This window comes from Neodiprion pinetum, chromosome 7 (genome assembly GCF_021155775.2).
Source record: "Neodiprion pinetum isolate iyNeoPine1 chromosome 7, iyNeoPine1.2, whole genome shotgun sequence".
NCBI lineage: Eukaryota > Metazoa > Arthropoda > Insecta > Hymenoptera > Diprionidae > Neodiprion > Neodiprion pinetum.
Genome location: NC_060238.1, coordinates 343,445 through 465,340, shown reverse-complemented (window position 1 = coordinate 465,340; position 121,896 = coordinate 343,445). Strand labels below are relative to the sequence as shown.

Sequence of the window (121,896 nt, the reverse complement as noted above, 5' to 3'; positions counted from 1 at the left end):
CAAAAAGAGTCCTACAAATCGAGTCTGTGATGAAAAAATTTTATATCTGAAAATCTCAAAAATAAGAATGATTAAAAATCAATTGCGCATAATTTTGCAATAGTGTCGCTTTGTTGACAGGAAATTTATAAAAATTTAACTCGATACAGGTTTCTGATTTAGTTTCAGAATATATCATTAAAAAAAAAAATAATTCCGTCTTGTACTCTCGAACAATCCAAATAAACAAGATGCTGACGATTTTTGACCATTCACAGAGGTACGGTGCAAGCCCAGTAGGGCACAAATTATTTGACAATTATAACTTTATTGCATTCAATGTCATGCGTAGATGCAACGGCTTTATATAACAACGCAAAGCACACAGAAGACGAGTTACATGGTGTCTATCACTATACCTTACATGGGGATCAATTTATCCTCTTACACGAATAAGAATTATTGCCACTATAACTCTTCAAATGAAACGTCTTATTTTTAATGATAACTAGAAGTAATGAATAAATATTTTTTTCACCTACATATAAATATAAGATATTCATCATACCTATGTACGTATATATATTCTTTACATATTTGTGTCGCATATTCAAACTTGAGTTTAGTTCCGCAACTTAACAGTAAAGCAAAAATAATTTTATTCACATTCTTTGCAAAGAATTCCTACTAAGAATCTATTTGTGTGTATGTATAACACGTGCCTGAAAGTCACGATAACAGGACACATGTGAACAGCACTCAACGCAAGGTGATGTTAATGTGTGGCATATATGTGCAACACTATGTAAACCTATAGAGGTGTATATGCATCATCATACAGAGACTATCTAAAAACACGGTTTGTCACTGTGACAGCGTAAGTTAGCGGCATGATCCACTATCTCTTGTCAGTATTCAGGACGCGCATCACAACAAATCCAGCAACTGTAGCGACAGCAAGTCCTAGCCCAGCTTTCCACCAAACGACTGACTCTCCTTGTATCAATCCAAATTGCTTCATGTGCCTGCAATCATATTCCATAATTAACGCAATTCAGTACATCAAAAACATCTCTTTGCATTAACTTTACAGTATCAAGAAATGATTGTGTAACAATGCAAGTCTCTACCGATAATCAACAAAATGGCAAATCTACTTTATTAATATGTTAAGTGAACAAGGTCAAACCGTTACAATTGCAGGATTGCATAATCGGACAAAAGTATTACACCTAATATTAGTTGCATTGTTCAGTAGTAATAAGTTTGCAGCTTCGGTACAAGGACAGGCATAAAGTGCGAATCAGGCAGGATATAATAGAATTGATATGATATACTTGTTTTGAAGGATTCAAAACGCAGAATACGTACAGAATTCTCCCTTAATTATAACAAGTCGTGAAACACGGTTTTATAGTGAACATGGTAATTAGAGACAAACAAGCAACAACTAACTAGGTATACCGTCGTGCGAGCTAGAAATAAATCGCCAGGAATCAATCAAACCAAGACGTTGAACTTGATAAATGAAACTTTCAGTTATATTTCTCTGCAACGATCTAATTAGTCACTGAATACACCAATAAAGCTCTTAAATAAACGGCGCAATTCTATTGAATGTACCAAGAGATGTCAATAGGATAGTCCTGTACTGAAGAAACTTGACGTAATTCATGTACACGTAATCTCATCAATAAGGATTTCGTCTTGAATTATTGTAAAACGGGTATGTGACAGAAAGACAAATACACGCATGCACACTATGGCAAACAAATAAAAAGAGTAATAATAAGGTGAACCTTCTAATCGAACTCCACCACTCAATGGGTGAGGGTTTCACAAGTAACATGTGGACCATACGCCTCAGTGGACTGAAAATAGGAATACGATGACATAATAATGTTCGAAGCACGCCCGAAAATCAGTAAAGTCAAATGATGTGATTGTAACATGCGTGCGATTTCATGCCGTAAAGGTTGAATAACGCATGTTTCTAGGTGAGTGCACTGGTTACAGGTGCAGGTGCAAATGTGTCGAGTTGAAGCTGTTCAATAACTTGGATCGTTTTAATTCCACCAACCTGTGCTTGTAAAATAATACCCACGCTGCTTGAAAGCGGCTAAATGTCAAATTTTTTTGTATTAATGTTTTGCGACAGCCAATTTTTTCACACCAACGTACCTATTTCTTGATTTAGTATTTCATTGTTTGAAAAAGAAGCAAGTTAATATTGCGAATCTGACTCGTTCCATTATATCTATATATTTGTAAACGATAACCAATCATCAAAATCTTGATCATCAAGCTAGATACGCTGGATAATAATAATCGTTGTGAACCAGGATTTTTTACTAAAAATAATGCGGACTTACGGGAATGCTGCCATAGTAGCTAACTTGACAAATATTTCACGACGCACAGTACGTGTTACACTGTAAGGCTGAGGTGGCATTAATTTGTATTTGCTGCAGAAACTGTTGGGCTGCAACAGATAGTCCTGCTTAGCTTCCATTAGGTCACTCTTGTTTGCGACTATCAGTACCGGTATTTTACTGTCGGCAAAGTATTTCTACAAAACCAATAAATTCCAATTAATATGCAGCACACATACTCCCAGTTATACGTTGAATTGAGCACTATCAAACAATATGCCATGCTCTAGTCACAATTGGAGTATCTCAAGATAGTATAGTGTATAGTTTGATATTAGAGTAGATTTTAAAGTTCAATATGCTTGATAATTTAATACTATTGAGTATTAACGATAACTCGTAATTAATTCGGACATAGTGCTGGATGAACGTGCTTACAATGAAAATCCGAGCAATGTACTCAAACGATTTTGGATTGCTAGCGTCGTAAACAAGGGCTGCAGCGTCGCACTGAATTTGTGCAGGGGTCAAGGCGTCTTGAACGTTCAGAATATTTATGTCCCTAAGTACAATCGTTTTCTCCTGTCCATATACGTGCACCGTATTAACGGTGATGTGTGAGGTAGATGGGACGATATCTGGTTTCAATTTCTAAAGGATAAAGAAATAAGTACAATAATGTGATAAAGAAAAATTGATCATCTATCCTTAAAGCTACACGATCATTGGTAATCATTGCCAATTCAGGTTTGTGAACCCCACCGTAAGATTTTCTAAAATTAAAGCATGTAAAAATTGAATCACATTAGACCTTAAAAAACGCGTAAATTGTCAACATTCGTCAAGTACCTGATCAAAGTGACGCATAGGTAGTTTAGAAATTGAAATTTTCGAAAATAGAAACTGCTGACAGAACTTTTAAATCGGAAATTTTAATCACCTCAAGCTTTGGATCTACGAAAGTTCTGCATAAGGTTGTTTTGCCGCTGCTCTTTGGTCCAATAACGTGACAGCTATACACATTTCTGCTAGACTGTTTTTTGGCCAAATCCAATTTTTTCTCACGAGTCACGTTAATAGCATTTGTTTGACACTCGTTATTATACATATTGTAGCCGAGGTATGCCATGTATTCCAAAGTTTTTCGTACATTGGTCAACGTCATCAACGCCCACTGGCACATGAATCCTTGAAATGTGATCCAACCCTGTGAAATAACAATCAATTGTATGGACGTTGTTACTGTCAATTATCTACAACTGATGTTTTGCAAATGAATCTGAACCAAGGTCTAATGCGTCCATTGTTTTGAATCAATGGAGTGCAAAATATCAATAGTCAACAACTTGGTACTTAAACAAGGGTGGCTAATCTTCAAGTGATCAACACATGATTTCTGGAATATGATTTGGCTGTGTGAGGTGAATACATAACTGACGCTAAAATAAAGAAAACCGGATGGGTGCAAACCTTTTCATTGGTGGGTACGACGAACCGATATTCTTCACCCCAGGGTGGACTTGGACAGCGAGAGAAAAGCATCTCCATTTCTAATGGAGATAGAGCGCCGTCATGATCGCAATCGTGTTGCATAAAAAGTACAGCTAGGAACTCCTGGCCTTTGTGCGATAGTTCAGTAGTACAGCCCAATGGCACCTTCAAACTATAAGAACCATTAATCCAAAAAATTGAAATAGGTATAAAGTACATCTCATTTGATTATCAAGTATACGATACTCACGGAGGGTGGATATATTCTTTGGACATTAAGAGGTCGCTGTCGTAACCAAACTTTCTGAGAACGGCCCATGTTGTTTCGTTGCGACCTCGCTGTATAAATAGACACTGCAGATACATGAACCCTGGAAACATTGGTATATTTGCTTTTTATTTTCTCTACAAGCACGTATCTTCGCAGTTCATTTAAATATCTTTAAGAGAAAAGCAAAAGTAACTACAATTCTGTAGAGTAAGAATTTGTGTGACTAAGAGAGTAGGGATAGTATTGTCAATGTAAGAAAGTAATCGATCACCGTTGCCTACCTTTCATTGTGACGCAGCCCTCGCTAATCCCGTCAGTAATATTTTTAGAAAGAACTGCTTTCACATCAACTAAAACTTGAGGTTGTAGAGGAGTATTGAAGCACCACTGTTGAAATGTGTTCAATTCCACATCGTTCAACAGACCGTCATTGTCAAGGTCACATATCTGAAAAAAAAATAAATATTGCAATTTGTAAGGATTAGAAAGTCAAATTGGTTTCTTTCCATCAGCTTAATTCTACGTACCTTAAATATTCTTCTCAGTGCAGTTTTGCATTCGTCCGTCAACTGCAACTCAAACAAATATCACATCAAAAACATAAAGATATTATTTTTACCCATGAATTGGAAATTGCTGATTACTCGATATCTCTATTTCGTTATTTTAATTCAATGGACATCCGATACACGAGTGTACCGATAATCCAAAAAACTTACCTCTTGTGTGTCGTAGTTGTATAGGGGTGTAGTAGGATGCAGGACAGCTTTTTGCGCATAATAAAACATTTCTGAAATATTTTGCAACGTTTTGGCAGAACACTGTAATTAAGAAAACAAACGTAACGGTATAACAAGTGGATGTAAGTAGGAAGATGAAATAGCAATTGCTTACCTCGATGCAGCTCTCTATTTCTGAAAATTCTTTCATAATTGGATAAACGGCCTGAAACAAGAATAGCAGGTAGTACATTTTGGGAAGTAACAAGTTTTTCCAAGGCAATGGCGTTCTATTCAATTTGTATCGTAAGTGTCTCATATTCCAACCTCAATAGTTGAATAGTCGACGAGATCGATTTTATTGCCAACAAGGACGATTGGGCATCGGTTGTCCGCCGACGACTGTCTGATTAAGGGTAACCAGTAGCTGGCCACCCGGTCCAATGTGTCTTCATCCTCCACCGAATATACCACACAAATTACATGAGCCTTTTGAATTTCCTCTCCTAGCTGGTCGTCGGTCTGTTCTGCAGCTAAGAATTCCAGTTTGAACTCAATGCGAGATAAATGTGTTGACATCGACATCGAGGAACATGGATGTTGATATAACGGCGACCCGAGGTACAAGATATATTCTGGTACCAACAGGGATAAAAAGAGCGGGACACTAACCTGAGTAATCAACTATGTGAGTGGGGACCTGTTCCGGAGTGACATCAGCTGGTATCGTGATCTCCTCAGCCTTACTGGGGACATCCTCGGCGTACTCCTCGCTAACCAAGGAGAGTATCAGGGAGGTTTTTCCAACTCCCCGCTCCCCCAACAAGAGAATTCTAACATTTCGCCGCGTCCCACCTTGACGCATAACCGTATTCCCGGCCGCAACCATTTGTCAACAATCTTTTTAGAATTACGGGCATACGATCAAGGAAATTGTCATCCTTAGCTTCGTCATGATCATTCCGGGTATTACAGGCGAGGACGACGCATTACGCGGAATGGTTTCATCGCTCCAAAGGTACACATACAAATAACGTAACCTTCAAAGCCAACAATTATTTCAAATCAGTACCTGGCGTCTTGTTCGACGAATAAATTCGTCACTCGCAGCACAAGCGACTGTACATTTATGGCAATTTGTGGACGCAGAAGCCTCAGCTCGACGACATTCGTCTGACGAGCTAATATTTGTCACAAATGTGGGCGAAAAACGATATTCAACAAACTCACCCCTCACACGACTATCATCATCACAATGTCGGTTCCCGACGGCGCCCGAGTGGCCCGAGATGACGCGAACATCGACGGCAGGAGGTGCGGAGCTTTGTTACCCGCAGGAGGCAACTCAAATAAAATCAACGCCAGATGCCAGCAGATGTATTTAGAGTATTAGGTTCCCTCCATTTGTTTAATCGAATATCATTGAAAATTTGCAAAATGAACTCTGATAATCATTGGAAACTTTTTAAGAGTAGTAGCAATAATTTATTGATCGGATAAATACATTGACTATCGACTGTTTTCAAATTTTGTTGAACTATTTTCGAGAAAAAAAAATTCACAGTTCTCTTACAGATCGTGTCATATTTAACGGTTTGATGTCCAATTTTCAAAAGTGATAAAATTCAAAATTACAGCCTAAAATACCAAGAGTTAGAAAGTTGCTTAGTTGGTCGAAAGTGGCGACGATCTTTGTACGTGTGATAAATTGAATAGGCAGATAACAGTAAATATTAGAGATGTAATTATTTTGGCCGTATCACCCGCTGACAGAAAAAAATTTCATTGTTTGTAATGTACGAAATGATAAAAGTGATCAAATAAAGTGCTCCCACCTACCTGCTACGTTTCTTCCAAGCACCCAACATTTAAACAGATTTCTCATTTCAGCCGAAGAAAGCCAATTTTCAAATAGCATTAGCATCAACTTTCCGAGTAACTATCTTCTACTTCTACTTCCGAGAAATCTGCCCGGTATATGTATAGGTAGGTAGAAGCGCCACCTTGTGAATTGTCTGTAACAAAGCCTACAGAGCTAAATGAGAATTTAAACTGAGTCAGTCGCGCGCGCGCCTTGATCGCCGCAAGCGGAAAAAGTTTAAAAATCATACCTGTCCTGTCCCGTGCGTAGTAACACGGCCAGGAAAATATCGTCCGTCATTACAGACAGAACGGAACTGTGTTGATTAGCGCCTTTTGTCAATGATCGAATCTAATCTAGCTTTGACGTAAATATGTAAGAAACCTTCGGTACAGATAGTTTAATTTCTTGCGTGAAAAATAGTTTTTCGACAAATGTTCCCCAGACATTTCCTACCGCTGGGCCGGAGTTCAACCTTAACGATACACCCCGCAATAATATTATTGTAGCTGTTAATACGTTTTACGCTTTAACGCGTATATTATGCGCTGATTCGAATTCGTGCGTATACATATAAAAGGTAAGTCAACGAACGTTATGATTCTGAGAAAAATCAATTGATCAAGTACACCTATACCTCTCTATACGGCATTTCGCTATGATGGCCTTGTTTAATTACGTCGCTTTTTTGATTGCAAAAAAATTATATTTATGTAACCATTTTAATAGAAAATAAAGAGAATAAAATGCTTTACGAACTAAAAAGTATATTGTTTTATGAAAAATTGGAATAGACCCAATTGAATTGTTATGGGTTTCTGAAAAAATAATTGATTCGTTCGTCGCCAATTTTTCCGCAACATATCTAGGCCGTAAAGCGAGGTATGGGTATATCAGCATCGCTATCATATTTTTACTTCATGCTTTAATTTCACAATTAATCTGTTTTTGTGAATGTAGGTATTATATGCTTATCTACGTAATTGTAATGCAGAAATGAATGTATAAAGCATCAGGCGAATGTTGAGATGAAATTAAAGATTATCATTTCGGCGTAATGACATTAAATGTCATGAAATGAAAGTGTAAAGCATCAGGCGTATATTGAGATGAAATTGAAAATTATCATTTTGGCATAATGACATTAAATTCGTAATGTCATTAAATTGGTAATGACATTAAGTGTCATTATGCCGAAATGATAATCCAACACAATCTATAGTGCTACCAATTTAATTTGCGTCCGAAAAATTTCAAACGCGAAATAGCCGGTTTTTGAACTTTACTCGAAATAGCCGGTTATTCTACGCAACCGTAGTAATGATCACTGTACGTACAATTATACCTTTTACCTTCCTTTAATACTGCAACAGCAATTCAGGTAATATACAAGTAATTTCTGCTTGCACCATCATTTCTTATCACAGTAGGAAGGAAACAAAAAAAAAAAAGGTTGAGAAGTTCTTTAAATTATAGGGTGCAAACAAAAATTGGTACTAGCCAAATGTCGTTGCAGTTTGCAGCAGCATATGCATACGGAGTCGTTATTTTATGGCCGTATCAGGCCCTAAAAACGATTTTTTCTTTGCTGGAAACTTGATTTTTAAGCCTTGACGAGAACCTACGGGCATCTGCCATACGTACAAATTCACATACACGCGCGGACACATGCGGTGCGTACCTCTTCGTTTTAACAAGCACACACTCCGCATCAGGATCAACAGACGCAATATAGGAATGATAGAGCGAACAGTTTGTACAGGTTGGAGCTTTCTCCGCGTTGCGCCAACTTTCACTATATTCCGTAATTTGGTACAGACGCACTTAGTACACAGCAGTCGCGGTTTTTACCATGTATCATACACACATATATGTATAAGTATCGTTAAAACGGTTTGACAAATTTTAAGGAAGAGACTGCTTCTTCATTTCAACGGCAGCCTCACTAAAAATCACGACGCGACGATTGTCTTCGAACTTTACCCAGCTGCGGTGTAAATACTAGATCAAGCGCATTTCTCTGAATTATTTATTCATATAAGCAGTGATTTGTTGAAAGAATACGCAGGTGCAATTGGTGTGTCGATATCGAGCTACATGTGTGTATAAGCAATCATTTACGTCTACCTACAAGTCACAATTCGGCTTTGCGGTGTAGTGTGGTCGCGACGTAGTAATTAGTTAAACAAAGTGGAGAACCGTGGCGGTAAAATTTCACCGCTAAACTTACACGGGGCCGACAAATTTGAATATTTCGCATTAACGTACGTCGGCCAAAGAGCAACTCGGATTGTTTGCATTCCCTGTAAGTAATAATGTGCATGTCATTATGTAGAACCGGTTTTTAACGGGAGCGCGACGAGACAATGACAAGCATTTCTGTGATGATTTATTTATAATTCATGGAATTTTGCTGAAACGCAAAATGAAATCCTTCGCCGTAAATCCACCTTCCAACACTGCACTGCGGAAGAAGAGTTGGCGAAAAATCTGTATGCCAGTAGCACGAAAAAATTTGTCTCCATTTCGAAGAATATCATTGACTGTTTACAGAATTCGAGTATTATAAAAACTGCATCAACGAAATTAGGAATATCAACGAGACCAGATTCAAATGGTAGTTCTGGATATTATTAAGAAAATGTAACTTTCTATTTTTTAGAAAAATGCCAGCCTTGAAATTATTTGGACGCAAGTGGTTAGCGGCTACTGACGATCTTGTATATCCCGGGCTATTCGAAATTTTCATTCGAATTATTTGGTAAGGCTTAAACGTCAATAGACATTTTCCAAATATTCCATAGAACCTGATTTACCTTGTGAATACTTAAAAATCCTCTAGACACGTGTCACAGCTTTGCCCATTCCCTCAGGTTAATCCTAATGACAATTGCGTGCATAAAATACTACGACGAGACTTGGAAATGCCGTACCGGTGGAGAATTAGTGCGTGTATTCCTAGCTGGGGAACTAACGCTCCTGAGCATAATCGCCACGCTGTTATTCGTCGTAGTAACCCACAGTTCGAAAGGGGCTATCACAGACACATACTCCCGTCGACTGGTCGAACCGCTCCTGACCGTCAAGTAAGCCACATAGGTCGCAGTTCTCAATCCCTCTTGCAGATCACCCGTCTTCCTTCAAGTATTTCCTCCCACCTATGGTCAACATGTTGTAGAATGAGTGTGGCTGAAAAACAGTAATACATACGTTGATGTTTCAGGGTACTCTTACTATTCCCCGAAGTAGTGTGGAACGTTCTAGGAACATTTTGGATATTCACTCGACACGTTGAATGTTCCGATGACAACTATACGATACCCGTCGTAGAAGGGCTGGTTCTGTTCCACTGGGTACTACTTGGCTTAACGATGCTAGGAATGGCTCTTGTGTTCGATCCTCTAGGATCTTTAGGCCTCAGAGATAAGACTTTACAAGATTTCGAGGAACATCGCAAAGTATCCAGCACGTGGATACGGAGGTTCAAATTTTTATGGTGGATGCAGCGAGACGAAAGTGCCGACGAAACGTTTCAACATGTTGCTGGTGAGACATAGGTACATATGGGTGAGGTTGTAATGTGATCGTTGTATGCGACGAAGCTTGCACCGATTTTGCGGAGCACCGATTATTAGAGATAGAGACTGCGTTATGTCATTTTAATGACATAAAAATCGAAGCTTATACTTCTCAAATTTCGCATAACATTGACATGCTTAGAAATGATTCGCGTCTGGTCCGTTTCTGAGTAAAATAAGTCGGTTAGATATGTCAAATTACAGCGGCTTCATTTTTTCAACTTGAAAAAACGTAATTTCGTTTTCATCGTATGTATTAGGATTACTGAGCGCACTGTTTCGAGGCACAGATCTAGTTCCATCCGACGTTATGGCGGGCTGTATTCTGATGAGAGTAAGACAAAAGCGGGAGACTCTTGAATTGAGGCGGTTTCACATGTTAAATCGCCCAGTATATACTTCCGGTGAGATCAAGGCTTAAATAATATAATTTCTCTCATTCGATAGTATTCCTAATTGCTTCTATTCGATTAATTCTCTCCTAATTTGACGCAGATGCACGGGAAATTTTTCGTCTTGCACCGAGCTGGATGTCGCTAGAATGGGCTCAGCATTACATGCAGTTATCCGTAGCTTCTTACGCTTGGATATTTGTCATGTATCAGCATATGTGTACGGGCTGCTTCCGACTTGCCAAATACATGACTTGTTGCGCGTGTTTCAGGTATATTGAACTAAACTGTAAAACTACTGATTTCAGAAAGATGAAATTAAAAGTTTACTTATACAAGTTGCAGGGTGAACCTGACCTAACAAACTATCGCTAATCTTCGTTGTGACACCTTGGCTTGTTCTAGGCGGAAGCACAACGCGGTGATAGATGACAATTGCTGTTTGTGCAATCTTGCAGGTGTAAAATACTTGTCTCGACTATCAGAGGACGATATCTTACACGCATCGTTTCGGAACCATCTTTGCGAGGTGAATAGAAATGAAATCAACCAACAAACTGGAAAAAACATTTCTACGAAACTAACAGAATTTTTCTTCATCTTAACGACAGATACCTTTCTGCGTGGTTGCCGACCATAAAACTGCAAGTATCGTTATCGTGATTCGGGGATCGCTGTCTTTGCGTGATCTCTTTACAGATATTGCAGCAGCTTCCGATGTATTTGAAGCAGATGGCCTACCACCGGGTAGTATGGTACGTAAATTATGGCAAGTGAATCTTTTTCTTTGAAATTGGCACAATTTCAGCAAAAGTAACAATCAACGATTTATTACAGGCTCACAGAGGGATGATTATTGGTGCCAAGGTGCTATTGAAACAGCTCGATCAATCCAAGATTCTCACAAAAGCCTTTACCATGTACCCGCACTACAACCTCACGCTCACAGGTAATTGCGTACAACTTTCAAAAATGTATATCACACGGGTCTAAAATTTTCAAATATTTTCAAGGTCACAGTCTGGGTGCTGGATTATCCGTCCTCCTGGCCCTGCTGATTCGACCGCATTATCCGAATCTGCGAGTCTACGCGTTCTCAACACCAGGTGAGCGGATACCGTGGCAATTTCTTAAAACTTACACAAAGCGGATAGAGATGCTGTTAATTTGTTCCTGCACTACGAATGCGAATAATTTACCCCTAGTCATTTTCACACCAGAATACCGTCTAAAAAATTTTTATATACCTTTGACAAGTGCTTAATCGCAATTACCTCGTGTGTATGACAGCTGGATTACTTAGTCGAGAAGCTGCCAGGATCACCGAAGAATTTGTTTTCACAATAGGTCTTGGCGATGACCTCGTTATGAGACTCGGTGTAGACAGCATTGAAAATTTCAGGACTTCTTTACTTATTACCCTTCAGGCTTGCCGTTTACCCAAGGTAATCCGTATGCAATGTGATACTTCCATACGACATATGCCCCTACATCAATATCATTTGCGGCATGTCAGATTTATCGATGTATTGTGAAAAAGAAATACAAATGTTTCGCGCAGTAGTCATAAAAAAAATAGATTAAAGACTCACAATGATTTCAGTACAGAGTGGTCCTCAATGGTCTCGGTTATACTTTGTTCGGTATACCTGAGAGGGACCTCGAAAAGTTGTGGCAAAACGGTAACACAATTGGATCTATGCAAGGGCAACTTCCGCTCCTTTCCGATCCACCCACAAGACAGATGGTGAGTATAATTTAATAGCTCCTCTAGATCGTCGTTAGATAGCAGCAGAAGTCTGAATTAGAATATAAAAACAATACATCAAGTGGTTATCAAATTCCTGTTTGACGCGTCTAATTTTTAAATGTAGCATTTTGGCAAATAATTATATTCTGGTGGTATTCCATTAACGAATCATATATCCGTTACCTTGAGTCATTCTCTAGTGCAATGCTCTTTCTTTTTTAAGGATGCAACGTTATTGGAACGCAATGTGGCTATGCGAAGGTACTCGAGCGTTCGATTATACACAGCTGGGCGTATACTTCATATTTCAAGGTTCAAATCAGCACTCAAGCAAAAAGACAGGTAATTCGCGAATTGAATATTTCACCTTTTAACGTCGTAACTATGTATGCTTTTTGATTGATAATAATCTTTCATTGATGCTAACTCAGAAAATTCACCTCTTTTGAGATTAATATTTCATTTGAGCTAAGATCCGATAACCAGCCTCGAGTGTATTACAGTGATGATAACGGAAGTGACAAATGTCGGTACGAAATGCGTTGGGCCCAAGCTGAAGACTTCATGGAGTTATCAGTGATGCCAAGGATGTTATTGGACCACCTGCCTGAAAACTTGGAGCATGCTCTGACTGTGTTACTTGGTCAGCAGGACGAGGCACCCGAGGACATTAGTATAGTGTAGTTCAATGGCGTTCAACCGCCAAAGTTCAGTATCACGATAAAGACTAACTGAAAATTGACCAAGAAAATCAGTATTTGTATATTTATACACATTACACGCAGAATTAAAAGATGTTCGAATCAATTTATACTGCTATCCAAATTATTGATCATTTGTAAAATTCCTCTTTATGTACAAGATTACACATCAAGTTTACCACGCAATCAATTGAACTAAATCATCCCAATTCATTGCACAACGTACTGTACAGCTTGGTGTGCGACGCTTGATTAGAAATATTGCTAGGCGTTTAATGACTTTCTTAGAAAAATCTGTAGCATTTGGGATAAAATATTGAATGCGCACCAGTGATGTGTCCATATTTTAGTAGTTCCAATTATCAACAAATAAATAAAATACTTTTGTAATATAAAAAGATGGATAGGTACCATTTGTAGATATTTTATGACAAGACCTGAGACATTGCGAGTCCCTACACAGAATTGAATGTTCAAAGTTGTAAGAAACCAGGTGACGTTCCATAAGAGAAGACATCCATATGATTGCACGAGCTCGATAAAGGAATTGAGGTTTCATCCATAAAATCGTCATCGTCATTATCATCTCTGCAAGTGGTCAATGTTGATTCCTCATCGGAGACGCTGCCTTGATATACCATGTAAATCGAGGTAAATCTTGAGCCACTTCTCAGGAGAATGTAGGGGTCAAAAGGAAAGAAAGTATCCAGCCAGAGAGTGACACGATTGGTACTTTGAACGACGGGTAGATTACTCCGAGCATTGTGCTCGATTATTGTGTAACAGTAGGCCAGCTGGTAGGTGCGCGTTACAGCCGCAAAATTCCGCACTACTGCCGATTGGCAAACTTTTAATGGATTCAGTCGACAAGCTATAATCTTCGTCAGATTCAGGCTTTGAAGGAACAACAAGTCTGAAAAAATATAAAAGTTTGCAAGTGATGGCCATTGATGAAATTGAAATCTTTGAACTGAAATCATGTCTACTTACTTTTTCTAGTCTCGACGAGATGTTTGTGCCTGAAAGCAATGACGTAGAACATTGCCTGGCATACGGTATAAAATACCCCGTGCACCCTTACATCGCTATTGGCGCACTCGAGGCTATCTTGCGACGATATGTAACTGTGTATCCACATAGACATTTTCAATAACGTTGTTTTGATCATTCTGTAAAATTGAAATTTTTATTATTTAGGGTGCCTTGATAAGTAAATTTTAGAAATATCGCACTAGACATGTCAAGACTAGACCTGTGCAATTTTGAGGGATAAGTTTCGTAAAATAAATATAGAATTCACATTTATTAAAGATTGACATACTCAAGTTGAATAAATGTAGCTCTGGCGAGTAGACTGGCGATATAGGATACGGAAGATTGCCGTATAACAGGGGCAACGTTTGGGTCTGAGACTTTCTGCCACAGCCAATTTACAAAAGCTTCGGATACTGTCGGTTTAAAACTACAAATATAGAACATGATAAACTGTACGTGCTGACTGGCGTGCGTGGGCAATATTATTTGTTCAAACATCTTTAGGACATCGTGATAGAGACTTTTCAACGATTCCCAGTTGAGAATTCCCTGATTGTGGCAGCAGTTATATATATATGCAAGCACCTGCTCCATGCATACGTCCAACGTGTGCGCCACAGGATGTTTCATTTTTCGTATTTCCTTCTGTTTCTCATTTTTTATTGCATCACCCTGCACTTCATCTAATGCGAATATGATCTGTGCCGCATCGTCACTTTCCTCCATATCTTCGTCATCTTCGCACTCGTCTATTTCCGATCGTGGCGCATAAACGTCCAAAACAATTAACCTGAAAACAAAACAGTACACACATAGGTAATTAGATAATATATTCTCGTCATGGGGACAGCTTCTCTAAAACCACCTTCGCAATCTTCCTAAACTCGACTTGATCATACTTTATTGTCTTTGCTCCTTCAGAGCAAGAGAAGAATAGAAACTATTCTAAACGTAACAGCATTCTCTTACATTTGTTTGCCAAAAAAAGTTTCTTACGATTGAATGAAATTGCCTGTCATATCTTTAATTTGTCCAGACTGAATATAAGTTTGAATTTAAGTCAAGGTTATCGATACACTCAAGGTCTATCGATACAATACAAGTAAAAAAATAACAATATTATGAATAAAAATACGTCCTGTAATAAAAGGTCATTTTCTAATCAAGTTTGATTTATATTTGGTTGATTAAGAAGAACAATCCCAAAAATATTTATAAAATAGGGATCGACCGATATTCACGATTAATTTATCTCCAGAACAATAGGTAATTCATATCGCGTCACGTTGCATCAAGGTCCGATTTCAAATACCTGTTGATTATCAGTGAAAGAATGTCAGATCTGAGATGTGGGGCATACTCCAGTATTTGAAGAAGGGCATATATGTAAATTTCATGTCTTTGCGTGTTGAGCCTCCAGTAAGGATAATTTGCTACAAGTGATTGTAACAAAACGTCGGTAGCCCTACAAATGAAACACAAGAGTTAGGAGGCATTATAAATAACTCGTCTGTCCGGTAGTGCATAAGAATTCATATTCTTACATGGGAATAATTTTCATAAGCATTCGCAGGACGTCATGCACATGCCTTAACGTTTGAAGATCCTGATTTTTTGATTTGGAAAATTCCCATTCCGTAGTATTGTCATCCTCTTCTGAAAATGAATAATGAGTTAGATGAAGAGGGTCGTTCAAGGTTGCAAATCAGTTATGGGTCAAGTCAGATACGTGACAGCTTGACTTACCAGATTTAAATCGATCTACTAGCTTGTCTATTATAAGCTTGGCATGATAGTTATGAGCAGATACTAGATCTTCGAGAAATCCTTTGTAGATTGTCGTTACTTGCAACGATCTGGTTGTCCAATTAAGCGTCAGCAGTGCCTCGATAAATAATCTATGTGACGGGCCAAGTAACGAGATACAAGCGTGTGTTTCCGTCAACAAATCTATCAACTCACTTTCCTGGAAACAATTGAGAGTTGTAAGACATGGCAAACAGATAGAAATTACGACTATGTTTAAAAGTATCTTTACTAAAAATTTAGTATAATGATACATACCCTAATTTCCGAGTCACGAATGGTACACACAAGATTTTCATATTGCTTATGACTTGTGCCACTTTCGAAGCTAAGCAATATATCCTTGAGATTTTTTGGAAGTTTGAATTGTACTCTGTTTGCCTGGTTTATAATTTTTGCTCTGATGCCTGGGCCTTTCAATATCGACGATACACTGCTGAGCCTTGACGAGGTCACAGACATCTGAAAATTTCCAGAATTGCCAATACTTGCAACAACCTGCGTTTATCATGCTCAGATACTTAGAAATTAACAACAATCGCCACCTTTACGAATAACTGAACGATCTCTAGTGTCAATTATATTAATGAAAAGATATTCCGAGGATACGAATTTTCTGATTCTCACAGCTTGGGCTGTCCTAGTGTCATGAAATACGCGAGCAAACATATGTAGGTATTATCATGAGATGAAGCAAGATGTTAACGACATAAGGTCCAAGTTATCGAATATTCGAAACCTGGAATTTGACGCTTGCAGACCAGACGGGTGAGCGACATTCGCGATCGCCATGTGATGGCTTGTGAGGTTAACGCCAATTTAATAACCGGTTCAAATTGTCGTTACGGTACTCACCTTTGGGCAGTTGTGAATGAAATTCTTTTTATCCAACAGGCTTGCTTGCACGTCGTATCGTTTCTTTTAAAAATTAAACGATTGCTCGATGAAACTGTATCACTATCTGTCCAAATCCGTACGAATTTGTGCACGAGGAGCATGCATCGCTACGAGCATCAAACACACACTGTTGGGAAGTGCAGACCCGCACATGACGGGCGGCGGAAACCGGAAACTGAGACAAATCAATTGAGGGTCTGGCAAACAGACTCCAGCTCAGAGTAGTTTTGGGTTTGATGCAATATGAAATATAGTTTTTCGCGGTTTTTGAAAACATGTTTTAAACTACAATTATATAAACATATATAAGTATATAAAAATATAACTATGAAGTTATCGGCGATATTCCTTTAGTGGTATGAAAATATGTACCAAACTCTAACTTCAGGGGGTGCCCTGGTCGATCGCGACGTGACGTATACTTATATACAAATATCAAAGTCCATATATCTCAAAAGCGAAACCGGGCTTAGCGGCCCCATTTTATGCACAACTCTGAAGAAACCCACTCCGCGCATTTTCATTTGACACAGAAATGTAAAAATGGCATAGATTCCACGAAACCGCAGTGGTAAATTCGCAGAATTCATACCATGAGGGTTCGCTATGCAATGGTATCACTTACCGGACTCTAAATCCCGTTTTATACAATTGAATACATACGAATAGTATAGATAATAAGAATTGTTCTTCAATGAGGGAATAAGCAGCTGTATAAAAATCCAACAGTCTGTCTTTCTCCTTGTGAACTCCCGACAATCACAACTGACAAGTCTCCTGCAGTCGCAGGTGGTGTACAAAAATGCAGGGAATTGGAAATATGCGAGTACACAGGATTCTATTTTGATGAAGTCATGTATTATACATTTATTTTGGTATAACAAAGTCAGCTGAACCAGAAGTAATGGCACATGTTCGGTGTCATCTGCCTTGTATCCGGCACCTTTTTTGCTTCTCTCACCGTGGATGGCATTTATTCACTCGAGGGATTCCAACTTGAGTTCATCTCAATGGAGGTAATAGTCCGCTCATCCTGATGGATATCTGTTAAGAAAATTATATTAATACAGACTCTCTAGCGCAAAGTAAAGAATTATGAATTTTGTTAGAGAACGAGTGTACCTAATGCACTTCATTGACTAATTTTCGGCACGTGAACCGTCAAATATCAAGCATATATGTTTCTCGCGGCCTCGTTCTAATAATTTCATATCGAGAGCTGAACGACAACAAAAATCAGTCAATTTTGGAAAAGCATAGAATTAGAGATGAAAAAATGAAGAAAAAAAGTAAAAAATTGCCACCATTTCAATTAAATTTTACACGGAAATATCTGCACCCTAAACGAACCTGTGGCTTGTGGTTGGTGTGGTAGTACCATCCTGTTTATTCGCATTATTAACCACGCAATTTCCAGTAGCGCAATGTCGGAAGTGTAAGAAAACGACGGCATGACTCTAGCGCCAGAGTTCGTCAATTTGTAGCATTTCACAGTTTTCAGCCAATTTGAACTCTAAACGAACGCCAAAAGCCGTAGATAGCACGCAAGTAACGTAGTACAATACACTGTGTACTATTTATTGATTTCATGTAAATATGCGAATTATTATATAGAAAATTGATAATCAGCCGCTGAAGCAAATACTTGATAGGGGGCAAGTTCGATTAAATTGAAAATGCATGAATTACACACGGAGGTGTATATGTATGTATACAGTAGAAGGATACAGATGTGTACGTATGATGGCATAGAATTGCATGTATTCTAAAAACGGTATTAATGAAAAAATAAAGTGAAGGGCGCACGCGTCTCAACATACCTTTTCCCACTTCAAAGCCATCAGCTTTGGAACGGAAACGCAATCGCTTCACGCTATCCGGTTATTGGAGGATGATAAATCGCCAGAGTCTCTATCCGCATCTATCGGGCGCTTATAGGCAAGAGGAGACCGTTGTTTTTGCTCTCCATTTATAAGAAGATGTCGAGCGTCGCCCGTTGATATCCGGCTAATCCAGTTAAGCGCTCGCATCTATAGCCGGGCAACGCCAACGCTTCGTTTGCACTCTCGTTATTGCAGTATAAGTGGCCAGTTGATATCGAGCTAATCCAGCCGTGCGTTCGCATAAACAAGCCACGCGTACAGACAAAGGTGACTGCAAATCGTGTTCTCTGGCAACCCAGGTCATTTTCCAATGGATTCGGACTAAACCGACAATTTTAGCAGTGTTTTTCAACAGCCACTTCATCGCTCGCATCCCAGGGCAACGCGTGGCCAGGGGCTAAGATCGATAACTTTGTATACCCAAAACTGGGATTCAATGGATTGCCTTTCTTGATTTCTATACTCCTTACATAATACACCCTAGGCACGATGTCACGATTCATGATTTAGATCGGGACGAGTCACATATTTTTTTCTACTCGTTTGAAATCTACCATGTAAAGAGCTGTGGGTGGGATACGTCGGATTTAATCATTTAAACAAATCAACGCCAATGTTGTCTCAAAAATCATTGGTTTTTTATCAATAATTTGGGCATTGTCTTTTCATCCAATCGCTCAGGGTATTAAAGAAGAACAATTTACAATTATTCGGCATGTGAAAATTCGATACAGCATTAAAGAATAAAAAATATACATGTATCGTAAAAACGGAAAACTGATTAAGACGAAATAAATACAACCGTGCACTACAGCATATCTGCGAATGACGAGTGAAATTATTATTAAAGGGAAGAGACACCCGTTCCATACATTTTGTATTTCACCTCTATCTCCGCAATGTATGAATTTCCGATTAGAAATTTGTAAACATACATTAAAAATCATCTCAATGACGTTTTCGGTTTATTGATGAACAGTCAGACATAATTGTTACATGTATAAAAAAAAAAAAAAAAAATAAAATAAAAATAAATGATACACAGCATGTCCCTCATAGCTCATGTTTACCCTTTCCACTGCGATCCTACGCTAACTAGGGAAATGAAAAATCTTATATTCAGTAAGGTTTCAAACTGTTGGCCTTTGGTCTATGCCTGAATGGAATATTATTTCAGTTAAAAAACCAACACTGTCGTCAGCAAAATACGTTCTCTACAATACGTGAGATAAACCTGGCAACAAAACTAATTCTCAACGAAACTCGATTCGGGGTATAAAATTTTATATCGAACGGTTAGCGATAGTCACGCGAAACCCATTCACTTTTGCTACACAATAATTGTCGTGGGAATCTAATACTAACATAGTGTCGCTATGAACCTAAATCTAAGCTATGCGTTAATAATTTTTTTCGGTCTAACTGCATCTTATGATAGGTATCTTAAAATGGTTATTTTAAGTTTAATATAAATTATACATTAAGGTTGCATTAATTCATAATTGAGTGGACTGCGTTTTTTTTCTTTCATACACAGGGTAGATCGAAACAGTTGTGGCGCAGGTTTATAACCGCACGCTAATCGCCGCAAGGTATTTATTTGTCTCCGACGAACGCTACCGATCGGTATAGTACTTTAGTACCTCGGCGGCATCGAGTCTGCCGGACCTGGGAAGCTAAAAGGTCAAAAATTGAAAATCGCAGATTAATTGTTTCGCTTCGTACCGCGGCTTGTTAGAGTTACAGGGCAGAAGAATCAAGACTGCCGTCAGTCAAACTGAAATATTGTTGTCCCTTCGTTGACGCTTGAGAAACAAATTACTTTTTCATGAAAACTGACGCGAAAAAAACGTGATTCTGCAGCCAGGTAACGGCACGAGGGAAGTCTAGGTAAAGCGAAGAAGGGTCTAGGACCAAGAAAACTGTCGTAATCAACTGTGATTCGGGACAATAACGGTTTTCATTTGAATGCGTTCGCTGCCTAAAATATCAACCTCGCAGACAGAGATTCATAATATACGATCCGTACGAACGCCAAACGGCAAAAAATCAGTGATAATATCAACTCACCGCCCGGCACTCCTTGGACCATAGGGATCCGTTCTGTCATATCCGTCGCTGTAACTGAAGTACACCGAAAAACCAATTAATCATACGAATTAAACGGACATTGGATTGTTTAGCATAATTTTTGAGGGGATTGTATCCTTGCCATGAATCAGTTTAATACAAAGGTTTTAACTGGGATTAAACGAGGACTTTACGTTGCCTTGAAAGATTAGAAGTTGTCTTAATTTAAGGAAGACACTTCTTGCCCAAATTTCGAGGCTTTTGTCTTGAGTTCAGTTGCTGAAGCGAAGCATAAGCTAAGCTAAGCTAAGCTTCACTAGCCATCCGGACGGCCATAAGAATTTCAAATACGTGTTTGTTTCAAATGAATTTTATCAGTCGCATATTATGGAAAATTATTTAAATTACTCACCCTCCACCGACTGGAGGGTACCCTCCGCTAGGAGCGGCACTTCCCGGTCTTCTGCTAAACATGTCCGCTTGTGGCCCGGGACCTGTGCTATAATTGGGTACTGCACCAATAGGCCTGTCAAATAGAGGAAAATTAGTAAGGGGAGTCCCTTCGTTCCTGTTGAATTGCATTGGTCCATCCTGAGTAAATCCCCCAGTTTCCCCTTGACTTTTAGTTATAACTCCTGACCCTGCTGGAAAACCCCTGTTACGCAGCGTTATAATATTATTAGTAAATTATCTTTCATCCACATCGAATGATCAGAGAAATTTTTTAGTACCTAACGTTGCCTAGTATATGTGAAATCTACGTGTCGTGCTTAGTTGGCATTGAGTTATTGCGTGAACGCAATTATTCTTTGGGATAAATTCGCCAGGAAGAACTTCGAAGAGAAATGAGAAAAAAGAAATCTACTTGTTTGGAAAGCTAAAAACATGATGAATTGGGAAAGCATACCCAGCTTCTGTGAAACCTCCGCCATAAGCTGCTGTGGCACCTCCATTCCTCATCGGTCCTGATACCCCGCGATCGTAATCGTTTCTTGGTGGATAATCGGCAGTACGAGCGCCACCAAATGTGTCACTTCGACCATAATCAGCTGGGCCACCACGACTGAAGTCACCTCCCATACTCGCTGCTTCAAGAAATAAAAATTTGCAAGCAGATCAGTATAAGCGTCATACATATGACTATGATCTAATACAACCATTTCATAGAGCAAAAACATGGATGCTATGCAGTTATAAGGTTCACTTAACTGGAAGCATTACTTACAAGATCGGCCCCCAAAATCTGCTCTTGCTCCAAAGTCTGCAGCTCGACCAAAGTCTGCACCTCTTCCATACTCCGGTGTCGCGGTAGGTCCGTATCCTCCAGAAACCCCTGAAGCAGGGCCGTATGCTCCTCCCATTCCTGGTGAGCTTGTCGAGTACCCTCCTAGACCACTTCCGCTATTTTGTCCGTAACCACCACGATCGTTGTATCCGCCTCCGAAATCAGCGCCACGACCAGTGTAATCGCCACCTCCCCGATTACCGTAGTCATTGTAACCACCCCCGGCACCGGGACCATTTCTGCTGCTGCCGAAATCACCTCTTCTACCAAAGTCACCCCGTCCACCTCGATCATTGCCACCAAAACCGCCATCCCGGCTACCACCTCAAAAAAACAAACTCACGTTGCTTCTCATTTGTCCTTTTATAGAATAATCTATTTTATTATCGGCATTATAGTTTAATTTGGACGATTTGTATCCTTGCCATGAATCAGTCAAATATGATAAGATTTAACTGGGATTATACAAGGATTATTTGATTTAGCCTCGGAAGATTAGGAACTGTCTGAATTACAGAAAGTCCTTGCCCAGGTTCTAAGGCATTTTCATAAAAAAATTTACATGCATCAACAAACTATATCACAATATCGATCATTTTGACATCTTGTATAAAAATTCTTTATCATACTGTTGTTGGTATTCTTACCTCGACGATCATTATATGGTCCCGGTCGTCCATCACGACCTCCGTCCCGACCTCCGCGTCCCCCTCTCATAGGACCACCCCGACGATCACCGTCTCTCCGAGCACCACCCCCGCCGCCACCCCCTCGAGATTTTCCTGTCGATTGTTCGACGTTGATGGTTGCTCCTTTGAAACTTGAATTGTGAAGAGTTTTGATTGCCGTTGCTGCATCCTCTTCCCGTGCCATATGAACAAATCCGTAACGGTTCATCACATCACACTCTGTGACTTCGCCAAAACGTAGGAACAACTGACGCAATTCATCGTTTCGACAATTTTCTGGCAGTCGGCCGACAAAGATCTTAGTTTTTCTCTATCGATGAAAATAAAGAAACATATTTGTGATGTGGAGAATTAGTAGGGAATATTTTTGAATAAGTATTTATTTTTACCATACAATTATTCCAAATCAATTTAGGAAATGATAAAAGTAGGTTCGACATGCAAAATCCAAGTAGTACTGTATCTTTCAAATCGACCATATAAATGTACAATACAAACATGGTGTCTGTTGAAGAGTCAACTTTTCTATAGCTCGATCCAACTAATGAACAAATCTCACAAAATTCACTTTGAATTGATGTGAAATACGTCGAGCATGGTTTAGTATAACGAGTGGGTGATCATGTGCTTTTTCACTTACCGGTGCAGCGGTAGAAACTATTTTCTGTAAAGAAAGAAACACCAGTTACTACATTAAATATTAATAAGAGGAATTGTGTTATCCCAAATTCCCCTATGACAAAAACTAGACAAGGAAAAAAATAATTAAACAGCAACTTCTCATCCTAATAACAAGGTCAAGTGGTAGAACGTAAGGCTCAAGTTGCCATATACGAGTAAGACAATACCATTGACTAACGATTGAAATTTTATGGAATTTCATGGAAACCTGTTTTTTTTTTTTTTTAAGCAAAAGTAATGCGATATTTGGCTGAATTAGGAAATTTTAATGTTAAGCAAAATCGGCTACCACCTTGAGCTTAATCGAAATAAGATAAGGCAATTTTAATATGAAGCGAGAGTACAATAAATCTCGCCTACTTTATAATTTATTCCTATCCAATAATTAATATTGTTTACACAAAAAAATTAATAGGATATCTAGCTAGTGTAAAAGTAAATACCTTTTCTTCAGTCATTTTCGTAAGAAGGAAGTATCAGCTAGAACAAACACAAAATAAAGATACAATTGGTATAATTATTTATATGCAAAAACAACAAATATTATTGCTGGTAAACTGTAAGAAATATTTGTGAGGGCCAGAGAGGTGATTCCATATACGGAGAACCACCGGCAGCTTAAGGGGTTAGGTGGGTTTCAAAATTTCAAAAAATGGAATTTTTTTTTTTTGCTCATCTTATAATTGAATATGTTGAGAATATTCCTTTAAAATTTTAAAACGATCCGAGTCATATTCTAAGAGATATAGCCTTTGGATGTTTCACCCATCAGGCTATAACCGAGCGTGACGCAGGTATATGGAGGCAGGTATATCGAGGCAGCTGCTTAGCTATTGTTCGTTTATTTTTGTGATGCGAATACTAGGCTTAGGACTTGCCGGATGTAAAAAATTCTGTGGTTTGATGGATATAAGTTCCTCATTCTTGAATGCGTCAACGTACAATTTTTATGTTGATAAAATACATGAGTGCGTCATAACTGTTGCCGAAACAATTTTGTTGTCTGCTGCAAATCAAGAAAAAAAATTAACGTGTGATGAAAATAATGTTGAAGATACGACAGATGTTACCGTGTCAGGTGATGGCACGTGGAAAAAACGTGGGTTTGCATCATTATACGGTGTAAGTACGATTATTTACATGTTATTTGAATGTAAATCTTCAATCGCGTTTTTCTCGAAACTACATTTTTGAAATCGGTAGTCACGATTCCTCGAAAACTTATGAACCGATCTCTTTCAAATTTTGCACACTTCTTCAAAATAACATTATCTCGTACTTGAACGAAGGAATTTTTTTTTTTTCTATTCCAAGTAATTTTTCAAGGCCATGAAGGGTGCAAATTTTACTCAAAATAAGGGTTTTTTGTTTTCAACGCCGCCAAAAATGTAATTTTTGTTTTTTTTTTTTTTTCCTTCGTCCAAGTACGAGTGTTGAACATCTACTAACAGAAAATTTTTGGTTTTTGCATTTCAGATAAATCTGTCATGAGTTATCCTGACTACGCCGAGAGAACTTTTTTTTGAGGGGTCATAGCAGACGACGTGTCCACGCCTTAATTTTCAATATTTTTCGATGAAAATTTCACAAACTACTTATAAAATATGTATCTTTTATGTGTTAAATTGATGGAATGAAATATTCTGTTGATTAAGTAAAAAAAAATTCATAAAAATGTAGCTATTTTGAGCTTTTGAAACCCACCTAACCCCTTAACGCATGAACGTCGGTCACGACTCAACAGCACACTTTTCTCTTAGAATATTTTACTGTGCCGCTTCCACCCATCGCAAAGTACGACACCACGGACCATAAGCTCGGCGCATATCTAGAGTCACTTGGACCAATAGCAAGTGCCGTCATGCACTGTAATCGTAAAGTAAGCTCAGGGATATTTTCAAGAGAGCCCACAGATTTTGTCTTTTGAACAACATCATTATTGCAGTGCAGGGTGTCATTTCCATGAATCGAACTGATTCTTGAGGTTCTCGCATGTGCGTTGATGCATTTAGAGAAAGAGGGTGTGTCGCGTGTTAAGCCCATGAGATCCTAGGGAATGAAGCAAGAGACGCCTTGCAGCGTTTGAACGACAAATAATCTATGTGAATCCCACGAATTCTTTTGCCTTAAGCTCTAGTTTTTCCTCTCCGCATAAGGGAACATAAATCACTGAAAATACTAGCAGACGAAAATCTTATCTACATTTCCGCCCTATTATACAATTACGAAAAGACGCGAAGCCGTGTTCAAGATAGATTGTAGACCGAATACCCGGTGATGCGCCATTAACCCTTCAGGACATGGGTGTTTTGACTGCCATTATTTACTCTGGCCATGAGAAAAAATCTCATGGCTTCTGCGCATGCGCTCAGTATATTTTATATACAGCTTTCTCAAGAAAATATCATTTATTTATAATTTTCAATGTTTTTTAAGGTGAAATAATTGCTCAAATTTATTATTAAAGTAATGTCAATTAAATATTCACAATGCAAAATAACTTAGATCTAAGTACTCATAAAATGTATTTGTCAGGGTTATATATAAAACAAAAATATTGACTTACGTTTATTTAACAACTTTTAATAATATTCGTTTAATGAATATCAACAATTAAATTATAAATTTTACATTTTTGAAAGCAGATAACACAGCACAACATTGCACAATTATTCTTTAGGTATATGTATCATGTAAACAAGTATGGCGGACGCATACTACGGAACGACCCGAACTATGCCGAAAAGAAACGAAAGCTAAAATCTCTCACCCTTTAATACTCTGGCCATGAGAAAAAATCTCATGTTCTCCAAAAAATTATTTTTTTTCGCAATTTTGGTTTAAAAAAAAACAGTTTTTAGTGAATGTGTATCTAGAAAACTAAATTATAGGAAGATACAAAAATTTTCAAGTAGTCTTTCCATTTGAATTTTAAAAGATATTTGAGATCTACGTTGAGCATGAGAGAAAATCTCATAACCCATGTCCTGAAGGGTTAAAGGCCACCTTGCCATGTCGGGTTTTCAAGAATTTTCAGCTAGCTTCGCGTGCCCTAAGTCGCTGTTCTAGTGCTAGAACGTAAATATTACGAGTGTTGAAAGAGCGGGAAGCATAATATAATCTCGGCTGCTCAAAAATTTCTGTATTTCGACATATTACGCCTTAAATAAATGTACACTGGCGAAAACAAATTGGAATCCCCACCCGCATAGCGTGGCTCAACGGGTCATTGGGATAGCGTTACGCCGATACCGGAGAAGACATCAAAGATATTTCAAACACCGAATCTATTGCATTTTAAGCTTTCAGCTGATAATGAACGAAGCTAATCAATAATCTGTACTCACCGGAATGCCTGCGAATGGGTAAGATTAGTTTTAAACTGAAAACGTATTATTGAATGAAATTATTTATCGACTAGACGACCATCAACGCCACAGAAACGGAAACGGAATGGACGTCGCAAAGCCGGGTGGCGTCATTCCCTCCAACAATACCAAATTTCTTCGAGAGGGAGACGGAAGTCGATCGTACCGCTCTCTGACGGAACAGGATGAAAACGTGCAGTGCCAAAGCAGGACATGACGTATGTACCGCGTCGCTTTAAGCACACTGTTTAATTAATCACTTCCGCTTGTAAACACTCGTGTGCATTCTGCAGCACCCCCACCACTCCAATGCCGACTCGATTCTGTATGGTCTAAGGGCATTCTGATTGATTCTGATATTTCCGATTGTGGGGAAGTGTCAGTTGGTGTCAGTTCCAGTAGGGTCTAAGCAAGATGTCGGAAGTAAAGTCACGCCGTGTCGCGCAAAGTGAAGATTTGTCGAACGTGGAGTTTGAAACCAGCGAAGATGTCGAGGTTATCCCGACTTTTGATAATATGGGACTCCGTGACGAACTACTACGAGGGATTTACGCCTACGGTGGGTCATTCTCATGAATTTTTATGCGGCGAAGACAGCTAACCTGAAAATGGTTACGACTTTTTACAAAACTGTAACCTACATCTGTGCATACACTCATGCTAATATATCTGCTAATGGTAATCTACCAGAAACCAATCCAAAGATTTTCCATTTATTTCAATATTTGTTAATTACTGGAGAGGCACTTGGGATGTATAGGCTAAGCAATAGAGCTCGAAAATTGATACTATCGTGACGAAAATCTTAGAAGCAAACCTACTGTGCCATATCACGATATAGAGGGGGTTCCATACTATATTCCGACCATATTTCCAATTCCCAAATGTTATGCTTTTTTTTTATAAACAATTTTCATAAAATAATGGCATTTTTTTTAAGTTTTTCGCTTACAAAATCGAAACTACTTGACCAATCTTAAAAGTGCGAATGAATGATTTGTAGAGTATCAAGATGCGCACAAAATGAGATGAAGAACGTTCCCATTCAATAATTGGGAAAAATCAGGAAAAGTGTTAAAATCATTCCTTCACACTTTCAACATTGGTCAACTAGTTTCGATTTTAAAAGCGAAAAACTGAAAAATAATGTCATTTTTTCATGAAGATTGTTTATAAAAAAAAAAAAACACGTAACACTTGGGACTTGGATATATTGTCAGAATATAGTACGGAACCCCTCTACATAATGTCACAGTCGGTTTGCTTCTAGGATTTTTGTCACGACACAATGCTCTATTGCTTGGCCTAGTATGATGAATCTTCATAGCCAGTATAAACAAAATGGACAGATTAACTTGCTGATCTTGGTTAGAAAATGTATAAAAAAGAAGGATCTGTACTTTAAGCTAACCGTTCATTGCTTTCAACTTGGTGCACATCTTGCCCAAAGTAATGTGCGCACACAGCTCCAAGAATTTCGCAAACACAAAGCTTTCAAACTGTGGTTTTTCATTTTTTAACCACAAAAATTTTGTTTTAATAGGTTTTGAGAAACCGTCGGCAATTCAACAGCGATCTATTAAGCCAATTATGAAAGGGCGAGATGTGATCGCCCAAGCACAGTCAGGTACTGGTAAAACAGCCACCTTTTCAATCGCCATATTGCAGTCGTTGGATACGCAGGTCCGTGAGACCCAGGTTCTCTGTCTGTCTCCCACACGCGAGCTTGCTACACAGATCCAAAAAGTGATATTAGCTCTGGGTGATTTCATGAATGTGCAATGCCACGCCTGTATCGGAGGTACCAATTTAGGCGAAGATATCAGAAAATTGGATTACGGACAACATGTTGTATCCGGTACTCCAGGTCGAGTATTTGGTAAGTAAACAACGAGTGTCGTTCACGTACCGTATTGAACCTATAGCCATTATATCTGATTCAGAGTCTTTTACTTTCTGTTATGTTTGATCTGAAATCAATTGCATTGCATTGCAGACATGATAAAACGCAGAGTATTGAGAACAAGAGCGATAAAAATGTTGGTTCTGGATGAATCGGACGAGATGCTCAACAAGGGATTCAAAGAACAGATCTACGATGTCTATCGGTATTTGCCCCCGGCTACCCAAGTTGTACTAGTTTCCGCTACGCTACCCCACGAGATCCTTGAGATGACCAGCAAGTTTATGACTGACCCTATACGTATTCTTGTTAAACGGTAATTAAAACCTCTTGTGCATATTCGCTTATCATACCTAGCGGTTCTCATCTATAGACAATTCTTCAATCACTTATTTTTTATTCCAGCGATGAATTGACCCTGGAAGGTATCAAACAATTTTTTGTTGCGGTCGAGCGTGAAGAATGGAAATTTGATACTCTGTGCGATCTGTACGATACCCTTACAATAACACAAGCTGTTATTTTTTGTAACACAAAACGCAAGGTAGACTGGCTTACAGAAAAGATGCGCGAAGCGAACTTCACCGTATGTTCCATGCATGGAGATATGCCACAAAAAGAAAGGGACAACATAATGAAGGAATTTAGATCTGGTCAAAGGTATGTAATTTCACCCGTGCCTAATCTTCAAATTGTTACAGGCATCATGTGAGCAAGTGTGACAATAATGTCAATACCAAAATTCCAAAATTAAGACACACTGATCGATTCATTTTATTCGCCAAATTTTCTATGTAACGCGTATTTTTTATCTAGCATATCCTACAAGTAATAATGACATGTGTTTTCTGAATCCTCAGTCGAGTATTAATCACAACGGACGTGTGGGCTAGAGGAATAGATGTACAACAAGTATCATTGGTGATAAACTATGATCTACCTAATAATCGAGAATTGTACATTCACCGAATTGGACGTTCGGGACGTTTTGGAAGGAAAGGTGTATCCATCAACTTCGTAAAAACCGATGACATCAGAATTCTACGTGATATTGAGCAGTATTATTCCACGCAGATTGATGAGATGCCCATGAATGTCGCCGATTTAATCTAATTCAAATATTACCCGTTCTCCTTAACGTTTTGATGATAACCAATAATAGTACTATTATTTCTTTTTGTTGCAAAGTTCCCTATATCTATGAAATAACACTAGATTACTTGTACCGGTTTCTTCTAGCTCGTTCATCCTATTCCTCAGAATAGAAACAATGGTGCAACATATTTCTACCTGTGAATGAATACCTATCATTATTTATATTAATAATTATGCGTACCTGAAACACCATTATTGCAGGTCTATTGAAATCTGTTATTTTTTTTTTTCTTCGCGTTAGTTCATTTCAAATTGATGTGCAAACTCAGCTGACAGGGACGTCCTGAATAGCAAAATATATTTTCCTACAAATCAATCTGTAGACTACTTTGGATTTTTGGAAAAGAAACTTTTTCTGTGAGCAAATCGTTTCGCTATAAACGTCGGATTAGGTACGATATTATTTACATAAAATAAGAAGTATGACAAATGTAAAGTTTTATTAAAAATTCTTTATGCGCGGATTAGGTACGATATTGTATGCATATAATAAGAATTATGATAAATGTTAAGTTTTAATAAAAATTCTGTATCCACAAGTAACGTTTCATTCTTGAAACATTGTTACATCAAGGATAACTTGTCATATACCTATTTATGTATACGTATATTTCATAATCACTAAGAATAAAATATTCAGACCCTATATCACGGTTGTTTAATATTTGTATCATATCCACACAATATCTTAATCCCAGTCATGAAGAACTTTGAGAGAAGTAAAATCGTCAAATCACATCTGCTCCTGAGTCCACGAAATGATGCACCCTGTTAGAGGATGCAAATAATCAATAAAGTGGTGTGCCAACTCAAACAAAGTCCAGCTGACCAGTTCTTATCATACTATGAACTGTCTAAGATGATAGGATACTTATGCTTTGTATTCAACAGCATTTTGTTACCAATTATTCGTGTTATTAGTTTTCAGTATCAAATAATTTGTTGGTGTAAGCATAACCAGTTCTAGAAGTAAGATGTTGGCAACAAGGGGAGAGCACCCAACAACTTTTTTGTTGAATTTGCAATGGCAAGTGTTATGGCAGAAGTTTATTCATACAGAAATCGAGATATTTGGTCTTGAACTTGGTACAATTTTAACGTTTCGTTTTTAGTAATCTAAGAATGAATAGCACCATAGAGATGCACTCGACTGTGGGCTTCCAGTTTATCATCCACCAAACACTGTTTAAATGATAAACATTGAGTACAGATCAATCGGGCAGTATAAGACCACAGGAAACAATGGATCTACAGGATAAAGATTGCCAAACCGGACGAGGGCCACCTCATCACCAATTCCACAATGATTATCAGTCGGATCCCCATGCTTCACCTTGTTAGTATACTGTCATATTAGACATTGTCTGTAAAATTGTTTTCAGCAATTAATGCAGTGTTATGTATTTTATTTTCACCTTTGTCCTCACAGTGACCCGTACTCTTCGATCGCAGCAATTAATTGCAAATAAGCCTATGCTCCGCATTGCTGTTTACTTAATGTCAGGAGTGATTCTTACTATGGAAGTGGAACATACAGCTACCACCCAAGATATCATTGCTATAATTCAATCTGAGAAGGAATTGGGACTGGGAAGAATATCCTCACCTCTGGGACAACCGGTCTTTGCACTTTGGCTTTGCTCCCAACAATTGGAAGTACAACTCGGGCCAACGCATAAGCCCCTGGAGCTGGGAGCTAGATGGCCTCGCTTGCTAGCCAAGTACGGAAGCGATGAAATTAGAGATGAAGAGCAGCCAGTTCTGTACTATCGTAGAAATATTTTTCTCGCTCGAAGCGACGAGGAGCAAGTCAAGGAGGCAAAGACTTTGGAACTGCTTTACGCTGAAGCCAGACATAATGTCTTGGAAGGTAAACCCCTTCAATCCGAGAGTGAATAAAGTTTGATATATACGATATATGCATGAAACTAAATGGAGATCAAAATTCTATAAAAATACATCTACTGCAGGTAGATATCCGTGCGAGGGCCAGGCAAGATACGCGAGTCTTGGGGCGCTTCAAGCACGCATAGAACTCGGACCTTACAACTCACAGATTCACACTCTGGCATACTTTCGCCGCCATAAAGGCAGATTTTTACCACATCACTTCACGTCTCCAACTCTTTTATTAGGATTGGGTCTTGGCTTGGGTCTGGTAGGGGGGAAAGGGGCTCTGGAAGTACGTCTACTCGATCAGTATAAACGTATACCACCGCACACAGGAACCAACGCCCATCCGCGAAAGCTGATAAGGAAATACTTGGAGTTCTGTTGGGGACTTCCCTGCTATGGCGCGACCTTCTTTCACGGACAAATAGAGCGACCGGTTAGAGGCCTGGCATCGTGGATCACGCATCGGGATTTAAAAGTTCTTGTTGCTATTAATGCCCTCGGTGTCTACATAGTGGACGACGCACAGTGCGTATGTAAATAGAAGATACAATTTACTGTACATACGTGATAAAGTTTCGATCCTAATATGATTAAATAACATGTAGAAAAATAAAGAAACAATACGATACTTGGTCACCAATTGAGCATAAACAAGATAGAGCACAACAATAATCTAATTACGATAATTACTCAACGTTTCAGAGTCTATTGCTGGGACTGAAGTACTCTGAACTTAGTTGGGAGATGGCAAAACCTTCCGACGAGAGGAATCCCGACTGTCTGCCTTGTCTTTTTCTCCAATTTCCTGTGCGAGAGAATGGTGCACATGTATTTAAAATTCTACAAGTATTCTCAAGACAGGTACGAAACTATCTCGTTTAGGCTATTGCCACCTATTTCTATTTCTTGTACACTTCAATTTCTCATTACACGCAAACGATATTTTCAATGATCCGCTCTTGCTGACTTATTGTTTGCAGGCAGTTATGATGGATACCCTGATATCTGGGTTTGTAGAAGAAAGCAGAAAATGCAACACTCGCTGCGATATGGCAGGTGTTAGCCGATCCTCTGACATTACTATCACAACGAATGCCAATTGTTTTACCAACAAACTCAGCAAATTCACCCTGGCAACATTCGATGACCAAGGTAATATATCAATGCAAAGTAGCTCCAATGGTTGTAACTGCAGCAGTTATCAAGATGTATTTTCCAATACTTATCGCACATGTGAAAAGTTCAGCACTGAATATTTTTAGGGCGTTGCATCGGCCAAATGGGTTCCTGGTCTTTTCAATGAAGCTGTGTTGGATGCTGGAGATACCTCAAGTATGAAATGCAGCAACAGTTCACCTCGTCACGTGTGAGAATTTATTGATAGACTAAGTTTGGCAACTGACATTATGTTTGTAAGTAGACATTTTCCTTTGATATTATCATGACAAGCAGCAACAAGCATACATAAACTTCGGTATATACGCACAGTCACTGGATATTGTAAATTAGGAAAATAGTATGCTTGCAGAAAAATCAGGAGTGACGAAAAACTTCAATTTCAAAGGGAATTGCTTCCGAGAGTCTCACATCAGGCTGGAATGAGATGTGTACTATACCTGCACTGGACACCAGCGACGTTTGATGTGAATTTTTTTATAGCCAGCCAAAGGAGAGCCATCGTATGACAAGCAAATTACGTTTTATTTAGAAAGAGCGATAGATGGCAGATAAACGAGGATCCCTTTGTAGATTGACTAGTAGCGTTCGATATCGATCCGTAGCTAATTCTCGGTATCGGTTCAATTGCATTTCGACCGTGTGCAGATTGAAAATAGCATCGTTCATTTCACTCTGAAACGATTCTTCATCCTCTCGGGATAACTCTCGTTCCTGTTTGACATGGAAAGTAATCATTTCATACTATGTATAAGGCTCAGTAAAGAGTATATGATCATGGCACATGTCATCAACCGCTTCAATTACGTATGTGTCTCTACCACTCAAAATTATTTTTTCACATCACTTTTCTCAATATCATTTTATTGCATACCTGGGCATGACGAGCCTGCTTTTGCATTAATTCCTCTTTACTTTTCTCGAATGTTTCCAATATGCAATTGGCCCGATCAATCAGTTTTTGTTTAAAGTCCGTCAAGCATTGCTCTTGCACTTGAAGTGCTTCAGTCCTGCTCAGATATACAGGATTACCAAGGCTAGCCAGATATGGGCCCAAGTAGTCCATTTCTTTAACAACTTCGCGCTTACTTTGGGCTCTCAGTATTTCTTCCTGTAGAGAAATGTACAAAAGAAAATTAATTTAATTTGTAAGTTTCACTAATTTGCATCTACTTATTGTAAGTCAACTGAAACCTCAGATTGTTATTTCTTCTGTGTTTGTTGATTGTTCTGTCACACATCTTAACGTTATTGAATGAAACACTTGCATTCGACTGCTTGCTCAGAGCACCCTTCAGGATTGAAATGTAAAAAAAAAGAAATAGTGCTTCGCCCTTTACGTTTAACACGACTTGAAATAAATTAGGTCTTGAGCAGATGAGGACTTTTTTAACTTATGGACTTATCTTTTTCTTCCTGATATAACGAAATTTACGTTTTTTCTTACCCTGGCAAACATTCCAGCCTTGGCCTCGTCATTTCTATTTCTGTCAAACAATGATACTGACAAGCTGGGCAGGGAATACTCGAACGAACGTCCCTTTAAAAATGCTTTCACTTCATCCTCAGCAATTGCGATCAATGTCCTACATACCTCTTCTTCCTTCAGTTGCTTCTCCAGTTCATAATAGAGCATCAACGATTTTTCTGGAGGTGCCATTGGGTCCGGCTGCAACCAGAACATTGGCAAATATTAGTAGATTAAAACGAAGAGTAAGTACAACACTTTTTGTCAATAAGAGTAAAAGACTTCAAGTACTGAACGTTATATCCACTTGTCATATCAGGATTGAAAGTGAGCCGTTCCCCTCTGTCCGATGGAAGTGGCTTTACAAACGTCCGAGTAGCTCTGGTACCCTTGCCACTTTCGTAATGATATTTCAGCCTTATTTCGTTATCGCCTACTGCAAATTCGCGAATGCAAACGTCTTTGCTAGCGGGTATAGATTCGTTTCTCTGATATTTCTCAGTTATTTTCTGTAAAATCATATTGTTGTGTATTCAGTTATACTGCGCAAGTTGCACTGTATCACCCTCCCTTCTTTAATAATGTTCTCTACCCAAACAATCCGTGAATATTCTTCAATTAACGAAGTAGTCTTCTCCGAGGTGTACTGAACGTATCTGGAATTTCAGTTTTTCTAACTAGAAGAAGGACAAAACAGCGATTCTACAATCTAAAATTCTTAGATGTTGAGCAAAAATTACCGATAATAGAGGCGATCTTTGCGATTAACAAAATGTTGGACAAGATATGACGGGTGTATTTCAATGCGAGTTAGTCCATCCAAACGAACGATATCGTAAAAGTCCAACGAAGTTTCCGAATCCTCCACAGCATCGCTCAGGAAATATCGATGCTCTGTACAAATATTTACTTCCTATACCTATTAATATATATATTTTCTTGACGATATATCAACACTATATATTCACCTTTGCACGCATCCGGACGTCCTCTCTTATAATAATCAATTACCGATTCGGTGTCTAAATTCTTCACCGTTTTCACTCGGTAATCAGTTCGATTAGCAAACGTTTCATAGATAGTCGTAGGGATCATATATTCATAATCCTCGAACAATGTAATCTTTTGAATCAAGCCGTCCCTCTGAACATAAGGAGCGTACAGTTCTACTTTGGCTTTCTTATAAAATATTGTTTTACTTCCACCTGGATAGCGTCTCTCAAAGGCTAAAGCAACATTAATATAAAAAAAAAGCAGTTCATCCAATCATACCAGGTGTTTCTAGCACATGCAGATTATAGTGGTCAGGATGAACATACCGACGCTAGATAATGAAATTTTTTCCACCCAAGAGGCAGGCATGTCCAAGTGTTTGTCCATCTGAATATTGAGATCCCGTTCGGCGTCCTCTTCTTCTACTCCTCGTGTCGTCCAAGGCTCTCCGGGAAGTAGATGCTCCCACAACTTGGGTTTGGTTAGATCCCAGTCGATAGACGCACATCCATCAGTGCAGATTTGCATGTTTACCCAATAATTCTGATCGTTCCAAATGCTCTCCACGCCCAGGTACAGATTACTGGTTTTATTGTCGGCAGAATAATAATATTCCCCCAACGTAGACTCGATGAAAATGGGTTCCAGTATTTCATCCTTGCGTTCACTATTTTCTACAGGTAAAATGACCACCCACGAGTGTATTCTGTATCCCCAATATTTGTCCGGCGGTGGACACTCAAGTTCCTGTGAAATAACAATTATACGTTATAACATGCTTTACATATATAATTAATTTGTCAAGAATGACTGATGTGCTCGTATGCTGTATCGTACTTGAATCATCTTATCACGTTCTTCTTCTTGACGTTTCAAGTCATCTTCCAGCTTCTTACGTTCTCTTGCCTCCATTTCCAATAAAAACTTACTCCTGATGTCGGGAGGTGGTTTCAAGCGATATCTTTGAGTTTCCTCGGATGCGACTTCATGCTTTGGCTCTTCTGGTTTCTGTAGGTATGGGCATACCTTACGGGTGCAATTGTAACTAACCTGTTCCCTGCTCGCATAGCCACTTACAACATAGGCGTTGTAGCCTTGACCTAACAGAAGACTGGTCAGTACGGTAGAAAATTCGAAGCTGTTTCCCTTTTGTCTGTGAAGAACCCACGTCGGAGAACACAGGCGATCCGGCTGAAAATTTTAACGGTTGTCCATCGAATGTTTCGATACATATCGACATCATCTTTCAACAAGTTTTAATTTTTGATATCTGCATTTTCACTGATTATTCCATACATAAACGATCACACAGTGCAAAATGAATTCCGAACCCTATATTAAAACACTAGAACTATCGAGATAAAATGTAACATGAAGTAGGAATTTTAAAATGAAATTGTAAAACCAGTCATTTTGACTGGTCTGGTAGTTCCAGTGTTAACGTTAAAACATTCATTACGATAATCAACAATTTATCGTGCTCGTTAATTTACAATGTTGGCGAACAGTTATTTGGAATCGAAACTCGATACAAATTAGAGTAATTTGAATTTCCGGATATGTGTGAAGTGTGGTGAGATTGCTCATTTGTTTCCCAACTGAATTAGCAGGAAAAGAATACGAGATCTCCTGCTTGAGTCTCACGTATCCCAACTATCGGTTGCACGTCGCGTCGGATGTAATTCTAACGTTCGGTTTGCCGTACAATACAGCTATATAGGCTGATTAAACAGGGAGGTACGAAATTTGACGATTTGCTTATTATATGTAAGCTATACAGTTTGAAATTTCTAAGCTCCAGCCAGTCGCACTTATTATTGTGAGTCGGAGATTGATTGTGAATATCGCGGAGGCACGAACTATATTGCTAATAAAAAAGGATCGGATATCGTTAATGTCACATAGTTCGCAATTAATTTGCAAGTGGGGAATGTAGCTTTTGTCACATGATTAAGTGAAATCTCGGGAAGAAGGATAATGATCAATTTTTCGCATCGTCTCCTTCGAAACGATTTCGAATCGGCCCTTATAAAAGTGACGCGTTTGTAATTAATTGACGGGTGAAATTTTTGGAGTGGGCAGTGTCTTAAGATTATATGTTTGCAACTGTGAAAAGTGCGTGGTCGCCGATGTTGTGTGGGATTAATTGACTCAAGATATATCTTTCGTCAACAAAGGATTACTTTGACATGAGAACGGCGAAGAATGATAAACTCTGCATAAATTTTCTGCCAAATGTAAGTGATTTTATTACAGCAATCTGATAGAGTTGGCGATGGTTTACGTAATAAGGGTACGCAATACGATCGGAAGGTTGCAGTAGCAGATGAAATTCATCCATTGTATCTGTAGGCATAGGTATAGTTCTACAATTTGAAATACAAATCGAACCAGACTGTGGCGGTGTTCAAACCGTTCGAACGTGACGTCGCCCGTAACACGTCAATTATTCGCCTGCTTGTAACTACCTTCACAGTACGCCGGTGTGTGCTCTACATTATCGTCATAATAGTCTGGCATACCGACGTCGACGCTTTATCGTCTATTCCAAGTTTTTAGAGAAGATGATAGAACGATCCGAGTTACCTACTATCAACAGTATTTTCTAACCTCAGGCTGACTCGCTTTATCGATATGTAACTTAAAGGCATTCAATCGACGATGGAAGACATGGCGTCTGTAACATGGGTATTCTTTTCTAGTAAGCCAAGGGTCGCGGTGGGCAGGGATGTAACGATACCGTCCCAAATTTACCGTTGCTCTCACAGGATTACAATGTCAATTGAGTCTGTAACGGTAAGAAATTTTTCTACCTCGAAATCAGCCTCGCGATGCTCGCGGTCAGTTGGCTGCGCGAAGCTTCGAAAGACTCCGTTTAGATGGCTATCTATATCTGTATTGAGGAAATTCTTCGTGTTGCAACCAATTGAATTGTACTGAAATTGATACCGACACCAAAGATGAAATTAAATCAAGGAACCGATGTGTCGCTTTTATAATTTTTTCCAGGAATAAGTAAGGAAAAATTGGGATTTGAATTTGGAAAACTCGATGTGCAATGGAGACCTTTTTCCGCAACGGCTATGATTTCGGGTGAGAATTTTCGCAGTATAATACGATTTACTTGTTTACACCTATCATGCGATCCAAGGAACACGTATTTATCCACGATTTTTATAAAACGTTCTATAAACGGTAGGTCCCTGTAACGCGAACTTGTAAAAATCCTCTTCTAATGCCAGCCGTAGAAAAATCAAGAAAAACGCGTGACTTATAAGGTGTTCGTTCAAAGGTGTTGCTTCGGCCTCCCTCGTTCCGGCCAAATCTTGCATACGGATCTTAAAAATCGATGCTAGCGATCGTCACTTATGCGGTCTTTTGTTTATTGTACCTCTGAAAAAGTAAAACATAAACATTTTTTGCGCATTTGTTGCAATAAACCACTATCTAACACGCACCTCGCGACTCTCAAATATGTACATATTGCAACAGCTCTCCGTACATAGTGTATACAACGCTGCGTATAGGGTACCGTACTGCAAAGCTGCAGGTATGAAACAAGCATCCCTTATTTTAGAAAGTACGGCCAAGCTTACGATTAGAGGAAGGTATACGTTTCTTGGCTAAGAAGGGTGTACCTGCCTATATGTATACGTAGGTACCGCTTCGTCACACCACTATAAACCTACCTAAGGCTGACGATGAGAATTAGTGGGTGGTTGAAACACCTCCTCCCTTACCCCCCCGCCGGGGCCCCTTTTCCGCGCCGCTGCCAAACCCAGCTCCCTCAGTTCTTCATACCAAACCGCCCGGACCTTCGCCACCCCCGCTTTCTCCTCACGCCAACTTCTCTCGGGGTGTGGGTGACCAGCGGCGTGGACGACGTGGACGAGATACCGCCGCGGTGCGGCAGCTGCACCCGGTGGTTCTCAACTTACTTTATCGTTACTATTTTTTTTCTTAATCTCAAGCGCGTAGTTGTATAATTATCGAATGAGCATCCGGTACGTAGAGGGGGGGATCGATTGAATATTGAAATCGAATACCCACGGACTATCTGTCTTAATTATGTCACTCTGGCTGCCGAACAAATTTTTTGCTAATACGAACAGTTTGGTTTCGTCACCTTACAACGTTAAATTCGAAGAGTATAATTAAATTATTGTCACTCTTGAGCCACTGGTGAGAGCCCGGACCACAGAACGCGCCTCGCGCATGGTGCAGCGAGTGTAAGTCCACCATCCGTGCGGACAAGATATCTTCGAGACTGTAGGTTTGAGAATATGAACGAAACTATACTATTACGATTATGCGTGTCAATTATTTATCGATACGTATCAACTTTGAAACTATTTGCTGATTCACGATCGCGGCTCGATTGACGCGACATTTTTTGAATTATACGCGTTCGTTAGGTTAGGTCACGCAACATGATTGATAACTGGAACGTGCGTTCTGTTAACGACACCCCCCGCGTCCGTGAAGTACAGCCATACTTAGATACGAAGGAGTGCATGATCCACGGTGAAGTCTACATCAACAGAACAATCTCAATCTTTGAAAGTACTCGTCTAGTCTATAAGATGTCACCTGTATATATAATGTGCACAACGCACCGTACGCACCGTTTTATATCTACGAGAGAGCAGGTTGAATAAGTCGCGTACGTACAGGTATATCATTGTACGGATGCATTCAGGTGTTTAGAAAACTTGACGAAATCAGCATTCCTGCGATATTCGCTTACCTTACACGTATAAGCATATACATAGGTATGTATATGCATGCCTTGATATAAGCATATGCGTATAGATTGCAACTAGTATCTTATGTACACACTTAACGGCTATGTACACACACACACGCAGGCAAACACATAGCCGTCGTACACGTAGCCGATGTACACAGGGCAAAGCTGAAGGCAGGGTTCGCCGAGGGGCAGAGAAGGGAATCCGCGTCCGCGCCGGGGGTGAGAGCCTCTCGCTGATTACGTCGCGGGGATATAGCCGTGTGCCGTATTCCGCAGCGGTGGTGTGTATAGACGTAGGTATATCGGTATGCGTACACGTATACGTGTAAGGGGTCGCGGGGGTACGCGAGGATGGCGAGTACCGCGTATCTGCAACGTCTCTCGCCCCAACCTCCTCCTCCTCCTCCTCCTCCTCCTCCTCCTCGTCTCTCGTCCTCCCTGCGGCTCCGACGCCGCGTCGTGGCTAGAAGCGCTAGAAGCTAGGCTAAAACGCGGAGGGTCTAGGACGTCGGCCAGAGCAGCAAGGATATACGCCATACCCTGCACCACCGGCGGTGCCCCCCAGGGGGTTAGTCAGGGGTGGTATATTGACGGCCGGCGTCGCGAGGGCGCCTATATTTAGTGCCGGAGAAACGACGTGTTTCCAGAAACGTCCCTCGATCCCGGATGTTCTATATACCTATCGTACGTATATGGGTAACCCGAAACTCGGGAGAACGGACCGTAGAATCGTTTGAGTATCGTTATCTTGTACGATGGATACGATAATCCAGCCTCCTTGCCACGGTATCGAGGTTTTTACCGTCTACGCCCACAACACACCTATGACCTAGCCGTGCTGCTTGATTTTACGTTTGCAGGTGAAAATTATAATGCTCCTTCAGATCGGAACGTGAACGTCGGTATGAGAGATATTGGAGTAGTCATTTGCTAACCCCTGCAGGACCGGAAGCTGATATGTCAGCTCGGAAGTGGTGTAATCTTTTTCACCATCCAACCCATTGACATTGACAGCAAAGTTCTAGTACTTCGGAGTAAAACGTCGAAAGAAGAGTCACGGCCCAGCGAGCATTAATATTTAATAGGTCACCGCAATTACACTTTCGCTCAATTTTTCTCAGTACTGCACAAAACAAAAACAAAAAAAGAGCTTGTTTGCTACATCGCAACTTAAAGTTTGTCTCGATTTTCATAATTGTGACTCATTTATAGAAATTCTCTGAACATGGACGATGAAGGAGGAGTAAATAAAATTCCGAAACTTTGTTGATTTAAAGAATTTTCGTTTTCGTGGATTACAATAATGCGTGACGAAGCGGAGACGCTCATTGTCTTGGCATTCGCGTTAAGCTGGGATTAACGGTACAACAGATTACCGTAAACTTGTGTTGTAAGTAATAAATCGCGTCGAACAAAAGGTGCCCATCGAAGGTAAGGGAGGTGATTTAGTTATTAGGTGTCGTAAAAACGGGCATGCTTCGGGGAAGGTTGGATAAGCTGCGACTGGCCGAGATCCAAGTGTCGTATAATCGCGGCTGCGAAACGACTCAACTGCATACTTTCAATCTATCGTAGGACATTCGTTGCAATTACTGCAAAGGATAATGCGCATACCTACTTGTACCCTCGTCAACCCTGCACGTAGGCGCGGATCTCGCTTTATGACGGTACACATATATGTATATGAACTTATTACACCTTACTCTACGCGTTGACTTGCCAAATGGTGTAAAATTCTCGGTAGGCAGGTGGAAGTACCGCATTATTTACCGTTTCAAGTAAATATCTATAGCATGGTATACGTCACGTACTATACAAACTATATATATAATGTATACAATACGCATAATTTCGGGTTCGCCGGTGCAACCCTGTAGCCGGCTGCAGAGTTCGGGAAAATCCAGAGGGCGGAGGGGAAATTGCGACGTTGCCCAGGTATATGCATTAGCCCGGGCTCGTCGCCGTGTGTGTGTTTCACGCGCGCACACAGAGACGCACGCACACAAAAGAGGCATGTACACGTACAAGGTAACGCGTTTTCCTTTATCCGGTCGCGGAGGGTCGTGCGGGTCGAAAAGAGAACCGCGTAGTCAATTCCTAGAAGGCCCTTATCCTAACTCTCGGCTGCAGAGCCAGGGCCCCGAGCCAAAATTCGGGACTCGTAGGCGTGGTAGGATCCGGACCCGACCCGAACCGGGGCCCCTTCCATCCCGGCTCCGGAACAAGAGTCCTTAAAGCCGCGGGGAATTTTCGCCTACCAAGAAATTAAGGCCAGCAGTAAACCGATCGCGTCGTGCCGTACCGCGCTAACTTTCCTACCTCCGACATTGCCATGTCATATTTCAAGTGCTCGAGAGATCACGGGGGAAAAAAGAAAAGAAAAAGTGAAAGTAAAAACCCTTGGTACTGCGGTATGTTGACGTACGCAGGTCTCTTTAAGACGCCTTGTACTGCATTATTGTTCGTTGTATATGCACAGAAGAATTAAGCTTCTCGAACACATAAGCGAAAGTATGTGCGATGCAGAGGGGAGGTAGGGTTGGAACGCGTAGTACCGTAACCTAGTACTTCATGCACTTGGAAGTTAGAAGTTGGCACTTTGCGAAGTTGCAGCCTCTGACGGAGGTAATGCAACGTAATGGGAGCGTCGGAGTCGTATGAATGAGCGTCGCGCAACAAGTTGCCACTAAAAACTCTCGAGTCCGCTTCAGTCGTGTTCTGTTCGTTACACGTCTATATGTGCCGGGTTTCCTTCCCTGTACCAGCCGTTATACACCCTCTGGCTTTTAAAGTCTCCTTTTTAAAGCTGATCTTTCATAACATTCGGTGCGGTTGACGCTACCCCCTGCGCCACGGTCTCATTCCTCCTTCTATACATACGTTATACATAGGCACACATTATACTCATATATGTAGGTGTAATACATATAAGGCTGCATAAGCGCAACATCTCTATGCATACTAAATCTGTCCTTAAGAAGGCTGAAATCGAATTTCGATCGTCTCATCCTCCTAATTGTTTCGAAATAATTGAAAAACAATTGTGATTTTTTTTTCCGTCCATATTTACCCGCCCCTAGAAAGTCTTACTTTTTCCTGCAAGAGACGCATTGATTTTTCGAGGGTTTTAATCAAAATTACGTACCAATTCCAAAAAAAAACCGTAAAATTTTTTCTGAAAACAGCAAAATGAAGGTGAATTTGTTCCGTTTAAAACGATACGTCGGAAATTTGGCTATCCCTATTTTTCACTCCGCTACCTAGTTTTTCGTGTGGCAAGAAATTCCGACTAGTGAATTTAAACTTTTGAGCGGCCAAGAAACTCAAAGTGGGCTTGATTTTAAATAAAAAGGAAATTGTTCGCTGAAAATAATAAATAGACATTCAAAATTTCAATCACCTCATCTTCCTTCTTAGTATTTGGGAAACCGCTGGGAAAAGATTTTGGAAATGTCGAAAAACGTCATTTAAATTTAATTATTTGCATTGTTTTGAAATTTTTTATTTTTTTCGTAAGACGAATTTGGATGATGGAACTTTTTTTTAGAACAAGCGAAATCTGAATGTTAAGATAGTTTTACATACAGTACAAAAAATAATTTACATTAAAAATTACATTTTACTGCAAAACTATTTTACCCTCTACACAAAGTGAACATCTGCGTGCGAAATATTACAAGTTGAAAAAATCCATTTGTACCTCTTTAACGATAGTAACTATTTTCGAATCAGGGAATTTTTTTCTATGTTCCTCAATCGCTTGCAAAATATACTGCTTTTGTGTTTCATCATGTGTCAGGATATTATTATAATTTGTTAACAGACCAACAGCTCTCTCTGTCGCATCGTTCGCAACTTTTAATTTTCTGACAATTTCCAGACCTTCTTGGAAACTCTTATTTTTGAGTCAAGGAGATGGGTAAATTGTTATAAACGATTCATCGATTCCAAATAGGAAAAAAACATTACGAGTCTGCGATGTTACAATACGATCCATCTCTTTATCACGGAAATTACCAACGTCTTTGGTCTTCATTCGAATGTCTATTTATTACTTTCAGGGCGGAATTTTCTTTCTGTTTAAAGCCAATCCCATTGAGTTCCTTGACCGCTCTAAAGTTTGAGTTCACTAGTTGGAATTTCACGCCGCGCTAAAAGCTAGATAACGGAGTCAAAAGTAGAGATAGCCAAGTTTGCAAAGCGGCATTTCAAAGGGGACACATTCACCTTTATTTTGCTGTTTTAGACAAATTTTCACGCTTCTTTTTGGACTTGGTACGCAATTTTGATTAAAACCCTGGAAAAATGAATGCTTTTTTTATGGCAAAAAGTAAGACTTTCTAGGGATGGATAAATATGGATGGGGAAAAAAATTTACAAATGTTTTTTTAATTATTTAGAATCAATGGGGTAAGACCATCGAAATTCGATTACACACTTATTAAGGACAGATTTAATGTATACATACGACGACTGCCATTACCTATTTCTATACTCTGAATCTGTTTCTTATATACAGCGAATGCGGTTCGTCATTGTGAACGAGCGCTCAATTAATTTTGATCGTATATCGAGAAATGATTATCGGTTTCAATTCAAATTGCCTTGATCGGTCAAAGGTTACAATTTGAAGGAACCCTGTTATAACGCATTTCAAATTTTCAAATGAAACGGTCAGAATTTTCAGGGGGGTGAATACGCTACGCACGCATATACACATATACTACATATTTGTATACGTATTGTCCTAGGTTGACCTCTTGAACCGACTTGTCATCACTCTGTTCTCAGCGCATAACGTCGATCGTTTCTGAGTCATTTCTACAATAGTGTTGAACAATTGGGACGGAGGAGGAGGGATTTATTATACTTCAAATAGTGACTCGGAGCTCTTATCTCTTGTGTTTCCCATCTCTCTTTTGGCTTAACAAGCTCGACCGTCCGGAAATTCGAAATAAAATTTGCGTGACCTTTGGAGTCGAAGAGTTTCTGTAGAATTTCATACACCTCGAGCGGGGGCAGAGCGCACGGCCGGATGTTGGCCGTGTTATTCAGTAAGCGGTAAAAGGCCAGACCTGGGTCTCGAATTACGCTGCTTCGACATATCCGGCATATAGGGAAGAAATTCAACGGTCGCGCGGTAATCGACGACGATTCCGGTCTTATCGGGTCGCATCGCATTTATTCATTAAATTATACATATTTCACGGATGTTAAGTATGCGAATCGCGGCAAAGGAACAGAAAACTCTGTGAAACGGCACCAGAGTCATGTGCCGAGAGCGGGAAAGTGATGGGGAACGGTAGAGGAGAGAGCGAAAGAGAGATAGAGGATAAAGGTACACAGGAATATAGGAATGTAGGAATATAGGACACGAACGGTCGAAGGTGAACCGGTGAATAGATACGGGCATGTGTAGCAATTCGAAATCGACTCGTGAGGCATTCGGTATAAAAGAGAAAAGAGCATCTTCGCATCAGGTCGACGTTATACCGGAACTAACGAACAGTGGTAATTGGTCCGGTAAGAAGAGGCTCGGCAACTGGATCGAGCCTTCATCTCGTTTGTTAAATAAGATCCGAGCGACAATTCCGAGGCCCTCTAGAAAGGGGGCGTCGACGCAGTAATGCCCCGATCGACACGGCCCACGGGGTGGTTTCAGGCTGACGGTAAATTCTTTTCCAGCACCCCGTATACGTGCAGGGATATACATCCGTGTGCGCGAGCTCGGCGTGTACCGCGTAAAATACAACGAAGGCAGAGGTTCGCGATGGGCCTGCTGGATACATAAGGGAGCTCTTTATGTGGCACATAGGCGCTGCTGCCTGGCGTTCACTCGGCGTGTGACGCTCAAATTACCTTCGCTACCCCTCTGCCCCTTCGCCTACCCCCCTTAGTTCACCCTGCGTCGGCTCTTCGCCGTCCCGCGTTTCACCCTTTTCCGACGACCGATGTTATACGCGAACGAAGGACGGAAGGAAGGAAGGAAGGAACGAAGGAACGAACGAACGAACGAACGAACGAACGAACGAACGAACAGACCGACGGACCGACGAAGGAACGGGACGACCGAACGGAAGGACGAACGGAACGACCGCGCACCCCCTCACCCTTCAGCCCTCTTCGCTGCCCCGTGAACCAACTATCTATGTACGTGTACACGAATACCGATGTATACCTACCTGCGGATGCCTGTGTGTATGTAAGCGACCGCGCGGGCGCGAGTTGCGAAGAGAGAGAGAAAGTGCAAGTGTGAGAGAGCGAGAGAGAGACGACGGATCTCTCTGCCTCTGCAACGCGGGCAGCGGCAGACAGGCACCGCGGGTCACCGCCTTTCCGTCCCCCGGCCGCCCCCTCGCACCGCCCTTGTTATTAGTCGACGGTACACACACACGCACACACACACACACACCCATGTATAGATGTGCCCACCCTAAATTCACTCGGTCGCGTTGGAACGCGCACAAATTTTGCCCCGAGGTGAGAGAAGCAGCGTCTCCTCTCGCTAGCTCTACACTCGCGCGATATTCTCTTCAACTATATTCCCTATTTGCGCCTCGAGTGTATATATAGGTAGGTATAATGTACCATACATACGTTGCCTTGGATCAAACTCGGTGTTTTTTCATGCCTTGTATGTACGCGGCGTAGGGCAGAGTGGGTCTAAACGAACCTCTCTCTCTCTCTCTCTCTCTCTTGGATAAAAAGTGAGGGGTTAGCTAAAGGGGAACCATTTACGGAAGAAGGTGAAATTGATAATTGATAGCGTAAACACAGTACACCGATTAGATGGTAATCTAACTCTGAACGTTTAAATCGACGCAAACGATTGGAAAACTACTGTACTTTGCCTTGATTTTGTTAAGGTGGCTGCTTAGATCCGCTCTTTCTCATCACACGTCGACGCGCATACGCGGTACCGATAAATACAACGTATGACCCGCATATAATGTTACTACATATATTATGTAGGTATGGACGTACACGTAAATGTACGTAGACACGTAGGTACATACTTATAACGCGTATTTACGATCCCTGCAATTCATATACGACTATAGATAGATAAAGTGTGTATATGTACAATGAGGGGGAGCATGGGCGTCGAGACCGCGTGCCGTTGCGTTGATTACTTGATGGCGAGGTCGCGGGTCTTCTCGCGAGACGGACGGGAAGGTCGGCCCCCTCTACCCTCCGTCCTCACCTCGACGCAGTTTTTGCCCGATCGCCGTCCACCTCGCAATTTGGTCGCGCGACTCCGTCGTGCGCGCAAGTCGGATTTAAACCGCCTCACCGCGGCCTCGCGCGAATCTGATCACACAAATAAGTCTATGCCATAGGTACGTAAGGTGCGTACGTACAACGCAAGTATGCGTGTGCGCGCGTGTGCGTATAGACGCAGGAGCAGCCGCCAATAAACGCCTCGGCGGCAACCTCGAATCGCCCGCGATATACTATATTCCCTCCGCGGCCGGGAAGACCCTAAGTATGTATGGGCATCCACGGTTGCGTACATGCACGCGTACGTTCGTACGATATTCCCAGGTTGACGGGGGTACCGTACGAAGAAACGAACACGCGGAGAGAACGCGAGCGATCGCGCGCGGTTTAGTTCTCTACGTTGTTCGGCTGGCTCGCGGTGAGTCACGCATCGCGAGCTTCCTGTTGCCAGCCTGCCTGCTTGCCTGCCTGCCATGCCTGCCTGCCCGCCCGCCTGCCTGCCAGCCTGCCAGCCTGTCCGCGACCACCCTTCGTCCTCCCGTCGCCTCCTGGGCCTGTCCTTTTGTCTGACGATCCGTCGGTCCGTCCGATAATCCGCCCGCCGGCTCGTCGTGCCCGCAAGACCGTCGGCTCGTCCGTCACCCGCAGGGTTAAGGGTCTCCTTTTATCTCTGCAAAAGTAAACACGAACCTTCCAAGAGCCGCAAATTCCTACGCATTGCTCCATGGGCGTACCGATACGCGCTTGCACGCACGGCATGCCTAGGAACTACCGTAGCGTACTACGTTGTGTATCACGCCGCCGTGTAACCCATTTCTCGTTTGTCACACAACTATATGCATACTTAGAGATGTCGTATTATCGAGAAGATCCGTGTGTGACTATGGATTGCGAAGAATGTCTTATCGTCCCCTCGTGCTGAGCACACATGCGTCACAATTATACAAATTTCCATCAGGTTATGCGTATCTCATAATCATCGATTGATTCGGGAATTAACCATCTTTACGTTCGACTACGCATACAGGACAGTCAATCGGCTGATGATGACGCAGGAGGTACGCCGATGCTCAAACCCATGCGGAAAATATTGAATTTCCGTTACAAAATTCAAATTCACGTTTCGCGCCAAGACTCACTGCCACTGTACATCTCTCTCTCTCTCTCTCTCTCTCTCTCTCTCTCTCTCTCTCTCTCTCTCTCTCTCTCTCTCTCTCTCTCTCTCTCTCTCTCTCTCTCTCTCTCTCTCTCTCTCTCTCTCACTCACTGTCTCTTTCTCTCATTCTCGTCTACACGTTGGGGTTGGTCCGGAGCGCCGACGCACCGATTGTACACAACTGCAGCACGCGTGTAAAGGAAGTACACCGCGAGTTTACGTAGCCGAAAATAATACACCACTGCTAAGCAGGGCATCATGTGACGTATGCAATTACGATGTACCTATGTACGTACGCACGCATGCGACACGGCCGGACGCGATACAACTTGCGCGTTCCCCTCTCTACCGACTGATTGGAATCGGAGCCTAAGCACCGTACCACACATTATCAATAGATTTCATTTAATAATAGCTTTTCGGCCGTGAATGTGGAGCGGATGATTTGTAGAGCAACAAATTTTTCTCTTGCATAGATTTTCATCGGTCAAGAGCGTGTCCCGGTACGGACCAAAGCTCGGCAAACATTCGCCGGGTCGCATAATTAGCGATCGAATGTATCTTGCAGCGTACAATAATGATTATTGCCTGAAATGGCCTGTTGGCCTTAACGATATGTAAGTAAACTCTTGTTTATTACTCCTTTATTGAACACATTTCGACAAAATAATTCGTTCCGGGAAGGACCCCATTCGGGCCGGAAGGTGAACATTAAAATTTTGTTTCGAAAAATTTGACCTGCATTTCCAAGATAACAACCAAGCTAATGATGATTCCTTTACATTGTTCTGAATCTACTTTGAATGTCTGATGATAGATCGTATCCATCCGTCCGCGCTGCTTTAGCAATGCTTTATACTCCGGTAAGGATCGAAGGTGTGGTGAACATGGAAAATGAGCGGGAGGATAGAGATGGACGACACTCACCGACTTCAGCATTGCGTACCGAAGCTACATGCTTGGCCCGCCGCACACCCAACTAAGCTTAAAATAGAATTGACCGTTGAATATTGCGGCCTGTACCCGACTACCTACTACCTACTACCTAATATACCTTATCCGTACATCCTATACCTTAGCGACTTAGAAGCAGTAGGAATACGCGGAACCGTTTACTGCAGCCCCGAAGGACCGCGCGGGTGGGTTTTGACCATGAAAATTTCGTGCGAATGGTATATGTATACATAGAAAGAGAAAGAGAGAGAGAGAGAGAGAGAGAGAGAGAAAGAGAAAGAGAGAGGTTGGGGGTGAAGGAAAGAGGAGGTATATGCGGCTATATGCTACGTGGGTAAGACCGTCGGGTCTCTGCGGCTTTTAGAGCCTGCAGGATTCATCGCGGCGACGACGGTGCATCATGCGGGTCTCGCGAGTGAACCAAGTGTCGCAGCTGTTGCCTCTGCTTCCCGATCTCACAAAGGCTCTCGCATCTTTGCGCGAGCATATGTACAACGTGCGCGTTATACGTTAACGCGTACGTACGTACAGCCACGGTGTTTGATTACGACCGTTTTACAGGGCTCTGCTACCATTTATTTGACCCGCGAAGCACGCGACACGGGTGGCCTTGAAGCGGTCAGAATTCAATACCGTAGGTGTACGTTCTTCGCCGAGTCTAGGTCTCCGGCTCATATACACATATGTATATACTATATATCGGTTATATATGCAGATATACATGATATAACGTATATGGTATATAATACGTTAAGTAGTACATAATTCGTATGCAGTGGTGGAATGTCGCGTCATCGTCGCCGGATCGCCGGTAAATGTCTCGACGACGTCGCCGACGCTCGCTGCCGTAGCTGCAGCGCGGGCAGAGCCACCGAAGCACGTAATGCCGGGCACACCGAAAGGCGCGCGGAATCGCGAACCCTCGCATCCTGTCTGTCATCCAGGACGGCTGGCTGGGCTGTAGCCCCCCCCCCCCCCCCCCCCCTATCTTCCCCCTTACTACCGTGGTTCTCGTCCCCGTATGCACATGGTTTGTACGAAGGTATAGTTATGCAGCAGCGTATGTATGTGCGTAGGACGAGTGCGCACACACCGCACATGTTATATATTTATAAACGTGTGGGTAGATCGGCGAGATATCGAAAGCCTGCAGTCTTTGACAATCCATTAACGCAAATATTCGAATCCGCAACTACGTATCGTCATTACGTCCGTTCCGTACAATAGCGTAGCACTAGTGTAAAGAATAACATGAGAAATTGACGGATCCTCGCCACTTTACGAACACAATCGCGCAGATGCTCGTATTTAATGCCCGCACGTACACGTACCATGTTACATACTGTTGAAATGAAACGCATTTTCATGCGAGAAATTCGACAGCGATAGAGTCGCGACGTGTATGCAAATTTTATTCGCAGATCTAAATACACGTAGGATCCATTAATTTAAAATCAACCGGATATCGGTGTAACTGTCCAAAGGTGTGATATGCAAACACTGTCCGGAGCGAAGTGATGGGTTATATCGATGCCAAAATTTTGTCAGTCACAATCAGTCGACGGCGAAATCAAGTTATATAGTCGATAATACGATCAGGCATACGCTTCGTTGAAGAGAAGCAATTTTCTACAATGTATCCTACAGGAACGCGTATACGCGTATAATGTACAATGTAGACTAGAGGAGCTATACTTACTTACACCGTCGCGTTTATGGTTCTGAATTGGGAAAGTTGAAAAAATAGCCGTATCGTCATAGTACGTTAGTATTTTTTTTTTCCTTCGCCTAATCGAGCGAACCTATTATCGGAAACCGTTCGCTTGCCCGTGTATGCCGTTTAATTATCCCAAAAATTTCTCGAACACGAGGTGGTCAGGAAAGCGACGCTACGGCGCCGTACGCTTACAGGGCCTTGGGAGCCAAATTTTCCACGAAAGCAGAAACTGCGTTGCACGCTCCAAGGGTTGGCAATGGCGATGGCAATGGCGTCGGCAGGGGTGGTGGTGGCGGCGGTAGAGGTTCGTATCCGCGCGACAAAGGAGGACGAGACCGACCGTGAGACGCGGTACGAGGGGCCGGAGGGTGGCAGGGTGGTAAGGGTGGAAGTCTAGGGGGTTAGAGGAGGAGGGTCGGAGGGATGAAGGCCCAAGGGTGAGTTGGGTCGCGAGGGACGCCGCGCGACCAGCTAAATAACGGTCCGCTCCCCGCCGCGCCATCCTCTGGTCCGAAGGCTTCGCCGTGTTTTTCCCGCTTATAAAGCTACGCTCCCGGTTTTCCTTATTTTTCAGCCACCGGCCTACGTGGGTACATACCTGTACGTACGTGCGCGCAGGTGTTATACCAGTGTATATCCACCCACGCACGTGCACGATATCCGCGACGATGCTCGGAAGTAATACGTAAACCTTCTTCTTTTTCTGGGAAAATCCACACTACCTGATCTAACGATCTCTTCCGAGCAGCGCTGAGCGTTGAAAAATTTCAAACGTACATTGTACAGACTACGCACAAAGAACATTCTACGACTCCGCCATAATTTACACAAATCGAACGACATTGTAGCTTTCGGTTACGAGTGCGTATACGCATGGACCTACGGTGCGAAACAATCGCATGTTCAACCCTTCGCGATCCAACGTGATACCGCATCGCACGGTGAAATCATCGTTTGAACGTACATATTCATTGCGGGTACACGGTTGATGCTGCTACCGTTCCTCCCGGAGCAGGTAATTTGTTCAGGTCGGTATACGCATTGCTATACTCTCTAACTACGAATATATATGTGCATACAGGTATGCACGCTAGTTGCGTAGAATTCGCTGGTAATGTAAACTAAGTTGGTGCAACGTACAGTGCACGAGATCACCACCCAAGTTTTGACAAGTACCCAAGTTTGGCGGCGCTGATTGGTGTATAAATACACAGGTCTGGTACGGGCTACCATGTAAAGGCTAATCGTAAGTGTCTTGACTATTAGAGGTGTCACGTATCTGACCTATTATCCAATTCCTAGATTCGTAACACACGGCTACGTGTATAAGATACAGGTACGCGTTATTTCGGCAACGATTTCTCGACGACTGTTGCTTGTCGCATCGTTCGTACGGCAACATGTGTGACGCACGCGTGTTTTTACGCGTATAATAATGACAATTCCTTTACTTGTCGTAAATTCGGGTACGCACAGACGTAGACGCGAGGTGTGGGTGGTTTACGCAGGTACGCGTGTATATTTACGTGCAGCGTTGCACCGTTGAAGGTAAAGCGCACGTGGATGGCGTGGACGTGTAGATGATCACGCGAAGTAAAACCCGTATCCGTGTACAGGACGTGTAGCTGAAAATGTATAAATATACATGCAAACGTGGATGTAGATTCGCGTGGCGAATCCTCAGCAGCTCCGAAGCAGCGTCCCCGTGGTGATCGTCGTCGCGTAGTCGCCGCGTAGAAGCCGTGAGGGTTTTCTCGCGAGGCTGGAACCCGCCGCGCCGCGGTCGGTCGCCGCTTCTGCCTTTATGTATTTACACCGGGGTGGGTTCTGGTCGGTACCTAGTACATTACATAGAGGCAACGGGGTGGCCAGGGCGGCAACGGCGGAGGGATGAGGAGGGAAGGAACGCAGCGAAGGGAGAAGATCGGGCCGGGGAAGGGACGAAGCGAATGGCAGGGCGGCGAGCCTCCGAGGGTTATACCGAGCGGAGGGCGAGGGGGGGGGGGGACGTTAGGAGACAGCTGCAGGCCATGCGAGGGCCGATATACCGTCGCCGCCGCTCCCGCCGTCCCTGGCGAGTGAAACAGCCCGTTTACCACGCTCTCTCTCTCCCTCCCTCTCTCTCGCTCCCACTCGCTACCTTGGCGTCGTCGTCGTTCCCGTCGCGTCCCCCGCCAATCCCTTGGCGCCCCTTTGCCCTTAGCCGCACCGCGATGCGAACTCGCGACGGGGTCGCCGGAGTAGGGGGAGTAGACCGGGAGGGTTGATTGGAGGGACGGAGGTAGGGAGGTTGTCGGCGTCGTGAGCCCACGACCGTCCAGCGTCCACACAGCCGCTGAGCCCACAGTCGTGCGTCGCGAACCACCGCGATAGGGCTGATTTCCGTCCTCCGCTCGCTGTCCGAGTTCTTAGTGAAACGACGCCACTGCTGTATAATAAATACACATACATATCCGTTCGATCGTGACAACGCAACGAACAAGGTTCAGATACCGAAGACGGCCGCGAGTTCAGAGTTCCTGTACACTACGTACTCGAACAACGTGGGGCTACCGGCATCCCGAGGGTAATCGACGCGTGTCCGCGGTTCGTGCGTATTTTATACAAACCGCGTCTCTGCTGCACTCGTTTGAAATAAAGTGACGCGTTATAGCTCCGCTTTCAAAGGTGCTTGGTGATCGATGATCGATAATACATCGTCGAATTCTAAACGGAAAACAAATTTCACCGAATCCTTTTATAAAAAAAAAAAAAACTATAACGACAATAAGAGTGCTTGTGTGAACGTTGATTTGTGAGAGTGCAGCGTTTATGTAATTTTCATCGTGAATTTGTAATAATAAAAAGTAACTAAAAAAAAAAAAAAAATAAAAAGAATTCAAAAAAACTGTTACTCGCGTTTCGAAATATAGCCGGCGAAAAGGATACGGATGATAATCTGACAAACGAAGTTTCTCGTTGGCCAAGTCGAGCCAAGGTGATAATAACAAACAATTTCGGAACGTCCCGTAAACAACGTATAGTCCGATAGGATATATGACACAGTGACTGCAGGGGTCGCCGCCTCGTGGTATCGGTTGTAGTCGTGTCGCCGTGTCGTAATAGTACATACATTTCCCGCCTGCACCGCGGATTGGTCGAACCAGAGCGTGGTGGTTTACGACCAGGTGGATCGGAGCAAAGGAGGGGAGCAGAAGTTGTTTCATTCATAAAAAGTTCTTTATTACATTCGGCGCATGTGCTAGCCGACGTACGTCACGCTACTTCAACACTCGTTCTCGCGCTCTCACCAGCTGTAATTTCGTCGAGATACGTTCGTTCGCAGTTTTGCAAATCCAGGAATCACGCGACGTGAATGAATTTTCTTTTGTCAGCTAGAGCATCGCCTGGAAATTTCTTCGAAAGACATCCGGGGACCTCGTATCGAAGATAATCGGGATTGACAAGGTCTTCTTGACCGCCGAACGTGAACCGTGCGGTCCTCGAGGACCGTTCACCAACGGACGATAAACGCTGTAACAACGGCCGGGATTAGGATGAGGGGTGACTCGGCCGTAAGACCGGGTAAACGCCCCATGCGAGCGTTGTCACCCTCGGAAAAAATGGAGGCGATACAGAGGGTCCACGATGGCGAGAGCAAGGCATCGGTGGCTCGCGACATCGGTGTACCTGAGTCGACGCTGCGAGGATGGTGCAAGTCTGAGCACAAAATTAGGGGAATGGCACGTAACTCGTGCACACCGGACAGCGACGCTCATTCCCCGGCCTCTACTTCTGTCAACGTGACAAATTCCTCGGTGCCCGGTAACAGCGAGGACGAAGGATGCAGCGCCAAGAGAAAGAAAAATGAGACTGACGGTGCTTCGCTGATGGAACAGCTGGACGTCGGCAAACTAAACGGCGCACAATCAAAGATCGGCTACGCCGCCCTGATGGCGGGCATAGCTGCCATTAGACCCGACGTCAGCGGACCCATGTTACTTCGGCAGCTCGGTCTTCTTTCAACGGCGACCGGTGCGATCGGTAAAAATTTGCTCCAAGTACCGTGCAGCGGAGGGATGCAAAACAGCACCGTGGTAGGGCTCGTTGAGAATGGACTTCAGTACACGAGGAGTGCCCTGATAAACAAGAAACGGCATAGCACGTCCGCGGCGGCGCCGAGCCAGTTACACACGGTCGGCAAATCCGGATCGGGGAACAGCATGCCACCAGCGGCCGAGGCGCCGTTCGCTCCGGCACCGGCATCGCCTCGCAAGACTGACGACGATTGCGAGAATCCCGATGAGGTGAAGAACGCGGGCGATTCCGCGATCAGTAACGGCGGAAACGGGGGCGCAGCTGCGCCGGCCAAGAACGTGGACGAGGCTCTGTGGGAATGGCTGAAGCAACAGCAGCAACTACTCGGCCAACAGTCGCTGGTATTTAATCCTGTCGGTAGTCAGGAATTTGCCGGTTCATGGTTCTGGAAATGGTACAAGCATTACGGACACGCACATACCGCTCTTGTACCGGGGGCCGTTGCTAATTCACCCGCCGAGACGAGGGGCCTGCTCGATTTAATTTTTTTAAACAACGCCACCAGCAGCGGTAACAACACCAGCGCAAACGAGGATGGGGACGGTGAAGAGAACCTGACGCAAAACTCCCAAGTTCAACAACCCAACGGCGAAACCGACGATGCACAGCTGCCGATGGAAGAAGCCATCGGCCACGGTGAGAGGTTCCTCGCGTGGCTGGAAGGGTGCTCGGAACCGTGTGTATCACAAATGCAAATCATGCAGTTTAGATATTTATTAAACAATTTAAAAATGTGCAGTAAACCAAGGTCCGCGTTGAAACGAAGGAGAAAATGAATTTAATATAGTTTGCATATCGTCGTAGGCATAGGGAACCTGCATGTAATATTGGAGAGATGGTGAGTGATTCGTATTTTTGGAATTATCAACCTAATAGAGGACTGATTGTTCGTGAGACGTCGAGAAAATTATTTTATTGCCTTAAATCGGTGAAACTGGAGAGCTGACACGGACGTGATAACGACATCGGGGAGGAGGGGAAGGCACTCACTCCACTGTACATAAGCTGTATCACTGAGACATGGAAGTAATACCAAAATCAGAATATAGTCGTGACTAACTTTAAACATTGCTAAAATTTTATTCCTATACGTCATTAATCGTTACCGTGTAGGCATAGACGCTTAGATATGTATGTACCTAATTATTACCTCGCTCCGGTAGTCGGAAAATAATTACAATGAATATAGATACGTCGTGCATGCGATCACAGTGACAATTGTTCACATATTCCCAGTAGTTTATCATTTTTCATCAATACCCGACTACTTGCGGAGATCTATGAATAGGCTAGGATTGATACGGACATTAACTGAAGCTGGTAGGCAGAAATCGAGCCAAGAACTTACCATGAGAATCGGATTTCTTGGTGGTTCGTACGTCAGGTAGTCGCTGACAAATTTTGCGCATCCCTGCCATGTAGACAATTCCGGATACGGCAGACTACTCGGCCTGATCGACGACGAGACAAACTTCTGTCGACAAATTGGACGGAACAAATGTATATATTGCGTATCGCCAGAAAATAAGTCGCGTGAAATGCAGGATCAATCATTTTTCACCGCTCGAACGGGGTGCCATGCTCGTAACTCCGAGCATGTAAACACAACGACAGATATTATTTCAAGTCTAGTTCGAGAGAGAGAGAGAGAGAGAGAGAGAGAGAGAAAGAGCGCAGCTTACGCGGGGCCCTTGCCCCATACAACGAGATGTTGACACTGACCATTCCGAATTCTGTACGAGCCATGAAGAACGATCGATCTTGCGGAGATTCGGTGTATGTCCCAAAATTTCTGCAGCCAGTTATATATGCCTGATCCTTCTTCTTTACTCGGATCAAGGACAGTCGTGTGTCTCTTTAACTTCGCTACGAGTTTATTCTCATCGAAAGATGTTCAAATGTTTTTATACATGAAAGTAAATTCGACTCCAACTCCGAAATCCCTTGTCGATAATTATCTCGGAAACCGTATGTATGTATATGTGTACATATGCATATACAGAGTTTTCGTTAAAACCAAAAAGCTGCCGTTTCGCAGCCTGTACATAAGACTGCAGTGACTAAGTTCTTTAGGATTAAGGTAAAAAAATTATGCGTGATATATATTATAATACAGTAGTCTGTACTTTATAATAAGTAAGATAATAAATACATAGCGAAATTTATTTTTATCATTTAGAATGTAGAAAAAAATGAAGCATCAAAACTGATGTTATATCTTTCGTCCATAGATCGAATTATATAATTTGGATCAGTATGTTAGATATAATGTTATTATAGAGTTAATGAAACTTAAAGCTGTCCTGAGATGACATTCCTTGTTACACTATGTATACCTTTATGTATAATAATATCTCTATTTATGTTTCGTTTTAACTTTATATGAAAAAACACGTTTGTATGACTTGACGTCGAAAGTATTTAAATAAAAGAAATCGAAATGCAATCTACGTATGTCGAAGCGGGCTCCATCTGTTACGTTTACTATTTTCCCGTCCAAATCCCCGTTCATCACCGGCATTAATGTAGGTTTAATAATGGACGCGTAATCATGACCGCAGTCGGGAGAAACATAATTAATCAATCAATTAAACACTAAAATGGAAGATCAACTGTAACCTACGTGTATCCCACATTCGTTGTCGCGTGCGAAGAGCAACGGTTTTCTATCCGCGTATATGGTGTGATATTGTTTTCGAAAATTTTCAGCATACCACAGCAAAAGCTTTTCTTTGTCGCTGTTGTTGTTGTAACTTGAAGGTAGAAATTTTTCCTCTACGTCGATATACTTTATCTCTGGCCAGCTGAGTTGTATGAGGCACAATTCTTGTTGTATTTGTTTCAAAATTGCGGCACTAATTTCAAACGGTCCCGCGTACTCAGATTCCTGACGAGTCTTGTTTTCCCCATCACCCTCAGATTCGTCTTCGTCATATTCGTGATCTCCGTCAATTGCCAAAATTCCAGGTACAGCGAACGTCGACCGCCTGGTTGATTTCTTCAGGAATGTCTCCGATACGGCACCTTGGTCAAATTTCACCTGACTCTTTGATTCCATATCGAAATTGAACGCCTTCGCTGTGCTTCTGTGGTCCGAAATCGTACCGAACATTTCCTTTTTACCAATATTTGACTTTTATTTTTATTCCGTATTATGCACTGGCTACGTATACCTATCCAAGACGACGAAGTACAACGAGGAACAGTAGCGATGTAAACATTCGGTATGGTGGTCATAGCAACTGTAGGCAGGTTCGCGTGGGATTTGCGTGTAGATATGTTGGGGAATACATGGGAATCGTGGTGTCCGACAATTAGTCACCCAGAGCCCGTAGTAACGTTTTAGTACGGTCGTTATATCCGAAAAGAAGCAAATAAATGCAAATGAACCGAGAAAGCTGATTTTCATACATCGTGTAGGGGGGGCTTAGAAAAGCTTAACGTGAAACTGTCGACCAACATTTCGTATGAGCTTTCTCCGCCATCTTGAAAAAAGGGTTAGACTTGTTTGTTGCTTTTTTGACGCTCTGCAATTTAGGTTATATGAATCTTTCACCTACCATTGATTGTTGTTGAGATATCGAACGCGGATGTAAATAATACGAATTTTTTGCTGTTTTCTCCTTTCTCGTGATACATATTGAAAAAATGTCTATTATCAAACTTGTAGAGAATTCTAATACTTGAATCCCGTTTTTTATTTTATTTTTTCTTTAGACAAAAATTACGACTTGTAGCGCACCGTCAAGTCGACCACAGCGTGCCCCACGCCTACATGTGCGCCACGATCTGTGCGAGCGCGAGTCCGAGTAGCTCAATTGTTGCACTATCAGTCGTTACAAAATGCCTTATATGTATAGGTTGGGTCAATAATGGTCGATTCGGCCTTTACGTCAATTTTGCGCACGGTCACGAGAGTTATATTACGCGTTTCGAAAACTTTTTTCAAAAGGGTGATTGTTTTATTTGCAAAAGACATTTTACTGACAAAATATAAATATTAAAAACGGACCATTGTTAATCTTCGTTTTCTGAAACACAAAACCATGTATTTTCAACGATAAATTTTATACGCGTGACTCACAATTTTGCTGTTCTATTTGTTTGTATTATACTTTATTAATTTTATCTAGAGCCGTGAATCCACTATAACGTATCTGATGCAACCGCGAACTGCGAAATCCAAACTTCGCGCGGACTAGCCAACTTTACGGCGCGCTACATGTCGTAATTTTTATCTGAAGAAAAAATAAAAAGAATTGGATTCAGGTGTTAGAATTCTCTACAAGTTTGATAATAGACATTTTTTCGATATGTATCACGAGAAAGGAGAAAACAGCAAAGAACAAGTTTCAAACTCGTATTTTTTACCTCCTCGTTGGATATCTCAACAACGATCGACGGTAAGTGAAAAATTCATATAACTCAAATTGTAGAGCGTCAAAAAAGCAACAAAAAAGTATATAATCGCAATTCTCGTATCATGACGGAGAGACGAGTTATTGCAAAAAAACAGAAGTTAACGCATTTCTAAGCCCCGCCTACACAATATATGAAAATCAGCTTTCTCGCTTCATTTACGTTTTCAAATTTATATATAATGACTGTATTATTTGATTTGTTTTATTATTACAAATATTTTTTAATACATACTATACAATATGTCATCGGTATAAAACATACACATTTCAGTGGTGAACGAAAGTACATACATGGGTATACTAGAAGTAAATAATAATAATAATAATTATTATGATTATTATCATTATTTTTTTTTATATCGCATAACGGATACAGGCATACGGATGTTTGTTGTTCAAATTATTAGTTCCAAATATTTTTATCTGTTATTAATTATATTAGTTGTAATGTTATAATTAGCATATTCATAGAGGTACTAGCAAATTGCACGTGTACAACGAATTAATGAAATTACGATGGCATAGGAATTACCTCGGAACTGGAAGTAACCGTAGAACTCTTATTTAATTGGACGTCGTATGCTCCTTTACAACAAGTCTGTTGATTCCTCCATGACGTTTTCACTTTATCCACTTGCCGATTCATAAATTATGTGTGTACCACCCAAATTCACCAGTGTTACGTATAATATAATTCGTTAAAAACTCTGACAATAAATCTGTTTCAATACACGTAATGGGGAGACACAGCAGAGTAGTCAAACACAAGTTATTTTATGGAATCGCCAGGATGTATTTTCTTCTGTTTCAGTTGGTATCTCTTGGATCCTGTCTCCACTTTTGAGCAGCTTCTCTTCTGGCATCCGGTACTAATTGCGATCGCATGCCACCAAGGACATTACTTGTCGCTTCGCTTGCAAGAATGATCGGTTTCACGACAGTAGGCGGTATTTGCCTCAGTACACCTCCTACTGCGCCGGAAACTCCTTTTTGCTCATGTTCCTCACTTGCCACACGTACCAATTGATTTGCAGTTTCGCCCAGACCCTGCAAGACATAACAAAGACATTTCCAAGGATCAAAACCCGATTCAACCGAACGAGAATACGTCGGTGAGGATCTCTTTAAGTGAGCCTGCCAAATTGACTCTGCACCTCATGTTCATAGTCATTGTAAGTTGGATTTAGCTTAAGTAATCACCCTAGGGCGGTTTCCATCTTTTTCTCTAATGTGAATCGCACGATAACCGTATGACAAAGATTTGCACTCATACAAAACTGGATGAATATATTACCACTGTAGTTCTATTTGCAATTATAATAACTGTGAAGCGATGCGCATAGTTCAGTTACTCCTGATTAAGTAGGTAAATTGAATCATTCTCATTTTTTTATGCTCACAAATAGGTATAAAATTTCGCGAGAGTTTAAGTGATTCGGATATACTGTCAATAACGTCCTGACCGCACAGTGCTCGTAAGTAATTTTTTTTCATTAGCTGCGCAGAAATGTCAGTACCCTAATAACGTCCGATTTTTATTCGAGTACTTTTTCGTTGAACACTGTTCGAGCGCAAATGACTCGGACCGAGAGATCCTCTTTTGTTTATGTTGTTGTTACCTCCTTGACGAGTGTATAAGCATTAGCCATTCCCTCTCGAATATCCAGTGGCTGATTGTATCGTTTTCTGCGCCCCTTTTCCCCTTTATTTTTTCGCCTGACACTCGGCCCTGGACTGACCATGTCATAAGCTGTCTCCGCTGTACTTTGTATCGCGTTTACCAATCTTGACGTAAGTTCCAAAGCTGCCATCGCCGTTGACGTAGTAAAACTATTAGCGCCACGTTGTAATCCTCGTACAATTCTACCATCTTTCTGGTATTGTTCAATTGGCATCCAGAATAGGTCACGTATGCCTTGGACTGAAAATAGATAATCATTCATTAAAGTCATCTAAATCATGGGTTCATTCGAGTATTTATATACATTTACAAAGATGACGAAATGACAAACTACGAGAAGGTAGGTTGTCAGATGCTGTTGTACTCACATAGTTGTACCAGTGAGTGCATCGGTCCAACTCCACCTAACAAACTAGGTAGCTGGTTCTTCTTTATGTCTTGCAACCATTCGGACAGCATGAAAGCAACTAATTTGTCAAAGCCTAAAAGGCCGTGACGATGGGTCAATCTTTTAAGTCTTAGTTCTGAACAATTCAATTGGGCGAGACCCATTAGGAGGCCGGCGAGTGGACCATGTGTAAGGTCGACGCGTTTACCCTGATAATCCAACCTGACCAGAACTTCGGGGGCGAATATAACGCTTCTGCATGAATATCAATATCAAACAATATTAAAATATTTGCCAACTACATTATGTTGATCTATCTAAAAATCTCCAATCAAGTCCTCAAAAATCGAGAAAATAATACAATTCTTAACCACTCACCTAAAGTAGATTGGTTGAGTGTCCTCGTGTACATCGCCACTAGACTTTGCCTCCGACTTACTCTCCCGTATCTGTAATTCGTCCTCAAGAAGTATCAGTAAGTTTTGGTCAACAATGCTTCCTTGGGATGATACACAACCAGTCAGTAGGCCATCGGATGTGGATGAAAAAGACGTCGATGACGATTCGTTGACACTCATTACTGGTGGATGATGCGTAGGTGTACTGTGTTTAGAATTTGGTGAGGATTGGGTGGAAGTCGGGGTACTACATCTGCCACTTCCTTGGGCGGGTTGTTCCTTCGAGTCTTCTCCGAGTTCGGTGAAGAAATTAATCAAGAACAACAAGCTATCCTGGTCAATGTTCAATCTCAATGGGAGCAGGCTCAACTTTAGGCAACATTCCTGTGCTGTCAACTTTGGGTCAGGGCGTACATGAACAGCTTTCATGGCAAACATGTTTGCATGAGACTGTCTAGGCCGTGCCTCGCTGCTGTACTGATAAAGGAACTTGTTTATGTGCGACGATTCCAGGCGATCCCGTATTTCGATTTCATTCACCAGTAAAACTTGTCTTGAAGCCTCGGGTGTACTATCTGGGTAAACTTCGTGCTGAAATCGAACCTTGTTCAATTGCAGTTCCATGAGAACATCGCCTTGTCTTCCGGGACCTCCAATTGACTGCCAATCGGAGAAAGATTCCCTCATTTTCGCTCTAGGCGAGTTGGGCACACTTCCAAAGCGCACTTCGTTCGGTGCAGATTTGCTGAAACCGATCACCCCGATCCCGCTGACAACAGAGCGGCTTCTACAAAAATGAAAATCAATGAAACGCGTTCCTTATGTTCCACTGCTGTTCCTTATTATTATTACCATCATCACATGTTTCACGGTTATCATGATTCGCGATAATGGAAAATCGCCTGCACGAATATCAGAATTAATGATACAAAGCAATCGATTTACCTTCCTAGAGGTGAATTTTCATTACGGTGCGGATTATCGTCTATAGTAACGTGTTTCTTGGTCAAAGTTTCTACACTGCCAAAGTCCTTGCCTCCAAACATGTGCCAAATCAGTGTCATCTCGCAGAGTGTATATCTCAAAATAGCAGGAGGGAAATGTTTTGGAGCCTTCAAAAGATCCGTCTTTCCAAGTGGTATTGAAAAGTGATTGTCTACAATGCGTATCGGTTCCTCGCATAACCAACGAATTTCGGGAACCCCGTGCCTGGGCATTATTCCAGCTCCTGCCTCTTCTCCCAAAATGCAAAAGTCATCATCTGGATAATCGGGTTTACTAGTATTACCATCAACTTTTTTCCCATCACAAGTTTTTTCAATCTCCGTTTCTGCCTGGCTGTGTAATGTCGGGTGCGATTCTCCAGGAAAAAAAAATATGTGAGCTTGACTTTGACTTGACGATGACATTCCGTCGTTGTTACTTAGAGTACCTGTTGTAAATTTTATTTTGCCTCAATTTCGAATTAAAATCAAGGAAACTATGATGTGTATAAAAACTGTCGTGATTTTGTAAGATTTTTTTTCAAAATGCCACGTGTGTATGTATATTGTGCATACCTTTAACAGTGTCCTCCATAGCATCTACCATCAAACTATTGACACGTTCCTCTTGACTCTTGCTGAGAACATTCAAACTATCTTGCCCTAGTAGGCTTTCGTCGTCACCTGAGGTTGGAACAGCAATACTGTCGGAACTTTTGGAACATTGTAGAAGATCTCCGTCGCTAGCAAAGTACGTTAGCAATTGCATCAAGGCACGCCCGGAATCCGAACAAGTGCGCACGTGCAAGACGTTGTTACTTGCCCTCAAATCAATCCTTGGCGCACCTCCGCACATTTTCTCATTCAACCTCAATGACAATTCAAACAACCCTAGATCCATAACGCATACATAGTCTTTTCTTAGTTCCACGCCGTTACCAAGTTTTTCAGATATGAAAAGAGCCACATCCTCGGCTATAAATCGAAGCGTTGATGTGTTTGTCTGTGCTGCAATATTACTGGATACACTAAAACTTCCTAGCGTAACCATTGATCGCAGCTGCAGATTTATGGGCCTGTAAAGCATCCAGTTGTTGTACACACAAATTGCATATCTGACAATACGTCTGAATTTGCGAAAAGAACATTCTGATCAACAGCAATTTCATGTTGTTCATACATACCTATAATCGACTGCACAATCCCAAAGGTGTAAATGTAATTCAGTGAGTACTCCAGGTGGCAAATAACCAGCAACTGGGTGATCAGCTACATCCAAACAGTCTGTCAATTGAGTGAACCAAGATGCCTGTGTTGAACTCATTCTGTGTCTCAATGTCGCATTTCTTATTCCTACTGCTACTCGAAAGGTCTACAATATAAATAGCAAGAGATAAAATTTAGCGATGAATTTCTTATAGACAGAAGAAAGGTTTCATTTCAATTACAAGCAGGAGCTATGAAGGCAGTTAAGTATAATTACTGTAGGTCAAAATTAATATGCATCCATTTGTTAGCTTAGTTTGCCCGACAGTTACCTTAATTCTATGAGTCTGATGCGACGATTGTATTCTCACAGCGACACTCAGCATATCTTTTTCGGTAGAATTCACAGTTACGTTTGCCCCTCGTTCACTATGATATAAGGTTGGCTGACAATGCCTGGGTATTATACTGTTCATACTTCGTAGTGGAGGTGCCTGGGATGGCGAAGTTATTAAACCGCAATGACTCAAGGAAACAGTTCTCAACATTGCACAGACATAGCCCAAATTATTATTTCCTTTGTACGCGCTGATTGAAAATAAAAGAGCATCTTCCAACCGTAAGATCAACTCGCCCTGCTGCCCAGGAATAACGTTGTGAGACGAATCCCGTACGGGTGGAAACATGCTTACAAGCCCTTGGTTTATAGTCAGAGACAGTGCCACGGTACTTTGTCCGGTACGAAATATTTTTTTTTCATTTTGTCTGCAACTTCTTTCAGCTGCCGAACGATAGATACCGTCCTCGTCCGAGTCGGACTCTGAATCATATTGAATTCCGCTCTTGCACATGCTAAATCTGAAAATTTGTGAAGGTCGACAAAAATAATCATTTCCACAGAAATAGAAATTTGGCAACTTATCTAATTCATTCGGTTTCATTTTATCCATCGGAAATTAGGCATCACCTGGGATATATAGACTCTTGCAGGAGCGTCGACGCCAAATCTAATCCAACATGTGATTCGGCGTGTGTTGTAGTTTTCGGCCTTGGCGCAGAAGGTTCCCAGAGAAAAAGATCGGCATTAAATCGATTATAAAGCAATTCGTACAAATGTTTGGAAGGTATTTGGACCGAGGCACACGGCAAACTTATTTCCAGCTGTATTCTAGATCCGCGCGTTCCATCCTCAATGAAATCGAGCATCTCCTGTCGATTCCCGGGTATCACTAGCTCCTCTCCTTCTCTGTCAATTATTTCACACACCAAAGTTGACAATATATTTGTGAAGAAATTCGTGACCAGGAGGTTGATTGAAGATGAAATTAGTCGAAAATTCCGGTCAGGTAAAGAAAGTTTAATTATTTGGAAAATGTAAACGTTGACAATATACACTGACATAATACTGTGAATTGTAATAAGGTATTCCCCCTTGCTCTCGCTCCCCAATTTTCCTTTCTTGTTATCCCGTTACTCATATGTACGCACTTCTTTCTGTCCTCTGTTCGTATATCTAGCTGCAAGCTTCAAGAAAGTATACATAATAATCTACTACAAACCTGTGATCTGGAGAAGTATTTTTGTCACTGTGAGCTTGAGGTTTCGAATGAGGTGTGTCTGACTCGTGGACAACTCGTTTCGAACTAAATGGTGAGGGCTGATGCTTAATTGTGTTTTCCAATGTGTCATCTAAGCTCGGCTCTTGCTCCCCTTCTGAGCTATCTTCCAAGAGTCCCCCCAAATGCTTCGGGTACACGCTAATGACCATCCTTGGCCATCCAAAACCCTCACCACCTTGGGGCAATGAACTGTTAGCTTTCTCATCGGTAGATGCCCTCCCAATTTCTACTGCGACATTGGCATCAACTTCTATGTAAGTAAGCAGTATTTGGCGACACTGAATCTCATGCCGAGCCTGGCAATGATTGCGACTTTCCATGCAGGAATGAACTTGAGCATCCGTCAACTCCAGCGTCACGAAATCTGGTCGAACTGATCGTTTCCACCAGGGTGTCCGATTCATATCGTGCAGAGGTCGTAAATCTGGTACTGGAAACCTACAGAGACAATTACAAAATATGATCTTTTTCTTATTTCTCTTTGTGATCATTCTGCCAGTTCTTGTACACCTTTACACGTTATATGTTACAACATTCGAGTAAATTGGTCATACCTGAGTTTGATCATGCAGATTGGTGAAGAGATCTTCACATCAACTTTTGAGTCCGGTAAGGATGGACTCTCTACCGCTTGATAGAACAACGCTTGCTGATTCTGGAAATGTAACGATACAGGTGCAATGGTGTTGCAAATGAATAATGTATTAGGTGGTGGTTGATTGAAAATTTTTGATATACACGATCGATATGTATGCATCGTAAGTATTGTTAATGGTTGGTAAAATATCATAATAAATTCTCACAACAGCATCTCTTGAGGCTGTGACAGGGTGCGTAGAGGTGCATATTGGATGTGGATTCAGAACTGCTGATATCCTATCCACTATTGTAATATCCAATTCGCTTCTACATTCTTCCAATTGAATGCTGAAAAGGTTCAATGTTATCGGTACTGACTTCTTGCTCAGTACAAACTAGTTGTTACACCAGCTATTAAAGAATTTTGTACAACATGGATGATGTCAATCTTACTCAATTTCTGTGCGTGGATGTGCGAATTTGGTAAACTGAGCATGTCTCACAGCTTTTTCGCTGTATTTGAATCGTGCTCGGAAATCAGTCTTATTGGTAAAACTGTAATTGTTTGCTGCGCTGTCTTTTGGGAACCCTAGTAACTCCACATATTCGACGGCTGCAGTTTTCTTGGAATTCGGACCATTGGAATCGATTAGACATTCGAGTATTTCCAAGGTGGCTAAACTAACGCTGCCAGATGTCGTTGAGGCCTGTGCTGTGGTTTTCTCGCTTGCTTCAATGACAAGAGGTGCCGCCAACAGCCTGCAATATAGAAGAACAGCAAAATCAATATCTCAATCACGAGGTCCCATCGGTCAATAAATATAACGAAAAGCAAACAGAATTTATGTATACCTTATATGACTGAGGTAACAGGCCTCTGCGAATAATTTTGAAGCTCTGTCAAAATCCTTATTTCCATATCCAGTTGCTGCAAAAATTCCTAGTTTTGTAAAAAATTCGTCAGCCACGTTCTTCATTTGTCTTCTACTAGCTTTTGTCAATCCCAATCCCTCGATAGACGTTGTGAGTATATCCTCATGCAGTAAAACGACGGCAATTGACGAAAGCCTAACATGAAACTGGAATATTTCGACGGTTGGGTCACTGTCCACGCTTTGCCTGGGCTTATTGGCTCTGTGAATGTTGGACACTGAGCTTTTGGAGCTGACGCTGCTGGCTGATATACTTCCATCCATACTAGAGTGATTGCTTGTAACAGAGTCGCTAGTTGTCAGCATCCCGGGTAGCCGCATCGGTAAGAATTCTTCTTCATTGTCAGATTCGTCCAGCGACGCTGTTGACCATCCTTGCGTATGGCGCAAATCCTTGTTTAGACAAATTGTTTACTATACTAGTTTTTTGAAAATCCGATTAGCTAGGTTTAAATTCTTACACTTGTCCGGACTCCTTGCACAGGATGGATTTGCTGCAACAGCTCACGCTCAATACGATTGTAATCGCTACCTGCCATAGGTTTCTCCATACAAGGCCTTGGAGCAACATTGCTGGTGTCTTCCAGGTCCGGTGAGGCGAGCCCGTGTGCCAGCTCGATTAAAACGTGTAGCTGTCGAGGGCTAATAAAAGATGTCAATGATCCAAGTGTCACTTCCAGTTCCACCTAAGCAATAGAGAATCGTAAGCTTTTACCAATAGTTAGTAAACTGCGATAGGTTCTGAATTCTAAGCAATTGCTACCTTGGGGCCCAACACTCCTTCCCCCTGCTTGATTTTAAGTCGCACCTCTTGCCTCCCAGCTAACTTCGCAAACATTATCGGATCAGATTCTCCTAAATTGTTAATAATATTTTTTTCTGGCGGAGTTTGCATGTTTTGCGTCGGAGATATTTGTGCAGATGAAAATTGGCCATCAGAATTCTGTTAGGAAAATAAAGAATTTTAACTTGATTTCCAACTGGATGGAATTCGTTTTTTTATTTATTTATTTATTTTTTTTTATTCGTGGTCAATTAGCAAGTTTATATTCCTCGACATACGATCATATGCTTTCAAGTTTACAAGTCAATGATTGCAACGTTTTCTTGGACATCTGCATTATTTTTATCGTAGTTGGTGAAAAAAAATAAAAAAATTATAATTTATATAAATGGCTTTTTGTCACCAACATCGCATTTACGGTTTATGACCATTTATTACCGCTTACAACCTTAGGTAAACAGGAGCACGAATTATCACCGGCATCACGATCTATGTGTTAGCGACTAAGAGATCGAACTACCTTTGAGTCCGGGGTAGAGCCTCTGCTTGCTATCATAACGCTTCTGGAGAACGTTCTGGCGAGCGAGGGAAACTCGTCAGTGTGAAAGGTAACCCCTTCCAGGTAAAATCTCTTTGTTGCAAACGCAGACACTACATAGCCCTTGGATGTTTGATTTGGATCGAGAGTGGAGTTGCCAGGGTCGGAACCCGCCTCATCGGAGTACTCTAAATTCTTTACACACATTTGTACGGCAACACCAGTGGTCGAATCCAACGGTACATGTTCCATACGGATGACTGTGTCCAAAAATCTAACTTTGACTCGGCTTAATACTGCAATTGAAGAAAAAAAAGATCAACAGAAGCTAAATGAACAAATGGATAGACAGAGCACAGGTGAGAAACGTCAAGTATAAAGGCTGAGAACGAAGTATTCCGTATGAGGGGAAAAGCTTTCCAATTTTCTCACTCGAGTCAATTGCCTGGGCAAATAATTCAAGTCCTTCAAGAGGCTGGGAACTTTCTGCTCCCGCTACGTCCTGCTGCAGGCATTCCTGGGCAAGCTGCATGCTCGAAGTCATGGAGCTCCACATAGACTCAAACATAGAAGTGCCGGTGTCAACCCTTTGCCTCGGCTGTACCGTGAGCCGAAGTCCCGTTACTTCGACATAGCTGGCTTCGCTCAGCAACGCTGACCAAGGTATACTGACCGACATCTCTTCTACAAAACCATCGATAAACTCAACAGGCAGATGTTGCTGTTCACCCATCTCGTTCAAAGCCTGAAATTGTTTTATTGATATTTAACTAAGATCGCCTCAAGTAATTAAATCGATTAGATTTCGAGTTTCACGGTAAAGGGTAAGGACAAAGAGAGAAAAATTTCACCTGAACATCGAGCTTGACGTCAGTAACGCGACCAGTCCCATTGTATAGATCTACAGTGAGTTGGTCGAGCGTTAGTTTTTCTTCAAGAAATTGTCCGAGATATCGCTGCAGCAAGTACCTGCAGGCCCTTTTCTTTATTCCCTCTGACCAAGGGAGGCATCCCAGCCAAGACATTTTGTCTTTGAATAAATGTTAATTAATCCCAGAGAGGCATGGGAATGAGGCTCTAGTTGCGAGCTTTCAAAATTTCGTTACTCATGCGTTGTAGGTTAGATGACAGTGTGTTTTTTTATCGTGAAAATACGGGCGATCGATTTGTTTGAATATGTGCACGTAGGTAGGTAGGTAGGTATGTTTTTTTTCCTTGACGCGTGCCCGTGCCTGGAGCAGAAAAACAAACACTGAACATAATACGACGATTGACGTCTCACGTTGATACGGTGCACCAGACACTGTACTGTATATGTTTATGTGCCGCGTGTATGCGCAGCGTACATATGCACGCATAACGCGGAATACAACTGACCACACATCATTCTGATTATGGACACCCTACACTCTGCCAGGCAGACACAAGCGCAGTGAAAACCTAAGCTGGAACTGATTCGAAACGCTGGCTGGCTCTCTTTCGGTAATTCCAACCAGACGATCCAGAATCAAATCGTACGCACGTCAAATTGGGCAACAAACAAACGGTACACGTGTCCTTCTTAGCTATACAGACCCGTACATAACCACTTGAATTGGTATAAATAAAAATTCACTTCGCGGCAATTATAGGTGTATAGATCAAATCGTCCATACCGTTAATCGGCGGATAACAAAAGCGACCGCCCGGACTTGAAGGTTGATATGCGTGCGCGCATTCTTACAGGTAACATGTACGTACACCTGCATTTCCCCACGAGCGCATACGTGTATGTATGCACATACCTGTGACCTATGCGTAGGCGTGAAATATGTATACAGTGCGCAGTACGAATTTTGTAGAGGATATCAAGCGTGTCATTCGCGCTGAAGGTAGAGGCCGCATTCATGCGTAGGTACATAGTATATACATGCAATCGCGTACACGTAGGATATGCATTTCACGAATTATTTGACATACACGCGGTATGCTGTATTGTCCGACAGGCGTCACGTTGCAAACAGCTGACAAATTAACGGAGCGAATAAAGGCGACGCGATACGTTTAGCCTACTCAATAACTGTGACATTTCGATACATGTGACATGCAACATCACTGCACTGCGTTTCATACTTTGCATGATGCATCTATCTGTGCGTAATACGCTGCATGCAACATTTCCAAAGCATCATACGACACTGTACGTATTGTATGTCATACATACCTACATGCATCATGCATGTTTGGTATTTGCGTGCCGTTGGCCGTGTGTGGTTTCGATTTGACTATAGCAACGTCCAAACTTTTGTCACTGTCAAGTGGTGTAAACAGTATGTATACAGAATTTCGATAGGCAAGGCAAGGATCGAAGAATAACATATACCTATTCAAACGAATATCATTGGTGACCGTCGGAACACGCATCATCGGGCTGACAATCGAGTTGGTTAAGAAAATCCAAACGTATTGAGGTCAAGTCAAAAAGTTACAGTGATTATCATAGCGGGGAGGTCGAATTATCTCGCGGATGGTAGTCAACCTATCCCAACCTGCCCTGGAATAACGAAGAAATGGCTTTGACGAATATTTTACTGCTCAGCCAGATAGCTGGATACGTCGTCGCCTTGATTTTGTCTCTATGCATAATGGTGCCCATGAGCCTTCATCAAAATGAATTTCGGTAATTTGCATTTATCGTGATATTAAATACCTCATAATTAAGTTTAAATCCCATTGGCTCGCCTCTCGTCAGTTTCTACCTTCGATTGCAAATATAAATTGCAGTAACTAAAAGGCAGGGCCTATTCGCACGCCCCCGTCTCTCCTTTTGCTTCTGCTAGACAACGGATACCCGCATTGTTAGTCATACTGACTAACATACATTAGAATATCGTAATTAATGGAAACTCTAACGATGGTAGAACAAAGGCCAGACTTATCGAAACCGCGGTCAATAATCTTGGATAAGCAGCGTTCGGCAGGTAGATATTCTCGAGCGTCACTTTTGAGACATGGAATAAGGTGCCAGAGGATTCGTAGGCGTGCGAGAAGCTACGTTGCAATTAATACCCCGGCACAAACCAAGTGTTGAGACTAATTGTATTTTGGTAGGAATTATTACTGATCGCTAAATCTACAAAGTGGGTGAATAATGTGTCTTTATTTGCAGCGGGCACTGCCTTCTATTTTCTACAGGCATATGGCAGGAGAACGACGGCCAGTTTATGGCTAATTGGGCATCGCAGGCTTATTGTAACTACACGATACTCGTCGGTCTGGTTCTATTCTTAATGTGCGCTGTACAGATATATCGCCTATCCATGCTGATGTATCGTGGGGAGGATAGCTCTTTTCTCTCAGCATTTGTAGATGTGGTTTGCTCTGTACTTTTAACGACGTTAACTCTCATCGCCGCTGTTATTATCACTTTGGGATTCATGACGTGGTGTCAATGTATGACTAAGAGATTTCCGTCGTGCGAGCTTGCAGCAGGTAACGATATAGACAAAGCTGACGGAATCGACACTGCTGGGTTCCACATAGAATTGGGTGCTGCCCAATTCGGGGCATGGAGCAGCCTGTCCGTTTGGGTAGGCCTCTCGGTATTTGCCGTCTTAAAGCTGTTGAGGTATCACCAGTTGGAAAATATGAAAGTATCCATGTACAGAGAGAGGCAGAGATTGATCCAAGCTGGTGATAGGTCTTCCCAACCGATGCACAGTTAGGTTTGAAATAAAGTGAAGGTTCATAGTTTGGGATGCCATTGATGAAATTATGAATTATAGGTATCTATTAATAGTCAAATGTACCTATAATTGAATCATTTATCCCAACATATAAAAAAGTACCGAGATCCCTGCGTATGCGCAATAGTATGGACCTTCTTTCAAGTAAGGCGTAGACAGAAACTTCGTTCGATATTGAATGCGTTTCTCTATTCTGTATAATTAAAAGTGAAAAATCTCTCAAATTGTCAGAGGAGGTAAATTATGCCACAGGGGTTTCGTGGCAATGTCAATGTGTAATAGGATTACATTGAATATGTAAAGAGTAAGCTCATTTTATTATGTTATATTCTTGAAAGAGGTGGAATGGAATTCCTCCACCGCGTATGGAGATATCTGAACAAAGATATGACTGAAAAGGCAACATGATTTGGCAATCGTCGGCTATAAAGTATCGCCCAATATTATTCGTGTGGTTGTTTTAATCTCACTAGATGTTATTGCTTGTGACCTTTGCCAGTTGTATATCCATGATTCTTGACACCCCAAAGCACCGATGTCTATTTACGTACTTGACGCCGAAGGTTGTTATCGAAATGATTACCAAGCTCATCATTTTGACATGGGGCTACTTTTTGTTATAACTCATCGAACAATAAATCAACAGAACATATCGGTTATAATTACGAAAATTTTCGTGTCTCAAGGATTAGATTACATTGGCAGACAAATTCTTAATGTATGGCATTGTATTTTATTTAGTTTATTTCAGTCTATCTATCAAATTCAATGAAATACACAGTCTGTACTTGCGAATCCTATAAAGGCAGTGACAAGCGGTACCCTTAAATAGGTCTGGATAGTAGATTGATCAAATAAAAAAAACTGAGAACTTATGATATGATTGAACATAATTCAGTTAACTTATAGACTTTGTCTCATGTAAACCAACTTGCATGTAAGAAATAAGGCTGAGAGTTCGTTTTGTTCGATGTTTATGATTGTTGTCAGGGAATGCGTAAGAAAAAAAAAAAAAAGAAGAAGAAACTAACCACCATACTAGAGCGTGAAGCTTGTTGTTGGAGCTAATCAGTGGTTACGTGAAATCCCAAATACATATTACTGTCATAAAAGATACAATTAACAGCTTGTCAAGAGTTCAGAAAAGTAACGTAACAAGATTAAGCAAGGAGCGTAATAAACCTGGGAAAAAAGCAGGCGATTCATAAAAAATATCAGTTTTGTGTAGATATTTGATATTCACAATGTATTTAATAATGCAATAAATGTGACAGATGATTAACAAAATGTAAGTGACCTAAATCATTTTTCTGCAAATGCCAAGCGCATTTCTACGACTCCCATTGGGGCACAGCTTCGCTGGTGCATCTATGATCATAAACGGATCAGTACTTGCCGATGTACATTCCAACTGAAATGTGGCGTCGTTGACAATTAGATATTCGTTTTGAGCACACGGCCCCCCTATTTTCCTCAACTCGTAACACGTATTATTGTAAGAAACCAAGCCATCTTGCTTGCAGGGATTCCGTTCACACTTTGGGACTACTTCTCCTTGTGGTAGAACAGCGTAATTTTCGGGCCGGCAAGGGCCCTGCCTGTATGCAGGGTGGCATGAATTGTTGAGCGGAAAGTAGAGATAGCCAGGTTTACAATCACACTCCCAGACGCTCTGAGCGCCATCCCCTGGATACAGAAGCATGTTTTCAGGACATCGATCTTCTATGTCAAGTGGAACGCGCTCAGTTACCTCCTGGAAATGATCAATACATCACACTTCACTAGTATACTGTACCTGCTGTTACAAAGAGCACTATTGACTCAATTTGCATCGCTCTGGTAATCAAGTCTGTAAAATCAATCTTCGTTTTAGGCAAGAAAAAAAAGACTGCCACTTCCAAGTTTGATTCCTCGTATCTGGTATCTTATTGATCCTCAATTTTCAGTAGGTTTGAATAGAATTTCGTGCATTCAATCAAGTTTACAGATATCGAGAAGCCATAGATTGAGGTAAGTCCAAAAAACTTTAATCTTGTACCTTTGCTACTTTTTGTTTCAAACCAACACTACATTGAAATAAAAAAAATTGTTATTTTTATAAAATAATAATGAATATTACGACTTGCTAATTTTCTATTACCGTTGCATTGTTACCACTCAACACATCTCCACTGTTCTCGTCATCTGGGAACTTGATATCTTGACCTGATGTTCCCAATGTAAATATCACCGTTAAAAATCCCAATATTAACCACACCATATTTAAAAAGAATAATCTTCAATGAAAATTTGGATTTTTCCCAAGGAACACCTGTATGTTTTAATTACAGAATATTTATGATCAGCATAAGTAAAACTGAAGAATAAACGAGTCAGGTCAAAGAAACAACTGAGGATTCGATTCTGTTATTGATATTTATTATTCTTTGTCGCTTAAAAGCTTTGCTGGTTAGTGGCAGGCTAGCACTGCGGCGGTTGTTACACTGAGAGGTTTTCTGTAGAGTAATGTAATATACCGTTATACCACGGAGCCTCTTGAGCTCCAAGGCTAACTAGTACTGAGAAAAAGGAAATAACAAAAATACGAACTGGTTGTGAACTGGTGGTCATTATCAGGCAATGGGATCATGGTAGAATAACATATCATGTATTATAATTATTATGCTTTTGGGTATAGCACAAACAAGATAAGCAATCCGTTGTATGATGCACAAAAACAGGGACCAAAATAATTAGTCAGAATATAATGCACTGGGAATGTTCGTTAATTAATCTTTATCAGCTTCTCGGAAAATTTTTTACTCTACCATGTAACACTCATGCGCATTTTACCGTCCTATTATAATTTCAATTTCATTTTAGAATTATGGTAATTTGCGGACGGTGTGTGGCAATAGATTCATATGCCGAAACATCACAGCTAGCAATTACGTGATTGCTGACAAGTTTGAGCTAGGATTAAAATTGACCAATCCATTGCTTATAAATTATTGTTACTTCTTTGTATCAAAAATTATATAGAAAAAACCAAAGTTTGTCTTATAGTAATATATTGGCGATAAGAATTTCTTCTGTGTTTCGCGGAAATTTTGCAAGGAATTTCTATTTTTCATTGAGCAAATGGATATAGTAACAGCTGTCTCAACGGGTACATGTATCGATAAAAATATATTTGGTAACTTCCATCGATTGGATTCTGTATGTAATAATCCAAACAACGATAAAGGTAAGTGGTAACTGATTAATGTATGTATACCTATTTGTACATGATGTAAAGGAACCATATTTCTGACTCAGAAGAAGAGCGTCTCCATTTTCTGGGATGAATTCTCCATACAAGGTATGAACGAAGATCCAAAGCTATGCCAGGTAGAAAATTCCTTGAAGATTTTCAATATATCTTCCGATGTCAAATCCCCAAATTGAGTGAAAACATTAAATCCTTGCTTGATTAAAGCAGGTCCACAACCCGGTTCCCAGGCTCTGTCGAGGAAAGGGCTAAGGTAGTAACGATAAACGAGTAGCTTGTCTCGAAATAACTGCTATTGGATGTGAAACAACTCACTCCATTTGTTGTATAACTTTGCTTGTTCGTGCGTACATATTGTGATGAACAAAAAACCAATACGCCTGTAAGAGTCTTTCATCAATAACTTCTGAGAAGAGATTTTTCTTCCCTTCGATCCTAACAACGTACATGTACTCCTCAGTCCTGGTCTTTTTCCCTTTGTCAGATCGCATGGGAGTCGACTGCCAGGGTAAAAATGCTTTTCTAGGTACTTGACCAAGTAGTTTGTAGTCAAATATCGTTTGAAATAATATGGGCAGACTCGTGTACCTGACCAGTCCGGTTGATCCATCACATGTGAATTTCTGAGAGCAACGAATAGTGAAATATTTATGAAGAGGCGTGTGGCGATATATTTTAATTCAGACTACGCGGTGAACTGTTAATTTTGAAATCACGCCCGACCAACCCCAACTCACAACTATGACACTTCCATTCATTTCTAAGAATCAATTAAAAAGACTTCCGATATATAACAAACCTCCCAAACGCGTGGCGGTAAACAGAGATAAAGGCACGGTCTTCCGTAGGAGTACATCTTGCTTTGTCTAATTATATCCATCATTACAAAACTAACAAATTTGGTATCCGAAACAGTTCCGACAACTTTCAGACCAGGCTTGTCACCCCATGGAACACGTGAAAACTCTGGAAGAAGCTGAGCCACCCTTTTGACCTCGTCGTACTTGTCGAGGTGAACTAGTTTCCAAAAACTCATAAAATCTGTTTTGTCAATTGTTAATTTATCCGGATATTCTTTCGACAAGTCCATCAAAAATGGCTCAAACTTTTCATTTGGTTCCAATGCTTTTAGGAACTGAATGCCAGCGTCCATAATTTTCTTCGTCAAACAACCCATCCCTGGGTTCATTTCAATGACTTTGGAAGAGTCTGTCATGAGATCGTTTTGTATCAAATTTACAACTTGCGAGGCCACACCATCGTGACACAAGTATAAATGCTCGCTATTTGTGCTTGACAAATTCATCAGATTTATTGGCAGATCGTCGATGTGTTCCTGGAGCGTTGTCCCGCTGAAATATTCTAATATCTTTTCCCTCGCTTTCACACGTCTTCTACCGAGCGGAACACTTGTCCTCCGAGGCGGTTGATCCACTGAAACAGTGCAAAATTTTGCGTATCTTCCCCCACGTACATTTTGAGCTTCTATGAATTTCGAGATTTTTGAGGTTATAAATCTACGGAATAAAAATCCAGCCTTTGTCTTGATTCCAATCATTTATCTGTAATTTAACTGTTCTACGAATGGGTATGATTCACAACTAAAAGTCTATGGCCACGACGGTGGTAGCACGTGGCTCTAAATTTGCACGAAGGATCAACAACGTCGATTTTGCGCGCATTATACTGCGCATGTTAGATGCATGCTTGTGTGCTACCGACTGGGTTATGCGCATATGCATGAATGATAACGAAACTGGTGCGAAAATAATTATGGTTGGATTATAAGGAAGGCGGTCAACATATTATTAATATATTTATTAGAATAATCCCGGCATCTTGTGCAATAAAATATGGATTCGTTACAGTATTGAGCTTGAATACACATTTCGATGGAAGAGTGGTTATTTCTTCTTTTTTCCTTTTTTAGCTAGCGCTAACTGCGGTGGCAATGGTAGTTTAAGTACTACAACGTTCTTATTGTCTTTTGTCGGCACTGCACCTACGAATCTCGCCAATTCCCCCAATTTCTTAATTCCAGCACCGTTTTTTATAATCGTTGTGAAAAGATTCAAGTCCAGTGTAAAGTTTGATATTGTAAGACCGAGGATTAAGCAGTGCATAATTCCTTTGTCTCGCATGCTGTTCGGCCGTTGCCTGCAACGAATTCCATAATACAGACCAATGATGACTTATAATTTTCAAGAACTTGCTTTTATTACTCACTGAAAATAATTATTTCGATTTAAATTTTTCATAACATAGCAATGAATGTTTACCTGCCCTGAGCACTACGCATGCTATAAGTTTGTATAACGTAGTCATTGACATCACTCGATTCGCTACATATTATTATTCCCCTCTTCTTGGCATCTTTTATTGGCATATTGAGCCAAGCAGCAACTGCTTCTAGGTAAAGCAGTAGTGCAATTTTTACTGTACAACCATCGTCCGTCCTCAACACTTTTAAAGTTTCCATAAAGAATTTAGATTTTCTGAAAGGAACGATTCATCTCATGTACATATTGCGAAAGTATTATCATAAATTATGTTGAATTTGATTTTCCATTGAATTGATATTTCAGCGATATTATTGCAATACCCTTCTTGTTCTTGATTTAAGACGGATTTGGCAGCATCATACAAGGTTTCCAGTTTAGCCAGAGGAACGATGTCATTTATATTATATACATCTTGAACATCGGAAGCATTCCTGTTGCACTCAGGTAAATTTGTGTTCGCTACCGATTCGTCGTGCAACGACGGTAGTGAAAGATCTGTCCTTTCGATACTAATGTCTGCAAAGGTTGAAAAATGATTGAATATTTGATTAAAAAATGATACTATCGAAGTGAAACAGATCGTTTCGAGCATCAATTTGCCAATCTTACTAGAAACTGTTTCCTCCAGTTGTTTCGTAACAGAGTTGACATTAATTTTCATTCTCTCTATCTGCTCTGTTCTTCGTTTAACCCTTTTGGAACCAAACTGTTTATTCAGTAGAGCAATTTTGTCGTCATCTACGTCCTTGCCGCCCTTTGGTTCTTTGTCCAGTACGGGAGCTACCTGCCATCTCTCAGCTTGGACTAAACGGACTTTGCCAGTTTTCCTATTGTGAATGGCAAGCATGGTATAGGTCGGAGCTTCGTCAGGATCAGGTCGGTAACCTTTATAAACCACCTGCCCGTTCGAAAGAGCGAGTAGTTGTCTGTTGACTTTGTTGTCACAGTACAATCCACATTCCATATTGACAGCCTCATCATCCTTTAGTTCTCCGTTTTGAAAATCAACTGAAAGGCAAATTTGTAGACTAAATATGAATAAAAAGTATCATCCAAATCGCCTAATCGACGTATGACAATGGGTACGTGCCGAGTAAGGTTAGCATTGCTTTTTCTATGTGTCGTATTGTCGGGTGGGATTATTTCTTACCAATAATCGGTTGAATTTTATTCGGTTTGAGAGAAACTTTATCGATTACCGCCTCTATCGGATGTTTCATTTTTTGCGCTAATTGTCCGTGATAATTGTACAAGAAGAATATTTGTTTACAGTTAACCCCGAGTAATATATTATCTGTTGTTCAGGGATCCACGTGGTCTGGCTCCGTCGGTAATTGGTAATTGGTCGTTCGTATCTACCATGGAGACTAGAGACAGGAGCACGAACTGCGGTTCAGTTGAGTGAATATAATTGTATAGTCACGAGGCAGCGCTAGTGGGCTCGAACGGCTCCAGTTCGAGCAGAGTGTGAAATGGGAGCAGCGGACCCCGACCAGGCACAATTTACAAAGCCACGAGGGGGGAAACACGGGGGGAACCATGGAGACTTAGGTATAAAGTATATACAAGCAATACGGCGGCGAGAATTTAGATGGAATTTAGACGACGCCGGCGGCCGGGACGATGCCAGAGACGAGCACTCGACTGAAGCCTTTTGAGCCCTCCAGCGCCACCCGGCGCCCAATTTTTAATGACGTATTTTACTTTCCATTTAGTACAGCAGTTCGTGCTCCTGTCTCTAGTCTCCATGGTATCTGCAACACGTCTTGGTTGCCGGTGAGCAAGTAATGCATTCATGCCTGAAACCCGGAAATGGACGATCGCAGCGCCACTTACACGAAAAGAATGATATTTGACCAGTGCCGTGGTGTTCCGTGGTCCGCGTCCCGTGTCCCGCAATGTTAAGCGGTTTAAATAACTACTGAGTTTCCGCACCTATGACTTCATTCGCCTACGATAACCCAGGGTGTGAAGTTGTGCTGTATTGTGATGTACCGTGTCACACCGGGCGGCGTTCCGTGCGCGATTTGTTGACAAAAGCTTGCGGAATTCTGACACTCGTGTAACGTCGAAGTGAAAGCAGTACATTACTCGTCAACGATATGATTGCGGGATCGTTTGTCGAGCTGGAATCTTGACCAAGCCGAGCCCAGCACGAATCTAGCTTGCTGACGACTCGGCGGACGAGTAAACGAGAGGGGTGATATTTCACGTTCGTTTACGGACGCATGTATACATGTGTATCGACATACGTGTCATATGTAATACCTGTAACGTGTGCGCGTGTGTTTTGGAGAGAGAGACTCAACGGCATTAAAAAGGGAAGGAGCTACCGCGCTGGGCTAGTAGAAAAGAGAGAGACACAGAGTTGCGGGTTTGTACAGTGTGTGCTTGGCTCTCTTTCTCGCCAAAATGAAAATGGCGTTGGTCTGTTGAACGGAATGGGCCGCCGCCAAAGATGCTCGCGGTTCTAACGGGCACGTGAAATTTGTGCGCGCGTCGAACCAGGTGATCACAGGTCGATATAATTCTCTGTGCCGTATGAGTGATAAATAGATAATAATCGGACGTAACCGATGAACATATGAGGGTTAAAAAGTTACGATGAAGTGACGAACGGAGCTAGGACTAGGACTAGCAGGGCGACGACAACGACCAGGCAACAACGACGACGACGACGACAACGGCAACGACGACTGTGCGTCTCAAGTGTCGGCTAAAGTCCCCTAGTTGTGGCGCGATTGTGCGCGTTTGCAAGGGAGAGCGCCGATGCCGGCCGAATACTACGAAGATTTTAAAACAAATTTTCAAAGGGCGTTGCAAATCGATTCTCAAGACTCGTGCAACATGACTGCAAACATGTACCGAGTTGGAGGTATGACGCATTCTTTTATTCCATCAAATCGCTCTTTCGACCATTTCAATCCTCCCCCTAGCTTTAATCACCTACGAAAAATGAATGTTTGCAAATGGCAGAACCGATGGCGCCTGTACGCGTCCCTCTCCGCTCCCCCGTCCTTCCCCCCATGCCTTCCTTCCTTCCTTCCTTCCTTCCGTCCTTCCTTCCTTCTTTCTTCCATCCATCCCCCTCCTCATCGGCATACGTACGTATCTACGCACAGTGTCCAACACTCGCCGCTTCTCTGATGAATATCCGTGCGACCCCTTGCCGCCGGTCGTTTGTTTCTTGCGCAGCGTCCGCCATCCGCATTTTAAGACGCGTCGGACACGTCGAATACTCATGTTTCCGTCATCTCTGCTTCTTTTTTACTCCTGTTATCCGTGTTGAGCACATTCATTATCCATCCTCTCCGCTCCTGTTATGAAAAAATTTCTTGTATACAACGTGTCGCCCTGGACTGTTACTGTATACGCCTCTGTATGCATGAAATTTATATTATAGCATACAATTAAAATGTAATGAAAATCTAATCGAATCTGATGAACAATGATTAGATCAAGATTCTAGCGTCACAATCTTCGATGAAATTAATGTTAATTTTATACAGAGAAAATTTGGTGGTTGTGGGGACTCTGTGTCTTGCGCTACCTCTGTACGATAGCCTTCCTTCCCTCAGCCTGAGTGGTCACTGTCACTACATATTTCTGGTATGCGTTTGGAAGGAAAAGTATGTCATTTAAAGAATTTCTGCCAAGATTTCAATTCGTCTGAAGAGCAAAGAAACTATGGTTCGAATATCTTTACCTATCTTTATAAATTTTTGACTGTTTGATACATTTATTTTCACGTGATAATGAACAGAGGCTTGGAATTATGATGCATAGAAATGCCTGTATTATCATGGTTCAGGGTTTGAAGCGGAGTTACTTTATCGTGCGAACAGGCGTAGGGAATTTAAATTGTCTTACTATTGCGCAGACACCTGTCCATGCTTAGTTGGTCAATTTATGGGAAAATTGTACATTCCTTAGGAAAAAAAAAGTACTAATAGAAGTAATAGTAACGTGTACACGATGTAACAAAAAATTACATGTATTCAGCCAAAATGATATTGACATCAACGACCAACCAAAACTGACCGGTGGTTTTGCTTTAGTTTTGTGAAATTGATAGGCACTGAGATAATGATATTCTTTTCGATATTTTTCAGACTATGTGTATTTTGAGACGTCGTCAACCTCACCCTATCAGATTCGTAGGATAGAAGAATTGAACAAGGTATTTGTAGACATATGTAATAAGTATAAAGTGGTTAACATAAAGTAATTTCTTGGTGTCAAAACTCACTAAGAAGACAAATTTATTCTAATAATATGTTTAGGCCTGTGTGGAGAGAATCCACCTTGGGTCATCAAAAAACCAGTTTCTATCAATAAATATTCTCAATCGAAGTAAGCGTGAATTTAATTATTCACATTGAATTGGATCAATGTTTCAGACGGCGAGTGGAAATGTTGAAGCAAAGGTGATGTGTTTCTTCAGGCGCCGAGACCTTCCATCAACTTTAATTATGCTTGCGGACAAACATCAATGTAAGTTTGCACTGCTTTAGTCGATTTGTATAAAAATTACCTTTTCATCAAAGCATCATCCATCATTTGTTTCTATACCAATTCCATACATTAATTTGAAAAGTATCTAGAAATGAGTATAATCTATGTATTTTGATATGATGCCATTGTACATATTTAAAAAATAGGCTGGTCCTACTCTTCCGGTATCAATTAGCGGTAGTAATGAGATGCTGAAAATTTTGGCAAAGTATGCATGATGAGTTGTAGTAGAAGAAATGGGGCTAACTGTATCGATCTATTTGAAGAGGCAATGGAAAAGCTATCGGGAGTAGTATTTACCTTATTCTGAATTCTTTTTTCTATACCCCGTCCTCACCACTGTCCACTTTCATACTGTCTTTTCCAGCCCAGAGTGTATGAATCGTTGATGTAATGGTATAGGATTTGGGTTTGGTTTGGCGGAGCGTTTATCTGTCCGCAATAGTTTACAACCATATATCTGTTTGATTGTGATACACAGAAGGAGTAAAATTATCCACTTCCAGCTCCTGCAGAGTTATAATTTTTTTCATTGCCAAAATATCATGTTATTTGTGTGACCAAGGTTTGACTGCTGATATTTTCTTTCCCTCTTATTAAGTTTTAGTAATATTATTATTATTCTGATAAATGTAAATCAAGATTAGACGACATCTGAGCATAAATATGTTGTAATGTTCTTAGGTATTTGTTTGCCTGGATGTTAATGATATTGTTTTTAATGACTTTGAAAAGTCCTGGAAACGCACGGTCAGAAATATAAAGGTGGAGTGAATTTCTCATGTAAATTCCAGTGGCAAGTGTGGAGCAGCAAAGGTCAGATTCCCCTGCTGTCACCCAGATTCAAAAACTGGAGAATCCGGATTCGACTAAGGATGTAACTGGTAGAGATAGCATTGGGATGGGCCCTAAATCGACAGCAAAATCAGGAGGTAAAGGTGGTTGGCTAAAGGCTCCGCTTTCAGAGGCCCAGGAGCCCCACGGTGAGTCAGTTAGCAAACTGAATTGTTCGCCGCTCAATTGAAACTGTCTACTCAATACTGGCCAAACATAAAATATAACGTACGACATTAATAATGAACAAGTGCAACACGGGCATTTATCCAGCTAGGACTTTCATTCCGAGTTGTAGATTGTTGAAATAAGCAATTTTGGTTATACTGTACGTTATTTTATCACTCGGGTAAGACCGAATTTCGAAGATTTCAATACAATTGCTATTATGTCTGTAAATTATGTAATCGCCGTCAATAACGGAAATGTGAGAGCTGTATCTTATCTTTTTTCATAGTTATTGGTAAAAAAAAGGATTACTTTGTCTGCTCTGCTATTGAAAGACGTGGATCTAGCTCGTTAGATTCGTTAATTTTCTTTTGGCAATCAAACATTTCTTTTCCAAGTTTTCCTTGGTGTTCGTCGGTAGTGGCAGCCAATGATGATCCACGGCTACTGACTCAAGGGTGGGATTGATTAAAATACTTCGTAATCTTGGTGGTGGTCAATAGTTTAGATACAAATCACTGTAAGGGCGAAGTGACACGATAGTTGGATATTAATCAATGCTGCTTCTCTGAAGCGTTATGGCTGTAGCATTGCATCTGTTTCTCTGCATCTATGTACGAGTAATGAAATCCCGAACATATATTTTTTTTTTTTTTTTGCCCTACAAGTTTGTATGTATGGTGTTTTTTCAATTGGTTTTATTAATTTTCTTCATTTCCACAAATGGGAAATGCTTTTAAGAATTCTTTGATTCATCACTTCATTATTCACTAATAATAAAAATGTACTAGATCACTGTTATTGTATATCTGCCTGTAACTCCCTGCATACAAATAGTGACAAATCCCACCATGTGTCATGATGATTCTTTAGTAATCTGAGGCTGCTACTTGATGAAGAACAATATTTCAAACTTCAAAAAAAGGGTAATTAATTTAAGGTCATACACGCATTCGCGAACATGATGGATAGTTAAATATAGCTTGATTACACGTTTGAACATTTTTGTCGATCTCTGATTATATAAAAATATTTTTTTCATTTTCTGTGATAAAAGCAATGCTTCAGACATATACGGGCAGTGAGTAAACAGTCTTTTTTTTTTCGTTATTTTTCTAATGAAACTAATGATATCTTCCAGCGAGTATTCGGCGAAGTGAAAGATGAAAGAATTATAAGCCCTTGTTACGCAATTTCATTTATGTATATTACGATGAGCACTGATGTTTTGCTCCAGCATTCATTTATTGTCGTTTATTAATTAAAAATACAGGTGTGGACGAAGGGTCCGTAGGAAGTGGGGGAGTAGGCGATCTTAGCGTCAAGCAACGACACCAGATGAAACACCGAGAGTTGTTTTTGTCACGCCAGGTTGATACGATGCCTGCAACTCATATAAGGGGAAAATGTTGTGTTACTTTGTTGAATGAGACAGAGTCTTTGCTAAGTTACCTAAACAAAGAAGATTCCTTTTTCTACTGCCTCGTTTTTGATCCGGCGCAGAGAACTTTACTCGCTGACAAAGGTAATGAATAGCATTTACTAACTGATTGTTTTAAAATCCCACACTGCTGATATTTTAAAATAAACAACTTGCAAAGGCAAGTCGAGTTTTCGTTATTTATACACTTTTGTTTCTTTTAGCCGAAACTGCAAATGGCTTTAGAGAAAATTTGTAGGATCTTGAATAGCAGGTATATTGTTGAGAAGTTGTTCTGAATTTTACCGGGTTCGTGTTTGTTTCTTTAGGGGAAATCAGGGTTGGTAGCCGCTACCAGGCTGACGGAATCGCTTCCGCTCCTTTGACAACGGTAGAAAGAGAAACAGACCCACGAAGACTCCAGGATCTAGAAACATTGGTTTGGACTCCTCGCCATTCACTGACCGATCGTCAAATAGATCAATTTCTTGTCGTCAGCCGCTCAGTGGGCACATTTGCTCGTGCCCTAGATTGCTCTTCTTCCGTTAAACAACCTTCTCTTCACATGTCTGCGGCTGCTGCTTCTAGAGATATTACGCTTGTGAGTAAGCTCAGTGATCTAATACACTAGCAATAATTAAATTCTGTACAGTCTTGTAACCAAGTGTTGAGTAATATACGGAGTGCAGTGTCCAGAGTGATATTTAACTTATCAACACACGAAACCTGAACTAAACTAAATTGAATATTATTTTCATTATTATCACAGTTTCATGCCATGGACACTCTGCATCGGCACAACTATGACGTTGCAAAAGCCATGTCGTCGTTAGTGCCCAGTTCCGGTCCTGTATTATGCAGAGATGAAATGGAGGAATGGAGCGCCTCGGAGGCAAACCTCTTCGAAGAGGCTCTTGACAAGTACGGCAAAGACTTTTCCGACATTCGCCAGGACTTTGTAAGTTTGACTAACCAGTATTATTAATGGCATACTTATATATTTACGAGGAATTCTTCCTTTACTTCCTCTGTGCTCTCTTATCATTGAAATTTTTCAGTACATTTGAATTATTAAAGTAAAAATAATGACGACACGTTCTCTTTTACGATATTAGCTACCCTGGAAAACATTGAAAAATGTAATCGAGTACTACTACATGTGGAAGACAACGGACCGTTATGTACAGCAAAAACGTGTCAAAGCGGTAGAGGCTGAGAGTAAGCTGAAACAAGTATATATACCAAACTATAATAAACCACCATCGGGTACTGGGTCGGCACCTTCGACCACCACTGTAATACCGTTAGGAAACAACAACAACAATAGCAATGGGAAATTGCCAAATATACTCAATGGTAGTAGTAATGGCAACGTCCCCGGAGATGTAGGGGCGCTGCTGGTACCTGGTGTTGGTAGCAGTAAAGCGTGCGAAAGCTGCCAAGGCATGCAAAGCGGACAGTGGTACGCTTGGGGGCCGTCCCACATGCAGTGCAGACTCTGTCAGTCTTGCTGGACTTACTGGAAGAAGTACGGAGGTCTCAAGGTAGTTTGTGCAATTTCACTTGGTCCAACTTTCCATCGAAACTCTATAAGACGTGATACAAATACGATATGTCCGTAGGTACCGTCGCGCATAGATGATGCGGACTCTGAGAGGAAACGAGTAGGATCTGCCGGTGCGGGAGCAGGTGGTGCTGGTTCCGATGAAGAGGGTAGAGGAACCGTAGGCGCCCACAGGCCGCATCGATGCAGTATACCGTCTTGCGGGAAAGAATTCAAATTGAAGGCCCACCTGAGCCGACACTACGCGAGCGCGCATGGCGTCGACCTGCGCGGGACGGGCGTTGGCGTCGGCGTCGGAGGTGGTGGAGGTGGAGGCGGAGGTGCAGGGGGTGGTTCGCCGCGTCCGGTCATGAAGACGCGATCCGCTTTTTATTTACGCACTTCCGCGCTAGCGCGTGCGGCGCGTAGGCTTTGTGCTGCGCAATTGCGTACCCGTCACGCTGCTCGTGCACCCCATCAACCGGTCAATGCCACACCTCTCAGACATTTATGCACCTCGCCGCAATTGGCCACTAAAACTCCCGGGGAACTAAGAATCCTTGCCAGAGCTACGCGACCCAGACCACGTCCTCGCGTAACTGACATTGCTACGCGACTCGGCGATCATCCCTCTCCAAGGCAACCTGGCGATTGGGATTGGCTCACCCTTACAGCACCTGCTCAACGGAAACAACCGGATCGCGTCTTCTTTCCAAGACCTCCCAAGGCGCCTGGTACGAAGAGCCGATTTGTTATAATATTATGATCCTTTTTTCGATTACATCGCATCTTAAACACACATTCGCCGAATTCTATTTCTATATGTTTTCATAGACGGCAGCCTTCTGTACGAGAGAGTTCCCAACAAACCTGAGGCTGACAGGCTACCCTTGACTCCTCAACCCCAGCCGTCGCTACAGGTGCAGCAGACTATTCTTAAACGCACACGACCGCCGTTTGATGAAATAAATGGGTCCGATGGTGAGCACCATTATTTTAAAATACCAAGAATTCTTAGAACAATGTAAATACTGTCAAATTTCTCTGTTTGTTGGCTTTTACTCGGATGTGGACTGGGACGAAGGTAATGACTAATCAAGTTCTATTGCCATGACTGATGTAAATATTCGTACAATTTGCATTTTTTTCCTTGTTTTGAAAAAAACGATTTCTCATCATTGAAGTACAGAACTGAAATAGATTTAAAATATTGTCGATGGGTCCTAATGAAAATAGTGTAACTAGATAGAAAAATACAAAATTGCGACCCGCATCTGCAAGATGAGTAGTTTAAAACCCGCCTAGCTGGTCACCAATTCTCCATTCGTTCCTCTGAAATGTGTCCGTTTCCACGGGACGCTTCCTTATATTCGCCGTACTCGGCATTTTTTGGGAGTTGTAAAAATTTTTCAAAATTGCTTATCATCACGTAAAGACGTTCCATGTACGGTCTGCCTAAACGTTATTTTCGAATCTTTTGTGCTGTATCGGAATAATCGTAATATTATCATTATTTCATTTAAGGAATCGCTCTGAATGCTGGTCTTTCTGGCGGTCCACCTGCGAAAAGAGCTCATCATTCACAGCAGCTGCAGCATTCTAAGAGTACCTTGGAACACTCAACTCCCGCGGCAATGCCTTTACCTTCTCCACTAAATGGTAGAGCGGCACCTCATCCACCTACTCATCTCCATGGAGGTCAACCACCAATTTCTCGAAGCAACGCACGAAAACAAGTTATCTCTTGGATGGATGCCCCTGACGATGTCTACTTCCGGGCCTCCGATCAGGCCAAGTCGGTATACTCAATTTGAATTTTAATCCCTGATTCATTCAGTAAACACGGTTGCTATTTTTTGTTGTTTATTGACCGACCGAGGCCAGTTCATTTGTTCCAGAGTATGTTTGGCAGGAAAACACTGTTGTAGAAAAATGAACCAGGGATTATTGATGATTTGATAAGAGGTATGTTTTTAGTAACATTCTTTTTTGTTTGTGTTTTCTGCAGGAGAGTTAGAAGAACGCTTTCGTCGGTGGAACTGAGACGGGCGGCGCGCAAGCCGTGGCGTCGACTGCCGCCTCCTCACCATCCGGCACCTCCTGTTCAAAAGGCTCAACGAGGCGACGACATGGTCGTCATTCTTGATTAGATGTCGTGATAATGGTGAAGATGATGATGATGATGATGATTACAACAATAAATTTTGAATGCTCTATATTGGGGCTTACCGATTGGCAAGGAGTTGAGAAATAAACTTCATTCAACGTTAATACCAGGGAATAGATAAATTACCATAACTGCTCGACTACATCTCAAATTATGTTGTGCGTCGAGATATTCATAAGCTGTCACTTGTCTGTCACCTTGTCTTCTTTGTGATTACACAGAATCTCTCAATTCATGTGAACACCATTCAAGAAATGTTGGTAATTCTTGATATTACAGTCCCAATGGTCACACGGCAATACTGGCATTAACGTCGACTTCAAATAGTAAAACGAGTTATTCGTAGTAATCGATTATCGTTGTTATTGATAATAATGATTATTATTAACTGAATGTACATATACATGTCTACAAACGTACGGAAGCAGGCTCGTCAATAGAAGCACATATAACTGATACATCTATTATCCATCCTCTACATACGCGCAGTAATATGCCATCAGTGAATATAATTGACTTGAAGAACTTTAAGCGACGTTGGTTTTGAAGCTGATAACACTTGGCTCATGTGCGTGTTTAAATATTGATGGGCAAATTTTGCCTGAGTTGACCGTTATATATTAGATGCGGGATGAAACAAATGCGAGTGAAAGCGCAAGAATGATGATTGTGAATATTTTTATTAAATTTTCAAGTTTGATGACATCCGTCGCAAAAATAAACAAATACATATACTTAAGGACAATTACTTGTTATAATTATCTTCACATGGTGTTGTGGTTGTTTTTATTGTTGTTGTTGTTATTATTATTACTATTATTAGTACTACGTCTCATTCAATTAATTTCTCTTTATCGTTCATACCTTGAGGATCCTCTATTTGAATGGATTATAATGAACTTTATTCTCAGGATCAAGAGCTCAACGTAACTGTGTCATGACTATTGAATCCGATCTCGAAGCTACATGGAATCAAATAACATCGATGTCTCAAAGTATATGTTAAGGTTGCATTTTTTGGAATGACATGAATTTTGGTGAACATAACGTAGGGAAAGAACATGTTTTTGATATTCTCCATTTCACTAAAAACAAGGTCTTTGAGATCATTTGCAACCGTTGTAGATGGAAGAATCAGGGTTTTTAAAAATCCCGTCAAATTTTGCCGCAAAAAATTATAGCGCTAAACGTTACTTATTTACAATTTTTGGGGAATATCTGACTCTGTTTCAAAGTCGCTTTGTTTAAGATTTGATTTGTGAGCATATAACCATTGATAGTATCCTAATAAATGCAAGAAAGACTGCTGAAACTTCATAGGATCAACAGTGAAAAAAATACGAGGGACATTTTTCGGTTTCTCAGCTGTATTTTTGGATTCGCTAATGGCAGCTACTTTAGACTGTGTAAAATCATCATCTCTCGTCAAAATGTCAATATAATGTATTTAACATCTTTATACATTGATTCCAGTATTTTTTAAAATCCGTTACAAAGAGCTAATAGCATGCAACAGTAACATGTTGCCCTTAGTTTCCATACATTTTTGACGCGAGCTTGGTTTGTATTAGAATTAATTTGTAAAAGGCGATTTTTTCTTTTATTCACTGGACTGTTGGAAATTCGAAAAAAGACATCTAGAACATGTACTCTTCGTATGTACAAGGCTATCTGAAATGAACATCATATTTATCACAAGGCGCTTAATCGTGACGATCTCACGCAGCAAATGTTCGTGCTTGGTTGTCTAAATGCAGGTACGTTTTGTTGCACTATTACTCATATTTTAACTAAATCAGGTATGGCATGCTGGAGAGGTATGAAAGTAATGGAGTGACACGATTGCCCATAATTATGGCATAATTATTCCACATGAAATTCTTCTGCACATGTATAAAAAAGTGTTGACCATAATGTACATGTTGACAAGATTAAACATATATTGCACATATCTACTATGCAACTGCGATTTGCAGAGTACCTAATGAATTAAGAAAATTAGATACTAAAGGTAAGATTGTGAAATATAATTGGGCATGTATCCAAATATCTTGACCGTTTTTTTTACAGCTATGGTGCATTATGCATTACTGCAAAATACATGTGATGGCTTAGAATATTACACTGTTCGTGTATAAACTGCTGTATGAATGGAAAAATAAATGAATCATCAATAAACCACACGAATTATTCTACACATGATTATACCACACATTCTACACATTATCACACTGCACAAGATTATCCTACACCGAATCATGCCATACCAAATTATAATGCATGCGTACAATCGGATGCATATTCGTGTATTAAATTATGCAGTTTAACTCAGATTCGATTGATTGATTAATCGATAAATTACGGTGTCGGTGGTCTGTGTCTCGATGCATGCATGCTACTTCCGCTTGAAACTATGGAAATCGGAGGGATTGCAGAGAAAAATTACTACTCCTGGTATCAGGAGAACATCTGAATCGAGGAGGTCAATCGAAGGTACGCCTTTACAACTGCAAGGCCGTGTCGCACACATGTAAGTTTGGTTGCCTATAATTAGGCTACTTCCACTTACAACTGAACAAATCGGAGAAATTGCGGCGAAAAATTACTCCTGGTATCAGGAGAACATCTGAACCGAGGAGCTCGATAACAGGCACGCCTTATGCCTGCAAGCCCGTGTCGCATACGGATAAGTTTGGTTGCCTATGATTAGGCGCTTCCACTTAGACTAAGCAACTCGGAGAAATTGCAGCGAAAAATTACTCCTGGTATCAGGAGAACATCTAAACCAAGGAGCTCGATCACAGACACGCCTTATGCCTGAAAGCCCGTGCCGCATACGTATAAGTTTGGTTGCCTATGATTAGGCGCTTCCACTTAGACTAAGCAACTCGGAGAAATTGCAGCGAAAAATTACTCCTGGTATCAGGAGAACATCTGAGCCGAGGAGCTCGATCGAAGGTACGCCTTTACGGCTGCAAGGCGGTGTCGCATACATGTGAGTTTGGTTGCCTATAATTAGGCGACTTCCATTTGGACCAAAAAAGTAGGTTTGGTTGCCTATAATTAGGCTACTTCCACTTGGACCAAGCAAGTAAGTTTGGTTGCCTATAATTAGGCTACTTCCACTTTGACTAAACAAATCGGAGAAAATTCAGCGAAAATTACTCCTGGTATCAGGAGCGCAGGAGAACCGAGGAGCTCTCCCAAAAACAGGGACACATTGATTGATTGATTGTCTGCATGTGACGTCGACGCTGTGTGACTAAAGGCATGCATGCTTGCTTGAGAGGGCATGAGATCTCAAATTTTCGCGCCACTTCCTATTGAAACCAAGCAAATCAGAGAAATTTCAGCGGAAATTACTCCTGGTATCAGGAGCGCAGGAGAACCGAGGAGCTCTTCCAAAAACAGGGACACATTGATTGATTGATTGACTGCATGTGATGTCGACGCTGTGTGACTGAAGGCATGCATGCTTGGATTCAGAGTGCATGTGATCGCTAATTTTCCCGCCATTTTCTGTTAGACCTAAAAGAATCGGAGAAATTTCAGCGAAAATGACTCCTGGTATCAGGAGCACAGGAGAACCGAGGAGCTCTTCTAAAAACAGGGACACATTGATTGATTGATTGACTGCATGTGATGTCAACGCTGTATGATTGAAGGCATGCATGCTCTGAGTATCAGGAGCGCAGAAAAACCGAGGAGCTCTTCTAAACACAGGGACACATTGATTGACTGCATGTGATGTCGACGCTGTGTGACTAAGGGCATGCCTGCTTGATTGAGAGTGCATGTAATCGCTAATTTTCCCGCCATTTTCTGTTAGACCTAAGGGAATCAGCGAAATTTCGTCGAAAATGACTCCTGGTATCAGAAGCACATGAGAACCGAGGAGCTCTTCTAAAAACAGGGACACATTGATTGATTGATTGTCTGCATGTGATGTCGACGCTGTATGATTGAAGGCATGCATGCTCCGAGTATTAGGAGCGCAGAAAAACCGAGGAGCTCTTCTAAAAACAGGGACACATTGATTGATTGATTGTCTGCATGTGATGTCGACGCTGTGTGACTGAAGGCATGCATGCTTGCATGAGAGGGCATGAGATCGCTAATTTTCCCGCCATTTTCTGTTAGACCTAAGAGAATCGGAGAAATTTCAGCGATAATGACTCCTGGTATCAGGAGCACAGGAGAACCGAGGAGCTCTTCTAAAAACAGGGACACATTGATTGATTGATTGACTGCATGTGATGTCAACGCTGTATGATTGAAGGCATGCATGCTCTGAGTATCAGGAGCGCAGAAAAACCGAGGAGCTCTTCTAAACACAGGGACACATTGATTGACTGCATGTGATGTCGACGCTGTGTGACTAAGGGCATGCCTGCTTGATTGAGAGTGCATGTAATCGCTAATTTTCCCGCCATTTTCTGTTAGACCTAAGGGAATCAGAGAAATTTCGTCGAAAATGACTCCTGGTATCAGGAGCACATGAGAACCGAGGAGCTCTTCTAAAAACAGGGACACATTGATTGATTGATTGACTGCATGTGATGTCGACGCTGTGTGACTGAAGGCATGCATGCTTGCTTGAGAGGGCATGAGATCTCAAATTTTCGCGCCACTTCCTATTGAAACCAAGCAAATCGGAGAAATTTCAGCGGAAATTACTCCTGGTATCAGGAGCGCAGGAGAACCGAGGAGCTCTTCCAAAAACAGGGACACATTGATTGATTGATTGACTGCATGTGATGTCGACGCTGTGTGACTGAAGGCATGCATGCTTGATTCAGAGTGCATGTGATCGCTAATTTTCCCGCCATTTTCTGTTGGACCTAAGGGAATCAGAGAAATTTCGTCGAAAATGACTCCTGGTATCAGGAGCACATGAGAACCGAGGAGCTCTTCTAAAAACAGGGACACATTGATTGATTGATTGTCTGCATGTGATGTCGACGCTGTATGATTGAAGGCATGCATGCTCCGAGTATTAGGAGCGCAGAAAAACCGAGGAGCTCTTCTAAAAACAGGGACACATTGATTGATTGATTGTCTGCATGTGATGTCGACGCTGTGTGACTGAAGGCATGCATGCTTGCATGAGAGGGCATGAGATCGCTAATTTTCCCGCCATTTTCTGTTAGACCTAAGAGAATCGGAGAAATTTCAGCGAAAATGACTCCTGGTATCAGGAGCACAGGAGAACCGAGGAGCTCTTCTAAAAACAGGGACACATTGATTGATTGATTGTCTGCATGTGATGTCGACGCTGTATGATTGAAGGCATGCATGCTCCGAGTATTAGGAGCGCAGAAAAACCGAGGAGCTCTTCTAAAAACAGGGACACATTGATTGATTGATTGACTGCATGTGATGTCGACGCTGTGTGACTGAAGGCATGCATGCTTGCTTGAGAGGGCATGAGATCTCAAATTTTCGCGCCACTTCCTATTGAAACCAAGCAAATCGGAGAAATTTCAGCGGAAATTACTCCTGGTATCAGGAGCGCTGGAGAACCGAGGAGCTCTCCCAAAAACAGGGACACATTGATTGATTGATTGACTGCATGTGATGTCGACGCTGTGTGACTGAAGGCATGCATGCTTGCATGAGAGGGCATGAGATTGCTAATTTTCCCGCCATTTTCTGTTAGACCTAAGAGAATCGGAGAAATTTCAGCGAAAATGACTCCTGGTATCAGGAGCACAGGAGAACCGAGGAGCTCTTCTAAAAACAGGGACACATTGATTGATCGATTGACTGCATGTGATGTCGACGCTGTATGATTGAAGGCATGCATGCTCCAAGTATCAGGAGCGCAGAAAAACCGAGGAGCTCTTCTAAACACAGGGACACATTGATTGATTGATTGTCTGCATGTGATGGCGACGCTGTGTGACTGGAAGCGTGCATGCTTGCTTGAGAGGGCATGAGATCTCAAATTTTCGCGCCACTTCCTATTAGAACTAAGCAAAACGGAGAAATTTCAGCGAAAATTGCTCCTGGTATCAGGAGCGCAGGAGAACCGAGGAGCTCTTCCAAAAACAGGGACACATTGATTGATTGATTGACTGCATGTGATGTCCACACTGTGTGACTGAAGGCATGCATGCTTGCTTGAGAGGGCATGAGATCTCAAATTTTCGCGCCACTTCCTATTAGAACTAAGCAAGTCGGAGAAATTTCAGCGAAAATTGCTCCAGGTATCAGGAGCGCAGGAGAACCGAGGAGCTCTTCCAAAAACAGGGACACATTGATTGATTGATTGACTGCATGTGATGTCGACGCTGTGTGACTGAAGGCATGCATGCTTGGATTCAGAGTGCATGTGATCGCTAATTTTCCCGCCATTTTTTGTTAGACCTAAGAGAATCGGAGAAATTTCAGCGAAAATGACTCCTGGTATCAGGAGCACAGGAGAACCGAGGAGCTCTTCTAAAAACAGGGACACATCGATTGATTGATTGACTGCATGTGATGTCAACGCTGTATGATTGAAGGCATGCATGCTCTGAGTATCAGGAGCGCAGAAAAACCGAGGAGCTCTTCTAAACACAGGGACACATTGATTGACTGCATGTGATGTCGACGCTGTGTGACTAAGGGCATGCCTGCTTGATTGAGAGTGCATGTAATCGCTAATTTTCCCGCCATTTTCTGTTAGACCTAAGGGAATCAGAGAAATTTCGTCGAAAATGACTCCTGGTATCAGGAGCACATGAGAACCGAGGAGCTCTTCTGAAAACAGGGACACATTGATTGATTGATTGACTGCATGTGATGTCGACGCTGTGTGACTAAAGGCATGCATGCTTGCTTGAGAGGGCATGAGATCTCAAATTTTCGCGCCACTTCCTATTGAAACCAAGCAAATCGGAGAAATTTCAGCGGAAATTACTCCTGGTATCAGGAGCGCAGGAGAACCGAGGAGCTCTTCCAAAAACAGGGACACATTGATTGATTGATTGACTGCATGTGATGTCGACGCTGTGTGACTGAAGGCATGCATGCTTGATTCAGAGTGCATGTGATCGCTAATTTTCCCGCCATTTTCTGTTAGACCTAAGGGAATCAGAGAAATTTCGTCGAAAATGACTCCTGGTATCAGAAGCACATGAGAACCGAGGAGCTCTTCTAAAAACAGGGACACATTGATTGATTGATTGTCTGCATGTGATGTCGACGCTGTGTGACTGAAGGCATGCATGCTTGCATGAGAGGGCATGAGATCGCTAATTTTCCCGCCATTTTCTGTTAGACCTAAGAGAATCGGAGAAATTTCAGCGAAAATGACTCCTGGTATCAGGAGCACAGGAGAACCGAGGAGCTCTTCTAAAAACAGGGACACATTGATTGATTGATTGACTGCATGTGATGTCAACGCTGTATGATTGAAGGCATGCATGCTCTGAGTATCAGGAGCGCAGAAAAACCGAGGAGCTCTTCTAAACACAGGGACACATTGATTGACTGCATGTGATGTCGACGCTGTGTGACTAAGGGCATGCCTGCTTGATTGAGAGTGCATGTAATCGCTAATTTTCCCGCCATTTTCTGTTAGACCTAAGGGAATCAGCGAAATTTCGTCGAAAATGACTCCTGGTATCAGGAGCACATGAGAACCGAGGAGCTCTTCTAAAAACAGGGACACATTGATTGATTGATTGACTGCATGTGATGTCGACGCTGTGTGACTGAAGGCATGCATGCTTGCTTGAGAGGGCATGAGATCTCAAATTTTCGCGCCACTTCCTATTGAAACCAAGCAAATCGGAGAAATTTCAGCGGAAATTACTCCTGGTATCAGGAGCGCTGGAGAACCGAGGAGCTCTCCCAAAAACAGGGACACATTGATTGATTGATTGACTGCATGTGATGTCGACGCTGTGTGACTGAAGGCATGCATGCTTGCATGAGAGGGCATGAGATCGCTAATTTTCCCGCCATTTTCTGTTAGACCTAAGAGAATCGGAGAAATTTCAGCGAAAATGACTCCTGGTATCAGGAGCACAGGAGAACCGAGGAGCTCTTCTAAAAACAGGGACACATTGATTGATTGATTGACTGCATGTGATGTCGACGCTGTATGATTGAAGGCATGCATGCTCCGAGTATCAGGAGCGCAGAAAAACCGAGGAGCTCTTCTAAACACAGGGACACATTGATTGATTGATTGTCTGCATGTGATGGCGACGCTGTGTGACTGGAAGCGTGCATGCTTGCTTGAGAGGGCATGAGATCTCAAATTTTCGCGCCACTTCCTATTAGAACTAAGCATAACGGAGAAATTTTAGCGAAAATTGCTCCTGGTATCAGGAGCGCAGGAGAACCGAGGAGCTCTTCCAAAAACAGGGACACATTGATTGATTGATTGACTGCATGTGATGTCCACACTGTGTGACTGAAGGCATGCATGCTTGCTTGAGAGGGCATGAGATCTCAAATTTCCGCGCCACTTCCTATTAGAACTAAGCAAGTCGGAGAAATTTCAGCGAAAATTGCTCCAGGTATCAGGAGCGCAGGAGAACCGAGGAGCTCTTCCAAAAACAGGGACACATTGATTGATTGATTGACTGCATGTGATGTCGACGCTGTGTGATTGAAGGCATGCATGCTTGCTTGAGAGGGCATGTGACCTACATGTAAATTTTGTCGCCTGTAATTAGACACCGTTACGTTGTGTAAGATCGGATGCCTTCAATCAGACGCTTCGGAATCTAACAATAATGATTTCGACAGGACAGTAATAAGTTACAAATTCCACAAATATTCAAATGTTTATTCAAGTTTTGCAGACATTCATATCAACAAATATTTTTTTGGACATAGTATTCTTATGTTCTATTTCAAGTTTTGCTCGTACAAGTTTATTTAATTTAGTCAGTAGTATCACGATTTTGGAATTAAAATTATTGCATGGCAAAATTAATTCGCAGGGTCCATTTAGAATTCATAGGACGGCAGGAAGTCGAAGAAGTCATGTAGAACATCGTGGAATTAACAGCTGAGAAATTACAGGGGAAGTACGCAGAAATGCTCCGTTTTCTGGTCGCAACTTATGATCCATTTTATGCAGTGAATTTAGATCAGGTGCAATTGGTTTTTGGTCGCAAAATTATGTGGATATGCGAACTAAATAAATGTCACACAAGCGGAAGAAATTTTACGTCTCCATGGTCGTATCTAGTACATGACCAGTACAAAATATGATTTCTCAGACCATTCTCTATGCCGTCAAGTTATCGTAAAATTTGTATCCAACCGAAAAACAGTCACACCAACTACTCATGTATTTATAATCCATCTAATAATCGCTGTACGCAGCCTGTACATTCCGGGAATACTTAGAATACTTATACACTACTATAGAATTAAGAACTAAGACAATATTTATTCGATAAGTTTGTTTTTCTGCATATTTTTGTAAGCCACTTATCACAAGCCAACATTCATTATATTTTTAAGACATTTTTGTAACTTATTTTTCATAATTTTATCACTATCACTTGTATTCTCTGCTTAACTCTGAATGAACAATAAAAAGGAAACTAGAATTAACTCTGCAAATATTGGCAGCTTTACATATATCAGATTCGCAGTTCTTAAATTTATAATTACTATTGCACATTTCTATATTTATTCACTATACGGGACTCGAGGAAATAATTCAGACTCGAATATACCACTTAAAATGACGAAACAATAACTAAAACAAATGTTCTTGTCTCGTACGTATGTCTACTTTATGAAATAATTGAAAATTTCGAATTCCAGTTTGCTATCAGGAGTAGAAGCTATTCCTCAGGAATTATCGATGGACCTTGATGCTGCTTCAACTCGCCCTTCAACATATTCATCACATGTATACAGCCATTCGAAACAGGCATGAGACTGGTTTTGCTTTTTCTGAATTCCTTCCCGTGGTAAAATGATGGTAAAAGTCGAAGTACTGATGTCTGATATTTCGCCACAAACTGATCTTAGATAGTAGTCTTTCCGGGTTTAGTTTGGACACTGCTCTGACGGTTTCAATAGTACCAGGTTCGTGTCGGTATGACCTGAAGAACATCCAACTGCAGTGAGGTGTCGATCACTGTGACCAGATACAAAATCATGAATTCAGAAGTAAGTCAGAGTTATTTGTATTGTTGTAACTTGCAGACACAGTATCTGATTACAAATTTAAGGATGACAAATAATATTTGTTAGTGTTATAGCCAAAATTGAAAAAATTTTGTTTGTGATGTATACTGTGGAATATTGAGCAGCATGTGCTGACAATCACCTGTATTTTATTTCTTGCTAGATTCTGAATCTTCATAGCGAATCTCAGCTGCTTTGGAGGCATGTAACTTGTATGAGATGGCATTAGGAACGGATTTCTATCCTCTGAGGAGCAATTTCTGTCGGCAGAATGTTTTATTGTGGTTTTTGGCTCGGGAGCAAATCAGTAGCAGATCTCTGGACGACAATACAAATCCTATGTACCTGTAATGAGAGTCTATTACGGAATGAAAAGCAAAAAAGGGAGAGAAAGAATTAAACTTGTATCTTTTTGGTTTTTTCATTCCCTTGACAGTTTGCATAATTGTCTTTTTCCCCTCACGTAATCTATCGCAAGACAACGTTAACCATCCTAACCTCTTTGTTATAATACTAACACTAAAATCCCAATGTAACGGTTCAAAACCTATTGAGGATCAGCCGAAAACGGTTGGAAATCAAAATTTCATTGTTATCTGCTGCCTTCCGTCTATGCTGATCGTTTTCTAATGACTGCAAAAGAACGAACTTGCTTACTTAGATTTGTTACTGGGCACATTCGTGAAATTTCTACATACTACTACTCGACAGGTGCGCCGACAACTAAAGTCGGCGCGATACCAGCTACAATGCTACAAGTGCTAATCTAATTAACGGAAACCATTAGAGCTAGTGCACGTATACATATACGGTACGTATACCTATGTGGAATAGACGCCTGCGCTATCGCTCTCAGGCAACCCAACATCCCATTACGTGTGTTGCGTAGCAGTTTATAAGCGCGCTAGGCGCATTGCAATATTTTACTTGCGATTGATTGTTCGTAATTGATTATACTACTCAAAGTTCAAGAGTCATGGTTTTGACTGTAATCTTACTCGTATTTTTGCAATAATTATAAAACGCACGCAGAAGAGGTAGAAAAGTACAACGGTTTCGATCAACTTTGCTTCGTCTTCACTGTATAAGCTTACTACGATTTATATCTATCAATTAGCTAACGTACGGGGTAAGCCTAATTGTAAAATGCGTAAATTTAATGTAACACCGACTGCATAGAGTGAGGCGGTGAAACGGACGTTCGGCCAACCCGTGGTGCCCTCGAGGATGTTCCAGTGAAAGCACGGTATCCTATGAAAACGACGACAGAGCGAGCTACGAGTGCCGGCGTTCGAACGAACAAGGATAGCGAGCTTCAGGATTTCGAAGATGAGGTCAGAGAAACCGAAGCCGTCTGCGTTTAGTTGGGTAGTATTGTGGCGGATGGTCGGACATGCGCGATTGTTACGGGAGTGGACCTCGGGTGTGTGATTAAGAAAAGTAACAATGCGATATTCAAGTCTCGTATTGCAAAGCACAATGTGATTATTGGTGAAATGATCATCTATTTTTCCTATTTCCTAAAGTACCTGTAACAAATAGAATATTGTAATAGTTTCACGCGTCGAGATATATATCAACGACGACCGGTGATTTTTATACGTTGACACAACATCTACAAAAACGTATATACCCACGATATAATTGGAATTGAATTTAATGGTGAATATTTTCCATCCACCTACGACACCAGCATGGTTGCCAAGCATTTTACTCAGGGTGAGTTAACTTATTATTCGTCACATCCTCACGCGTTCCCATTTTACAATCGTGAATGCTCGGAATCATTCCAGAAAAATCAGACCGGCTTCATTCATCGTCGAGGAAGAAATATTAATTTCCAAACGCACTCTTAACACGACTTACAGCCCTAAAAAGTTCACCCTCATTTCTTCAAGTTTGATATTCGGCTCTCATGCGCATTGTAAGCAGCACGCTACAATCCGTCCGATTGACAACTGTCAAGGGTGGATCTCTCCACGCGGCAACACATATGACATTTTTTCAGTCATACCCATACAAAATATGTCGAACACACGTTTCGGCTGCGATGCATTTTCCATCCCCCCTATGATTCGGAGTTTCGTCAAATACTCCACTCATTCGCGAGTGACTGTGACAAAGTAAAAAAAAAAAAATGGAAAAAGAAACGTATACATTCATCTTCAATATTATCCGTAAATTTTTCTTGCACATTTCCTTAATGATGCAGTAATCCTCTTTTCCTAAACGTCACCTAAACGCATACACAGAAACGACTATTCCTATAGTACATATTCCAATAGTGTATATATATAGTTATATACATATACAGATAGAAACAGCTGTCAATGCCTGAGCCCAATCCCCCTCTTTTCCGCCCCATATATATGTACATACGTAGATACTGTATAAAGGTATACCATGCAAACCCTGCACGAGACCATAAGGACACACGCCTTTGCATTGCTGGTCGTCGAAACAAAAAACCGTTTCCTTTTTTCATTTTTATCCTTTTCTCGTGTCACCCCATTTACATATTTTGTCTGACCCAGTTACAAACTGTATGTACTATACACAACTACACCGCAGACGCATATAATTAATTATCTTTTCGTTTCATTTCCTTTCCTTGTCACATTTCATTCATGTATAGTTAATTATCACGCGATTATATGTTTCGGTTTGTTTCAAGGTTGCATGCCGAGGATAGAAAACTTGGAACAATTATTTAATATTCATCTTAGTTATAATTTTCTTTGGTATTTTTACTGCCGTAATCTGGATATGAAAGTAAGAGTACGAATGAACAAAAAAAGAAGGGGGTGAGATCTAATTCAAGCGGAAAGAATTATTCATCTCTGATAACTCGCGCGCAGCAGTTCACGTATACGGAGAGTTCGACTCGCACAACCCAGCGTTGCTTCACATTGTCGTCATGGCTTTCCCATTCATTGGCGAAGAGAGTGCGACTCTAAATACTTTCAGGGTATGATTTATACCTGTGAGTTAATCGTAAGTGAGAGCGTGACTCAGCCGTGCAGGGCACTCACGAAATTCCGGGGATTCCCCTTCTGGGATGCTGTCGTCGTCGTTGGCGACGGCGACGTGACTCACTGGAGAATATCAATAGCGGATCTCCGAGCTTTCTTACGCCTCGGGAGAGGGGCACTAGATCGCACCTCCGAGATAATTCCCCCTCCTCACCCTGTTGCTGCATACCTGCGCCATCAAGACAAGCTGATATACCTTATCGCTTTTAGTTATGCCTGGTTCCTCTATACGCTATCTCGGCGTTTTAGAAAGAAATCGGATATTCCAACGTGCACGGAGTGATACTTGACAGAGGAATAGAGATTAAAAGACGCATGGTGCATAAATCCGCGGCACATAGATAACAAGGGTCCGAGCCGAGACGGAAATAACGGAAAAAGGAAACAAGGAACTCCGTTTAACCGATGTATCTAATATACTTTCGGTTTACGCAGCTCGTAGAATTCCTGATGCTTTCGTCACTTGAAAACCATGCCTCAGGTACACGCCTCGGGAGGTTTTCTTAATTGAGCTGGCGATGAGACCGGCGTGTGCGGAGTGCATTGGCGGAGGAAATTTCCTTTCTCATTCTATTACCATTTCATGCTGCACCACGTTCCTGCTCGGCGGCTCTCACTTTTTCCTTTTTTTCAATGTAAATACGCGCACGCGGATAGAATTTTAGAAAAAAGAAAAGACGAAACGTAGAACGGAAGACGGAGAGAGCAACTGTAAGAAGGAAGGGAAAAAAATCAACAAACCTTTATAGGAAACGAAGAGCCGGGCGGGGACGAAACAACGGTGGATGAGGGGGATGCGAGGAGCAGAGAGAGAGAGAGAGAGTTTGGAAGTACGGTACCATCTGTCAAGTAGCCCGCCCTGCGAGCTACTATATACCCACTACCACCTTCCACCTACCTACCTATGTTCCGTAGTTTCTGCGTGTAGAGCTAGACACAGAACCAAGCTGAGGAACCAACAGACTGCCGATCCCGAAGCGTCGGCAAGCGATTCCCCGAATAGGACTGCTTCGGCTAAATATAAACGCTGATTGTTCAAACTAAACATGGTGTAGAATTAAAGCTGCGCTCTGGCAACTCTTTCTCTATTCCTCACTCTCCCTCTCTCTCTTTCTGTAATTAGTCCTAAGTTCTTTCTGTACCTAGGTCTAATTTTGTCCAACATTGTCATGGATAATAATAAATGCCTTTCTATTTCTATTTCTATTTCTATTTCGATTTCCATTTCTCTCTCATTCCCTGTTATGAAACTTTTACAACAACTGTCATCGTTAATGTGGCAAAGCTTTCTTAACGGCAAACTAAAGAACGACTGCAATGGTATTACCAGATAGTACCTTATCTTATAATCGTCGGCAATTCCGTCTGTCTTTCGCGGGGAGTTTTCGAAATCGTGTGAAAATCGCTGCTGTCTGTTAGATACAGAGGGAAAAGACTGGAAATGAATACTTTATCGTTAAGACGCAATGAACGGTTCCAACAGCGATAATGCGTAAATAGCGGAGTGAAATAACAGCGTACAATGGCTCTAGATACGCGAATGAGCAAAATAGCGGACATACATCATATGCGATAGTCAATTACTCGTCTCCAACCCGCAGTGCGAAGATTACGTACGCAATGCGCGGATGTCTTTCCGGCCGAAGCTACAGGTTCGATATTATTACACGACGTAAGCTCTCGTTGCCTAGTTCGAAAAACACGACATCAGAATTCCATCGATAATTATCAAATCCAGGGTTCAAGGTACTTGCCTCTTGTTCACATTTCCTCGTGTATGAGTATGTTTCTTTTTCCAAAATCGAATCACGGTTTTACAGTCTACCCATCCCGTTACACGCAAAGTCAGTTGACGAAAAATCCGTGGCGATCTGGAAACTGCGCAGTGTCCCGACGTCGAGGCAAAATATGCACGGTGCGTTCACGAACGTCCAAGATGGAAAACCTACGTAGATCTGGCCACAGCGATAAGGAATATGCAGGATATGCAGACGCATAAAAATGAGTAGAAAAACAAACCGAGTTAGAATTATGGCGGAGAATTTACTGCTGTTACCCGGAGAGTCCTAGGAGATCGAGTTCCGTTCAAGCCCTTTGGTAAAAGGAACTATACTTCTCTGGTTCGGTGCCCATTATTGCCCCGTTGTTTTCTGACAGCATTCGTCGTCCTGCCTTCCGGAAAATTTTGTCGATATTGAAATTTCACCCAACAGTTATCTCGCCGCGACGAAACATTTCGGTTGCTTCCACTCCGCAGCCATTTCTTTCTTACACCGAGTCGTCCTCCTCCCTGTCTTATTATAACGTACTTGCAGCAGACTGATCGGGACACGCGCCAAGCCCAAGGGTTACCAGCTGCTACAGGTGCAGCACGCGCCACGAATGTCTCGAGACCCGTGATACGTACTTTGCTTTCCGAAGCGTTACGTGTACTGCGATTCCACTGTCCACCACCTGCGCGACTTTATTCTTTTTTATTGCCGAAGGTCTTCTACGTATATATGGTACCTAGGTATATAATCGAGGAGGAAACAACTCGCCGAATTCATGTGTCAATAGGTTTGTGAATTGATTGTAATTCACCCGAATTAATGAGAATTAACTGAAATATTGAAAATCAACGGAGAAACAATTGTACTATGGAAAATTAAGTCAAGTTGACTTGAATTAGTTTGGATTTGTGCCGGAATTATTTGCTTGGAGAAAAATATAAAAAAATTGAAAAAAAAAAATATAATTTCAATTGAAAACATAACGCTGCTGTATTATTCATCGTACATCATAATTATACAGCGAAGAAAGATCTCGAGTAACCGACGTGCACGTCATACTCTTGCGGCTGAGAACACATCTGGCCTGCGTCATTTGGGTAAGACCAAACCCAACGGCTACTTCCTGTTCGGTAAACACTTTCAACGCTGAAAGCTACGATTGACCGTGCAAAGCGACACTGAGCGATAGATTATAATATTCTGATACTGTAAGTACAGTCGACACACTTTCCTGTATTTGCCGAAAGTTTCAAGTAGGTACACAAATGATTTGCACCGAATTCAAAGAAGATTACCGACGCATTTTGTGATTCGAATAATTGTGACTGAAGAACGAGTGAATTTCATTTAATCGACTCATGCACGTTGTTACGTATTTATTTTTACAGGCTCCAGGCCCGAGATGGGGGTCTCGGATATGACGGTGATCAGCGACATAGACGAGACCGGAATAAACAGGAACCTGCAGGTCCGCTACCAACGCGACCAAATATATGTATCCTTTAACACGTTGTTGAAAGTTGGGGGAAAAAAAAAACTGCGATATTAGCAATGACACTTGCGTTGTTGAAAGTCCGAAAGACAAGCAGTCCGCACCACGGTCGGTGAACTCGGACAACCCCGTGCGCGACGCGCTGCATGCTGGGGGATGCAAAAACGAGACTCACGGCGCCGCAAGGGGTGCGTGGATAGAATACCGCACCCGGAGGGAGAGAAACAGGCAGAGGGCGAGCGGCGGACCCTGGGGGCGGTGACCCCGGTGATATTCGGTCGCCACCCCGGCAGGAGGCGGTGGGTGGAAATCATCGTCGACGTCTCGTTTCGAGCTAATTTTCAATTCCTCTTACATACGGCGATAAGATTTATCCAAACGTTCAAACACTTTCAGCCGTTAATGGGAATTTCCTACCGATGGTTCAGAGTTCAGATCGCGGGGCGTGAATAACGCACTGGATCCGAATCGTCTCCGGAATGAATTCCGCTTCGCGTAGATACGCGTAGCGCAATTTAATTCCTTCGTTTAGACCCGGTGCGTCCATTGATTGGAGCGTTGAACTCGGCTCGAGAGCTTGCGAGGGCGGGAGCATTAACGGCGTACGCAAAAACCGGATGACATAATTGCCTCAGGTACAGAGATACGTGCGTGTATGTGCGCCACGTGGTGTTACATACGCGCCGTTTTGCCCCAGCCGAGGCAGGCTCTAATTATGGTGTGGAGGTTCGATTGGCTTAACGTTAAAATGCACCGGCAAATTTAATAAGAAAGCCATGTGCCCGTCCACTCGTCCTCTTTCCATTTATGATTGAAAAAGCAAACTGCTTTTTACACCGACAATCTCGCGACAATCTCTTTGCGGTCTAACGACATAAGCAGGAGAGCTTGTGACTCGAGAGTCGCGTCATTGAAACCCTGCGTCTCCAGGGGCAGTTCGTTTGAATTTGGAACGTTCTACTCGGCATGCTGCAAGGCAGGGAATGAGTCACGCGGCAGACTCCGCTACCCCTAAACATGACGTAACTAAAAACGGTACGTGTAACGTTCGAAAAAGGATGAACGGGAGGGAGTCCCAGCCCCGAACACGCTGGCGTCTAGAGTTTTAACCTTTAGAGGATGGGGATTTGGGGTTCTTGGTCTCCTTCAGAAAATGCATAAAAATGGTATCTAATATGTTAAAACTATCATGGGTAAAGTGTCGATCATGCGTCGCCCCCGTATACCGGTGTTCCCGTTGTTTAAAGGTTTAAAAAAGAGGCAAAGATCGGCGAGCCCGGAAGGGCCAATGGAACTTAATACCGAACCAACGATACCCGGATAAACGGTTCCGTTTCAAACTGCATTTGACGGGATTCGACCGGTCGCCGATGGTCGATCAACCAGCGGAGTCCGTCGCAGTTTACTGATTCGGTTTCCGCGCCACGGATCTCGACGTGTCTCGAGCCTTCCACCCGTCGGGTATGTGGATCACGAGGCGACGAGGTTGTCCTTATGTTCTCCATCCTCCACCGGGAACCGGGGTGACTTTTAACACCCACGCCATTCCCCGTTGTTCCAGCGTCACGCGATTCAAATGTCATTCATTTCGCCGGCCTGGCTCTTTCATCGATTCGCAGCAGTCACCGGCATAGGTGTATACCTGCTTGTAATGTAGCCCAATACGTACGTGACACACACGTGATATCAGGCCTGTTAATAGAAGACATATAAACGTTGCCGAGTTTTGTCGTCTATCCTTATATTTATAAGCCGTAAGTTTTCCTTAACTTGAAACTTTTCCTCACAGACCTACACCGGGTCCATATTGATTGCCGTCAATCCCTACAAGGAAGTCGACATCTACACATCGGTAAGGAGAAGCGTCGAATGCCAACCCATACCCGTTTTATATTCCTTCATGCATATAATCATCCGTTCACAGTTAGACGTGCATCCAGTTAACCATGCGTCGTAGCTATAATTTAATTAACTCGAGTTTGGAACCTATGCGCGAGAAAATGTCTACACAACTACAAGAAAGGCGCACCAACGCGGTACGTACGTAAAACGCTGGCGCTAGCCACGTGCTTCCGGACTATGGAACGCGTGCGGTGTACCCGCCAGTCGAGACAGGAAGTCCTATCTTGAGAATAGTAATATATGTATAATAAGTTGGTGCCGAGAGAGAATCGTGAATTCGGTATAAGCTGTGTAATGTATGCGCTTCGCCGTGGTACTTAATACAGCCGTCAGTGGGAGGGTACAGTTCATTCTGTCATTCGCGCTCCTTAAACTTTTTTTTTCTCGCAACTAGGTGCAGGGTGCTCCTCTAAATATCCAAGTCTATGTTTAGCCGTATTATTGGTTCTAACGCCCCTAAAACTTCATCGGAACTTCCTGCCTCGTACTCGGCACGATTCGAATACCGTTCAAATACGCTCTCTCGATTACTCGATAAGCGAAAGAGAGAGTGGACAGAATTTGCGATACAAGGTCGAACCGTTTTTACAGCGACCGATCACCTTGATCCTGATTTCTTTAGCACTCTTGTTTCCTTCCAACGGTCCAATCTCGGATCACCGTAACATCACGCGCTCTTGTCGCCTGTTCCTATAAGTGTGTGCGGTACGAAAACAGGAAACAGAAATCACACAGCTTTTACTTCATATATATAATTATATATCTTAGGGAAGGCTGTGTTACGTGGATAATAATTCTGATCGCTTTCAGACAGTATAATCATAGTTTTGCAAGGTTATCTCCAGGTTTGTTGGCTGCAGTGCAGTCTATCCAAAATGAATAAAAGTAAGCCGAGGCCACGCGGCGAAAAGAGGTGAATGATACGTCGACTATTTTCAAGATCTGGCCACAAGATTGGTCGCAGGGTCGGAATGCGCGTAATCGAGTCGATGCCCTCTTCCTCGTGTTCAGCTAGTCTGCTTCTGCGTACTCAACAAAATTCAAGAAAAAATAACATCGTAATATGCTTAGATTATCCGCGTTATTGCCAGTAAAACAGTTTAAAACTCTGTACAACTGATATCAGCAGCGGTCACGTTACCGGAACCCAACCGCAAAACTGCAGTAAAAATATGAAAATGTCGCGCAAGATAAGTAAACAACAAAGGATCGCAGCTGCGTAGGAAATTCCTTTTCTATAGTTTTTCTCCGGCTGTATAGGGAAGAAATTTTTGAAGCCGCATATAACGATTGCGAAGGAAACACAGAGCGCGCGTTTAAAATTCGCGACAGCGCTACGTCGTATAACGTCGACATTCTACCCCTCTTCGCATAATATACTACACAAGAGAACATTCCGCTTTAGAAATATGCACATAGGTATAATGTATGTATACGTATACCATGCACAGAGTTAACAAGTGCAATCTGCTATACGCTGCATTTCGCTCCGCCTTCGCAGCAGCAGCAGCATATGACAAACTGGGTCAGAAAACCGGAGCACACCATCAACCATCAACCACGTTCGAATAGTCTGCTTCATAATTTCTGAATTGAAGAGTACTTAGCGAGGCGCCTTGCGAAACGAAAAAAAAATAGTTGATGACAAAAAAAAAAAGCTACATGCTTGCGGACTGACACATTGCTCGGGGATTGATCGTTTTAACCGCGTGCAGGTCCCGACGTTTACACATCGGCCTCACCTTCGGGGGTCAGACGCATGTGATTTTCATACCCCAATTGCGAGGGTGCAGTGCAAAGGAACCGAACGGGTGTGCAGCGGCCGGATCGAACGAGGCTGAAGTTGGTAACGTTAATGTATATGGAGACGTTGAAACAAGAATTACTGTTTCGTACCTTCAGAATACCTGAAGAAATCGAATTTACAAAATTTGAGTTTGTTGATGTATGCTGTATTAACAGTTTACTAAATTTCAGGTAATCCCAAAGTTGCAAAATAACACGACTCTTTCCAAAGATATACATCATTGCAATAACGTTCAAACTTCAGCCTGATGGGATCGATGATCATGAAAGTCCGCGAATAATTAGCGGAAATTCATCATCCCAGTCCCCCGCCGCTCTGCAGCAATAAATGTTGCTTGCCGGTGATTTTCCCTCTCTCGACTGCCTTTAAAACGGGGTGTGCCCTCGAGGAGATCCACGGGAAACTGGGTGGCGAAGATCCGGCCGCTAGGGCGGTCAAAGTTAACGGGGCGGGTTTCTATTGATCGGTCCCAGCTCCGAGCGAACCGCCGAGCGCATGGCACGTGATGGATGTCATATATACCATATATATATATAAAGATTGTGTGTGTGTGTGTATATATATATATATATATATATATATATATGTGTACGAATAGCTAGAACGGGTTTAGAATGGAACCCCGCCGTCCATTCATTCGTGGGGTTAAAATTCGCGGTGCGATATTCTGCAGCTGCGGCATTGGTACCCCTGGTAAATATTTCTACAGCTACTACGAATTTTTACAGAAATTGGAACATTTCGTATTGTTTCTTACAAAGTTATAAACATGCATAATTTTTTGTAAAGAATTGTTAATTTTCCTTAAAAATTGTGTACGAAATGTCCCAATTTGCTTAAAAATTCGTAGAAAATCGTAGTGATCATTTTCACCAAGAACGCCTGTGAATGGATTTACTCACTCAGTGGGGTTCGGCATGTTCGATCACCTCGCTCGATAATGTCACATCCTAGTCTGCAAACCATACGTGAAGAGTCGAGGGAAATGTTGCACGTTTCCTCTTCCTCTCCGACTCATTGTCATTATCATTATCATCTTGTTCCTCCTGACAAGAGGGGCACTTGTGTCGCTCACCCTGCGACCCTCAAATCTTGTATCCTCAGTCCCAGCCTTGTACCCTGTGGAGTAGAAAACGAGGTGTAGAGCCTTAAAATGTCACTGCATGGCTGCGGCTAGTGCAGCGTGAAGAAGGAAGTACCTAGTTAGGAGTCAAGCGTGTAAGCGAGAGGGCCGTTTCAACCCTCGTGGGCTGCACTTTAAGCCACGACGATGCCACAGGGGAAAAAGCGAAGCACAGTCGAGATGCGAGGACGATGATGATGACGATGAGTCGCGAAGTAGGGAAAACGTTTAGCCTTACATCATCATCGTCATCATCGCTCTTGTAATGTTGTTACGAGGGCGAGAAGCTGTCACCCCCTTATACCTCTACCTCTACCTCCACCCGCAGGATTACGTCACCCGTTACCATGGACAAAAAATGGGAGCTTTGGAACCGCACGTCTTCGCTCTAGCCGAGGCGGCCTATCGCTCGCTTCAGGACACCGAGAGCAATCAATCCTGCGTAATCAGCGGCGAGAGCGGCGCCGGGAAAACCGAAACGACCAAATTCATATTGCAGTATTTGTGCTCAGTTACCAGTAACGTCGACACGTGGGTTGAGCAGCAAATCCTCGAGGCGAACACGATACTTGAAGCGTTTGGTAAGAAGACGACTCAAGCCGTTGTCCGTGCAACGGAACCTTCCCCGATGTTTATGCATTCGTTTCATTCGTATTTATTTATCTTCCCGCTATTTTCGAACGTGCCGCAGGTAATGCAAAGACCGTTCGAAATGACAACAGCTCGAGGTTCGGAAAATTCATGCAAGTCTGTTTCGACAGCAAGTGGATGATAAAGGGTTGCATAATCCAGGACTACCTCCTCGAGCAGAGTAGAATAACATTTCAGAGTCCGTTCGAGCGAAATTACCACGTATTCTATCAGCTGGTGGAGGCGGGAACGAGCAACCGGGAGTTTGCCGATCAGTACAAGCTGCGACCGGCGAGTTTTTACAAGTACTTAAACCAGTCCGGGTGCACCAAGATCGACGGTATCTCGGACTCGCGCAAGCTCGACGCCCTGAGGCTAGCCTTCAATGTCCTCCAAGTGCCAGCCGAGATGTGCGAGGGAATATTCCGCGTCTTGTCGGCAATACTGTGGCTGGGCAACCTCAGCTTCGAAGACGTCGACGGCGAGCGTTGCGAGGTGACCCGAGACGACGAGGACATCGTCGCCACGGTCGCCCCGCTCCTCGGTCTCCAGGTCGACGACGTGACCCGAGTTGTTCTCGTGCGACAGATCAACGTACGGGGCAACATCACAGAGATTCCGCTCAAGGTCCAGGAGGCTAGAGAAAACAGACATGCGATGGCCAAGGCACTCTACTCCAGAACTTTCGCCTGGCTCATCAATCACATCAACAACTGCACTAACCCCGGTCAGGACAGCTCCCGGTTCCTCGGAGTCCTCGATATTTTCGGGTTTGAAAACTTTGCCGCGAACAGCTTCGAGCAGCTGTGCATCAACTACACCAACGAGAAGCTCCACAAGTTCTTCAATCACTACGTATTCGCCTTGGAGCAGGAGATCGTGAGTATCGTGTTTAGGCGTACCTTGATATACCTCGACGGTTTCGATAAGCTGGTCATTTTTCTTTTCTACTTCGTCGTTTTAGTACCGTCAGGAGGAGATCCAGTACTCGCACATCCAGTTTACAGACAACACGCTGTGCCTGGAGCTGATCGAGAAGCCGCCGCGATGCGTGCTGAAGATGCTAACCGAGCAGTGCCACATGCCGAAGGGATCGGACCTGGCCTACCTGTCCAATTTACATGCCGAGTTCGACGCCCATCCGTGTTACGTGAAGGGTGACGACCGGAGGAAGTGGGAGACGGAGTTCGGTGTGAAGCATTACGCCGGTTGCGTGACCTATACCGTCGAGGGATTCGTCGATAAGAACAGGGACGTGCAGCAAGACGTATTCTTCGACTTCATGTCAAGGAGCACGAACGAATTCGTTCAGGAGATAACGAGATATCAGGACCTGCTGAGCTGCACGGTTGCCAGATCCGGGACGATGACGGTGTCCCGAGGGACGTCGAAGGGGAAACCGACCCTCTGCGACTCGTTCAGGCACCAGCTTCAAGCACTGGTCGATGTCCTCCAGGCGACGACGCCGTGGTACGCGCGTTGCATAAAACCTAACATGAAAAAGATGGCAAACAATTACGACGAGCAATTGGTGCTGGACCAACTAAAGTACTTGGGTATGCTCGACATCATCAGAATAAGGAAAGAAGGATTCCCGATACACATGCCATTCGTTGACTTCGTCGCGAGGTACAGATGTCTCGACAAAGGCAGGCTACTCGGTAACTACGACGAGAAGGAGGCTGTCAGGCGACTGATACGAAGCCAGGGAATACCGGAGACCGAATGGCAGATCGGTAGGACGAAAGTATTCCTTAGAAGCTACGTTCACGAACCTCTCGAAGATTCGAGGAACCAAATGGTGACTAGAAACGCGATCGTCATACAGAAGATTTGGCGATGTTACACAGCGCGCAAAGGTATAATAATAATAACAACAATACATATACATATACATACGTGAGGCAACGACGATTTCACGATACAGTAAATCCAATTTTTCTATTATACATTTTCCAGAATTTTTACGAGTAAGAGAAGCTGCGCTAAAGGTTCAGCATGCCTACCGTGGATGGAAACTCCGTATAATGTTTATAAGGAAGCGCAGGGCTGCGGTTGTGATTCAGTCCCACCTCCGGGGCGTATTTGCACGCGAGGTTGCCGCGGCTCTGAGAGAAATGCGACGCGTCGACGAGGAGATGAGGAAACGAGAGAGGATGGAGGAAGAACGGAAACACATGGAAGACAAGAAAGCGCTCGAGGAGACACAGAGGTGAGTGTGCAAACAAGGACGATCTGATTATTGACTGTCGAATTGGACATGGATACGACGACTTGAGAACGACAATATTTCATTATCGTGTACCCCCTTTGTGTCTTGTAGCGCGCAATACGACGGTATTATGGGAATGGAGCGAGGGTAAGTTCGGTGAAATGCCTGCGTGTACCGTCTCTTCGTTGAATCAATTTATTACTGTCTTGCTATACTTATTAATACACAACCTCTTCTGACTATTCTACGCCTGATATATAACCCGCAAATCTGTAACTATAACAGGCATGATGAATGATGGAACAAACAAAAACAACAACTCCTCAACATCAGCACGTCTTTGATAAAAATAAATATTGTACAGTATGCGAGTTTGGAATGTCTAACCAAAGGATTTAGATCCTTGCCGCGATATCTGTCGTCGACCTACCTCTAACGGTCTCTAATACTTTGATTCAATTGCAGAAAGGCGCAGGAGGAGATCGCTGCGCTGTCCCAGATGGCCGAGCAGCTGAATTCGAAAATGGCAACGTCCGAACTGCAGGCGGTAGACCTGGACAACCTCTTCTCGTTCCTATCGGATGTGCAATCGACAAAGAGTAACCAGATAATCGACGAGATCGGAGAGCAAATGGACGAGCTGGTCGAGGACCTGGACGTTGAACTGGAGACGGTTATCCAGCAGGAGATGGAGCTGGGTCAGAACGGCATGCAGGAGGAGCGAAGACAGAGCGGGGCGAACGCAGAGACGGTGCTTCAGCAACAGCAAAGGGCGGCGGCGAAGCTGGCACAGCCGCGTCTCCCGGAGCCGACGGAACCTCCGCCTCCACCGCCGCCGCCGGCGGTTCTCGACGATGAGTCTCCGAGCGCGACGAACAGCTCCGGTCTCTCGACGACGGGTGACGGAGAGCCGATATACGAGTCGGTTCTGCCGAGGGACGAGAACGGGCCGAGCAGCCCGGTGCTCATCGGCGTCGGATCGACGATCGGCAACGGCGATCTCTGCGGTTCACCGCCTCCAGTGCCCACTAGCAAGATAGCCAAGGAGCCAATAGCCGGTAGCCCGCCGCCCAGATCGGATTCTCGAAACTCGAATGGAATGGTCAACCACCACCATCACCATCACCAGTCGCAGTCGCTGCCCCCGACGCCGGCTTCCCACGTCCACGAACAGCAGCCTGCCGAGCGGGAACAGAGGCGGAAATTCCGCGTCGAGAGGAAACTCCAGGAACTAGAGGAGAACAAGGATGTCCAGGAGGCGGACGCCACGTACCATGACATCGTCGAGTTCGCCCAGAACTATTTCAACAATCACGAGCGATCCCCCGAGGGCACCATCATCGCCACGCTGACGAGGAAGTCGCGCGGCAAAAGTCTCGAGTTCATACCAAAGTACGAAATGGTCACGTACTACAAGGGATCCAGCATACCCAACTCTCACATCCACATGTACGACCCGGACAACGTGAACGTCGCATGCTCGGTGTTCAGGGTAAGTTCGGTCGCGATTGAAGCTTGAAAACACGGATGGTCCGACTTGATTTTTTCTCTTTACTTCTTTTCACCTCCTATCGCAGGACTTGTGCAAGTACACGCGAGGCGAGATGAAGCTTGAGCAAGAGATCGCGACTATCCAGGTAATAATCAGCTATGGAATCGAGCGCGAGGAGCTCAGGGACGAGATATTGGTCCAGTGCATGCGTCAGGCGACGAACAACCCGAATCCGGAATGGGCGGAACGGGTTTGGCTGCTTCTCTGCCTGGCGATCGTCGCGTTCCAGCCGAGCAAACTCCTCTACAAGTACTTCGTGTCTTTTCTCAAGAAGAACCTTGCCCTGGAGGGTAAACTCCGTCAGTACGTTCAATGGTGCGTCGACAACTGCAAGAACACCAAAGTATCTTGCAGACAGTTTCCTCCGTCGACGGTTGAGATCGCGGCGATGAGGAGACTCGGCACTATCGTCTGTCGCTTTTTCTTCCTCGACGGCAGGACCAAGGCTATCGACGTACACCCGACGGACACGGCAGCCGACGCGGCCGCCAAATTGGCCGAGAAACTTGGACTTAGGTCCCTCGACGGATGGGCGATATACCAGAGCAGACCCGACGGCGAGGAGCACGTCCGAGCCCACGATTACCTCTACGATGTGATAGCGGCCTGGGAAGTGTGAGTTATAACGTGTTAATCAAGCTTCGAAGGCAGGGATTTATTTTTACAGTAGTGAATTTATTTCCGCAGGAAGCAATGCAAGCTCAACACGACCCAGTCGACATTTTCGACTCTGAGACGAAGCAACAATCCGACACTGGGAAGCGGCGAGAATCGGTTTGTATTCAAACGAAGATTATTCAGAAACAGTCGCGAGTTGTCCCAGGATCCTGTCGAGGTCAACATGCTCTACGCTCAGGCAGTCTACAACGTCGTCAAGGTAGCATCGACACATAGGTCGCCCTTCACCGGTATGCGATTCGCGAGACTAATGTCAAATTCTTATTTTCAGTGCGACGATTTTCCGGTGTCCGAAAAAGTCGCGCTTCAACTGGCCGGGCTGCAGGCTCAGGTTGCACTCGGGGATCCGAAGGACAACGATCGGCTCGACTACTACGCGGAAGTTGACAGTTTCCTTCCGTACCGCATAAGCAGAGCTCGAGGGGACGACGTCTGGGTGCCGATAATAGCCCAAGCCCACATGCAGTACGGAGCTGGACGTGCCGAGTTGGCCGCGAAAGTGTTGTACCTGTCTTGCGTGATGCAGTATCCGCTCTACGGTACGACGATGTTCAACGTGACGTACCGGGGTTATTGGTCCTACGGTAATCAGCTGATACTGGGAATAAACTGCGACGGTCTGATGCTAATAAAGCCGGACGACAAGTTCGTGCTGTCCGAGTACAGATACCAGGATGTCGAGAGCATAATGCTGGACCCCAGCGACTCGTTTATCACGCTTTCGCTGCTGAGGCACAACCCGGACAGCTCGCACAAGTGTTTCGTCTTCGAGACGAAACAGAAAAATGAGATCGGCAGTCTGATCGTCAGTTACTGTCCAGCCCTGGCCGGGTGGATAACGGAGAACGAGGCACCGGTGAAAAAGGTCAAGGGGATGACGAATGAGGACAGAGTACGTCTCTATCACAACCTGGTAAACTGTCGGAGGACATTGGTCGATTCGGACGCACTGCGAAAGCCTCAAGACATGGGCGGCGGATTCCTCAGAAACACTTTGCGCCGGCTGTCCAAGCACAGGATAGAGAAGTTGCGCCAGGAACACGGGAACGCGATGGACCATGGGGAAACTTACAAGGGCTTTCCGTACGCCTATTGGGCGTTCGGCAGGCAGCCGATACCCCAAAGCCTGACGAAGCTTCCGGAGGCCGAGGATCAGATCGCACTGAGCGTATTTCAACTGATCCTGACCTACGCCGGACTCGGACAGAACGGGGATGCGGTTCGGAGCGTAGAGGACGAGCACGTGAACTTGATCCAGACGATCATGGAGCGCTGTATGCGCAAGGAGAGCCTCCTCGGCGAGCTCTATCTCCAGCTGATAAAGCAAACTACCGACCACCCCGACCCAAACAGCAGAGTGAACCTGAGACACTGGGCGCTTCTCTCCTTGGCTTGCTCGGTCATTCTGCCGCCACAGAAGATAATAAGAAAGTACTTAATAGCCCACTTGAAGAGATGCGCCAGCGACTACGTAACGGAGGAGGGAAAGTACGCGAGATTTTCCGAGAAATGTTTGAACAAGACACAGGGTACGAGGAGGAGGCAGTGGCCGCCCAGCAGAGAGGAAATCATGTGCACCATAAACAGGCGGCCTATATACGCTAGGTTCCATTTCATGGACGGTCAGTATCACGCGGTTGAATTTCATCCGTCGTCGACGGCGCGTGACGTGATGGAAATAATCAAGGTGAAAATTGGACTCGAGGAAACGGCCATGGGTGAGTAGAGATTCAATTGACAAGGAAATCGTGACGAGCCGTTACCGTAACGCGAATGTTTTCTAACTTTCCAGGATATGCGATTTACGAGAAACTCGGTTCGTCCGAACGTTCCCTTGTTCCGGAGGAGAAAATAGCCGATGTCATGTCGAAATGGGAGCGTTACAGAACAGCCAGTGCGACGCACACCCAACAATCCCAGCAATCGCAGAGAAAGCACACGCATCACTTGTTCCTCTTCAAAAAGCACCTGTTTCTCGACCAGTACATGAACCTTGACGATCCCGTTGAGAAAGAGCTCCTCTATCACCAGGTTTTGCACGATTTACGCGCAGATAGATTCCCGATCACGGACAAAGAGGCGGTGAGTAAATCGCGCTGGTTAATCGTCGGCATATTGAACAGGGTTGAAATGAATGAGGATGAAATTATTAACGTTAACGTAACAAAACATCAGGGTAAAAATCATTGTTGCGCAATTTCAGAACCACTTTGAAAGAGTTTGTTTGTCACGGTTGTGTAAAGTAACGATATTTCCTAAACATGCATCGTCACAGTAAAGTTACTAATTCCCTCGTCGTTAAAATGTGCCGCACTTACCCTTTCACGTTTTTCCATCAATTCCAGATGATGCTGACGGCTCTACAAGCCCAGCTGGAACTGGGCGACTGCGAGGAGGGTTTGTCCGGTGGTCAGGAGTACCGGGGAATAGCTGGACACTGTTTGCCGGCTCGACTAGTCCCGAATCTGAGTCCCGATGGAGTTTTGCAACACCACCAATCGCTGAGAGGAATGACGCCGCCGGAGGCGAAGAAGGCATTTTTGAATTTGATTCAGTCCTGGCCACTGCACAAGGCGACGATATTCGACGTAATGCAGTCTTTCACGTCCAACTGGCCGAGAGTCTTGTGGCTTGCCGTTGACCAGAAGGGTCTACATTTACTCGAGCATCGCTCTCGGAACGCTCTCTGCAGCTACGAGTACGGAAGTATCCTTAGTTTCAGTCCAGCCCTCAATTGCCTGATGATCATTACTGGGACGGACAAAAAGCAGAGCAAAGTTATCATAACAACGTCGCAGGTAACTGATATCTTCGACTGTTATCTTATCAATTTGTCTCAACTTGTCTCTGAATAAACCTCACTTCTCCCTCTCGCAGGCTTTCCAAATATCAAATCTAATCAGGGAGTACACGGAGGTCCTTCAGTCCCCGGTCGAAGTATCCAAGCGGGATTCGACCATCGCGCAGCAGGTCAGTCAACAGCCTCAGGCTCCGCCATCGTCGGCTGGAGGACGAAGATCTAGACCGGTGTCTATGCTGCACAGGCCGGCACCGGTGATACACTCTCAGGCCAGTTAATTCCGGCTACTCGTTGGTATTTAGAGAGGCTGAAACGACGTTGATCCTGGTACTAGAATAATGACTGATCTTTCATTCTTGGCACCAGCCTAAGTTGATACAAAACGTACGCACAAGGATCGAAGATAATAGCTAGCTAGTAGCGCCTGGGCTGTAAAAGAAAAAGAAAACGAAAACCAATCAGACAAATAAACATGTTCGTATTATATGTCGCACGTACGCACGCGTGTAAAACGTACGTCGAAACATGAACGAAAAGAAAGATAGCAGTAAAGCCTACTCATTTTTTCTTTTCCAGTATTTACCGATTAGCCGCTGAAAAACCAATTTGGTTTAGATGCGTCACGTTGTACCAAAATGCATTTAAACAACACTTACTATGTATCATTATTAATATTATCAGTGATGTCACGATTATCATTATTATTCGAGAAAATATTACACACTGCCAAATTAAAAACAGTGCAAGATATTCAGGAGTGAAGAAAACAAAATATAACGAGTTTGCACGGCGTTAAATGTAAAAATGAAATAGCCCTGTTAGACAAGTATAGTGAATAAACTTGATAGCTACAATGAATATTTATATATTACTTGAAATTAAAACAAAACTCCTAGATAGTAATCGTAGGTTCAAAATATTATTTCGCATTGCTTTATAGTGAAAAAAAATCTAGAATTTATATTGAAAAAAAAGCATTGAGAAGTGAGGCGCGAATGTATAGTTAAATTGCTGTTAGTGTACAATCTCAGGGCTCAGTGAATAGATAATGTTTAAATTAATTATTCCGCGTACTGCGCAAAGTGCGAAAGTTTAAACCGAGCCCCGCACAAGTTTCTCTAATCTCAAAAAAATACCGCACCGCCGATAAAACAACGACGTTCAACGAGTGCGAATTGTTATGAGAAAAGGAAAAATAAAATTATATCTTATAAATATATATATATTTACAGATATAAATATATATTGTACTTGTTACGTGTATATTTTAATATGGCAACGAGACTAACGGGCGGTAAAACATTATTCAATGTAGCTGTCCCTCTCGACGGCACAGATCAGATTCAGCGATCAAGTGTTATCATATTATACCTGACGATATTTTTTAAAGAGCCTAACAAATGAATAATTTCTCATTATTGTATCCTCGATAGAATTATTTCTCTGTAAATACTCAACTTGTTACTTGATTTCGGCCTCATGAAAATTCTCTCTCAGCACCGCGCGTTGAAATGCTTTAGCTCTCGTCGAGATATCGAATGATGACGATATTAAAATTTGACACAAAACAAGAGAAACACTATTTCGTTCCTAAGGATCCTGGTATTGTAGTATAAACATAACAACAGTAGAATATCGAGAGAATGCAAAGCTTTTATCAATTTGCGTGGAAAATGAACAAGTAATAAGGAATGGAAAACCTTTTAAACAATTGCTAAACGGTTGTGTCGGCGAATGCAGAAAAATATAGACTGTGATCCACGTTGTTGCATGGAAACAGAACAACGTGGGGATATATATAATATTATATTTAAAATTAACGTTAAAAATAAACAAACAAATAAATAAACTCGTATGCAACGTGTAGCGATTGAGTGATGAATCATTAGTTAAAAATGTTATTAAAAATTATATATTAGTGTATGATATTACGATAAATCGAAACCGCTCTGTATATAAATTATTACTACTATGATTATTATTATTATTATATAAGTATACTCGAATCCTGTAAGAACATAATAAAATCATTATATTGCAATGACACAGTGCAATTGTCTAAAATGTAATTCCCCGCAATAAGGATGAGATATGAAAAATGACTCGAGAAAATGGGAAAAAATGTAAAACTGGGATTAAAATATACACACGAGCTCCCGTGTCTCTTGCCGAAGGGTAATGCCATCATACATCACACATGTATTTTACGACTTTTCTATCCACTCTTTTTTTTTTTTTGTTTTTCCTTCATATATATATATATATATATATATATATATATATATATATATATATATATATATATATATATGTTTTTTTTTCATTTTTATTTTTTACACAATAATCAGACAAGTAACAGTGTTTTCTCGCTTCAAATACCAGCTGCTCGTGTCGCCAACCCTATGCAAGTAAAACGAAAATATTCAATCAATCAATATATTTTCATCTACCGGAGAATTTCTTTTATTCGCATTATAACACCTATATTCATCGTGTATTGAATTCCTCTTTTCTTGCACAAGTATAACACCCATGCGTAAAATAATAATATTATTTTCATTACACAGATAGGGAAAACGGCAAAGCAACTGTTCGCATGCGGCGTGTTATATATTTGTACAATATACATTATCTATGCATTTATTAATATATATATATTGTATATATATATATATATATATATATATATGTATATAGATTAGTTTTATTTATTTATTCATTCATTTGTTTATTTATTTATTCTATAGCAATAGTTATACAATAGATTTGGGTATTTGTTACTTACAACGTATTTTTTTCTCTCTCTTCTCTCTTAGGTAATGTTACAATATTTTTTCTATCCTTTCGCTCAACTTGCGTTTTTCTGGGGTATTTTTTTCGATTTTTTTTTTTTCATTCGATTCTCCGTTCCCTCTTTTCGACGCTGACAAATTCTCTTCCATGCGATAATAATTATGCGGTACAACGAAGGTAAGAAAATAATACCGAGGACATTGCATCACGAAAGAAACTTAGGATTCGTCCAATTATGCTTATTTTTTAACGGTGTGTAACGTATATCGAGAATATCAGTATTGTATATTATCGATTTCTACGAAACGGTAGGTGGTTGATATTATGATTTTTTTTTCCCTTTATTTATAATAATTAATATAAATTATACGTAACTTTCATTCTCCTATATAGTAAGTATCGTAGGTATGATGATGCGTTTTGGCACCGGCGTGGTCCTTATGAATAAGGATTTCAATATAATTAAGTGAATATTGTTTCAATGCGTTTAATTGTTGTTGTTGTTGTTGTTTTTGCTGTTGTAGGGAAGATGCAAAAAGATAAAAATTAACACACAATTGACGACTCATCGAAAAAAGAATAATCGACTATAATATTCTTCCGCCTGCAGATGAAAACGTGTAAGCGATAAATTTCTAACAACGACGGTGACGATGATGATGATAATAATAATAATAATAATAATAACAACAACAACAATAATAATAATAACAATAACAACAACAACAACAGCAGCAGCAGCAGCAGCAGCAACAACAACAACGACAACCACAACAACAACAACAATAATAATAATAATAGGTGGAATCATTCGGCCGTTGTAGAACCAGAAAAAAAAAAATCAAAAATCAAAAAATATTAACAATATCTGGCAATGTCCTCGAAATAACATAATACAGACGTTATATAGTTAATTGTACTCGTGGACTTGTAAAAATTTGTTAAATAATACTTTTGTAAAGCATAATATTATTACCTCAATTTGCTAACAGAAATATGAATACATTACCGTTAATATTTATTTATTCAATCAATAATATTATCATTATTATTAATATTATTATTACTTATGTTACCATATGCATGATGATATATAACATGCGTATATATTACTTTTGTAAGTAGTATGTGTATACCATACATAATGCTTATTACTTTTTTTTAATTTTATTTATTTTTTTTTTTTTTGTTTTTTGACAGTTTTCTCTCATCTCAGAACACCGAAAG

General features: G+C 42.0%; 16 protein-coding genes across 49 annotated transcripts in view; 7 read left to right on the top strand and 9 right to left on the bottom strand.

Moving 5' to 3' along the window:
• Positions 1 to 287: 287 nt before the first annotated feature.
• Positions 288 to 6,191, bottom strand: Miro (mitochondrial Rho GTPase). 5 transcript variants are annotated; one of them, XM_046634384.2, is made up of 15 exons: positions 6,063 to 6,191; positions 5,505 to 5,872; positions 5,160 to 5,365; positions 5,008 to 5,058; positions 4,833 to 4,934; positions 4,641 to 4,682; positions 4,395 to 4,560; positions 4,093 to 4,213; positions 3,822 to 4,014; positions 3,292 to 3,558; positions 2,790 to 3,002; positions 2,352 to 2,548; positions 2,060 to 2,098; positions 1,779 to 1,850; positions 288 to 1,004 (listed from the first exon to the last, which is right to left on the bottom strand). In XM_046634384.2, the coding sequence occupies exons 2-15, from the start codon at positions 5,719 to 5,721 to the stop codon at positions 878 to 880; spliced, it is 2,013 nt and encodes a 670-aa protein (XP_046490340.1). In that variant the 5' UTR covers positions 5,722 to 5,872; positions 6,063 to 6,191; the 3' UTR covers positions 288 to 877. The 5 variants fall into 5 exon arrangements, with proteins under 5 accessions (XP_046490340.1, XP_046490339.1, XP_046490342.1 ...); XM_046634383.2 differs by having other exon boundaries at positions 5,505 to 6,066; XM_046634386.2 differs by lacking the exon at positions 1,779 to 1,850 and having other exon boundaries at positions 5,505 to 6,065.
• Positions 6,192 to 6,903: 712 nt separating this feature from the next.
• Positions 6,904 to 13,220, top strand: LOC124222900 (diacylglycerol lipase-beta). Of its 5 annotated transcripts, none has more exons than XM_046634382.2 (14): positions 6,904 to 7,273; positions 9,356 to 9,454; positions 9,567 to 9,779; positions 9,917 to 10,239; positions 10,532 to 10,675; positions 10,767 to 10,935; positions 11,069 to 11,192; positions 11,275 to 11,418; positions 11,501 to 11,612; positions 11,677 to 11,769; positions 11,954 to 12,108; positions 12,267 to 12,410; positions 12,637 to 12,755; positions 12,917 to 13,220. In XM_046634382.2, exons 2-14 carry the CDS (start codon positions 9,360 to 9,362, stop codon positions 13,095 to 13,097), a joined length of 2,016 nt encoding a protein of 671 aa, XP_046490338.1. In that variant the 5' UTR covers positions 6,904 to 7,273; positions 9,356 to 9,359; the 3' UTR covers positions 13,098 to 13,220. The 5 variants fall into 5 exon arrangements, 4 of the variants coding, with proteins under 4 accessions (XP_046490338.1, XP_068993952.1, XP_068993950.1 ...); XM_069137851.1 differs by lacking the exon at positions 6,904 to 7,273 and adding an exon at positions 8,688 to 8,792; XM_069137849.1 differs by lacking the exon at positions 6,904 to 7,273 and adding an exon at positions 8,688 to 8,998.
• Positions 7,602 to 17,001, bottom strand: Tif-IA (RNA polymerase I-specific transcription initiation factor RRN3 homolog Tif-IA). Of its 2 annotated transcripts, XM_046634392.1 has the most exons (12): positions 16,811 to 17,001; positions 16,214 to 16,417; positions 15,896 to 16,115; positions 15,694 to 15,805; positions 15,462 to 15,614; positions 14,436 to 14,939; positions 14,105 to 14,283; positions 13,526 to 14,027; positions 12,854 to 13,144; positions 12,256 to 12,462; positions 11,938 to 12,150; positions 7,602 to 9,882 (listed from the first exon to the last, which is right to left on the bottom strand). In XM_046634392.1, exons 2-8 carry the CDS (start codon positions 16,415 to 16,417, stop codon positions 13,588 to 13,590), a joined length of 1,812 nt encoding a protein of 603 aa, XP_046490348.1. In that variant the 5' UTR covers positions 16,811 to 17,001; the 3' UTR covers positions 7,602 to 9,882; positions 11,938 to 12,150; positions 12,256 to 12,462; positions 12,854 to 13,144; positions 13,526 to 13,587. The 2 variants fall into 2 exon arrangements, with proteins under 2 accessions (XP_046490348.1, XP_046490344.1); XM_046634388.1 differs by having other exon boundaries at positions 12,854 to 14,027.
• A 687-nt stretch (positions 17,002 to 17,688) lies between these two features.
• On the bottom strand, positions 17,689 to 26,965 carry LOC124222906 (uncharacterized). 6 transcript variants are annotated; one of them, XM_046634397.2, is made up of 10 exons: positions 26,808 to 26,965; positions 23,904 to 23,940; positions 23,420 to 23,443; positions 22,738 to 23,089; positions 22,031 to 22,414; positions 21,713 to 21,890; positions 21,218 to 21,460; positions 20,806 to 20,859; positions 18,673 to 20,411; positions 17,689 to 17,896 (listed from the first exon to the last, which is right to left on the bottom strand). In XM_046634397.2, the coding sequence occupies exons 2-9, from the start codon at positions 23,916 to 23,918 to the stop codon at positions 20,372 to 20,374; spliced, it is 1,290 nt and encodes a 429-aa protein (XP_046490353.1). In that variant the 5' UTR covers positions 23,919 to 23,940; positions 26,808 to 26,965; the 3' UTR covers positions 17,689 to 17,896; positions 18,673 to 20,371. The 6 variants fall into 6 exon arrangements, with proteins under 6 accessions (XP_046490353.1, XP_046490352.1, XP_046490355.1 ...); XM_046634396.2 differs by having other exon boundaries at positions 21,713 to 21,893; positions 26,808 to 26,964; XM_046634399.2 differs by having other exon boundaries at positions 21,218 to 21,331; positions 21,713 to 21,893; positions 26,808 to 26,964.
• A 139-nt stretch (positions 26,966 to 27,104) lies between these two features.
• Positions 27,105 to 30,480, top strand: LOC124222909 (eukaryotic initiation factor 4A-III). The gene is made up of 5 exons (XM_046634406.2): positions 27,105 to 27,387; positions 28,372 to 28,707; positions 28,825 to 29,047; positions 29,137 to 29,391; positions 29,592 to 30,480. Exons 1-5 carry the CDS (start codon positions 27,243 to 27,245, stop codon positions 29,842 to 29,844), a joined length of 1,212 nt encoding a protein of 403 aa, XP_046490362.1. The 5' UTR covers positions 27,105 to 27,242; the 3' UTR covers positions 29,845 to 30,480.
• Positions 30,481 to 30,673: 193 nt separating this feature from the next.
• Positions 30,674 to 36,044, top strand: Bili (FERM domain-containing protein 8 Bili). Of its 3 annotated transcripts, none has more exons than XR_011177664.1 (8): positions 30,674 to 30,913; positions 30,999 to 31,222; positions 31,316 to 31,756; positions 31,857 to 32,311; positions 32,485 to 32,643; positions 32,763 to 32,934; positions 33,045 to 33,194; positions 33,311 to 36,044. XR_011177664.1 is itself a non-coding variant. In XM_069137852.1 (7 exons), the coding sequence occupies exons 2-7, from the start codon at positions 31,129 to 31,131 to the stop codon at positions 33,083 to 33,085; spliced, it is 1,362 nt and encodes a 453-aa protein (XP_068993953.1). In that variant the 5' UTR covers positions 30,674 to 30,913; positions 30,999 to 31,128; the 3' UTR covers positions 33,086 to 36,044. The 3 variants fall into 3 exon arrangements, 1 of the variants encoding a protein (XP_068993953.1); XR_011177663.1 differs by having other exon boundaries at positions 33,300 to 36,044; XM_069137852.1 differs by having other exon boundaries at positions 33,045 to 36,044.
• Positions 33,143 to 49,491, bottom strand: LOC124222899 (dynein regulatory complex subunit 7). Of its 2 annotated transcripts, none has more exons than XM_046634379.1 (10): positions 49,474 to 49,491; positions 36,257 to 36,610; positions 35,746 to 36,166; positions 35,395 to 35,652; positions 35,167 to 35,335; positions 35,019 to 35,082; positions 34,723 to 34,935; positions 34,406 to 34,627; positions 33,833 to 34,069; positions 33,143 to 33,672 (listed from the first exon to the last, which is right to left on the bottom strand). In XM_046634379.1, exons 1-10 carry the CDS (start codon positions 49,483 to 49,485, stop codon positions 33,487 to 33,489), a joined length of 2,136 nt encoding a protein of 711 aa, XP_046490335.1. In that variant the 5' UTR covers positions 49,486 to 49,491; the 3' UTR covers positions 33,143 to 33,486. The 2 variants fall into 2 exon arrangements, with proteins under 2 accessions (XP_046490335.1, XP_046490337.1); XM_046634381.2 differs by lacking the exon at positions 49,474 to 49,491 and adding an exon at positions 46,352 to 46,497.
• A 4,059-nt stretch (positions 49,492 to 53,550) lies between these two features.
• On the top strand, positions 53,551 to 57,752 carry dan (protein distal antenna). Its single transcript, XM_046634395.2, has one exon. The coding sequence runs from the start codon at positions 54,754 to 54,756 to the stop codon at positions 56,068 to 56,070; it is 1,317 nt and encodes a 438-aa protein (XP_046490351.1). The 5' UTR covers positions 53,551 to 54,753; the 3' UTR covers positions 56,071 to 57,752.
• Positions 56,556 to 59,680, bottom strand: LOC124222912 (dynein regulatory complex subunit 7). Its single transcript, XM_046634410.2, has 2 exons — positions 57,918 to 59,680; positions 56,556 to 56,768 (listed from the first exon to the last, which is right to left on the bottom strand). The coding sequence occupies exons 1-2, from the start codon at positions 58,404 to 58,406 to the stop codon at positions 56,559 to 56,561; spliced, it is 699 nt and encodes a 232-aa protein (XP_046490366.1). The 5' UTR covers positions 58,407 to 59,680; the 3' UTR covers positions 56,556 to 56,558.
• Positions 59,681 to 59,903: 223 nt separating this feature from the next.
• Atg2 (Autophagy-related 2) lies at positions 59,904 to 70,899 on the bottom strand. Of its 3 annotated transcripts, none has more exons than XM_069137841.1 (20): positions 70,201 to 70,899; positions 69,675 to 70,055; positions 69,256 to 69,568; positions 68,806 to 69,119; positions 68,265 to 68,444; positions 67,963 to 68,187; positions 67,422 to 67,894; positions 67,023 to 67,328; positions 66,794 to 66,917; positions 66,545 to 66,645; positions 65,931 to 66,428; positions 65,339 to 65,617; positions 64,704 to 65,229; positions 64,350 to 64,537; positions 63,742 to 64,241; positions 63,128 to 63,614; positions 62,163 to 62,969; positions 61,765 to 62,039; positions 61,335 to 61,636; positions 59,904 to 60,762 (listed from the first exon to the last, which is right to left on the bottom strand). In XM_069137841.1, exons 2-20 carry the CDS (start codon positions 69,846 to 69,848, stop codon positions 60,523 to 60,525), a joined length of 6,312 nt encoding a protein of 2,103 aa, XP_068993942.1. In that variant the 5' UTR covers positions 69,849 to 70,055; positions 70,201 to 70,899; the 3' UTR covers positions 59,904 to 60,522. The 3 variants fall into 3 exon arrangements, with proteins under 3 accessions (XP_068993942.1, XP_046490330.1, XP_046490329.1); XM_046634374.2 differs by having other exon boundaries at positions 70,479 to 70,899; XM_046634373.2 differs by having other exon boundaries at positions 69,675 to 70,899.
• Positions 70,753 to 73,574, top strand: LOC124222911 (transmembrane protein 179). The gene is made up of 2 exons (XM_046634408.2): positions 70,753 to 71,482; positions 71,972 to 73,574. The coding sequence occupies exons 1-2, from the start codon at positions 71,373 to 71,375 to the stop codon at positions 72,525 to 72,527; spliced, it is 666 nt and encodes a 221-aa protein (XP_046490364.1). The 5' UTR covers positions 70,753 to 71,372; the 3' UTR covers positions 72,528 to 73,574.
• A 588-nt stretch (positions 73,575 to 74,162) lies between these two features.
• mtTFB2 (mitochondrial transcription factor B2) lies at positions 74,163 to 77,502 on the bottom strand. Of its 3 annotated transcripts, none has more exons than XM_046634405.2 (4): positions 76,598 to 77,501; positions 76,114 to 76,421; positions 75,805 to 76,031; positions 74,163 to 74,301 (listed from the first exon to the last, which is right to left on the bottom strand). In XM_046634405.2, exons 1-3 carry the CDS (start codon positions 77,354 to 77,356, stop codon positions 75,842 to 75,844), a joined length of 1,257 nt encoding a protein of 418 aa, XP_046490361.1. In that variant the 5' UTR covers positions 77,357 to 77,501; the 3' UTR covers positions 74,163 to 74,301; positions 75,805 to 75,841. The 3 variants fall into 3 exon arrangements, with proteins under 3 accessions (XP_046490361.1, XP_046490358.1, XP_046490360.1); XM_046634402.2 differs by lacking the exon at positions 74,163 to 74,301 and adding an exon at positions 74,945 to 75,106 and having other exon boundaries at positions 76,598 to 77,502; XM_046634404.2 differs by lacking the exon at positions 74,163 to 74,301 and adding an exon at positions 74,945 to 75,043 and having other exon boundaries at positions 76,598 to 77,502.
• Positions 77,503 to 77,601: 99 nt separating this feature from the next.
• Positions 77,602 to 79,678, bottom strand: LOC124222910 (DNA-directed RNA polymerase I subunit RPA49). The gene is made up of 5 exons (XM_046634407.2): positions 79,231 to 79,678; positions 78,690 to 79,088; positions 78,401 to 78,596; positions 78,078 to 78,293; positions 77,602 to 77,955 (listed from the first exon to the last, which is right to left on the bottom strand). The coding sequence occupies exons 1-5, from the start codon at positions 79,298 to 79,300 to the stop codon at positions 77,703 to 77,705; spliced, it is 1,134 nt and encodes a 377-aa protein (XP_046490363.1). The 5' UTR covers positions 79,301 to 79,678; the 3' UTR covers positions 77,602 to 77,702.
• A 276-nt stretch (positions 79,679 to 79,954) lies between these two features.
• On the top strand, positions 79,955 to 89,567 carry MTA1-like (metastasis associated 1-like). 4 transcript variants are annotated; one of them, XM_069137843.1, is made up of 13 exons: positions 79,955 to 80,955; positions 82,193 to 82,260; positions 82,481 to 82,574; positions 83,390 to 83,578; positions 84,871 to 85,122; positions 85,347 to 85,618; positions 85,787 to 85,975; positions 86,133 to 86,561; positions 86,640 to 87,294; positions 87,395 to 87,542; positions 87,616 to 87,644; positions 88,085 to 88,359; positions 88,569 to 88,711. In XM_069137843.1, the coding sequence occupies exons 1-13, from the start codon at positions 80,850 to 80,852 to the stop codon at positions 88,575 to 88,577; spliced, it is 2,715 nt and encodes a 904-aa protein (XP_068993944.1). In that variant the 5' UTR covers positions 79,955 to 80,849; the 3' UTR covers positions 88,578 to 88,711. The 4 variants fall into 4 exon arrangements, with proteins under 4 accessions (XP_068993944.1, XP_068993943.1, XP_046490332.1 ...); XM_069137842.1 differs by having other exon boundaries at positions 79,960 to 80,955; positions 88,085 to 88,355; positions 88,569 to 89,567; XM_046634376.2 differs by lacking the exon at positions 87,616 to 87,644 and having other exon boundaries at positions 79,962 to 80,955; positions 87,395 to 87,541; positions 88,085 to 88,355; positions 88,569 to 89,567.
• Positions 89,568 to 100,237: 10,670 nt separating this feature from the next.
• Myo81F (Myosin 81F) lies at positions 100,238 to 118,154 on the top strand. 3 transcript variants are annotated; one of them, XM_046633999.2, is made up of 15 exons: positions 100,238 to 100,595; positions 105,069 to 105,175; positions 106,962 to 107,024; positions 110,333 to 110,585; positions 110,696 to 111,513; positions 111,599 to 112,493; positions 112,594 to 112,846; positions 112,958 to 112,993; positions 113,312 to 114,338; positions 114,424 to 115,013; positions 115,086 to 115,275; positions 115,348 to 116,794; positions 116,869 to 117,158; positions 117,422 to 117,874; positions 117,954 to 118,154. In XM_046633999.2, exons 1-15 carry the CDS (start codon positions 100,571 to 100,573, stop codon positions 118,152 to 118,154), a joined length of 6,648 nt encoding a protein of 2,215 aa, XP_046489955.1. In that variant the 5' UTR covers positions 100,238 to 100,570. The 3 variants fall into 3 exon arrangements, with proteins under 3 accessions (XP_046489955.1, XP_046489956.1, XP_046489957.1); XM_046634000.2 differs by lacking the exon at positions 112,958 to 112,993; XM_046634001.2 differs by lacking the exons at positions 110,333 to 110,585; positions 110,696 to 111,513 and having other exon boundaries at positions 100,239 to 100,595.
• An 11-nt stretch (positions 118,155 to 118,165) lies between these two features.
• Pkc98E (Protein kinase C) overlaps positions 118,166 to 121,896 on the bottom strand; it is a 33,323-nt gene continuing 29,592 nt past the window's right edge. For 7 of the 8 annotated variants that reach the window (XM_046634003.2, XM_046634011.2, XM_046634006.2 and 4 more), the window contains one exon: positions 118,166 to 118,305. The gene's annotated coding sequence lies outside the window, so the exon portion shown is untranslated. Of the gene's footprint in view, positions 118,306 to 120,148; positions 120,277 to 121,896 lie in introns of those variants that run through there. The other variant, XM_046634005.2, reaches the window with a different exon arrangement.

Bases quoted from the DNA above. Each gene is read 5' to 3' on its own strand.
- Miro (XM_046634384.2), bottom strand. From the start codon at position 5,721: ATGGTTGCGGCCGGGAATACGGTTATGCGTCAAGGTGGGACGCGGCGA. The intron at 3,559-3,821 runs GTTTGCACCCAT...GTTATTTCACAG, and splicing joins TCGTACCCACCAATGAAAAG to GGTTGGATCACATTTCAAGG. The intron at 2,099-2,351 runs GTAAGTCCGCAT...TTTGACATTTAG, and splicing joins GCTACTATGGCAGCATTCCC to CCGCTTTCAAGCAGCGTGGG.
- LOC124222900 (XM_046634382.2), top strand. From the start codon at position 9,360: ATGCCAGCCTTGAAATTATTTGGACGCAAGTGGTTAGCGGCTACTGAC. The intron at 10,936-11,068 runs GTATATTGAACT...GGCTTGTTCTAG, and splicing joins ACTTGTTGCGCGTGTTTCAG to GCGGAAGCACAACGCGGTGA. The intron at 12,109-12,266 runs GTAATCCGTATG...CAATGATTTCAG, and splicing joins AGGCTTGCCGTTTACCCAAG to TACAGAGTGGTCCTCAATGG.
- Tif-IA (XM_046634388.1), bottom strand. From the start codon at position 16,417: ATGTCTGTGACCTCGTCAAGGCTCAGCAGTGTATCGTCGATATTGAAA. The intron at 15,615-15,693 runs GTAAGAATATGA...TTTCATTTGTAG, and splicing joins CTTATGAAAATTATTCCCAT to GGCTACCGACGTTTTGTTAC. The intron at 14,940-15,461 runs GTATTTGAAATC...TTTTGTTTTCAG, and splicing joins CTTTCACTGATAATCAACAG to GTTAATTGTTTTGGACGTTT.
- LOC124222906 (XM_046634396.2), bottom strand. The intron at 23,090-23,419 runs GTAAGTGAAAAA...TTTCATCGATAG, and splicing joins TAGTTTCTACCGCTGCACCG to AGAAAAACTAAGATCTTTGT. The intron at 21,461-21,712 runs GTATGCTTTCCC...GCTGCGTAACAG, and splicing joins GGAGGTTTCACAGAAGCTGG to GGGTTTTCCAGCAGGGTCAG.
- LOC124222909 (XM_046634406.2), top strand. From the start codon at position 27,243: ATGTCGGAAGTAAAGTCACGCCGTGTCGCGCAAAGTGAAGATTTGTCG. The intron at 28,708-28,824 runs GTAAGTAAACAA...ATTGCATTGCAG, and splicing joins TACTCCAGGTCGAGTATTTG to ACATGATAAAACGCAGAGTA. The intron at 29,048-29,136 runs GTAATTAAAACC...TTTTTATTCCAG, and splicing joins ATACGTATTCTTGTTAAACG to CGATGAATTGACCCTGGAAG.
- Bili (XM_069137852.1), top strand. From the start codon at position 31,129: ATGGATCTACAGGATAAAGATTGCCAAACCGGACGAGGGCCACCTCAT. The intron at 31,223-31,315 runs GTTAGTATACTG...TTGTCCTCACAG, and splicing joins GGATCCCCATGCTTCACCTT to TGACCCGTACTCTTCGATCG. The intron at 32,312-32,484 runs GTATGTAAATAG...TCAACGTTTCAG, and splicing joins TAGTGGACGACGCACAGTGC to AGTCTATTGCTGGGACTGAA.
- LOC124222899 (XM_046634379.1), bottom strand. The intron at 36,167-36,256 runs GTACGATACAGC...GTTATTTCACAG, and splicing joins AACGTGATAAGATGATTCAA to GAACTTGAGTGTCCACCGCC. The intron at 35,083-35,166 runs GTAATTTTTGCT...CTGAAATTCCAG, and splicing joins AAAGATCGCCTCTATTATCG to ATACGTTCAGTACACCTCGG.
- dan (XM_046634395.2), top strand. From the start codon at position 54,754: ATGAGGGGTGACTCGGCCGTAAGACCGGGTAAACGCCCCATGCGAGCG.
- LOC124222912 (XM_046634410.2), bottom strand. From the start codon at position 58,406: ATGTTCGGTACGATTTCGGACCACAGAAGCACAGCGAAGGCGTTCAAT. The intron at 56,769-57,917 runs GTAGGTTACAGT...ATTTGTCGACAG, and splicing joins ACAACGAATGTGGGATACAC to AAGTTTGTCTCGTCGTCGAT.
- Atg2 (XM_046634373.2), bottom strand. From the start codon at position 69,848: ATGTCTTGGCTGGGATGCCTCCCTTGGTCAGAGGGAATAAAGAAAAGG. The intron at 66,918-67,022 runs GTAAGATTGACA...GAACCTTTTCAG, and splicing joins CATCCACGCACAGAAATTGA to CATTCAATTGGAAGAATGTA. The intron at 66,646-66,793 runs GTGAGAATTTAT...TTACATTTCCAG, and splicing joins CAGCCTCAAGAGATGCTGTT to AATCAGCAAGCGTTGTTCTA.
- LOC124222911 (XM_046634408.2), top strand. From the start codon at position 71,373: ATGGCTTTGACGAATATTTTACTGCTCAGCCAGATAGCTGGATACGTC. The intron at 71,483-71,971 runs GTAATTTGCATT...CTTTATTTGCAG, and splicing joins CTTCATCAAAATGAATTTCG to CGGGCACTGCCTTCTATTTT.
- mtTFB2 (XM_046634402.2), bottom strand. From the start codon at position 77,356: ATGATTGGAATCAAGACAAAGGCTGGATTTTTATTCCGTAGATTTATA. The intron at 76,422-76,597 runs GTTTGTTATATA...CGTTGCTCTCAG, and splicing joins TACCGCCACGCGTTTGGGAG to AAATTCACATGTGATGGATC. The intron at 76,032-76,113 runs GTGAGTTGTTTC...TTTCCTCGACAG, and splicing joins AAAGTTATACAACAAATGGA to AGCCTGGGAACCGGGTTGTG.
- LOC124222910 (XM_046634407.2), bottom strand. From the start codon at position 79,300: ATGAAACATCCGATAGAGGCGGTAATCGATAAAGTTTCTCTCAAACCG. The intron at 78,294-78,400 runs GTATTGCAATAA...CGTTCCTTTCAG, and splicing joins TTAAATCAAGAACAAGAAGG to AAAATCTAAATTCTTTATGG. The intron at 77,956-78,077 runs GTAAACATTCAT...AATTCGTTGCAG, and splicing joins ATGCGTAGTGCTCAGGGCAG to GCAACGGCCGAACAGCATGC.
- MTA1-like (XM_069137842.1), top strand. From the start codon at position 80,850: ATGCCGGCCGAATACTACGAAGATTTTAAAACAAATTTTCAAAGGGCG. The intron at 85,976-86,132 runs GTAAGTTTGACT...TTACGATATTAG, and splicing joins CCGACATTCGCCAGGACTTT to CTACCCTGGAAAACATTGAA. The intron at 87,543-87,615 runs TGAGCACCATTA...TCTGTTTGTTGG, and splicing joins GAAATAAATGGGTCCGATGG to CTTTTACTCGGATGTGGACT.
- Myo81F (XM_046633999.2), top strand. From the start codon at position 100,571: ATGGTTGCCAAGCATTTTACTCAGG. The intron at 107,025-110,332 runs GTAAGGAGAAGC...CTCCACCCGCAG, and splicing joins AAGTCGACATCTACACATCG to GATTACGTCACCCGTTACCA. The intron at 117,875-117,953 runs GTAACTGATATC...TCCCTCTCGCAG, and splicing joins TTATCATAACAACGTCGCAG to GCTTTCCAAATATCAAATCT.